Source organism: Erythrolamprus reginae, chromosome 5 (assembly GCF_031021105.1).
Source record: "Erythrolamprus reginae isolate rEryReg1 chromosome 5, rEryReg1.hap1, whole genome shotgun sequence".
NCBI lineage: Eukaryota > Metazoa > Chordata > Lepidosauria > Squamata > Dipsadidae > Erythrolamprus > Erythrolamprus reginae.
The window spans coordinates 113321664-113424443 of record NC_091954.1 but is presented as its reverse complement, the minus strand read 5'-3'; the positions used below and the strand labels follow the sequence as shown (position 1 = coordinate 113424443).

At 39.6% G+C, this 102780-nt stretch overlaps 3 protein-coding genes across 3 annotated transcripts; 2 read left to right on the top strand and 1 right to left on the bottom strand.

Annotated features, from left to right (window-relative positions):
* Positions 1-705: 705 nt before the first annotated feature.
* LOC139168241 (cytochrome P450 2J5-like) lies at positions 706-97484 on the bottom strand. Its single transcript, XM_070753760.1, has 12 exons — positions 97314-97484; positions 84672-84848; positions 82762-82903; positions 77082-77269; positions 17733-17895; positions 12989-13138; positions 12657-12817; positions 8975-9151; positions 6473-6614; positions 2765-2952; positions 2430-2571; positions 706-890 (listed from the first exon to the last, which is right to left on the bottom strand). Exons 1-12 carry the CDS (start codon positions 97482-97484, stop codon positions 706-708), a joined length of 1986 nt encoding a protein of 661 aa, XP_070609861.1.
* On the top strand, positions 25379-45919 carry LOC139168242 (cytochrome P450 2J5-like). Its single transcript, XM_070753761.1, has 9 exons — positions 25379-25549; positions 28593-28755; positions 31160-31309; positions 31501-31661; positions 33938-34114; positions 37207-37348; positions 41339-41526; positions 41720-41861; positions 44866-45919. The coding sequence occupies exons 1-9, from the start codon at positions 25379-25381 to the stop codon at positions 45048-45050; spliced, it is 1479 nt and encodes a 492-aa protein (XP_070609862.1). The 3' UTR covers positions 45051-45919.
* On the top strand, positions 48485-69012 carry LOC139168545 (cytochrome P450 2J5-like). The gene is made up of 9 exons (XM_070754167.1): positions 48485-48655; positions 53166-53328; positions 56498-56647; positions 56819-56979; positions 60804-60980; positions 63025-63166; positions 65889-66076; positions 66270-66411; positions 68752-69012. Exons 1-9 carry the CDS (start codon positions 48485-48487, stop codon positions 68934-68936), a joined length of 1479 nt encoding a protein of 492 aa, XP_070610268.1. The 3' UTR covers positions 68937-69012.
* Positions 97485-102780: the final 5296 nt, after the last annotated feature.

The following is a 102780-nucleotide window of genomic DNA, read 5'->3' as shown; positions in this document are numbered from 1 at the left end:
GGAGTGACGGTGAAATGGGACCCTCAGAGGGGGTCATGGCAGGCAGCCCATTAGGAAGCAATTCATCCTCCTCCTTATCTTCGCTGGACTCTGATGAGGAAGCAATTCATCCTCCTCCTTATCTTCGCTGGACTCTGACGTATGTAGGCGAAGGGCCATGAATAGGAAAGAGCAGCTACGTAGGTATTACAAGAGATAAGAGATTTCACCTGTGGTTGGGTGTGGTTCAACTAATTAGGGCTGCTGTTAAATGGGCAGCGTGCCAGCCTCTCAGTGTGGAAGATTATCTGTTCGTGATAGTGGATGTGGCTTTAATCTCCGGATTCTCCAAGGACTCTGTGCTTTGATATCAGGACTCTGAACTGAAACCATAATCAAACGTGTGAGTTGGGAAACGTTTGAAGGAGAGTATCTGTGATGACTTCACAGCTACTTGTTAATTGCTTTGAGTTTGTTTTGTTTGTTTTTTCACTGCATTCAAGTCTGTTTGCTTTGAAGGTGAGCCTTTGACTACAAAAAGGGTGTTTTGCTTCTATTTTTTCTTTGGATAAAGACATTATTCTTGACTTTTCACATGTGTGTGTCTGATTTTTCTACCTTTACATTTAATAACGGGCTCGTGCCGAGAGCTCGGCAGAACAACAGGAAACGTTTATCATATTGAATAGTCTGTATTTAGGTTTATGCTTTCTGTAGCGTTAAGGTTTAAGAGTTTGTGGGAATGGCACATAGTTTATAAGGCTGTGGATGTGCTGTCACCTTTATAATAGGTGTTTCATTGAGTTCTTTCACTCCTTGAGGCAACTGAAAGCTGAAGGCCTTCAACAGGTTGGTCAGAAAGGTGAAGATCTCAATTCTTGCCAGTTGCTCTCCTACACATACACGCTGACCTGTAGATGACAGAAAGTATGAAGGAAATAATATTCATTTATCCAGAATATACCTCTTCAGCAGGGGTGGGTTCTGTTCTGGTTTCTGGTAGAACTTTAGTTATTTAAAATAACGCTTACTGAATGCAGTATTTCATAAACAAAGAAACTCCATTTTTATTCTCTTCACTTCCGTATTCAAAAATGCAGTACAGACGGGCACATTCCTTTCTCCCGTTATCTCTCTTAATTACATTCCACATGCATTCATTCATGCCTCCTCCCGTCTCCTCTGATTTATGTATTTACAGCATGATTAAAAAACAGCAGGAATGACTGCAATATAACACAGAATAAACTTACTCACTCCGGAGCCAAACTGAAACACGTTTCATTTTAGAACTACAACATTGAAACTCCACCCATCTTCCCCACTGGCCCCCTGATATACTGAATACATCACTCCAGTATTTAACCCATTCCTCCCCTTAATATCTTTTTCCTAACATCTGTTCCTTGCGTTTTTGGACCCTTTTGAATTGAGGATTAACCCAGCAAATGTCTGTCTCTTCCTCACTAGATTCTGGACTCATAGCAACATCCTGTGGCTGGTCTCCCACCTGTTTTAATACATGTAACCCAGGGCCTACCACTAATTCATAAACACTATCTGTATCAGAGTCCTCAAGGTCTTCATCAACCTCCAACTGTCCAGGAGTATGAACAACAGGTTCTAATTTACCTCGCTGCTGGTTCACTTACTTCTGTATCACATGGCCGCACCTTGTGGCCACCTATGCACTTTGCATGCACATGCGCAAATAAAATGCCAAAAAATAAAATAAGTGCTTTTTATTCCTAAACGGGGAGAATGCCAATTGAAGCAGACCATCTATTTCCTGCTCCAGAATCCATGACCATAAGGTGATTCTTGCAAAGGAAGGTTTATTCCAATGCCCTACATGGCATCGGACCATACCCCATCAGCAGGGGTGGGTTCTAATCAGAATAAACCTTCCTTTGCAAGTACAAGTTGCTTGTATCCTAAGATTTTTATTAATATTGATGGTTTCTTCATTGCTTATTTGACCCCTATGACAATTGTTAAGTGTTGTACCATATGATTCTTGACAAATGTATCTTTTTCTTTTATGTACGCTGAGAACATAGAGCACAAGACAAATTCCTTGTGTCTCCAATCACACCTGGCCAATAAAATTCTATTCTGTTCTATTCTGTTCTAATTACCTAAGTCCCAGAGCCATTGTAACAACATTGCCAATAAAGCAGATTTGACTAATAATTGTTCAAATACCAGAAATTATTGTGCAAACTTGTAGATATCTTACAAAGCTCTAGTGATTACAATCTAAATATAATTATTTCTTTGTAGTTTAAACTTGTTAGCCTAAGAGGAATTTCAGACCCTTGTTGTTTTCAAAGTAGAAGGAATTTAGATCCCTTGATTATCTATTCAATCATTGATGACTTCAGAACAACTCAATTACGGGGGCGGTGGAAATTTATATGTGATAAACTGCTTTGGGTTCAAAGATGTACCTATTCCAAAGGGCAGAAACTCTTCTCGTTCAATGAACTTCCCATCTTTATCTAAAAAGTGATTTGGGTTGAATTCTTCGGGTGTCTCCCATTGTTCAGGATCAAGGAGAACAGAACGCAAATCTGGAAAAATAATGGTCCCCTGCAAACAAAGAGATGATTAAACAGAGCAGTTTCATAAGGGTAACAAGCAGCAAAGTTCAAACAATATTGATGAAACATTTGGTTTTAGCTTGATTTATGGACCCACATTTTTTCATTTCCAAAACAATTTCTGGGAGTAGTGGCTGTGTCAGGTTTCCAATAGCATCTAGGCTGCTGTTAGCATTTCTCACCTTTGGAATGTGGTAATCCTTCACCTTCACATCTTTTGTAGATTGTCTGGGAAGCCCAGCTAACAAGACATATTTTAAACGTTGCATTTCATGAATCACAGCGTTGGTGTAGGGCAGCTTCTTCCGATCCTGATAGAAAATTGACTGTGAGATATCAAACACATCTTTAATCTCCTTCTGGACTTTCTCTAGAAAAGAAAAAAAGATAGAAATGGAAGCTTCGTTTCCAAACAAATTAAAATTTGTTTCCAAATTTTAATCCTTAGAGTCCTATTGCCACCAATTCAATTCAATTTCAATTCAATTCATTAGATTTGTATGCCGCCCCTCTCCGAAGACTCGGGGCGGCTCACAACAGTAATAAAAACAGTATAACAATGGAACAAATCTAATAATAAAATATATAAAAACCTCAACAATTAAAAACCACACAGCACATACACATCAAACATGAAATATAATAAGCCTGGGGGAGATGTCTCAGTTCCCCCATGCCTGGCGATATAGGTGGGTCTTAAGTAACTTGCAAAAGACAAGGAGGGTGGGGGCCGTTATAATCTCCGGGGGAAGTTGATTCCAGAGGGCCGGGGCCACTACAGAGAAGGCTCTTCCCCTGGGGCCCGCCAATGTTTTCAGAGTATGAGAACTCCATCAATTTATTGTTGTCTTCTGGACTCCTTATCTATTGGAATACCAAGTTCAAAGCCCTAACTAGGCCTCCAATTCCAGCTGTCTGCTCATTGACTTTTATGCTACTATCGGCTCTGCCCCACCTTACCAGAGGGCTTCAAATTGATTCCAAGTCCGAACTGCCCTGGAGGGGCAGGGGAAAAGAGATGAACCTGTTGGCGGACTTGGGGGGTTGCAACTCCCCCAGGGAGCCAGCCCCAGCCCCTCAGCAAGCAAGTGAGGAAGACGATTTAAATGTCATCATTAGCTGTGCCACAAATGAACTGGTTGATTGAAGAAATCTTGGGTTGCCTGGGATCTAAGTGTACGTGCTGGAGAGAGGTGGAGAAGTACCAAAGCTGGTGAGTGTTTGGCTGGTGTAATGCTTAAAAGAAGAAAATTAAAAACTTAAAAGGGAACAAAAGAGTTTCAAAATGGAGACAGCGCCTATCTAGCAAGGGGAAAAGACTATAGAGAGAATTAAAGGAACTCTACTAAAAGCCCAACTTTGAGGAGAAATATTAGTTCAAGAAAAAAACCGATTTGTGATACAGTGTTCCCTCGATTTCCGCGGGGATGCGTTCCGAGACCACCAGCGAAAGTCGAATTTCCGCAAAATAGAGATGCGGAAGTAAATATGCCATTTTTGGCTATGGATAGTATCACAAGCCTTCCCTTCACACTTTAAACCCCTAAATTACCATTTCCCATTCCCTTAACAACCATTTACTCATCATTATTACTGGTACTCAACATTGAATAAGACACTTAGTGATCCTGATATTTATAAACATAATTATTTATTAACAATAATCATTTTTTTTAAAATTTATTTGCAAAAATTATTAGTTTGGCGATGACATATGATGTCATTGGGTGGGAAAAACCGTGGTATAGGAAAAAAACCGCAAAGTATTTTTTAATTAATATTTTTTGAAAAACCGTGGTATAGGCTATTCGCGAAGTTCGAATCGGCGAAAATCGAGGGCACAATGTATTGGGAACTGACATCGCCACCTGCTGGTTAAAAGAAATATAATAAACTATGGATGCATGTTTATATTAGCAGCTGAGATTGAGCTTGATTTATTTATTTTATTTGTCATACAAATACAGTATTGTATTATAGTATGTTTAACATAATATAAGTATAAAGTAGAGATAGAAAAGATAAAAAAGACATTAGGACAGGAACGGTAGGCGCAAAGTAGGGAATACCTAAGAATCTGATATAATAACATTATGTAACTTGTTATTGTGTTTGATGATATATACTACCCAAAAAAATAAAGGGGACACTCAAATAACACATCCTAGATCTGAATGAATGAAATATTCTCATTGAATACTTTGTTCTGTACAAAGTTGAATGTGCACAACAGCATGTGAAATTGATTGTCAATCAGTATTGCTTCCTAAGTGGACAGTTTGATTTCACAGAAGTTTGATTTACCTGGAGTTATAGTGTGTCATTTTAAGTGTTCCCTTTATTTTTTTGAACAGTGTATTTTGAACCGGATTGGATTGGATTGGACTGCAATATAAAGAGACTACTGTATATGGATTTGAGATTCAAATAGAACTTGGTGAGCTCCTGTCATTTGCTCAAGCGTCTCCCAATGTACCAATTTGAAAGCGTACAAACATGAATAGATAAATAGTTACCACTTTAGTGTGCTCATTTAGGGGGTATGAAAGGAATTCCCAACTGGGCATCTTGCGGGCAACAGTGATGACACTGGTTAAAATGGATATTGTGGAAGCACCTCGGTACTTCCAACATTTTATGATAATGAACAATCTCTTGTCCTGGTCATGTTCCTCGCTGCTGCAGAGAATGGTCTTAGATTCACTCTCCCCCTCTACCCCAAATCTTTGACCAGTGGTCTGCAATGGTTGGCAGAGTGAAAATACAAGTCTCAGCTGGCTCTCAACTCCGGAACAATCCCCTTTCTCTTCTATGCCATCCCAGTTTGGCCCATTCAGCCTCTGGTCTTCAGCCAAGAACGAGGACCAGCAGTAACAGGGTAGGAAGAAGGTAGGGTTAAGGGGAAGATTGATGGCTTCATTTGGTGCCACACGTGGTGAGGAATCCTCCATAATTTTCCCTTTCCTTCTCTTCCTGGCACAGAGCCTTGGATCATGCATCTTGTTGCTCCTGCTACTTTGATTTCCCCCCCTATATTTATTACTCTGACATTTGGTTTTCTATAACTACAACAACACAAGAGCACACAACAGATTTAAACTTAATATTAACTGCTCCAAACTTGACTATAAAAAATATGACTTCAGTAACTGAGTTGTCAAAGCGTGGAACTCATTACCGGACTCCATAATGTCATCCCCAAACCCCCAAAACTTTACCCTTAGATTATCTACGGTTGACCTATCCAGATTCCTAAGAGGTCAGTAAGGGGCGAGTACAAGTGCACTAGAGTGCCTTCCGTCCCCTGTCCTATTGCTCTCCTATATCTCCTATACCTTTCTTCTATTCCTATATCTCTTCTTCTATTCTTTCATTGATATGTTCTATTCCTATAACTTCTCTTCTATTCTTTCTTAGATATATTTTACTATGAGTATATCCTCTATAACCTTCATTATGTATTTTACTATGTGTATACCCACTAAAACCGTCATTGTGTATTGGACAAAATCAATCAATAAAAATAAAAATAAATAAATAAATAAATAAATATGCAGTTTAGGCCAGAAACAAATGACGAATCGGAAAACCATGATAATTTTCTACAGTGAATCTGTTAAATGTTTCAGATTTATATTGGTTCCAATTTTTAGTTCTTCTTTCAACGTTTTGTTGAGAATTCAAAGAAGGCTCTTTCTCTCTGTACATTCCTAGCTTTCCTTTAATGCTGCTGATCTTCACATCCTTTGTGAAGGACCAAGAATCTACACAGGGAAGTTGATATGAAGAATAGATTACGCTCCTCATTCAATAGCTTAGGGTTTCAAATATTTTCTGTGCATTGAAGAACCTGAGAATGGCATTTGTTCCCATTGCTAGCTGTGTCTCACCTTGGATGTCAGGATGGTTGGTCAAGAGGAGCAGAGCCCACATTATAGTAGTGAAGGTTGTCTCTGTTCCAGCACTAAAAAAATCAACAATACACTGAGCCAAGTTCTCTTCATTGTAAGTAGAGTCAGGGTCATTGTTGCTCTGATGTTTAAAACAAAAAAGAAAAGAAAATTACAATAATTCTATGTGGTTATTTTTCCCTCTGTGCTACAGGTTATTAGAATAAATATATTCTTGGTGGTTAAATAGCTAAATCAATGCAGGAGAGTAACAATTAAAGTGATAGGTTCACACTAAGATACTATCTTAAAGTATCCAAAATCAAAAAGTGATTTGGCTTTTGAAGAATTTAAACTCATTTCCTTTTATTTTATGGTTGGCTATCTCAGTTAATGTTTGTATGTGGAACAGTAGTTATATATACTTAACTGATATATACATATACATATATGTGTGTGTGTGTGTGTGTGTGTGTGTGTGTGTATGTATGTATGTATGTATGTATGTATGTATGTATGTATGTATGTATGTAGATTGTTCTGAGTTCAGGTTTTGCCCTGTGTAATATTTTGCATGTCTATGCGACGTTTTGGTGAAATCACATTCACCATCATCAGGCTGAGGTTGTAAGTTTCGTGCTGCTGTAAATATATTTATATTTAAATATATTTACAGCAGCACGAAGCTTACAACTTCAGCCTGATGATGGTGAATGTGATTTCACCGAAACGTCGTATAGACATGCAAAATATTACACGGGGCAAAACCCAAACTCAGAACAATTTACATACATATACCCGTGAAAATCTACAAAAACATATATATAATTAGTTATTTATATATATATATATTATTAGTTATTTATATATATATTATTAGTTATTTATATATAACTATATATAACGGCTATCAAAAAAATTAGCTGCCTTGGAAACGGCCCTGGGTTGGGCTGAGAGGCAAAAAAAGGAGCTGTGATGTTCCTTCAATACACCAGGGTGATTTGACACAAAAATATGTAACCCTACCCTGGTTCAGGGCTGAAGGGATTGGATACTGTAGCCTAGATGTTAATTCTCTGCCTTACAAGGCAAAGGTTGCAGGTTCAAGTCCCAGTGAGGGTATGGCTAGCTAATGAGGCCAAAATAAGGCTGAAATAGATCTATCCTAGTCTCCGTTAATTTTCAAATTCAGCAAAAAAACATATGACATATGTGTTTTGGCTAAATTTGAAAAATAAGGGAGACTAGGATAGATCTATTTCAGTCTTATTTTGGCCTCATCAGCTAGCCATATATATAGCTAATTGAAAGTTATGCCTAAAGATGATGTGCATGAGTGGCCAAACTACCGTATAAACTTTTGTGGCTACCACGCAACACCATGCAAGTTTTTGAATGCATGCTAGATTCTTCCGAGTCATCATTAAGTTTTTACCAAACCACCGAAGTAGTCAAGGTTGTGTCTGTTCAACAACAAACAGACCAGGTTCTCTTCCTGTGAGATTTACAGTATATTCCTGCTGTCTGCAAGGAATATAAATCCTTCCATACCCCACTATCCTCTCAGAGCTGAAGAAAGCAAACGTCTTCAAATAAAAAACAAGAAAGTCCAGTTGCCTCCTGAAAAAGCACTTTTGGGACAACCATGACCATGATCTGGATGACTGAGAATACTAGAGAATCTAAATCTAAAATTATGTCCAAAGTGATGCATAGGACCTCTCTAATTTCAAGCTTTGGTGACTATTAAATCGATCAGAATAGAACTGGAAGGGACCTTGGAGATCTTCTAGTCCAGTGATGGTGAGCCTTTTTTTCCTAGGGTGCCGAAAGAGCGTGGGCGTGCACTGTTGTGCATGTGTGAGTGCCCACAGCCCTAATTCAATGCCTGGGGAGGGCAAAAACAGCTTCCCATGCCCCCTGGAGGCCTCCTAGAGGCCAAAAATGGCCTCTTTCCCAACTTCTGGAGGGCCCAATAGGCTTGTGTTTCACCCTTCCCAGGCTCCAAAGGCTTCCATGGAGCCTGGGGAGGGTAAATATACCCTCCCCCGTCTCTCTGCAGGCTCTCTGGAGTCACAAATGCCCTCCCATAGTCTTTGTGTGAGCCACAAGTTTGTTGCCTGGCACACACATGCATATTGGAGCTGAGCTAAGGCAATGGCTCGCGTGCCAGCAGATATGACTCCATGTGCCACCTGTGGCATCCGTGCCATAGATTCGCCATCGCTGTTCTAGTCCAAACATTTCTGGGTAAGGATTTAGTTAAATATGAATTAATTTTAAAAATCCCTGTTAATATTTTTAATTCTAACTTCCCCCATAAATAATGTCTAAGATTGCAGAGATACAATATTGTTCTTTTTTTACTTGAATTTAACATGGGCTAAACACAACAGGAAATGAAAAAATGGAAGAAAACCCAAGGAAGGCAATACCACTAGCTCTTCATGTCTACTTACAGCCAGGAATGTCATAAGTCCTTGAACTAAAATAAACCCATACCTTCTCCATCTGAAGAAGATAGTGATCAATGAAATCTTGTGGCTCGTGCAGAGCGCTGGATTCCTTGTGTTTCTCTATTTCCTCCTTTGCAAAGGAAGAGATCACCTCTAAAGAACCCAAGGCCTCCTTGTGAGGGCCTGGGAGGTAGCTCATTAATTGTGGAAACGCAATAAATATCTAATAGAAATGGAAAAGAAAAAGTAGTTTATTTACTTCCCACTACAATGAAAGAAGACTCAGCAGCTCACAGTAATAGACAGCATTTAATAGCTCAATAAAAACACTACAAGCATATTAAAACATCCATGGAATCAGACCTCAAAAGTCCTCCAGAAAAGCCATTCCCAAATTCTTCCAGAAAAGAATCATGGTAGAGGCAGATTGATCATTTTGAAGCTATTATAAAATTATCTCATTCTGTCCAGGAGCCTTTCTTAAATATGGTGACCCAAGGCTAAGTAAGGCATGACTCAAAAAAAAATAAAAATAGACCAAATGAATTCACATCCCAGCCTAAATTCTGAATTAAATACATGGATTGTTATATTTTCATAATGAATGAGAGAGTTGGAAGAGACCTTGGTGATCTTCTAGTCCAGGACTTGGCAATCTTTAACACTCAAAGAGTCACTAGAGACCATTTCACACTGATAATAAAACATTAGGAGTTACAAAACCTGGGTGAGTGTGGCCAACTCGATGTCACTCACTCTCACCCTCCCCAGCCACATCTACGCAGATTTTGTGGCTCCGTGTTTTCCACAAGAAATGTGTAACTGTCTCTCTCCCTCTATCTCTCCCTCCCTCCTTCTCATCTTTCTCCCTCTCTATCTCCTTCTCTCTCTATCTCTCTTTTTCTCTCATCTTTCTTTTTCTCTTTTTTTAATAATATTTTTATTGGTTTTTTCAAAGTAACAAACACAACAGACAAAACATATAACACTTAATGGAGCTACAGTCGCTCCACTCAAAGTAGAAGTCTTCATATAAAAGTAAAAAGTTTATCTGTAAAACACATATTGTCATATAGATTAAAAATTTCAATCTTAATATAAATATAAATCTGTATCAAAATTTATAAAGATATATTTGAAAAAGAAAAAGTTTTTATGAAAAAACAAAGAGAAAAAAAGGGAAGAAAAATAAAAGAGATGAAAGAAATTTATATTTGTACTAATAATTACCATATTATACAATTCTAATACTAAATTCAAATATGCAAAATAATATAGCAACACACTTATCTCTTATTCCTTGTTTCCCACCAAATATATACTTTCTGCCAGATATCATAAAATTCTGATTCTTCTTGATTATTTAACCGTCTCGTCATCATATCTAATTCGGCACAGTCTAAAATCTTCTTAAGAATATCTGTTTCTTTTGGAATCTCACTATCTTTCCATTTTTGTGCAAAAACTAACCTAGCTGCTACTAATATATGAACTATTAAATAATATATATATCTTTTTTGTATTTATAATTTGATATGCCCAATAAAAAAAATTCTGGTGCTTTCTTAATCTCTAATTGAGTTATTTCTTTCAGCCATTTTTCTATTATGTTCCAGTACTCTTTAGCTTTTGGGCACGTCCACCAACAGTGATAATAGCTACCTATTTCTATTTTACATTTCCAACAATTAGGCGAATTAGTTTGATACATTTTTGAAATTCTACTTGGTGGTAAGTGCCATCTATAAAACATATTGATCTGGTTTTCTTTATAGGCAGTTGACTTTGTTATTTTCCAGTTATGCGTCCAGACCTTTTCCCAGGTATTCAGATCTATCTCTCTGTTTAAATTTCTACACCAACTAATCATGTTATCCTTTAATATCCATTCTATATTTTTACTATTAATTAGAAATTTATATGTTTTCCCTATCAATTTTCTTTGATCTGTGGTTAATAATTTACCTAATATATTATTATCCTTCCTAAGTATATATGTTGTTTTGTCTTTATGGAATCTCGACTTGATCTGTGTATATTGCCACCAGTCTTTTTCTGTATGTCCATCTCCCTCCCTCTTATCTTTCTCTCATCTGTCTTTCTTTTTCCCACTGAAGCTGACTGTAGATCTGAAGGTCAGCGGTTCAAATCTCATCACCGGCTCAAGGTTGACTCAGCCTTCCATCCTTCCGAGGTGGGTAAAATGAGGACGCAGATTGTGGGGGCAATAGGCTGGCTCCTTTAAAAAGGGCTATTGCTAACATATTGTGAGCCACCCTGAGTCTAAGGAGAAGGGCGGCATAAAAATTGAATAGATAGATAGATAGATAGATAGATAGATAGATAGATAGATAGATAGATAGATAGATAAATTCTGTCTTCCCCCCACGCTCACTACCTGACTGGCGTGAAATGGTGGGTGGCTACTTCCAGGTTTGCAAGAGAGAGAGAGAGAGAAAGAGAGAGAGAGAGAGAGAGAAGGGGCTCCAGGAATGTCCTCTCCATCATCCAACTCTCCACTGGGGGTGTTTCTGCTGGAACATCTCCCCCCGCTGGGCTGTTGTGCTTGGCAGGACAGGGGAACACTTCCCCATGCCACTCCCCCAAGGCCAGGCATGGAGGATGCCCCCCACCCAGCAAGATCTGCCCCACCGTTCTCGCCCAGCAGTCTTTGCTCTATGGTAAGAGCAAATGTACCAGGTGGAATCCTGTTGCCATGCAAAAGCAAGTGCAGGGGTGTTTTGTTCCCGCGCTAAGGCTCCAACCATGCCACTGCCCTGACAGGGTGACAGGGAGCCTTGGCAGAGAGCCCAAAGACTCTCAGGTGGCTCCAGAGCCACAGGTTGCTGACCCCTGTTCTAGACCAACACATGTTTAAGCAAGAGACTCTATATCATTTCAGATAATGGCTGTCCAACCTCTTCCTTAAAATCTCCAATGGTGGAGCACCCACAACATCTTCAGGCAAGATGTTTCACTAGTTAATTGTTCTCCCTGTCAGGGAATTTCTCTTTTGTTCTAAGTTGTGTTCTGGTTTCTGGTAGAAATTTAGCCATTACAAATAACTCTTATTAAATGCATTATATCATGAATAAAGAAACTCCATTTATTTCTCTGCTCTTCTGGAATTCATACACGCACTTATCTGTTGGTCCGTTATCTCCCTTGACCGCATTTCTCACATTCCTTCTCCTTCTTCACTTAACAAGATTTATTTTCCTAAATCCATGATCTCTAAAAACAGCAGCCCTGACTGTTAATCACACAATACTTTTGCTTACTTGAGAGCGGCAAGAAAAACATCCATTTTTCTCATCGGCAACGTTGAAACTCCACCCTTCTTCCCCACTGACCCCCTGACGTGCCAAATACATCACTACAATATTTAACCCATTCCTCTCCTTAATATCTTCTTCCAGACCTCTGTTCTCTACGTTTTTGGGCCCTTCTGAATTTAGGGTTAACCCAGCGAGCGTCTGATTCTCCCTTGCTAGATCCTGAACTCATAGTCCCATCCTGTGGCTGGCCTCCCACTTGTTCTACTATCTGTAACCCTGGGGCCCCCACTAATTCATATACACTATTTGAATCAGAGTCCTCAATATCTTCATCATCCTCCAACTGACCAGGAGTATGTACAACAAGTTGGTTCTCTCCATAGATTTGATTCATGATTACATGAAAATACTGAGGGAAACAGTTCTTCTTGAATAGAAAACGCGACTTACCAAATGAAAAAAGCTACCAGTGAATTTCACAATTCTTTCAAGGGCTTGAATTAACTTCTGGAAGTTTTCATCTTCAGAAGCAAACTGATGTCCAAAACTCAAAGCACATATGATGTTAGAAACTGCATTTATTACTGGAAGTGATGGGTCAAAAGGCTCTCCTGCAAATGAAGATATTTCTTAAGGAATTATTAAAGAGCAGGACTTCTACAGGATGAAAAACATTATTGGGAATGCTGTCAATAGTTTCAATTTTTTAAAAAAATCATATCAAATACACAATTTTTGTTTGACGTACACAGGAACTTGAGCCATTATCCCAAATTACATGCCTTTTGTTTGTCTAACAACCTCCACCAGAGTCTGAACTGCGTCTTCTATCTGATGCTCAATGCTTTTCTTCCCCAGGCCCAGCTTCCGCAGAGAAGTGACGCCAATGTGTCGCTGCTGTTTCCAGGTGTGGCCATTGGAGAGAACGATTCCTGAGGGCATCAGCAGACAATGTTAAGTGATTCCTTATAACTTATTATAACCAGTAATCTCTCATTCTTGCCAAGTATATCTCTAAATATCTCTCCAAATATCTCTCCAAGTATCTCTCCAAGTGTCTCTCCAAGTATCTCTCCAAGTATCTCCTGCTGCATGAATCCCAATGTCCACAGCCTTCTCCTAGTCCCATCAACTAGACAATGTCGCTTGGCAGGGCCTAGGGTAGGAGCCTTCTCTGTGCGGGCCCCCAGCCCTCTGGAATCTGCTCCCCCTGGAGATTTGTACCGCCCCCACCAATGTTCCCTCTAATTTTTTGGGGGGTGGGCGGAAAAGTATAGTGTCTGAGCGGCAGTCCCCTTGGGACTGGGCGGCATAGAAGTATAAACAAATAAACAAATAAACAAATAAACAAATAAACAAATAAACAAATAAACAAATAAACAAATAAACAAATAAACAAATAAACAAATAAACAAATAAACAAATAAACAAATAAACAAATAAACAAATAAACAAATAAACAAATAAACAAATAAACAAATAAACAAATAAACAAATAAACAAATAAACAAATAAACAAATAAACAAATAAACAAATAAACAAATAAACAAATAAACAAACAAAATAAACAAAATAAATAAAATAAAATAAATAAATAACCAAACTCTATTACTATTAAAACTAAAACAACCAGCAAATCCAAAAACATAACTATTAATAAAAACAGGTGAGGGCTGGGTTTTTTTTTCTCTGTTATTATTTAAGTGCTTTTATCATATACTTTAAATCAAGAGTCACTTCTCTCTCTGTTTCTCTCTCTTTCCTGTCATTCTCTACCTCAATCATTTTCTCATTTCTCTTTTTTTCTCGCCTTTATTCTATCATTTCTCTCTCTCTCTCTCTTCCTTCCACTCCTCTCTCTCTTGCTTTCTTCCTCTCTCTTCCTCTCTCTCACTCTCTTCCTTCCTCTCTCCTCTCTCTCACTCTTTCTTTCTTGCTGCTTTCTCTTACTCTCTCTCTCTTCCTTCCTATCTTCTCTCTCTCTCTCTTTCTCTCTCTCCCTTCCTTTCTTTCCCTCTCTCTTCCTTCCACTTTTTTCTTTCTCTCTCTCTTTTCCTTCCTTCCCCTCTTCCCCTCCCTCTCTTTCTCCCTCTCTCCCTTTATACAGTAATACCTCATCTTACGAGCCTAATTGGTTCCTGGGGGAGGTTCGTAAGACGAAAAGTTCGTAAGACAAAACATTGTTTCCCATAGGAAACAATGTAAAGTCAATTAATCCATGCAACAACAAAAAAACCCCACAAAAAAATGCCGCCGCCCGGCTGTCACCTTTTGAAACAGCTGGGAGGCTTCCCAGCAGCCTCCCGAACACTGAATGCTAAACCCAAACTTCCGGGTTTGGCATTCGGGAGGCCGCCGAGAAGCCCCCCAGCTGTTTTAAAAGGTGACAGCTGGGTGGCGGGGCTTCTCGGAGGCCTCCCGAATGCCAAACCCAAAAGTTCGGGTTTGGCATTTGGGTTCAGGAGGCTGCTGGGAAGCCCCCCGGCTGTTTTAGAAGATGACAGCTGGGCTGCGGAGCTTCTCAGCAGCCTCCCAAACCCAAACTTTTGCCAGACCTCCGGGTTCGGGGTTCAGGAGGCCGCTGGGAAGCCCCGCCGCCCGGCTGTCACCTTTTCAAACAGCCGGGGGGCTTCCCAGCGGTCTCCCGAACGCCGAACCCGGAAATTCAGGTTTGGCGTTCGGGTTCAGGAGGCTGCTGGGAAGCCCCCCAGCTGTTTTAGTAGCTGACAGCCAGGCAGTGGGGCTTCCCAGCGGCCTCCCGAACGCCGAACCCGGAAATTTGGGTTTGGCTTTCGGGTTCAGGAGGCTGCTGGGAAGGCCCCCGGCTGTTTCAAAAAGCAACAGCTGGGCGGCGGGGCTTCTCGGTGGTGGTGGCGGGTTCGTAAGAAGAAAAAAGTTTGTAAGAAGAGGCAAAAATTTTCTGAACCCTGGGTTCGTATCTTGGGTTGTTCATAAGACAAAGGGTTCGTATCATGAGGTACCACTGTATTTATCTCTTCCTTCCTTCCTCTCTTCCTCCCTTTCTCTCTCCCTCTCGTTCACTTTTGTCTCCCTTCCTTCCCTCCCTCCTTCTTTCCTCTCCACTTCTCTTTCCCTCCCTCTCTTTCCCTTCTTTCTCTCCACATCTCCGGCGGGGCAGCCGGCTTTGCTGACCGGCACCAGGCTTTTCAAATGCGCTGCTTTCCTGTAACTCTTTCCTGGGCAGGGGAGGAGGAGGCCACTTCCCCCCCCCAAGGAAAGAGGTGCAGGAAAGCAGCGTGTCTGAAAGGCGCGCTGCTTTCCCAGAAAGCGGCTTTCCTGGCCAGCACAGGGCTTTCCCGCCGCTCCCCCCCAAAAACACAACTGAGGTCCAGGATGACAGGCAGGGCGAAGCAGGGTGAAGCAACGGGAGGCTCAAGCTGGTGGCGGCAGACCTCCGTTGTGTTTTCGGCTGGGGGTGCAGGAGGACCTTCCTGACTCCCTCACTCAGCGCTTCACACAGGATGACAGGCAGGGCAAAGCTGCGTGGAGCAACGGGAGGCTCAAGCAGGCAGGCTCCGTGCTTTTCTTTTGGTGGAGGAGAAGAGGGGGCGGATCAGGCAGGCGGGAGGCAACACCGAGAGGCCAGGGGCGCAAGGGGGCCAGAGGCACAGTGGGGAGGCAGGGGCGGCCGTGGCTCCCTTTCCTTCTACTGCCGGCGTGCCCCTGCCCTCTCTAGCCGACTGGCAGGAGGATGGGCAGTGCGCGCACGTGGAAAAGGGTGCGCGGGTGGGTATTTTGGGGCACGCGCGTGCACATGCACGCAGCTTACAGTGAACACTGGCCCCCACCCTCCTCGCCTTCTGCAAGAATCTGAAAACTTATTTATGCCACCAGACTTGGGGTCACTAAACTTTAGCCTCTGGCCAATGAATGTGTGGTATGTCTGAAAGAATGATTTTTAATGTTTTAGCGTTTTTAGAATCGTTTTTTAAGATTAGTTATTTATGTCAATTGGATCAGATATGTTATTGTATATTGTCCACAAAGAGGGGCAGCATATAAGTCCAATAAAAAAGAGAGACAGAGAGAGTTAGGTAGGTAGGTAGGTAGTAGATAGATAGATAGATAGATAGATAGATAGATAGATAGATAGATAGATAGATAGGTAGATAGGTAGATAGATAGCAAATAGGCTGACTTTGTAAATTGCTTAGAGAGGGTTTAATATCAACTTATCAAATTGTATATCAATATGATATAGATTAGATGGATAGATAGGTGGATGGATGGATGGGTGGATGGATGGATGGATGGATGGATGGATAGATAGGATAGATAGATAGATAGATAGATAGATAGATAGATAGATAGATAGATAGATAGATAGATAGATAGATAGATAGATAAAATGTCAGGCACGAATACCAAACCTTAATGCAATTTTGCCATTTTGTAAGATTCTGACTAGGCTATTTTTTATTATAAAAATATTTAATTCTTTTAGAAACATAGAAACATAGAAGACTGATGGCAGAAAAAGACCTCATGGTACATCTAGTCTGCCCTTATACTATTTCCTGTATTTTATCTTACAATGGATATATGTTTATCCCAGGCATGTTTAAATTCAGTTACTGTGGATTTACCAACCAGGTCTGCTGGAAGTTTGTTCCAAGCATCGACTACTCTTTCAGTCATATAATATTTTCTCATGTTGCTTCTGATCTTTTCCCCAACTAACCTCAGATTGTGCCCCCTTGTTCTTGTGTTCACTTTCCTATTAAAAACACTTCCCTCCTGAACCTTATTTAACCCTTTAACATATTTAAATGTTTCGATCATGTCCCCCCTTTTCCTTCTGTCCTCCAGACTATACAGATTGAGTTCATTAAGTTTTTCCTGATAAGTTTTAAGCTTAAGACCTTACACCATTCTTGTAGCCCGTCTTTGGACCCGTTCAATTTTGTCACTATCTTTTTGTAGGAGAGGTCTCCAGAACTGAACACAGTATTCCAAATGTGGTCTCACCAGTGCTCTATATAAGGGGATCACAATCTCCCTCTTCCTGCTTGTTATACCTCTAGCTATGCAGCCAAGCATCCTACTTGCTTTTCCTACAGCCCGTTATCAATTGTTTCCATTAGCAACAAATGTTGTGCTCAATTGGGGTTGTAAGTCTACTTGTAATGCCTAAGTCAGTGTTTCCCAACCTTGGCAACTTGAAGATATTTGGACTTCAACTCCCAGAATTCCCCAGCTGTATGGGGAATTCTGGGAGTTGAAGTCCAAATATCTTCAAGTTGCCAAGGTTGGGAAACACTGGCCTAAGTGAATATATCAATGTAATGGACAAGATAGAATGCAATGGAAATGTATAATAATTTGGTATAAAATGGGTGAATGCAATATTTCTTCTGCTTATCTCATGACTTTAACTATTTAACTATTTGTTAATGTTTTCTAAACTATTCCTTACTTTCCCCACACATATTATGCATGTCATTCACATAAATTGTAACAATCTGATGCTTATTTAGATACAATCTCTTACTATTTGCACTTACCCCTTTCTTTCGCTGCAGCAAATGTGAAAGCATCAACCATTCGACCAGAGAATTCTTCTGGGAAGCTGCCCATAGTTTCTTTCACAGCTTTGAATCCAGACAGCACTACTAGAAGGTGAGGTCCCATCCACACGGTGCATATATTTCCATATTGTTTTGCAGCCTGCCAAGTGAATCAAAGTTGAAAAATGTTACAATCAAATAAAACAAATTATTTATAGTTAATATGCCATTTACAGTCATTCCTAAATCCTCAATTTTAAGAGTTTTCAATTGTCTGCTCTTTAGAAATTTCTACCACCACCACCTTGATTCCTGCCAAGAATTTTTCTGCTTGTATTTCATTTATTTGTATAAATGTCTTCGGAGTCTTCGGAGAGGGGCGGCATACAAATCTAAATAATAATAATAATAATAATAATAATAATTATTATTATTATTATTATTATTATTATTATTGTTATTGTTGTTGTTGTTATTGTTATTATTATTATTTTCCTGGGATTTGGCTTTCTCTTTGTTTCTGCTTGAAATCCATCATCTCTTAGATGTTTCCTTCATTCCACCTCACCTTTCCCCGGTGGAATCTGCTGATGAAGGCTCCTCTGACCAAGAAGACATGAGTGACAGGGAGGAGGAGAGTGTGGCAGACAGCTCAGAAGGAGATCAATTCTCTAGCTCCTCCTTGGATTCAGAACAAGAGTTAATGATACAGCCACGCATGCGGAGAGCGATGCATAGGCAACAACAACTGAGAGATTATTAGCAAAGAAAATGAGGCCACCTGTGCTTGGGTGGGGCTGTGGTAATTAGTGAGGCTGCTATAAATAGCAGCCTGTGGGTTCGGCCATTGTGGGGGATTATCTGATCGTTGTGTTTCGTGACTGCTTTACTGACTTTGACCTTTTGTGTGCTGCTTTTCCCCCGCTTTGAAACTAAACCAGAGCAAAGTGTGTTTCACTTTGTGAAAGAAGAAGGACTGTGAATTGCCTCACAGCTGCAAGCTAAGTATCACAGAACTGATAAGGGACTTGTACAAATTACCAGTTTGTTTGGAGATGAGTGCTCTTTGCTATATTAAAAGAGGGCTTGGTTTAAGTGAATTTTCATTATAAAGAACATTGTTTTGAATTTTCCAACATGTGTGTGTCTGAAATTTGTACCGGTGCATTTTTGGGAGGATTCTACCAGAGAGCCCGACAGAACAATTATTATTATTATTATTATTATTATTATTATTATTATTATCATCATCATCATCATCATCATCATCATCATCATGTCAATAGAACACAGCAAACGAGATCACTATGCTGGATTTCGTATTTCTTTTTTCTTTTTTTTTTAATTTTTTATTACATATATACACATTTACACAAATAAAATAAATGGTATAAATCATAAATTGAAACAATGCCAAATTAACACATACTAACAGACAGACAAACAAAGAAACAAACAAAAATAATTCTTATAATATAATTACTTATTTAAGTACGCTAAGCAATGATAACAATAACAATTAACATATAGCATAATATATAATATTTGTACTTAAATTCCCTTGAGGGGGTAAGTTATAAATCATCTTATAGTTTTAAATTATCTTCTGGTGAAGTGTCTCACAACCTCAGTATCTACCATTTTCTCCTTTAGGTTGTCCCTATTCTTTAAATCATTTTTTTTTTCTTAACCGCCTTCCTTCATTCATGTTTAATTTATTTAAATTCATACAGATCTTTCTTAAAAAAGGTATTGTATGTAGATCTTTTATAATTTTCCATATGCAATAAAAAGGATTTAAATTATTGTTATTATTGGATTTCGTATTTCATCACCAGTTGGGCGCTTCCCAAGCACCTAGGACTGCGTGATGTAGAGGCGAATTATGTTTGCCGATCCCAGTAAAGCGGCCTTTTGCAATTGACAGATGGAGATTTTGTCAATTCCGATGGTTTTCAAATGTCCATTGAGATCCTTTGGCACTGCGCCCAGATTTGTATGCCGCCCCTCTCCGGAGATTTGAACGGCTTACAACAACAAAACAATACAAATCCAATAGTTAAAAAAGACAATTTAAAAACCCTTAATATAAAAACAATCATACATTTCATACAAACCATACATGAAGTGGGGAGGGCCCAGGGGAATCAATTTCCCCATGCCTGACGACATAGGTGGGTTTTAAGAAGTTTGCAAAAGGCAAGGAGGGTGGATCAGTCTTAATCTCCGGGGGGAGTTGGTTCCAGAGGGTCGAGGCTGCCACAGAGAAGGCTCTTCCCCTGGGTCCCACCAGATGACAATGTTTCGTTGACGGGACCTGGAGAAGGCCAACTCTGTGGGACCTATCAGGTCTCTGGGATTTGTGCGGCAGAAGGCGGTCCCAGAGATATTCTGGTCCGATGCCATGAAGGGCTTTATAGGTCATAACCAACATTTCCTTTGAACCAACGCATCCTTTGAACACTACTTTTGGATGGTTTTCAGGGGCTTTCTCAACTTCTTCAACTTCTTTTTTCAGCCACCAGCTCCTCAACTGCAGTTACGTTGTCAGGACTTTGGTGGTGTATGAGCCTTGGTGGCTCAGTGGTTAGAATGCAGTACTGCACGCTACTTCTGCTGACTGCTGGCCACAAGCAGTTTGGCTGTTCAGTTTGACTGGCTCAAAGTTGACTCAGCCTTCCATCCTTTTGAGGTCAGTAAAATGAAGTCCCAGATTGTTGGGCACAATCAGAGGTGGGCAGCAGGGAGGACGGGATGGAATGCAGTTCCACTGGCAGAAATGAAGCTGCATGCCCAGCTCCAGCTGACCGGCGGCAGTAACTTCCTGGATGACCGGTTTTAGCTCAGCTCTCCTTTTCCCCCCCCTGCTGCTGCTGCTGTGCGCTCCTTGCTTTTTTCCTCTTTCCTCCTTCCTGGCCTCAGACGAGCTTCCCTGTCTCCTGTCCGACCCCTTTATGTATATTCACTTTTTCTGTTGTTTCCCCATTTAATACAGTAGTACCTCTAGATACGAACTGCTCTACATGTGAGTATTTCAAGATACGAGCCACGAGGGGAGAGACATTTCTGTTCTATTCCCGAGCTCAAATTCGGGATACGAGCCGAGCGTCCACTAGGTGGCGCAAGATTCCTTGCTTTTGGTTATCTCGGAGGGGAAAAACAACTTGTTCCAGATACGAGTTGCCTCGAGATACAAGCTCCCATATGGAACAAATTATGCTCGTATCTAGGGGTACTACTGTATTATCTTTGCTGTTTGATTTGAATATACCATCTTAATCATTCTATTAAACTTCCCCCCAAATCTCATCATCTCCAATTGTGTGTTCAAAAATTGCCAGTTCAGATTGCCAAAGGGTTTTTGAGCACTGACCAGAATTAAAGCAAGCTGTTTATCAGGATGAGTTTCATAATATTTAAGCATGTTCAATATAACTCTAGTATTATGTTTTATCTGCCAGTTGGGAAGAAACCATTTTGATCTGTATGAATAATTTTGTTTCATATTTTTTTACTTGTTCCACCATAATTGTTATGAATATTTTATAATCTATACATTCAGCAGCGAGAGTGGCTTAAAATTTTGTGGGGTTTTTTGGATATCTATTTCTTCTTTTGGGATTAATGTAATTAATGTAAAGATTGTGATATTATCCCTTTTTCCAAAGTTTCATTATACACCTCCAACATTATTTCTTCCAATGGTTCTTGAATCTTTTACTATATTTTTTTGCTTTTTAATCACTTCTCTCATTTCCACTAATGTAATCTTTCCATTGAACATTTCTCTATCTTCATCTGTTATATTTGGCAGATTTCTATCCTGCAGATATCTTTTAACCTCTTCTTTATCAATATTTTCCTGATCATACAATATTTGAACAAAAATCTTTTTCTTCTCTTCTTTTCCATGACATATGTTTCCCTTTTTTCTCCTCTAATTCCTGTATTAATCTTTCTGTTTTTTCCTTTCTTAATTGGTGGTCCAACCATCTCCCTGGTTTATTTGCTGTTTCAAAATAGTTTTGTTTGTTATATTTCTTTTCATTTTTGCCTTGGTGGATTAAAATAACGTTTCCAGTGTATTGATAACAGATTATGATCTGCCTATATATTTGATGGTATTTCTATATTTTCCATATTGTTAATCAACTCTGGGATCATCCATGCTCCATTCAGCCCCTCTATTTCACACAGTACACTGTGAAGCAGCTATAAGCAAGTCTTTCTTGAATATTTAGGTATGATGTGGAAAATAACCAATCAAGTGTCATCATTAGCCCTTGAAGAATGTATTCCTCATTGTGTGAAAGCATTTTACTAAATTAATACATTTGTCCATCATTTTGATATAAAAAAAACCAAGTTAAAATTATGTTGCTTATTACTGGTTAGACTTAAATACCTTAAGGAAGTAATCTTCGCTTAACCAAAACCCATTTGCCAAGATGGTCCCAATGAAAGGTAGAGCCAAAGGACCAGGAGGCAAATGTCTTCGGGACCAGAGTTGTTTCAGGAAGAAGAGAGTCAACAGAGCAAGCAGCAAAACAGACAAAAATATCCCTGTCCCCATCATTTTCCTGCTTTTGTTTGATGCTCACTGTTGGATCTGCAGGTGGCTGTGTCCTCTTGTATGATGCTGTTTTTATTCTTCCTCTTTTATATATTCCATTGATGGGAAACAAAGAGCAACATGTCTTTTGATGCTCTGTCTCATTTGTGCTTGAACTTTGTCAACAAGACACAGTCACATTAATTCGAGCTAATGAGGTTGCCTCTGATCATGTGCCACACACATTAAACATGATTAATTTTTAAAGCAATCAAGGGTTGTGTAATCCATTTTGTCCCAAACATGAAAGCATACCACAATCATGTTAAAATCCTACTGTATCACATGCCCATGAAATTTATCCAAATATAAAGGATAATTTTTGGGGGGGGGGGGGGCTGGAGAGATATTAACTAGTCCAGGATTATGTCTCATGTATATTCATGTAATCCCAGCAGCAGGACACTATCATGAAAAGAAAACCTCATTCAATTTTGCTTACAAATAAGAGAACGTCTTTATGAAGGCTTCATTCATAATGTTGAGAACCATCTCTGGTGCTGTGCAGCCTTTTCAAACTAAAATAAGTCTAATCATCATGCTAATAAGTAGTGTTGGGCGAACCAAACCCACACAATTCGGGTCCATACCAAATTTTGTGGTATTCAGCGTGCCGGAACCAAACCCGATCTCTCATCATTCTTTTGTGAATCTAAGATGTATCTCCCTCGGCAATCTGTAGCGGCATGCATAATTTGTATGCATCCAATAGATCTGAACAATGTTATTTCCCTTTTTTTCTATCTGGAACAAATCAGCCAATAGGCCTGTCATATTAAAATAATAAGTTTCTTGTTTATTCTCTGAAATGTTTTGAAACTTTAGATAAAACTCTGATTTTTCTAATTCGAGATAAGTAATAGCATCGTCCAACTCCTTATTGCCAGCAATAGTCTTTCCTCTGTCTCTTCCAGCTTCCTTTCAGTTTTTTCTGTTCTTTCTTCCATTTTTAAATTTTCTGTTCGCTGGCAGCTATTGCCTTTTCAATTCCATTCTATCATCCAATTCCTTTATATCCTCTCTTACTCCTCCAAAATTCTCTTTCATTGCCTCATTATTAGTTTACATTTCCTCTATTATATTCACACTACTTTAACACCAATCATACACTTTAACCCTCCAGATAATACTAATAGCTAATTAACCCACTAATACTCTAATAGTGGTACACAATTATTCATTAATATAATAATAAAGATGATATTAGTAGTAAATCTAGGAAAAAAAATAACCTCTAGTCCAAGATATTATCATATTAATTGACATACTTCTGATCATCAGACTTACTGTAAATAGGAGGGGGAGTTTATAGAATCATCATGTTGCTCCCAACAATCTCATTTTAAAGACATCAGAAGCAGTACTGAGTTCCAAATTAGTTTCCTAGCATTTTACATGTGTGATGCTTCTGCACATAAGTGTCCTGGATGGGTGGGTGGAACCTCCTGCCACTGCTGATACTGGTTCTAAGAACCAGTCTGAACCAGGAGCAACCAACTGTTGATCAGAAGGATGCAAGGCTGAGTCAACTTTGAGCCTCTCTTGATCAAACTGCAAGCAGTGGGCAGAGTCACCCTGCAATACTACACTATTAAGTACACTGCACTACCACATCTAAGAATGAGTCAATTTATACACTGAGTAAATAATTAAATTAACAACCAGCAGGAAGATGATTAAAAGAGAGAACTGTGGGATTCTTCTCCTTGAGGCATGAGCCTGGCACCTAATTACCGTAAAGGGATCCTATGAAGGGATAATTATGGAATGCCTCCAGGAATCAAATGGAACCTGAATCATTCTGAGTTCTGCTGTGTACCCGAGGAGAGAAAGGAAACATCTGGAACTCAGGAACAAGTTTTAAAAAACTTCAAAAGATTCAGCTTTCAGCTGTGCTCAGAATGAGATATATCATGACAATTAGTAATACAGGATAAGGTAATAATGTAAGGAATAAAAGGAACAATAAAAATATTGGACCATAAAGCAAAACACCATATCACAAAGGATGGCTAGGTCATACTGAAGCCAAAGGGTCTCTATTGGGTTTAATGGTACTTCAGAGTTGGGCAATTGTCCCTACTAAAACCTTAACATGGATCATATTCAGATGTGGTCATGGGTCAAGCAATTGCAATGGTGACATTATTTTTTGATAAGTGTTTCTAAACATAGCTCTCTATGTATAATTTGATGCTTGGATTAAGTACACATTTCTATCAATAACTATTGTTGCACAATCTATTACAACAGCTCTCCTTATTAGTAGTGATGGGCGAGCCCAACAGTGTTCATGTTCGGCAAGTTCGGACAAACTTCATGCAAAACTCAGCTGAACCCGAACTCGAATCCAGGAAGTGATCACTTTGGCGTCCTTAGCAACCTGCTGGTATTCGTGATGTCAAACCTCCGCCCCCTGAATCTCTTTGTGGGATTCCCCATCTCCCTTTGTGCCTCTCTCCCAGCCTCCTGACTGGCTGACAGCTCCCCGGTGTTCGCCTTCCTCCGTCGCCACCGGTGCCTGGCTCCTCCTCCTCTTCTCAGCAGATGACAGCCAGGCGGCGGCTTTCGCGGTGTTCGGAATGAACGCCGAACTAAATCACGGCTGCTGGGATTACATGAATATACATGAGACATAATCCTGGGTCAGTTAATATCTCTCTAGCCCCCCCAAAATTATCCTTTATATTTGGATAAATTTCATGGGCATGTGATACAGTAGGATTTTAAAATGATTGTCGTATGCTTTCACATTTGGGACAAAATGGATTACACAACCCTTGATTGATTAAAAATTAATCATGTTTAATGTGTGTGGCACATGATCAGAGGCAACCTCATTAGCTCGAATTAATGTGACTGTGTCTTGTTGACAAAGCTCAAGCACAAATGAGACAGAGCATCAGAAGACATGTTGCTCTTTGTTTCCCATCAATGGAATATATAAAAGAGGAAGAATAAAAACAGCATCATACAAGAGGACACAGCCATCTTCCGATCCAACAGTGAGCATCAAACAAAAAGCAGGAAAATGATGGGGACAGGGATATTTTTGTCTGTTTTGCTGCTTGCTCTGTTGACTCTCTTCTTCCTGAAACAACTCTGGTCCCGAAGACATTTGCCTCCTGGTCCTTTGGCTCTACCTTTCATTGGGACCATCTTGGCAAATGGGTTTTGGTTAAGCGAAGATTACTTCCTTAAGGTATTTAAGTCTAACCAGTAATATGCAACATAATTTTAACTTGTTTTTTTAAAAATATCAAAATCATGGACAAATGTATTAATTTAGTAAAATGCTTTCACACAATGAGGAATACATTCTTCAAGGGCTAATGATGACACTTGATTGGTTATTTTCCACATCATACCTAAATATTCAAGAAAGACTTGCTTATAGCTGCTTTACAGTGTACTGTGTGAAATAGAGGGGCTGAATGGAGCATGGATGATCCCAGAGTTGATTAACAATATGGAAAATATAGAAATACTATCAAATATATAGGCAGATCATAATCTGTTATCAATACACTGGAAACGTTAGAGGAAAAAGGGACATTAAATCAGAGAAATATAAAAAAAAAATACATAGAAACAATGGAAAAGTAATTATATAATTTTTGTAAGGTAAATAAAAAAGTACATATGATACAACAAAATTTGTGGGATACAACTAGGGCATATATAAGAGAGATTTTGTTAGCGTATATAAGAGGTTTCGATAGAAAAAACAAGGAGAGATTCAAAAAACAAAATCAATTACAAGGGAAACTAATTAAATTAGAGAGGAGGTTACAAGAAGAACCACAGAACAATTAAAATTATACAAGAACAAAAAGTCACAAAACATAAAATTAATTTAATCCACCAACGAAAAAATGAAAATATAGAAATACCATCAAATATATAGGCAGATCATAATCTGTTATCAATACACTGGAAATGTTAATTTAATCCACCAAGGCAAAAATGATAAGAAATATAACAAACAAAACTATTTTGAAACAGCAAATAAACCAGGGAGATGGTTGGACCACCAATTAAGAAAGGAAAAAACAGATAGATTAATACAGGAATTAGAGGAGAAAAAAGGGAAACATATGTCATGGAAAAAAAGAGAAGAAAAAGATTTTTGTTCAAATATTGTATGATCAGGAAAATATTGATAAAGAAGAGGTTAAAAGATATCTGCCAAATATAACAGATGAAGATAGAGAAATATTCAATGGAAAGATAACATTAGTGGAAATGAGAGAAGTGATTAAAAAGCAAAAAAAAAATAGTAAAATACCAGGAACAGATGGTATCCCTGTGGAGTTGTATAAAAAGATTCAAGAGCCATTGGAAGAAATAAGTCACCAGAAGTAGCGTGCAGTACTGCATTCTAACCAGGGGTAGGCAGCAGGCAGGACGGGGTGGAATGCAGTTCCACTGGCGGAAATGAAGATGCATGTGCAGCTCCAGCTGATCGGCGGCTGTCACTTCCTAGATTACTGGTCTTGACTCGGCTCTCTTTTCCCCCCTGCTGCTGTTGCTGTGTCTGCATTCCTTAATTTTTTCCTCTTTCCTCCTTCCTGGCTTCAGACGAGCTTCCCTCTCTCCTGCCCGGCTCCTCTCCAGCCTCAAGCGTCCACCTCCCGCCTGAGGTGCAAGCAGAAAGCGTGGGTGGAAGCGGCGCTGGCAGCATTTATGCTTCTGGCAACACCCGTTTGCCTAGCTACCTAGCCTGAGGTGGGGGTGACCCAGGAAGGAGAGCGCGGGAAACACTGGGAAGGTTGTAAATTGAGGACTTAACAGTTCACTTGAACAATGATGATCGTTCAAGCCACTCCCACCTGATCACATGGCCGGCAAGCCACTCCTACCGAATCACATGACCATTAAGCCACACCCACAAAATAAACCACATCCATAGTGTGGCAGTAAACATGTTGGCTGCCCATTACTGATTCTAACCATTGCGCCACCAAGGCTCATGCAACACCAAAGCCCTGTCAACGTAACTGCAGTTGAGGAGCTGATGAAAAGAAGTTGAAGTCGAGAAAGCCATCCAAATGGTAGTGTTCAAAGGATGTGACTCATAAACTAAGGTGAGGTGGAATCAGTGATGGGCTACCAATTTTTTTACTACCACACTGTGGGTGTGGCTTATGCATTTTGTTTCAACATCTTTCAGTGCAAATTGGGTGCTCTGGGGTGGAGCTCCAAATTTTGCTACCGGAACTGCATTCCTGACCGTTCCTGTAGGAGCCCATCCCTGGGTGGAATGAAGGAAACAGGTAGGAGATGATGGATTTCAAGCAGAAACTAATAGAAAGCCAAATCCCAGGAAAATAAATGAAATGGAAGCAGAAAAATTCTTGGCAGGAATCAAGGGTGTTGGGAAAAATAAATTTATAAAGAGCAGACCATTGAAAAATCTTAGAAATGCACGGCCGGTGGCTTAAACCACCGGCCGAAATTGCCTCCGGAGCAGGGGGACGCTGCCGGCAGCTCTTTGGAGCTCTGAACTTCCGGCAGCTCCTCCTCTGGTTTCCTGGCTCTGGAAGTGAACACCCGCCCACCCTCCGCTATTAACAGTGTGTCCTATGGATGTTGCCTCGGGGCCGAATAGGAATTTTTTGCGGCCTCCCCTTTAGAGGCGGACGTTTTTTCACCTATTCCACACTGACGGTGCGGACTGGATTGGTTAGTGGGTGCGGCGCACTTAGATGTCAGTATAGGCCTCCCGTTGGTCACTGGGATTTGGCAGGTTAGGGGCGGAAATGGGCAATTAGAAGCGACTGCGCAAGTTCCTTTGGGCATCCTTTAAAGGTTGATGGACCGCCTCTCTCCAGGAACTAGAGGTTGGAACAACTTCGGGGATTGGAGAGAGGATGTCCATGGGAATCACCGGGTCCAATTTCTCATGGGGATTGGAAGGTGAACTCCTCCCACACGACGAAGGGGCGTGCTTGGATCCAGGTGAAGGTGGCTACTTTCACCTGGTTCAGCAAGAAGTTTTTGCCCAATGTTGCCAAGGAATTTTCTGGTAGGAATTTCCGCCCCGTTAGTTTTGGCCTCTGCAGGTCCTTAGTTCATGTTTGAATTTAAATATTTAAATTTACTTATTCAAATTTATTTAAATTTATGTTAATACGTCTTTACTCCGCTTCCGGGGCAATTGAAGTTTTAGGGAAGACTGTAAATGGCATAAATAAGCTGTTTTATTTGATTGTAACATTTTTCAACTTTGATTCACTTGGCAGCCTGCAAAACAATATGGAAATATATACACCATGTGGATGGGACCTCACCTTCTAGTCGTGCTATCTGGATTCAAAGCTGTGAAAGAAACTATGAGCAGCTTCCCAGAAGAATTCTCTGGTCGAATAGTTGGTACCTTCACACTTGCTGCAGTGAAACAAAGGGGTAAGTGCAAATAGTAAGAGATTGTATCTAAATAAGCATCAGATTGTTACAATTTGTGTGAATGATATGCATAATATGTTGGGGGGAAAGTAAGGAATAGTTAACAAAACATTAACAAATAGTTAACAAATAGTTAAAGTCATGAGATAAGCAGAAGAAATATTGCATTCACCCATTTTATACCAAATTATTATACACTTCCATTGCATTCCATCTTGTCCATTACATTGATATACAGTAGTACCTCTAGATACGAGTTTAATTCGTTCCAGAAGGGAGCTTGTATGTCGAACAACTCGTATCTGGAACAAATGGCTTTTAGACTTTGTTTTTCCCCTCTGAGATAACCAGAAGCAAGGATTCTTGTGCCACCTAGTGAACGCTTGGCTCGTATCCCGAATTTGAGCTCGGGTCTCAAAAAGAAATTTCTCTCCCCTCGTGGCTCGTAACTTGGAATACTCGCATGTGGAGCAGCTTGTATCTAGAGGTACTACTGTATTGACTTAGGCATTACAAGTAGACTTGCAACCACAACTGAGCCCAAAATTTGTTGCTAATGGAAACAATTGATAACTTAACTTTTGCCTCATTTTACAACATTTCTTACCACAGTTGTTAAGTGGATCACTGCCACCACTGAGAACACCTTGTCTCATTTACGTCTTTTAGAAGCTTTTGATGTTCATCAAACAAGATAGAGGCTGGCAAGCACTGCACCTGTGGTCACCATACCACATGTGTCTCCCAGTGTCCATGTGACTCCTAAAAGAATTAAATATTTTTATAATAAAAAATAGCCTAGTCGAAATCTTACAAAATGGCAAAATTGCATTAAGGTTTGGTATTCGTGCCTGACATCTATCTATCTATCTATCTATCTATCTATCTATCTATCTATCTATCTATCTATCTATCTATCTATCTATCTATCATTCATCTATCATCTGTCTGTCTGTCTGTCTGTCTGTCTGTCTGTCTGTCTGTCTGTCTATCTATCTATCTATCTATCTATCTATCTATCTATCTATCTATCTATCTCCGAGTCTACGGAGAGAGGCGGCATACAAATTTAATAAATAATAATTATCTATCTATCTATCTATCTATCTATCTATCTATCTATCTATCTATCTACCTACCTACCTACCTATCTCCGAGTCTACGGAGAGGGGCGGCATACAAATTTAATAAATAATAATTATCTATCTATCTATCTATCTATCTATCTATCTATCTATCTATCATTCATCTATCAACTATCTATCTGTTTGTCTGTCTGTCTGTCTGTCTGTCTGTCTGTCTGTCTGTCTGTCTATCTATCTATCTATCTCTGAGTCTATGGAGAGGGGCGGCATACAAATTTAATAAATAATAATAATAATCTATCTATCTATCTATCTATCTATCTATCATCTATCATCTATCATCTATCATCTATCATCTATCTATCTATCTATCTATCTATCTATCTATCTATCTATCTATCTATCTATCTATCTACCTACCTACCTACCTACCTATCTCCGAGTCTACGGAGAGGGGCGGCATACAAATTTAATAAATAATAATTATCTATCTATCTATCTATCTATCTATCTATCTATCTATCTATCTATCATTCATCTATCAACTATCTATCTGTTTGTCTGTCTGTCTGTCTGTCTGTCTGTCTGTCTGTCTGTCTATCTATCTATCTATCTATCTATCTATCTCTGAGTCTATGGAGAGGGGCGGCATACAAATTTAATAAATAATAATAATAATCTATCTATCTATCTATCTATCATCTATCATCTATCTATCTATCATCTATCATCTATCATCTATCATCTATCTATCTATCTATCTATCTATCTATCTATCTATCTATCTATCTATTTATTGGACTTGTATGCTGCCCCTCTTTGTGGACTTGGGGTGGCTCACAACACATCAATAAAAACAATATACAATAACATATCTGATCCAATTAACATAAATAACCAATCTAAAAATACGATTCTAAAAAGGCTAAAACATTAAAAATCATTCTTTCAGATTCAAACCACAGACATACCACACATTCATTGGCCAAAGTTTAGTGACCCCAAGTCTGGTGGCATAAATAAGTTTTCAGATTCTTGCAGAAGGCGAGGAGGGTGGGGGCAGTACAAATCTCCAGGGGGAGCTGATTCCAGAGGGCTGGGGCCCCCACAGAGAAGGCTCCTCCCCTAGCCCCGCCAAGCGACATTGTCTAGTTGATGGGACTTGGAGAAGGCTGACTGTGGACATTGGGATTTATGCAGCAGAAGATACTTGGAGAGATATTTGGAGAGAGACTTGGCAAGAATGAGAGATTACTGGTGGGATTTTTTAACATGAAAGTTATAAGGAATCACTTAACATTGTCTGCTGATGCCCTCAGGAATCGTTTTCTCCAATGGCCACACCTGGAAACAGCAGCGACACATTGGCGTCACTTCTCTGCGGAAGCTGGGCCTGGGGAAGAAAAGCATTGAGCATCAAATAGAAGACGCAGTTCAGACTCTGGTGGAGGTCTTTAGACAAACAAAAGGCATGTAATTTGGGATAATGGCTCAAGTTCCTGTCTGCAGATTTTTTTTTTCATTCTGTCTACGTTAAACAAAAAATGTGTATTTGATATGTTTAAATTTTTTAAAAAACAATTGACATTCCCAATAATGTTTCTCATTCTGTAGAAGTCCTGCTCTTTAATAATTCCTTAAGAAATATCTTCATTTGCAGGAGAGCCTTTTGACCCATCACTTCCAGTAATAAATGCAGTTTCTAACATCATATGTGCTTTGAGTTTTGGACATCAGTTTGCTTTTGAAGATGAAAACTTCAGGAAGTTAATTCAAGCCCTTGAAAGTATTGTGAAATTCACTGGTAGCTTTTTTCATTTGGTAAGTCACGTTTTCTATTCAAGAAGAACTGTTTCCCTCAGTATTTTCATGTAATCATGAATCAAATCTATGGAGAGAACCAACTTGTTGTACATACTCCTGGTCAGTTGGAGGATGATGAAGATATTGAGGACTCTGATTCAAATAGTGTTTATGAATTAGTGGGGGCCCCAGGGTTACAGATAGTAGAACAAGTGGGAGGCCAGCCACAGGATGGGACTATGAGTTCAGGATCTAGCAAGGGAGAATCAGATGCTCGCTGGGTTAACCCTAAATTCAGAAGGGCCCAAAAACGTAGAGAACAGAGGTCTGGAAGAAGATATTAAGGAGAGGAATGGGTTAAATATTGTAGTGATGTATTTGGCACGTCAGGGGGTCAGTGGGGAAGAAGGGTGGAGTTTCAACGTTGCCGATGAGAAAAAAGGGTGTTTTTCTTGCCGCTCTCAAGTAAGCAAAAGTATTCTGCGTGATTAACAGTCAGGGCTGCTGTTTTTAGAGATCATGAATTTAGGAAAATAAATCTTGTTAAATGGAGAAGGAGAAGGAATGTGAGAAATGCGGTCAAGGGAGATAACGGACCAACAGATAAGTGCGTGTATGAAATGTGTTTGAATTCCAGAAGAGCACAGAAATAAATGGAGTTTCTTTATTCATGATATAATGCATTTAATAAGAGTTATTTGTAATTGCTACATTTCTACCAGAAGCCAGAACACAACTTAGAACAAAGGAGAAATTCCCTGACAGGGAGAACAATTAACTAGTGAAACATCTTGCCTCCAGATGTTGTGGGTGCTCCACTATTGGAGATTTTAAGGAAGAGGTTGGACAGCCATTGTCTGAAATGATATAGAGTCTCTTGCTTAAACATATGAGCCACCTGAGAGTCTTTGGGCTCTCTGCCAAGGCTCCTTGTCACCCTGTCAGGGCAGTGGCATGGTTGGAGCCTTAGCGCGGGAACAAAACGCCCCTGCACTTGCTTTTGCATGGCAACAGGATTCCACCTGGTACATTTGCTATTACCATAGAGCAAAGACTGCTGGGAGAGAATGGTGGGGCAGATCTTGCTGGGTGGGGGTCATCCTCCAAGCCTGGCCTTGGGGGAGTGGCATGGGGAAGTGTTCCCCTGTCCTGCCAAGCACAACAGCCCAGTGGGTGGAGATGTTCCAGCAGAAACACCACCAGTGGCGAGTTGGATGATGGAGAGGACATTCCTGGAGCCCCTTCTCTCTCTCTCTTTCTCTCTCTCTCGGAAACCTGGAAGTAGCCACCCACCATTTCATGCCAGTCAGGTAGTGAGCATGGGGGGAAGACTGAATCTATCTATCTATCTATCTATCTATCTATCTATCTATCTATCTATCTATCTATCTATCTATCTATCTATCTATCTATTCAATTTTTATGCCACCTTTCTCCTTAGACTCAGGGCGGCTTACAACATGTTAGCAATAGCCCTTTTTAAAGGAGCCAGCCTATTGCCCCCACAATCTGGGTCCTCATTTTACCCACCTCGGAAGGATGGAAGGCTGAGTCAACCTTGAGCCGGTGATGAGATTTGAACTGCTGACCTTCAGATCTACAGTCAGCTTCAGTGGCCTGCAGTACTGCACTCTACCTGCTGCGCCACCCTGGCTCAAGTCCCCCCTAACCAAAGAACCTCACCCATCAGCCAGTCTCCCTCACTGTAACTCTCTCTCTCTCCCCCTCCCTGTCTGTCTTACTCTCTCTTGCTCCCTGACTCTGTGTCTCTTCTCACTCTCGGAAAAGAGAGAAAGAGAGAGATAGAGAGAGAAGGAGATAGAGAGAAAGATGAGAAGGAGGGAGGGAGAGATAGAGGGAGAGATAGAGGGAGTTACACATTTCTTGTGGAAAACACGGAGCCACAAAATCTGCGTAGATGTGGCTGGGGAGGGTGAGAGTGAGTGACGTCGAGTTGGCCACACTCACCCAGGTTTGGTAGCTCCTAATGTTTTATTATCAGTGTGAAATGGTCTCTAGTGACTCTTTGAGTGTTAAAAATTGCCAAGCCCTGGACTAGAAGATCACCAAGGTCTTCAAAATGATCAATCTGCCTCTACCATGATTCTTTTCTGGAAGAATTTGGGAATGGCTTTTCTGGAGGACTTTTGAGGTCTGATTCCATGGATGTTTTAATATGCTTGTAGTGTTTTTATTGAGCTATTAAATGCTGTTTATTACTGTGAGCTGCTGAGAGTCTTCTCTCGTTGTAGTGGGAAGTAAATAAACTACTTTTTCTTTTCCATTTCTATTAGGCATTTGTTGCGTTTCCACAATTAATGAGCTACCTCCCAGGCCCTCACAAGGAGGCCTTGGGTTCTTTAGAGGTGATCGCTTCCTTTGCAAAGGAGGAAATAGAGAAACACAAGGAATCCAGCGCTTTGCACGAGCCACAAGATTTCATTGATCACTATCTTCTTCAGATGGAGAAGGTATGGGTTTATTTTAGTTCAAGGACTTATGACATTCCTGGCTGTAAGTAGACATGAAGAGCTAGTGGTGTTGCCTTCCTTGGGTTTTATTCCATTTTTTCATTTCCTGTTGTGTTTAGCCCATGTTAAATTCAAGTAAAAAAGAGCAATACAGTGGTATCTCATCATACGAACTTAATTGGTTCCAGGAGGAGCTTCGTAAGGTGAAAAGTTCGTAAGATGAAACAATGTATCCCATAGGAATCAATATAAAAGCAAATAATGTGTGCAAATCCTTCAGGAAAATCCCAAACTTTAGAAGGGAGGTGAACAGAGGGCAGGGAGGAGCAGCTAAAGGGGGCGGGTGGAAGAAGCAAGGCTAGGCTAAAGGGTGAGTGGGAAGGAAGAAAGGCAAGGGGGGCGCCCCTCCCTTTTCTTTCTTCAAAAGACACCGTTTCAGTGCCTTTGCAAGCACGTTGTTCTCTGCAAAATCTTTCCTCCAAGCTGCCCCTCCCTTTTCTTTCTTCAAAAAAGGGGTGGGGAAAGAAACCCCTTCATCCCAGCAGCAGCTGCTTGGGTTCATAAGGTGAAAATAGTTTGGAAGAAGAGGCAAAAAAATCTTAAACACCGGGTTCGTATCTTGAAAAGTTCGTTAGAAGAGGCGTTCGTAAGATGAGGTACCACTGTATTGTATCTCTGCAATCTTAAACTAGCATTAGACATTATTTATGGGGGAAGTTAGAATTAAAAGTATTAACAGGGATTTTTAAAATTAATTCATATTTAAATAAATCCTTACCCAGAAATGTTTGGACTAGAACAGTGATGGCGAATCTATGGCATGGATGCCACAGGTGGCATGCGGAGTTGCCTTAGCTCAGCTCCAATATGTATGTGTGTTCCAGGCAACAGATTTTTGGCTCACACAAAGACTCTGGGAGGGCATTTGTGACTCCAGAGAGCCTCCAGAGAGCGGCCAGAGAGCTGGGGAAGGGTATATAGCCTATTGGGCCCACCAGAAGTTGGGAAAGAGGCCATTTTTGGCCTCTAGGGGGCCTCCGGGGAGCATGGGAAGTTGTTTTCGCCCTCCCCAGGCATTGAATTATGGGTGTGGACACTCACACATGCATGATAGTGCACACCCACTTTTGGCACCCTAGGAAAAAAAAGGTTCACCATCACTGGACTAGAAGATCTCCAAGGTCCCTTCCAGTTCTATTCTGATCGATTTAATAGTCACCAAAGCTTGAAATTAGAGAGGTCCTATGCATCACTTTGGGCATAATTTTAGATTTAGATTCTCTAGTATTCTCAGTCATCCAGATCATGGTCGTGGTTGTCCCAAAAGTGCTTTTTCAGGAGGCAACTGGACTTTCTTGTTTTTTATTTGAAGACGTTTGCTTTCTTCAGCTCTGAGAGGATAGTGGGGTATGGAAGGATTTATATTCCTTGCAGACAGCAGGAATATACTGCAAATCTCACAGGAAGAGAACCTGGTCTGTTTGTTGTTGCAACAGACACAACGTTGACTACTCCCGTGGTTTGGTAAAAACTTAATGATGACTTGGAAGAATCTAGCATGCATTCAAAAACTCACATGGTGTTGCATGGTAGCCACAAAAGCTTATACAGTAGTTTGGCCACTCATGTACATCATCTGTAGGCATAACTTTCAATCAGTTATATATATATGTATATGTCATATGTTTTTTTGCTGAATTTGAAAATTAAGGGAGACTAGGATAGATCTATTTCAGCCTTATTTTGGCCTCATCAGCTAGCCATACCCTCACTGGGACTTGAACCTGCAACCTTTGCCTTGTAAGGCAGAGAATTAACCTCTAGGCTACAGTATCCAATCCCTTCAGCTCTGCACCAGGGTAGGGCTACATACTTTTGTGTCGAATCACCCTGGTGTATTAAAGGAACATCACAGCTCCTTTTTTTGCCTCTCAGCCCAACCCAGGGCCGTTTCCAAGGCAGCTAATTTTATTGATAGCCATTATATATAGTTATATATAAATAACTAGCAATATATATATATATATAAATAACTAATAATATATACATAGCTAACCGATGAGGCCAAAATAAGGCTGAAATATATCTATCCTAATCTCCCTTAATTTTCAAATTCAGCAAAAAAACATGTGACAAATTTCTACACAGCAGACAATTGCTGAGCCATCAAACCACACCCAGCCACCAGTATTTATATACACCAGGGTGATTCAACACAAAAATATGTAACCCTTCCCTGGTGCAAAGCTGAAGGGATTGGATACTGTAGCCTAGAGGATAATTCTCTGCCTTACAAGGCAAAGGTTGCAGGTTCAAGTCCCAGTGGGTATGGCTAGCTGATGAGGCCAAAATAAGGCCAAAAAAGATCTATCCTAGTCTCCCTTAATTTTCAAATTCAGCAAAAAAACATGTGACATAGATAGATAGATAGATAGATAGATAGATAGATAGATAGATAGATAGATAGATATAGATATAGATATAGGTATGTTTTCGTAGATTTTCACGGGTACAGGTATGACGGTCTTTGTATATTCGGCTTTCTTCCCGTGTAAGATTTGGAAATCTCTGGCGACGTTTCGACGAGGTCCCACTCGTAATCTTCAGGCTGGTGTTTCTGTCCTTGTTCTAGGGCTGTGTTCGCCCTAGAACAAGGACAGAAACACCAGCCTGAAGATGATAAGTGGGACCTCGTCGAAACGTCGCCAGAAATTTCAAAATCCTAAACGGGAAGAAACCCGAATATACCAAGACCGTCATATATATGTATGTATGTATGTATGTATGTATGTATGTATGTATGTATATCAGTTAAGTATATATAATTACTGTTCCACATACAAACATTAATTGAGATAGCCAACCATAAAATAAAAGGAAATGAGTTTCAATTCTTCAAAAGCCAAATCACTTTTTGATTTTGGATACTTTAAGATAGTATCTTAGTGTGAACCTATCACTTAAATTGTTACTCTCCTGCATTGATTTAGCTATTTAACCACCAGGAATATATTTATTCTAATGACCTGTAGCACAGAGGGAACAATAACCACATAGAATTATTGTAATTTTCATTTTGTTTTAAACATCAGAGCAACAATGACCCTGACTCTACCTACAATGAAGAGAACTTGGCTCAGTGTATTGTTGATTTTTTTGGTGCTGGAACAGAGACAACCTTCACTACTATAATGTGGGCTCTGCTCCTCTTGACCAACCATCCTGACATCCAAGGTGAGACACAGCTGGCAATGGGAACAAATGCCATTCTCAGGTTCTTCAATGCACAGAAAATATTTGAAACCCTAAGCTATTGAATGAGGAGCGTAATCTACTCTTCAGATTAATTTCCCTGTGTAGATTCTTTTGGGGGGGGGGATAATTTTTTTTATTGCAGAGATTCCAATTTACATACCTCAAATTAAAATATAATACAATACAATATCGAATGCCAATTTCTTAGTCAAATTAATCAATTTTTTCAAATTATTCATCCAATTATTTTCTGGTAAATTCCTGTGTAGATTCTTGGTCCTTCACAAAGGATGTGAAGATCAGCAGCATTAAAGGAAAGCTAGGAATGTACAGAGAGAAAGAGCCTTCTTTGAATTCTCAACAAAACGTTGAAAGAAGAACTAAAAATTGGAACCAATATAAATCTGAAACATTTAACAGATTCACTGTAGAAAATTATCATGGTTTTCCGATTCGTCATTTGTTTCTGGCCTAAACTGCATATTTATTTATTTATTTTTATTTTTATTGATTGATTTTTCTCCAATACACAATGACGGTTTTAGTAAAATACATAATGAAGGTTATAGAGGATATACTCATAGTAAAATATATCTAACAAAGAATAGAAGAGAAGATATAGGAATAGAACATATCAATGAAAGAATAGAAGAAGAGATATAGGAATAGAAGAAAGGTATAGGAGATATAGGAGAGCAATAGGACAGGGGACGGAAGGCACTCTAGTGCACTTGTACTTGCCCCTTACTGACCTCTTAGGAATCTGGATAGGTCAACCATGGATAATCTAAGGGTAAAGTGTTGGGGGTTTGGGGATGACACTGTGGAGTCTGGTAATGAGTTCCATGCTTCGACAACTCAGTTACTGAAGTAATATTTTTTACAGTCAAGTTTGGAGCGGTTAATATTAAGTTTAAATCTGTTGTGTGCTCTTGTGTTGTTGTGGTTATAGAAAACCAAATGTCAGAGTAATAAATATAGGGGGGAAAATCAAAGTAGCAGGAGCAACAAGATGCATGATCCAAGGCTCTGTGCCAGGAAGAGAAGGAAAGGGAAAATTATGGAGGATTCCTCACCACGTGTGGCACCAAATGAAGCCATCAATCTTCCCCTTAACCCTACCTTCTTCCTACCCTGTTACTGCTGGTCCTCGTTCTTGACTGAAGACCAGAGGCTGAATGGGCCAAACTGGGATGGCATAGCAGAGAAAGGGGATTGTTCCGGAGTTGAGAGCCAGCTGAAACTTGTATTTTCACTCTGCCAACAATTGCAGACCACTGGTCAAAGATTTGGGGTAAAGGGGGAGAGTGAATCTAAGACCATTCTCTGCAGCAGCGAGGAACATGACCAGGACAAGAGATTGTTTATTATCATAAAATGTTGGAAGTACCGAGGTGCTTCCACAATATCCATTTTAACCAGTATCATCACTGTTGCCCGCAAGATGCCCAGTTGGGAACTCCTTTCATATCCCCTAAATGAGCCCACTAAAGTGGTAACTATTTATCTATTCATGTTTGTACGCTTTCAAATTGGTACATTGGGAGACGCTTGAGCAAATGACAGGAGCTCGCCAAGTTCTATTTGAATCTCAAATCCATATGTAGTCTCTTTATATTGCAGTCCAATCCAATCCAATCCGGTTCAAAATACACAGCTCAAAAAAATAAAGGGAACACTTAAAATGACACACTATAACTCCAGGTAAATCAAACTTCTGTGAAATCAAACTGTCCACTTAGAAAGCAACACTGATTGACAATCAATTTCACATGCTGTTGTGCCCATTCAACTGTTTACAGAACAAAGTATTCAATGAGAATATTTCATTCATTCAGATCTAGGATGTGTTATTTGAGTGTCCCCTTTATTTTTTTGGGTAGTATATATCATCAAACACAATAACAAGTTACATAATGTTATTATTTCAGATTCTTAGGTATTTCCTTCTGATCAAGCTCAATCTCAGCTGCTAATATAAACATGCATCCATAGTTTATTATATTTCTTTTAACCAGCAGATGGCGATGTCAGTTCCCAATATCACAAATTGGTTCTTTTCTTGAACTAGTTCGGCTTTTAGTAGAGTTCCTTTAATTCTCTCTATAGTCTTTTCCCCTTGCTAGATAGGCGCTGTCTCCATTTTGAAACTCTTTTGTTCCCTTTTAAGTTTTTAATTTTCTTCTTTTAAGCATTTCGCAAATTACTCAAGACCCACCTATATCACCAGGCATGGGGGAACTGAAACACTTCCCCAAGGCTTTTATATTTTATGTATTGGTATGTATGTGTCGCATGGTTTTTAATTAATGGGGTTTTAAATATATTTTTTTTAAACATTAGATTTGTTGCAATGTTATATTGTAGATTTGTTGCAATGTTATATTGAGCCGCCCCAAGTCTTCGGAGAGGGGCGGCATACAAATATAAATAAATAAATAAATAAATAAATAAATAAATAAATAAATAAATAAATAAACAAACAAACAAACAAACAAACAAACAAACAAACAAACAAACAAACAAACAAACAAACAAACAAACAAACAAACAAACAAACAAACAATAAATAACATCAGTCAAACACTCGCCAGCTTTGGTACTTCTCCACCTCTCTCCAGCACATACACTTAGATCCGTGGCAACCCAAGATTTCTTCAATCAACCAGTTCATTTGTGGCTGGCACAGCTAATGATAATATTTAAATCGTCTTCCTCACTTGCTTGCTGAGGGGCTGGGGCTGGCTCCCTGGGGGAGTTGCAACCCCCCAAGTCCGCCAACAGGTTCATCTCTTTTCCCCTGCCCCTCCAGGGCAGTTCGGACTTGGAATCAATTTGAAGCCCTCTGGTAAGGTGGGGCAGAGCCGATAGTAGTGTAAAAGTCAATGAACAGACAACTGGAATTGGAGGCCTAGTTAGGGCTTTGAACTTGGTATTCCAATAGATAAGGAGTCCAGAAGACAACAATCAATTGATGGAGTTCTCATACTCTGAAAACATTGGTGGGCCCCCGGGGAAGAGCCTTCTCTGTGGTGGCCCCGGCCCTCTGGAATCAACTTCCCCCGGAGATTATAACGGCCCCCACCCTCCTTGTCTTTCGCAAGTTACTTAAGACCCACCTATATCGCCAGGCATGGGGGAACTGAGACATCTCTCCCAGGCTTATTATATTCCATGTTTGATGTGTATGTGCTGTATGGTTTTTAATTGTTGAGGTGTTTATATATTTTATTATTTATTTATTTATTTATTTATTAGATTTGTATGCCGCCCCTTTCCGTGGACTCAGGGCGTCTCACAACACAATAAAACAGTGCATGACAAAGCTAATAATTTACAATTTAAATATTAAAAAAACCCATTATTAAGCAAACATACATACAAGCATACCATACATAAATTGAATTGGATAGGCCCGGGGGAGATATCTCAGTTCCCCCATGCCTGACGACAAAGGTGGATTTTAAGGAGTTTACGAAAGGCAAGGACGGTAGGGGCAGTTCTAGGTTTAGGTTTAGGTTTATTGGATTTATATGCCGCCCCTCTCCGTAAACTCGGGGCGGCATATAAATAGTTCTAATCTCTGGGGGGAGCTGGTTCCAGAGAGTCGGGGCCGCCACAGAGAAGGCTCTTCCCCGGGGACCCGCCAACCGACATTGTTTAGTTGACGGGACCCGGAGAAGGCCCACTCTGTGGGACCTAATCGGTCACTGGGATTCGTGCGGCAGAAGGCGGTCTTGGAGATATTCTGGTCCGATGCCATTATTAGATTTGTTCCATTGTTATACTGTTTTTATTACTGTTGTGAGCCGCCCCAAGTCTTCGGAGAGGGGCGGCATACAAATCTAATAAATTGAATTGAAATTGAATTGAATTGGTGGCAATAGGACTTTAAGGATTAAAATTTGGAAACAAATTTTAATTTGTTTGGAAACGAAGCTTTCATTTCTATCTTTTTTTCTTTTCTAGAGAAAGTCCAGAAGGAGATTAAAGATGTGTTTGATATCTCTCAGTCAATTTTCTATCAGGATCGGAAGAAGCTGCCCTACACCAATGCTGTGATTCATGAAATGCAACGTTTAAAATATGTATTGTTAGCTGGGCTTCCCAGACAATCTACAAAAGATGTGAAGATGAAGGATTACCACATTCCAAAGGTGAGAAATGCTAACAGCAGCCTAGATGCTATTGGAAACCTGACACAGCCACTACTCCCAGAAATTGTTTTGGAAATAAAAAAATGTGGGTCCATAAATCAAGCTAAAACCAAATGTTTCATCAATATTGTTTGAACTTTGCTGCCTGTTTCCCTTATGAAACCGCTCTGCTTAATCATCTCTTTGTTTGCAGGGGACCATTATTTTTCCAGATTTGCGTTCTGTTCTCCTTGATCCTGAACAATGGGAGACACCCGAAGAATTCAACCCAAATCACTTTTTAGATAAAGATGGGAAGTTCATTGAACGAGAAGAGTTTCTGCCCTTTGGAATAGGTACATCTTTGAACCCAAAGCAGTTTATCACATATAGATTTCCACTGCCCCCGTCATTGAGTTGTTCTGAAGTCATCAATGATTGAATAGATAATCAAGGAATCTAAATTCCTTCTAGTTTGAAAACCATGAGGGTCTGAAATTCCTCTTGGGCTAACAAGTTTAAACTACAAAGAAATAATTATATTTAGATTGTAATCACTAGAGCTTTGTAAGATATCTACAAGTTTGCATAATAATTTCTGGTATTTGAATGAGAATTATTAGTCAAATCTGCTTTATTGGCAATGTTGTTACAATGGGCTCTGGCACTTAGGCCATTAGATAGAATAGAATAGAATAGAATAGAATAGAATAGAATAGAATAGAATTTTATTGGCCAGGTGTGATTGGAGACACAAGGAATTTGTTTTGCTGCAGATGCTCTCAGCGTACATAAAAGAAAAAGATACATTTGTCAAGAATCCTATGGTACAACACTTAATGATTGTCATAGGGGTCAAATAAGCAATTCAAATTCAATTCAATTCAATTTATTAGATTTGTATGCCGCCCCTCTCCGAAGACTCGGGGCGGCTCACAACAATAATAAAAATAATATTCCAGCAAAAACAAATCTAATATTAAAAAGCACATAAAACCCTATCATATGAAGAAACAATCAATATTAATAAAAATATTAGGATACAAGCAACAAGTTACAGATATGAGTGCTCCAAGGTCCTTAACAGAGCGAGGGTCGTCTACAAGATTGTGTCCTCCAAGTTTGTATTTTGTGTTCTGATTCTTTTTACAAATATGTAAGACAGAACATTTATTGGTTGAGATTTGAGGTTTCCAGTTATCAGACCATTGTGATACATGGTCTGATAACTTGGCGTGAACTCCCTTCTACACAATTTTGAAAAGCATACATTACCATGATACCAATCATGGAAAAACATATCATTATAAAACAATTATTAAAAACATCTTGCATACATTGCGAGGGTCATAGTAAGACAGTTTTACGTAATTAAAACTGTCTTACTCTGGCTCTCACGAATTATAATTAATTAATATGCCACCTAACTTATAATAAAATGACTTTAGGTAGCTTAGTTCAACTAAAGCTTGAACCATGGGGGCACAGTGGTTAGAATGCAGTATTGCAGGAAACTCTGTCCACAACCAACTGTTTGATCCTGACCAGCTCAAAACTGATTCAGCCTTCCATCCTTCCAAAGTCTGTAAAATGAGCACCTAGATTTTTGGAGGCCATGAGCTGACATTGTAAATCACTTCCAGGCAGGGGTGGGCTGCTGCCTGGACCCAGGGGGGTGGGACACGCAGTGGGGTAATGAAAATGGAGCTCCACCCACAGCACCCAATTTGCACTGAAAGATGTTGGAAGGAAATACAAGGCATCCTGCATAAGCCACGCCCACAGTGTGGTAGTAAAATTTTTGGTAGCCTTTCACTGCTTCCAGGGTGCGGTAAACCCTTGTGGGGTAATATATAAAACTAAGAACTAGTGCTAATGCTAAAGGTTATAAGTGAAAGGTTATAGGTTTATCAATATTAGCAATAACATTCTTCCTTACAATAATAATAATAATAATAATAATAATAATAATAATAATAATAATAATTTATTAGGTTTGTATGTTGCTCCTCTCCGAAGACTCGGGGCGGCTCACAACAACAATAAAACAATATTACAATGAAACAAATCTAATATTAAAAACATCTAAAAGCCCATCATTTAAAACCATGCAGCAGACGCAAACCAAACATAAAATAAAAAAGCCTGGGGGAGGTGTCTCAGTTCCCCCATGCCTGGCCATACAGGTGGGTCTTAAGTAATTTGCGAAAGACAAGGAGGGTGGGGGCAGTTCTAATCTCTGGGGGGAGTTGATTCCAGAGGGCCGGGGCCGCCACAGAGAAGGCTATTCCCCTGGGGCCCGCCAAACGACATTGTTTAGTCGACGGGACCTGGAGAAGGCCAACTCTGTGGGACCTTATCGGCCACTGGGATTCGTGCGGTAGAAGGCGGTTCCAGAGGTATTCTGGTCCGATGCCATGTAGGGCATCAGAATAAACCTTCCTTTGCAAGAATCACCTTATGGTCAGGGATTCTGGAGCAGGAAATAGATGGTTTGCTTCAATTGGCATTCTCCCTGTTTAGGAATAGCAAGCCCTTATTTTATTGTTTGGCATTTTATTTGGGCATGTGCATGCAAAGTGCATAGGTGGCCACGAGGTGCGGCCATGTGACACAGAAGTAAGTAAACCAGCATCGAGGTAAATTAGAACCTGTTGTTCATACTCCTGGACAGTTGGAGGATGATGAGGAGCTTGAGGACTCTGATACAGATAGTGTTTATGAATTAGTGGTAGGCCCTGGGTTACAGGTATTAGAACAGGTGGGAGACCAGCCGCAGGATGTTGCTATGAGTCCAGAATCTAGTGAGGAAGAGACAGACATTCGTTGGGTTATTCCTCAATTCAGAAGGGTCCAAAAACGCAAGGAACAGGTGTTAGGAAAAAGATATTAAGGGGAGGAATGGGTTAAACACTGGAGTGGTGTATTCAGTACATCAGGGGGCCAGTGGGGAAGAAGGGTGGAGTTTCAATGTTGTAGTTCTAAAATGAAACGTGTTTCAGTTTGGCTCTGAAGTGAGTAAGTTTATTCTGTGTTATATTGCAGTCATTCCTGCTGTTTTTTAATCATGCTGTAGATACATAAATCAAAGGAGACGGGAGGAGGCATGAATGAATGCATGTGGAATGTAATTAAGAGAGATAACGGGAGAAAGGAATGTGCCCGTCTGTACTGCATTTTTGAATACGGAAGTGAAGAGAATAAAAATGGAGTTTCTTTGTTTATGAAATACTGCATTCAGTAAGCGTTATTTTTAATAACTAAAGTTCTACCAGAAACCAGAACAGAACCCACCCCTGCTGAAGAGGTATATTCTGGATAAATGAATTTTATTTCCTTCATACTTACTGTCATCTACAGGTCAGCGTGTATGTGTAGGAGAGCAACTGGCAAGAATTGAGATCTTCACCTTTCTGACCAACCTGTTGAAGGCCTTCAGCTTTCAGTTGCCTCAAGGAGTGAAAGAACTCAACGAAACACCTATTATAAAGGTGACAGTGCATCCACAGCCTTATAAACTATGTGCCATTCCCACAAAGACTTAAACCTTAACGCTACAGAAAGCATAAACCTAAATACAGACTATTCAATATGATAAATGTTTCCTATTGTTCTGCCGGGTTCTCGACATGAGCCCGTAATTAAATGCAAAGGTAGAAAAAGCAGACACACATGTGAAAAGTCAAGAATAATGTCTTTATCCAAAGAAAAATAGAAGCAAAAACACCCTTTTGGTAGTCAAAGGGCTCACCGTCAAAGCAAACAGACTTGAATGCAGTGAAAAAACAAACAAAACAAACTCAAAGCTATTAACAAGTAGCTGTGAAGTCGTCACAGCTACTCTCCTTTAAACGTTTCCCAACTCACACGTTTGATTATGGTTTCAGTTCAGAGTCCTGATATCAAAGCACAGAGTCCTTGGAGAATCCGGAGATTAAAGCCACATCCACTATCACGAACAGATAATCTTCCACACTGAGAGGCCGGCACGCTGCCCGTTTAACAGCAGCCCTAATTAGTTGACCCACACCCAACCACAGGTGAACTCTCTTATCTCTTGTAATACCTACGTAGCTGCTCTTTCCTATTCATGGCCCTTCGCCTACGTACATCAATAAATGCTTCTTCGTCAGAGTCCAGCGAAGATAAGGAGGAGGATGAATTGCTTCCTAATGGGCTGCCTGCCATGACCCCCTCTGAGGGTCCCATTTCACCGTCACTCCCTGCTTCCAACGATTCTTCACTGTCTGAAGCAGTCGGCAGTAAAACAGGCCTCTGACACTGGGAGGATTCACCCACATCCACCCCCACAGTCCTTGGGGCAGGAGCTGGCCCAGAGCCAACCTCAACACCTATATTCATCAATTCATTTTTAAAATAATATTAGAACTTTTAGCTTTTTAAATTATATTAAATTGGCTCTAGATGTATTGTTATGTTTTCTTTGATACGTTGTGAGCCGCCCCGAGTCCTCGCAGAGGGCCAGCATTCAAATCCAATAAATAAATAAATAGTTAAAATGTAATATTGTGTTTTGCTTCTATTTACTCAATACTGAAACTTCTTCAACCTATTGCTGGGTTCATACAACATGCCTAACAAGGTCAACCAAAGACTAAAAGGATACGTGTGGAAAAAGAAGAAGAAAATTATCAAAATTATCTTTGTTCCTTTTGGGTGGTGATAAAACATATTACCCTAATGGTAGTCCCTTTGTTTTCTTTGTATTCTGGAAACAAAGTACAAATGGGTCTACCTGGCTTCAAGGATCTTTCCCTAAATGCCTCTTAGAAACAGCTGCATCTGAATGACATGATCTAAATAAAGAGGTATGTGGGAGTAGCAAGCTGCCTGGTATATAGAAAATGACCACAGCTGAGTGATGTCCATGTCCTGGATTCAGATCATGCGCTAGCTAAGAAAAAAATGTGCGAGGCAAACCTTTACCTTTATGCAGCCTGGCATGTGAATCCAGTATTTAGCTGTGGGCAACCATATTTACAAATGCTCCTGAAGAGAATAGGATAATAAGAGAATTTTATAGTATCTTTATAGCAATCTGTCTGCCTCCAACATAATTCCTAAGAATTCCCCTCTCTCTTTCTTCTCTCTCCTTCCCTCCCTCCCTCCCTCCCTCCCTATCTATCTATCTATCTATCTATCTATCTATCTATCTATCTTCTATCCAAATATCCACCCATCCATCCATCTATCATCTATCCATCTATCCATCTATCCATCCATCCATCCATCTATCCACCCATCCATCTATCCATCTATCCATCTATCTATCATCTATCCATCTATCCATCCATCTATCTATCCATCCATCTATCCATCTATCATCTATCCATCTATCTATCCATCCATCCATCTATCCATCCATCCATCCATCCATCCATCCATCCATCTATACATCCATCATCTCACTTACTGTAAATAGGAGGGGGAGTTTATAGAATCATCATGTTGCTTCCAACAATCTCATTTTAAAGACATCAGAAGCAGTACTGAGTTCCAAATTAGTTTCCTAGCATTTTACATGTGTGATGCTTCTGCACATAAGTGTCCTGGATGGGTGGGTGGAACCTCCTGCCACTGCTGATACTGGTTCTAAGAACCAGTCTGAACCAGGAGCAACCAACTGTTGATCAGAAGGATGCAAGGCTGAGTCAACTTTGAGCCTCTCTTGATCAAACTGCAAGCAGTGGGCAGAGTCACCCTGCAATACTACACTATTAAGTACACTGCACTAGCACAGCTAAGAATGAGTCAATTTATACACTGAGTAAATAATTAAATTAGCAACCAGCAGGAAGATGATTGAAAGAGAGAACTGTGGGATTCTTCTCCTTGAGGCATGAGCCTGGCACCCAATTACCGTAAAGGGATCCTATGAAGGGATAATTATGGAATGCCTCCAGGAATCAAATGGAACCTGAGTCATTCTGAGTTCTGCTGTGTACCCGAGGAGAGAAAGGAAACATCTGGAACTCAGGAACAAGTTTTTAAAAACTTCAAAAGATTCAGCTTTCAGCTGTGCTCAGAATGAGATATATCATGACAATTAGTAATACAGGATAAGGTAATAATGTAAAGAATAAAAGGAACAATAAAAATATTGGACCATGAAGCAAAACACCATATTACAAAGGATGGCTAGGTCCTACTGAAGCCAAATGGTCACTATTGGGTTTAATGGTACTTCAGAGTTGGGCAATTGTCCCTACTAAAACCTTAGCATGGTTCATATTCAGATGTGGTCATGGGTCAAGCAATTGCAGTGGTGACATTATTTTTTGATAAGTGTTTCTAAACACTTAAAGCTCTCTATGTATAATTTGATGCTTGGATTAAGTACACATTTCTATCAATAACAATTGTTGCACAATCTATTACAACAGCTCTCCTTATTAGTAGTGATGGGCGAACCAAACAGTGTTCGGGTTCGGAAAGTTCGGACGAGCTTCATGCAAAACTCATCCGAACCCGAACCCGAATCCAAGAAGTGTCGTTTGGTGGGGCCCAGGGGAAGAGCCTTCTCTGTGGCGGCCCCGACCCTCTGGAACCAACTCCCCCCAGAGATTAGAATTGCCCCCACCCTCCTTGTCTTTCGCAGCAGATGACAGCCAGGCGGTGGCTTTCGCGGTGTTTGGCATGAACATAATCCTGGGCCAGTTAATATCTCTCTAGCCCCCCCCCCCCCCACAGTAGGATTTCAAAATGATTGTGGTATGCTTTCATGTTTGGGACAAAATGGATTACACAACCCTTGATTGCTTTAAAAATTAATCATCTTTAATGTGTGTGGCACATGATCAGAGGCAACCTCATTAGCCTGAATTAATGTGACTGTATCTATGTTGCTATTTGTTTCCCGTCAATGGAATATATAAGAGGAAAAAAAGAAAACAGCATCATACAAGAGGACACAGCCACCTGCAGATCCAACAGTGAGCATCAAACAAAAAGAAGGAAAATGATGGGGACAGGGATATTTTTGTCTGTTTTGCTGCTTGCTCTGTTGATTCTCTTCTTCCTGAAACAACTCTGGTCCCGAAGACATTTGCCTCCTGGTCCTTTGGCTCTACCTTTCATTGGGACCATCTTGGCAAATGGGTTTTGGTTAAGCGAAGATTACTTCCTTAAGGTATTTAAGTCTAACCAGTAATATGCAACATAATTTTACCTTGGTTTTTTAAAATATCAAAATTATGGGCAAATGTATTAATTGAGTAAAATGCTTTCACACAATGGGGAATGCATTCTTCAAGGGCTAATGATGACACTTGATTGATTATTTATTTATTTATTTATTTATTTATTTATTTATTCATTCATTCATTCATTCATTCATTCATTCATTTATTTATTTATTTATTTATTTATTTGGGTTTGTATGCCACCCCTCTCCGAAGACTCGGGGCGGCTCACAACAAGTGAAAAAACAATCCAATACATAATCCAATTAATTAAAATATTAAGTTTAAAAAAACCCTATACTAACATACACACACACAAGCATACCATGTATAAATTCAGCGGGCCCAGGGGGAGATGTTTAGTTTCCCCATGCCTGACGGCAAAGATGGGTTTTGAGAAGTTTGAGATTTTCCACATCATACCTAAATACTCAAGAAAGACTTGCTTATAGCTGCTTCACAGTGTACTGTGTGAAATAGAGGGGCTGAATGGAGCATGGATGACCCCAGAGTTGATTAACAATATGGAAAATATAGAAATACTATCAAATATATAGGCAGATCATAATCTGTTATCAATACACTGGAAACGTTAGAGGAAAAAGGGACATTAAATCAGAGAAATATAAAAGAAAAAAATACATAGAAACAATGGAAAAGTAATTATATAATTTTTGTAAGGTAAATAAAAAAGTACATATGATACAACAAAATTTGTGGGATACAACTAGGGCATATATAAGAGAGATTTTGTTAGCGTATATAAGAGGTTTCGATAGAAAAAACAAGGAGAGATTTAAAAAACAAAATCAATTACAAGAAAAACTAATTAAATTAGAGAGGAGGTTACAAGATGAACCACAGAACAATTAAAATTATACAAGAACAAAAAGTCACAAAACATAAAATTAATTTAACCCACCAAGGCAAAAATGATAAGAAATATAACAAACAAAACTATTTTGAAACAGCAAATAAACCAGGGAGATGGTTGGACCACCAATTAAGAAAGGAAAAAACAGAAAGATTAATACAGGAATTAGAGGAGAAAAAAAGGGAAACATATGTCATGGAAAAGAAGAGAAGAAAAAAAAAGTTCAAATATTGTATGATCAGGAAAATATTGATAAAGAAGAGGTTAAAAAATAACTGCAGGATAGAAATCTGCCAAATATAACAGATGAAGGTAGAGAAATATTCAATGGAAAGATTACATTAGTGGAAGTGAGAGAAGTGATTAAAAAGCAAAAAAATATAGTAAAAGATTCAAGAATCATTGGAAGAAATAATGTTGGAGGTGTATAATGAAACATTGGAAAAAGTATCACAATCTTTACATTTATTACATTAATCCCAAAAGAAGAAACAGATATCCAAAAAATTTCAAAATTTTAGGACAATCTCTCTGCTCAATGTGTAGATTATAAAATATTCATTACAATTGTGGTGGAACAACTAAAAAAATATTAAACAAAATTATTTATACAGATCAAAATGGTTCCTTCCTAACTGGCAGATAAAACACAATACTAGAATGATATTGAATGTTCTTAAATATTATGAAGCTCATCCAGATAAACAGCTTGCTTTAATTCTGGTCGATGCTCAAAAAGCCTTTGACAATCTGAACTGGCAATTTTCGAACACACAAATGGAGATGATGAGATTTGGGGGGAAATTTAATAGAATGATTAAGATGGTATATTCAAATCAAACAGCAAAGATAATACAGTAGTACCCCTAGATATGAGCATAATTCGTTCCATAAGGGAGCTTGTATCTCGAGGCAACTCGTATCTGGAACAAGTTGTTTTTCCCCTCTGAGATAACCAAAAGCAAGGAATCTTGCGCCATCTAGTGGACGCTCGGCTCGTATCCCGAATTTGAGCTCGGGAATAGAACACAACTGTCTCTCCCCTCGTGGCTCATATCTTGAAATACTTGCATGTAGAACAGCTCGTATCTAGAGGTACTACTGTATTAAATGGGGAAACAACAGAAAAAGTGAATATACATAAATGTGCTTAAATATTATGAAACTCATCCAGATAAACAGCTTGCTTTAATTCTGGTCGATGCTCAAAAAGCCTTTGACAATCTGAACTGGCAATTTTTGAACACACAACTGGAGATGATGAGATTTGGGGGGAAGTTTAATAGAATGATTAAGATGGTATATTCAAATCAAACAGCAAAGATAATATTAAATGGGGAAACAACAGAAAAAGTGAATATACATAAAGGGGTTGGGCAGGAGAGAGGGAAGCTCGTCTGAGGCCAGGAAGGAGGAAAGAGGAAAAAAGCAAGGAGCGCACAGCAGCAGCAGCAGGGGGAAAAAAAGGAAAGCTGAGCTAAAACCGGTCATCCAGGAAGTTACTGCCGCCGGTCAGCTGGAGCTGGGCATGCAGCTTCATTTCTGCCGGTGGAACTGCATTCCATCCCGTCCTGCCTGCTGCCCACCTCTGATTGTGCCCAACAATCTGGGATCTCATTTTACTGACCTCAAAAGGATGGAAGGCTGAGTCAACTTTGAGCCAGTCAAACTGTGGCCAGCAGTCAGCAGAAGTAGCATGCAGTACTGCCTTCTAACCACTGAGCCACCAAGGCTCATACACCACCAAAGTCCTGACAACGTAACTGCAGTTGAGGAGCTGGTGGCTGAAAAAAGAAGTTGTAAAAGTTGAGAAAGCCCCTGAAAACCATCCAAACAGTAGTGTTCAAAGGATGTGTTGGTTCAAAGGAAATGTTGGTTATGACCTATAAAGCCCTTCATGGCATCGGATCAGAATATCTCCGGGACCGCCTTCTGCCGCACAAATCCCAGAGACCTGATAGGTCCCACAGAGTTGGCCTTCTCCAGGTCCCGTCGATGAAACAATGTCATCTGGCGGGACCCAGGGGAAGAGCCTTCTTTGTGGCAGCCTCGACCCTCTGGAACCAACTCCCCCCGGAGATTAAGACTGCTCCCACCCTCCTTGCCTTTCGCAAACTTCTTAAAACCCACCTATGTTGTCAGGCATGGGGAAATTCATTCCCCTGGGCCCTCCCCACTTCATGTATGGTTTGTATGAAATGTATGATTGTTTTTTATATTAAGGGTTTTTAAATTGTCTTTTTAAACTATTGGATTTGTACTGTTTTGTTGTTGTAAGCCGCTCCAAGACTCCGGAGAGGGGTGGCATACAAATCTGGGCGCAGTGCCAAAGGATCTCAATGGACATTTGAAAACCATCAGAATTGACAAAATCTCCATCTGTCAATTGCAAAAGGCCGCTTTACTGGGATCGGCAAACATAATTTGCCACTACATCACGCAGTCCTAGGTGCTTGGGAAGTGCCCAACTGGTGATCAAATACGAAATCCAGCATAGTGATCTCGTTTGCTGTGTTCTATTGACATAATAATAATAATAATAATAATAATAATAATAATAATAATAATAATAATAATAATTGTTCTGTCGGGCTCTCTGGTAGAATCCTCCCAAAAATGCACCGGTACAAATTTCAGACACACACATGTTGGAAAATTCAAAACAATGTTCATTATAATGAAAATTCACTTAAACCAAGCCCTCTTTTGGTATAGCAAAGAGCACTCGTCTCCAAACAAACTGGTAATTTGTACAAGTCCCTTATCAGTTCTGTGATACTTAGCTTGCAGCTGTGAGGCAATTCACAGTCCTTCTTCTTTCACAAAGTGAAACACACTTTGCTCTGGTTTAGTTTCAACGTGGGGAAAAAGCAGCACACAAAAGGTCAAAGTCAGTAAAGCAATCACGAAACACAACGATCAGATAATCCCCCATAATGGCCGAACCCACAGGCTGCTATTTATAGCAGCCTCACTAATTACCACAGCCCCACCCAACCACAGGTGGCCTCATTTTCTTTGATAATAATCTTTCAGTTGAATCTTTCAGGAGATTCCACCGGCGGCAAAACAGGCCTGCAGCATGTGGATGTCTCCCCCACATCCACAGTCCTTGGGGCAGGAGCAGGGCCAGAGCTAACCACAAATAATAATAATAATAATAATAATAATAATAATAATAATAATAATAATAATAATAATAATGTGACTCATAAACTAAGGTGAGATGGAATGAAGGAAACAGCTAGGAGATGATGGATTTCAAGCAGAAAGAAAGAGAAAGCCAAATCCCAGGAAAATAATAATAATAATAATAATAATAATAATAATAATAATAATAATAATAATAATAATAATAATATATTAGATTTGTATGCCGCCCCTCTCTGAAGACTCCGAAGACATTTATACAAATAAATGAAACACAAGCAGAAAAATTCTTGGTAGTGGTAGAAATTTCTAAAGAGCAGACAATTGAAAACTCTTAAAATTGAGCATTTAGGAATGACTATAAATGGCATATTAACTATAAATAATTTGTTTTATTTGATTGTAACATTTTTCAACTTTGATTCATTTGGCAGGCTGCAAAACAATATGGAAATATATACACCATGTGGATCGGACCTCACCTTCTAGTAGTGCTGTCTGGATTCAAAGCTGTGAAAGAAACTATGGGCAGCTTCCCAGAAGAATTCTCTGGTCGAATGGTTGATGCTTTCACATTTGCTGCAGCGAAAGAAAGGGGTAAGTGCAAAGAGTAAGAGATTGTATCTAAATAAGCATCAGATTGTTACAATTTATGTGAATGATATTTATTTATTTATTTATTTATTTATTTATTTATTTATTTATTTATTATTTGGACTTGTATGCCGCCCCTCTCCGAAGACTCGGGGCGGCTCACAGCAAGTGAAACAGTCACAAAATCCAATTAATTAAAATATTTAAAGATTTAAGAAAAACCCCATGTAATAACAGACACACACACAAGCATACCATGTATAAATTAAACGTGCCCAGGGGAGATGTTTAATTTCCCCATGCCTGACGGCAAAGGTGGGTCTTAAGGAGTTTACGGAAGGCAGGAAGAGTAGGGGCAGTTCTAATCTCCGGGGGGAGTTGGTTCCAGAGAGCCAGTGCCGCCACAGAGAAGGCTCTTCCCCTGGGACCTGCCAACCGACATTGTTTAGTTGACGGGACCCGGAGAAGGCCAGCTCTGTGGGACCTAATCGGTCGCTGGGATTCGTGCGGCAGGAGGCGGTCTCGGAGATATTCTGGTCCGATGCCATGAAGGGCTTTAAAGGTCATAACCAACACTTTGAATTGTGACCGGAAATTGATCGGCAGCCAATGCAGACTGCGGAGTGATGGTGAAACATGAGCATACCTAGGTAAGCCCATGACTGCTCTCGCAGCTGCATTCTGCACGATCTGGAGTTTCCGAACACTTTTCAAGGGTAGCCCCATGTAGAGAGTATTACAGTAGTCGAACCTCGAGGTGATGAGGGCATGAGTAACTGTGAGCAATGAGTCCCGGTCCAGATAGGGCCGCAACTGGTGCACCAGGCGAACCTGGGCAAACGCCCCCCTCGCCACAGCTGAGAGATGGTTTTTTAATGTGAGCTGTGGATCGAGGAGGACGCCCAAGTTGCGGACCCTCTCTGAGGGGGGTCAATAATTCCCCCCCCTAGGGTGATGGACGGACAGATGGGATTGTCCTTGGGAGGCAGAACCCACAGCCACTCCGTCTTATCCGGGTTGAGTTTGAGTCTGTTGACACCCATCCAGGCCCCAACAGCCTCCAGGCACCGGCACATCACTTCCACCGCTTCGTTGACTGGGCATGGGGTGGAGATGTAAAGCTGGGTATCATCGGCATCTTGATGATACCTCACCCCATGTCCTTGGATGATCTGCCCCAGCGGTTTCATGTGCATATATGCATAATATGTGTGGGGAAAGTAAGGAATAGTTTAGAAAACATTAACAAATAGTTAACAAATGGTTAAAGTCATCACATAAGCAGAAGAAATATTGCATTCACCCATTTTATACCAAATTATTATACATTTCCATTGCATTCTATCTTGTCCATTACATTTATATATTCACTTAGGCCAGTGTTTCCCAACCTTGGCAACTTGAAGATATTTGGACTTCAACTCCCAGAATTGTAAGCTGCGCGCGTGAGTACGCACGTGCCCCAAAATACCCACCCGCGCACCCTTTTCCACGGGCGCGCACTCCCCATCCTCCTGCCAGCCCATGGGGGAGGGCGGGGGCGTGCCAGCAGTAGAAGGAAAGGGAGCCGCGGCCGCCCCTGCCTCCCCACTGTGCCTCCAGCCCCCTTGCGCCCCTGGCCTCACGGCGCTGCCTCCCGCCCGCCTGATCCGCCCCCTCTTCTCCTCCTCTGCCAAAAGAAAAGCACGGAGCCTGCCTGCTTGTGCCTCCCGTTGCTCCACACAGCTTCGCCCTGCCTGTCATCCTGGACCTCAGTTGTGTTTTTGGGGGGGAGCGGTGGGAAAGCCCTGTGCTGGCCAGGAAAGCCGCTTTCTGGGAAAGCAGCACGCCTTTCAGACACGTTGCTTTCCTGCACCTCTTTCCTGGGGGACGGGAAAGTGGCCTCCTCCCCCCCACCCAGGAAAGAGTTGCAGAAAAGCAGCGCATTTGAAAAGCGCGCTGCTTTCCCGGAAAGCCGGCTTTCCTGGCTGGCACAGGGCTTTCCTGGGCAGCTGGCTTGAGCCTGGTGCCAGTCAGCAAAGCCGGCTGCCCGCCGGAGACGTGGAGAGAAAGAAGGGAAAGAAAGGGGAGGGAAAGAGAAGTGGAGAGGAAAGAAGGAGGGAGGGAGGGAAGGAAGAGAGAGAAAAGTGAACGAGAGGGAGAGAGAAAGGGAGGAAGAGAGGAAGGAAGGAAGAGATAAATATAAAGGGAGAGAGGGAGAAAGAGAGGGAGGGGAAGAGGGGAAGGAAGGAAAAGAGAGAGAGAAAGAGAAAAAAGTGGAAGGAAGAGAGAAGGAAAGAAAGGAAGGGAGAGAGAGAGAAAGAGAGAGAGAGAAGATAGGAAGGAAGAGAGAGAGTGAGAGAGAGCAAGAAAGAAAGAGTGAGAGAGAGGAGAGGAGAGAGGAAGGAAGAGAGTCAGAGAGAGTGAGAGAGAGGAAGAAAGCAAGAGAGAGAGAGGAGTGGAAGGAAGAGAGAGAGAAAGAAAAATGATAGAATAAAGGGGAGAAAAAAGAGCAATGAGAAAATGATTGAGGCAGAGAATGACAGGAAAGAGAGAGAAACAGAGAGAGAAGTGACTCTTGATTTAAAGCATATGGTAAAATCACTTAAATAATAACAGAGAAAAAATAAACCCAGCCCTCACCTGTTTTTATTAATAGTTATGTTTTTGGTTTTGCTGGTTGTTTTAGTTTTAATAGTAATAGAGTTTGGTTTGGTTTTATTATTAATTTCTTTTAATAAAAAAGAAGGGATTTATTTATTTACTTACTTGTTTGTTTGTTTGTTTGTTTATTTATTTATACTTCTATGCCGCCCAGTCCCAAGGGGACTGCCGCTCAGACACTATACTTTTCCGCCTACCCCGGAAAAAAATTAGAGGGAACATTGGTGGGGGCAGTACAAATCTCTAGGGGGAGCTGATTCCAGAGGGCCAGGGGCCCCCACAGAGAAGGCTCCTCCCCTAGGCCCCGCCAAGCGACATTGTCTAGTTGATGGGACCTGGAGAAGGCTGACTGTGGACACTGGGATTCATGCAGCAGGAGATACTTGGAGAGATACTTGGAGAGACACTTGGAGAGATACTTGGAGAGATATTTGGAGAGATATTTAGAGATATACTTGGCAAGAATGAGAGATTACTGGTTATAATAAGTTATAAGGAATCACTTAACATTGTCTGCTGATGCCCTCAGGAATCGTTTTCTCCAATGGCCACACCTGGAAACAGCAGCGACACATTGGCGTCACTTCTCTGCGGAAGCTGGGCCTGGGGAAGAAAAGCATTGAGCATCAGATAGAAGACGCAGTTCAGACTCTGGTGGAGGTCGTTAGACAAACAAAAGGCATGTAATTTGGGATAATGGCTCAAGTTCCTATCTACGTCAAACAAAAATTGTGTATTTGATATGATTTTTAAAAAAAATTGAAACTATTGACAGCATTCCCAATAATGTTTTTCATCCTGTAGAAGTCCTGCTCTTTAATAATTCCTTAAGAAATATCTTCATTTGCAGGAGAGCCTTTTGACCCATCACTTCCAGTAATAAATGCAGTTTCGAACATCATATGTGCTTTGAGTTTTGGACATCAGTTTGCTTCTGAAGATGAAAACTTCCAGAAGTTAATTCAAGCCCTTGAAAGTATTGTGAAATTCATTGGTAGCTTTTTTCATTTGGTAAGTCACGTTTTCTATTCAGGAAGAACTGTTTCCCTCAGTATTTTCATGTAATCATGAATCGAATCTATGGAAAGAACCAACTTGTTGTATATACTCCTGGTCAGTTGGAGGATGATGAAGATATTGAGGACTCTGATTCAAATAGTGTTTATGAATTAGTGGGGGGGGGGGGGTTTACAGGTAATAGAACAAGTGGGAGGCCAGCCACAGGATGGGACTATGAGTTCAGGATCTAGCAAGGGAGAATCAGACGCTCGCTGGGTTAACCCTAAATTCAGAAGGGCCCAAAAACGTAGAGAACAGAGGTCTGGAAGAAGATATTAAGGAGAGGAATGGGTTAAATATTGTAGTGATGTATTTGGCACGTCAGGGGGCCAGTGGGAAAGAAGGGTGGAGTTTCAACATTGCCGATGAGAAAAATTGATGTTTTTCTTGCCGCTCTCAAGTAAGCAAAAGTATTGTGTGATTAACAGTCAGGGCTGCTGCTTTTAGAGATCATGGATTTAGGAAAGTAAATCTTGTTAAGTGGAGAAGGAGAAGGAATGTGAGAAATGCGGTCAAGGGAGATAACGGACCAACAGATAAGTGCGTGTATGAAATGTAATTTGAATTCCAGAAGAGCAGAGAAATAAATGGAGTTTCTTTATTCATGATATAATGCATTTAATAAGAGTTATTTGTAATGGCTAAATTTCTACCAGAAACCAGAACACAACTTATAACAAAGGAGAAATTTCCTGACATGGAGAACAATTAACTAGTGAAACATCTTGCCCGAAGATGTTGTGGGTGCTCCACCATTGGAGATTTTAAGGAAGAGGTTGGACAGCCATTGTCTGAAATGATAAAGAGTCTCTTGCTTAAACATGTGTTGGTCTAGAACAGGGGTCGGCAACATGTAGCTCTGGAGCCACCTGAGAGTCTTTGGGCTCTCTGCCAAGGCTCCCTGTCACCCTGTCAGGGTAGTGGCATGGTTGGAGCCTTAGCGCGGGAACAAAACGCCCCTGCACTTGCTTTTGCATGGCAACAGGATTCCACCTGGTACATTTGCTATTACCATAGAGCAAAGACTGCTGGGAGAGAACGGTGGGGCAGATCTTGCTGGGTGGGGGGCATCCTCCAAGCCTGGCCTTGGGGGAGTGGCATGGGGAAGTGTTCCCCTGTCCTGCCAAGCACAACAGCCCAGCGGGGGGAGATGTTCCAGCAGAAACACCCCCAGTGAAGAGTTGGATGATCGAGAGGCCATTCCTGGAGCCCCTTCTCTCTCTCTCTCTCTCTTTCTCTCTCTCTCGCAAACGTGGTAGTAGCCACCCACCATTTTGTGCCAGTCAGGTAGTGAGCGTGGGGGGAAAAGAGAATTTATCTATCTATCTATCTATCTATCTATCTATCTATCTATCTATCTATCTATCTATCTATCTATCTATCTATCTATCTATTCAATTTTTATGCCGCCCTTCTCCTTAGACTCAGGGCGGCTCACAACATGTTAGCAATAGCCCTTTTTAACAGAGCCATACCTATTGCCCCCACAATTCGGGTCCTCATTTTACCCACCTCGGAAGGATGGAAGGCTGAGTCAACCTTGAGCCGGTGATGAGATTTGCACCGCTGACCTTCAGATCTATAGTCAGCTTCAGTGGCCTCTACCTGCTGCGCCACCCTGGCTCAATTCCCCCCTAGCCAAAGAACCTCACCCATCAGCCAGTCTCCCTCATTGTATCTCTCTCTCTCTCTCTCTCTCTCTCTCTCTCCCTCCCTCTCTCTTTGTGTATGTGTGTCTTACTCTCTCTTGCTCCCTGACTCTGTGTCTCTTCTCACTCTCGGAAAACCCTGTAACCCTGCATGCTCTCTTTGGGATTTTTCACCAGCTCTTTTTCTTTCTTCCTTTTGCAAAGGCAGGAAAATGAGTGGCAGAGGCTTCCCTCCTCCTCCCCCACCTCCTGTCATTGGTACCTTCCTTCCCAGCCCTGCCACAGCTGGGCAGGGGGTCAGGAGAGGAGGAGGACAGCTTCTACCACAGGTTGCGTTCATTGCTTGGCCAGTCCAGCTTTCCTAAAGGAAGGAAGAAAACATCTGGAAAAAAGCCCCAAAGAGACTACACAGGGCTGCAGGGCTTTCCGAGAATGAGAAGAGATGCAGGCAGGGAACAAGAGACACACATACACAATGTTCTGCTGGCGTGTCCCAACCGCCAGTAATTACAGGGTAATTAGTCCAGAAAGACACACACCACACAATAGAAGGAAAACCAAAAGTCTTTATCAACAGAAAAACAGAAACAGCTCCCTTTTTAAATGTCAAAGGGATTTTCTGGTACACACAAAGCACAGGTTAAATGCAATCCAATTGCTCACCCAATAACTGGGAAATTGAGTCCAATTCTAAAGTCCAGAGAGTCCACACACAATCTTGAACAGCACAAAAACCACATTCTTGATGAAACAATGAATCAGATAAACTGCCATGAGGCTAAAACACCAGGCTGCACTTTTATCTGTAGCTCTAATTACAGCAGCCCCACCCCAACCACAGGTGGCCTCATTTTCGATGCAATAATCCTTAATTGTTGTCTCCTATGCATCGCTCTACGCATGCGTGGATGTGTCATTAATTCTTGTTCAGAATCCAGGGATGATACAGATGATTGATCTCCTCCTGGGCTGTCTGCCAAACTCCCCTCTTCCCTGTCACTCACGCCTCCTTGGTCAGAGGAGACTTCATCGGGAGATTCCATCGGGAGCAAAACAGGCCTGTGGCATGTGGATGTCTCCCCCACCTCCACCTGCACATTCCTTGGGGCAGGAGCTGGGCCAGAGCTAACCACAACACACAAACTTACAGACATAGTGATAGAGACACACAGAGAGAGGGGGAGAGAAAGAGAGAGAGAGAGGAATGAGAGAGGAATGAGAAGGATGTAGAGAGAAAAAGAAAGACAGATGAGAGAAAGATAAGAGGGAGGGAGATGGACATAGAGAAAAAGAAAAATGAGAGAAAGAGAGAGATAGAGAGAGAAGGAGATAGAGAGGGAGAAAGATGTATCTCTATCTCTATCTCTCTATCTCTCCCCTCCCTCTCTGTCTTACTCTCTCTTGCTCCCTGACTCTGTGTCTCTTCTCACTCTCGGAAAAGAGAGAAAGAGAGAGATAGAGAGAGAAGGAGATAGAGAGGGAGAAAGATGAGAAGGAGGGAGGGAGAGATAGAGGGAGAGATAGAGGGAGTTACACATTTCTCGTGGAAAACATGGAGCCACAAAATCTGGGTAGATGTGGCTAGGGAGGGTGAGAGTGAGTGACATCGAGTTGGCCACACTCACCCAGGTTTTGTAGCTCCTAATGTTTTATTATCAGTGTGAAATGGTCTCTAGTGACTCTTTGAGTGTTAAAGATTGCCAAGCCTTTGACTAGAAGATCACCAAGATTCCTTCCAACTCTCTTATTCATTATGAAAATATAAAAATCAATGTATTTAATTCAGAATTTAGGCTGGGATGTGAATTCATTTGGTCTATTTGTTTTTTTGAGTCATGGCTTACTTTGCGTTGGGTCACCATATTTAAGAAAGGCTCCTGGAGAGAATGAGATAATTTTATAATACCTTCAAAATAATCAATCTGCCTCTACCATAATTCTTTTCTGGAAGAATTTGGGAATGGTTTTTCTGGAGGACTTTTGAGGTCTGATTCCATGGATGTTTTAATATGCTTGTAGTATTTTTGTTGAGCTATTAAATGCTGTCTATTACTGTGAGCTGCTGAGAGTCTTCTTTGGTTGCAGTGGGAAGTAAATAAACTACTTTTTCTTTTCCATTTCTATTAGGCATTTGTTGTGTTTCCACAATTAATGAGCTACCTCCCAGGCCCTCACAAGGAGGCCTTGGGTTCTTTAGACGTGATCTCTTCCTTTGCAATGGAGGAAATAGAGAAACACAAGGAATCCAGCGCTTTGCACGAGCCACAAGATTTCATTGATCACTATCTTCTTCAGATGGAGAAGGTATGGATTTATTTTAGTTCAAGGACTTATGACATTCCTGGCTATAAGTAGACATGAAGAGCTAGTGGTATTGCCTTCCTTGGGTTTTCTTCCATTTTTTTCATTTCCTGTTGTGTTTAGCCCATGTTAAATTCAGGTAAAAAAGAGCAATATTATATCTCTGCAATCTTAGACATTATTTATGGGGGATATTAGAATTAAAAATATTAACAGGGATTTTTAAAATTAATTCATATTTAAATAAATCCTTACCCAGAAATGTTTGGACTAAAACAGTGATGGCGAATCTATGGCACGGATGCCACAGGTGGCACATGGAGTCATATCTGCTGGCACGCGAGCCATTGCCTTAGCTCAGCTCCAATATGCATGTGTGTGCCAGGCAACAGATTTTTGGCTCACACAAAGACTCTGGGAGGGCATTTGTGACTCCAGAGAGCCTCCAAAGAGCTGGGGGAGGGTATATTTACCCTCCCCAGGCTCCATGGAAGCCTTTGGCACCTGGGAAGGGTGAAACACAAGCCTACTGGGCCCACCAGAAGTTGGGAAAGAGGCCATTTTTGGCCTCTAGGGGGCCTCCAGGGGGCAGGGGAAGCTGTTTCCGTCCTCCCCAGGCATTGAATTATGGGTGTGGGCACTCACGCATGCACAATAGTGCACGCCCACGCTCTTTCGGCACCCTAGGAAAAAAAGGTTCACCATCACTGGACTAGAAGATCTCCAAGGTCCCTTCCAGTTCTATTCTGATCGATTTAATAGTCACAAAAGCTTGAAATTAGAGAAGTCCTATGCATCACTTTGGGCATAATTTTAGATTTAGATTCTCTAGTATTCTCAGTCATCCAGATCATGGTCGTGGTTGTCCCAAAAGTGCTTTTTCAGGAGGCAACTGGACTTTCTTGTTTTTTATTTGAAGACGTTTGCTTTCCTCAGCTCTGAGAGGATAGTGGGGTATGGAAGGATTTATATTCCTTGCAGACAGCAGGAATATACTGTAAATCTCACAGGAAGAGAACCTGGTCTGTTTGTTGTTGCAACAGACACAACCTTGACTACTCTGGTGGTTTGGTAAAAACTTAATGATGACTTGGAAGAATCTAGCATGCATTCAAAAACTCGGATGGTTTTGCGTGGTAGCCACAAAAACTTATACGATAGTTTGGCCACTCATGTACATCATCTTTACGCATAACTTTCAATTAGTTATATATATGGCTAGCTGATGAGGCCAAAATAAGGCTGAAATAGATCTATCCTAGTCTCCCTTAATTTTCAAATTTAGCCAAAAGACATATGTCATATGTTTTTTTTGCTGAATTTGAAAATTAAGGGAGACTAGGATAGATCTATTTCAGCCTAATTTTGGCCTCATCAACTAGCCATACCCTCACTGGGACTTGAACCTGCAACCTTTGCCTTGTAAGGCAGAGAATTAACCTCTAGGCTACAGTATCCAATCCCTTCAGCTCTGCACCACGGTAGGGTTACATACTTTTGTGTCAAATCACCCTGCTGTAGTGAAGGAACATCACAGCTCCTTATTTGCCTCTCAGCCCAACCCAGGGCCATTTCCAAGGCTAATTTTATTGATAGCTGTTATATATAGTTATATATAAATAACTAATATTATATATATAGAAATAACTAAATAACTAATAATATATACATAGCAAGCTGATGAGGCCAAAATAAGGCTGAAATAGATCTATCCTAGACTCCCTTAATTTTCAAATTCAGCAAAAAAAAACATGTGACATATATATCTATCAGTTAAGTATATATAATTACTGTTCCACATACAAACATTAACTGAGATAGCCAAACATAAAATAAAAGGAAATGAGTTTAAATTCTTCAAAAGCCAAATCACTTTTTGGTTTTGGATACTTAGTGTGAACCTATCACTTTAATTGTTACTTTCCTGCATTGATTTAGCTATTTAACCACCAGGAATATATTTATTCTAATGACCTGTAGCATAGAGGGGAAAATAACCACATAGAATTATTGTAATTTTCTTTTTCTTTTTTGTTTTAAACATCAGAGCAACAATGACCCTGACTCTACCTACAATGAAGACAACTTGGCTCAGTGTATTGTTGATTTTTTTGGTGCTGGAACAGAGACAACCTTCACTACTATAATGTGGGCTCTGCTCTTCTTGACCAACCATCCTGACATCCAAGGTGAGACACAGCTGGCAATGGGAACAAATGCCATTCTCAGGTTCTTCAATGCACAGAAAATATTTGAAGCCCTAAGCTATTGAATGAGGAGCATAATCTACTCTTCAGATCAATTTCCTTGTGTAGATTCTTTTTTTGGGGGGGAGGATAATGTTTTTATTGTTTTTCACACCTTGCAGAGATTTCAATTTACATACCTCAAATTAAAATATAATACAATACAATATGAAATGCCAATTTCTTAGTCAAATTAATCAATTTTTTCAAATTATTCATCCAATTATTTTCTGGTAGATTCCTGTGTAGATTCTTGGTCCTTCACAAAGGATGTGAAGATCAGCAGCATTAAAGGAAAGCTAGGAATGTACAGAGAGAAAGAGCCTTCTTTGAATTCTCAACAAAATGTTGAGCGAAGAACTAAAAATTGGAATCAATATAAATCTGAAACATTTAACAGATTCACTGTAGAAAATTATCATGGTTTTCAGATTGGTTCTTTGTTTCTGGCCTAAACTGCATATAGAAAACCAAATTTCAGAATAATAAATATCGGGGGGGAAATCAAGATAGCAGGAGTAGCCAGATGCAAGATCCAAGGCTCTGTGCCATGAAGAGAAGGGATGGGGAAATTATGGAGGATTCCTCATCACTTGTAGCACCAAATGAAGCCCTCAATCTTCCCCTTAGCCCTACCTTCTTCCTGCCCTGTTACTGCTGATTCTGCTACTTGACTGAAGACCAGAGGCTGAAGGGACCAAATTGGGGTGGTGTGGCAGAGAAAGGGGATTGTTCCAGAGTCGAGAGCCAGCTGAGACTTGTATTTTCAATCTGCCCACCATTGCAGACCACTGGTCAAAGATTTGGGGGAGAGGGGGAGAGCCAATCTAAGACCATTCTATGCAGCAGCAAGGAACATGACCAGGACTGTTCATTATCAGAAAACGTTGGACGTACTGAGGTGCTTCCACAATATCCATTTTAACCAGTGTCATCACTGCCCACAAGATGCCCAGTTGGGAACTCCTTTCATATCCCCTAAATGAGCCCGCTAAGTGGTAACTATTTATCTATTCATGTTCTTATGCTTTCAAATTGGTACATCAGGAGACAAATGATAGGAGCTCACCAAGATCTATTTGAATCTCAAATCCATATAGTCTCTTTATATTGCAGTTTAATCCGCTCCAACCCAGTTCAAAATACACAGCTCAAATTAAAAAAAAGGGATAAATGACACAATACAACTTCAGGTAAATCAAACTTAGGAAGCAATACTGACTGACAATCAATTTCACATGCTGTTGTGCACATTCAACTTTGTACAGAACAAAGTATTCAATGAGAATATTTTATTCACTCAGATCTAGGATGTGTTATTTGAGTGTTCCCTTTATTTTTTTGAGCAGTATATCTCATCAAACACAATAACAAGTTACATAATGTTATTATATCAGATTCTTAGGTATTTCCTACTTTGTGCCTACCGTTCCTGTCCTAATGTCTTTTTTATCTTTTCTATCTCTACTTTATACTTATATTATGTTAAACATATTATGATACAATACTATATTTGTATGACAAATAAAATAAATAAATGAAGCTCAAGCTCAGCTGCTAATCTAAACATGCATGCATAGTTTATTATATTTCTTTTAACCAGCAGGTTGCGTTGTCAGTTCCCAATATCACAAATCGGTTCTTTTCTTGAACTAGTATTTCTCCTCAAAGTTGGGCTTTTAGTAGAGTTCCTTTAATTCTCTCTATAGTCTTTTCCCCTTGCTAGATAGGCGCTGTCTCCATTTTGAAACTCTTTTGTTCCCTTTTAAGTTTTTAATTTTCTCCTTTTAAGCATTACATCAGCCAAACACTCACCAGCTTCGGTACTTCTCCACCTCTGTCCAGCACGTACACTTAGATCCCAGGCAACCCAAGATTTCTTCAATCAACCTGTTCATTTGTGGCTGGCACAGCTAATGATGATATTTAAATCGTCTTCCTCACTTGCTTGCTGAGGGGCTGGGGCTGGCTCCCTGGGGGAGTTGCAACCCCCCAAGTCCGCCAACAGGTTCATCTCTTTTCCCCTGCCCCTCCAGGGCAGTTCGGACTTAGAATCCATTTGAAGCCCTCTGGTAAGGTGGGGCAGAGCCGATAGTAGCATAAAAGTCAATGAGCAGACAGCTGGAATTGGAGGCCTAGTTAGGGCTTTGAACTTGGTATTCCAATAGATAAGGAGTCCAGAAGACAACAATAAATTGAAAGTTCTCATACTCTGAAAACATTGGCGGACCCCAGGGGAAGAGCCTTCTCTGTGGCAGCCCCAGCCCTCTGGAATCAACTTCCCCCAGAGATTATAACGGCCCCCACCCTCCTTGTCTTTCGCAAGTTACTTAAGACCCACCTATATCGCCAGGCATGGGGGAACTGAGACATCTCCCCCAGGCTTATTATATTTCATGTTTGATGTGTATGTGCTGTATGGTTTTTAATTGTTGAGGTTTTTATATACAGTATTTTATTATTAGATTTGTTCCATTGTTATACTGTTTTTATTACTGTTGTGAGCCGCCCCGAGTCTTCGGAGAGGGGCGGCATACAAATCTAATGAATTGAATTGAAATTGAATTGAATTGGTGGCAATAGGACTCTAAGGATTAAAATTTGGAAACAAATTTTAATTTGTTTGGAAACGAAGCTTCCATTTCTATCTTTTTTTCTTTTCTAGAGAAAGTCCAGAAGGAGATTAAAGATGTGTTTGATATCTCACAGTCAATTTTCTATCAGGATCGGAAGAAGCTGCCCTACACCAACGCTGTGATTCATGAAATGCAGCGTGTAAAATATGTCTTGTTAGCTGGGCTTCCCAGACAAACTACAAAAGATGTGAAGATGAAGGATTACCACATTCCAAAGGTGAGAAATGCTAACAGCAGCCTAGATGCTATTGGAACCCTGACACAGCCACTACTCCCAGAAATTGTTTTGGAAATGAAAAAATGTGGGTCCATAAATCAAGCTAAAACCAAATGTTTCATCAATATTGTTTGAACTTTGCTGCCTGTTTCCCTTATGAAACCGCTCTGCTTAATCATCTCTTTGTTTGCAGGGGACCATTATTTTGCCAGATTTGCGTTCTGTTCTCCTTGATCCTGAACAATGGGAGACACCCGAAGAATTCAACCCAAATCACTTTTTAGATAAAGATGGGAAGTTCATTGAACGAGAAGAGTTTCTGCCCTTTGGAATAGGTACATCTTTGAACCCAAAGCAGTTTATCACATATAGATTTCTGTATGGTTTTTAATTGTTGAGGTTTTTATATACAGTATTTTATTATTAGATTTCATTGAGTTGTTCTGAAGTCATCAATGATTTCATTGAGTTGTTCTGAAGTCATCAATGATTGAATAGATAATCAAGGAATCTAAATTCCTTCTAGTTTGAAAACCACGAGGGTCTGAAATTCCTCTTGGGCTAACACATTTAAACTACAAAGAAATAATTATATTTAGATTGTAATCACTAGAGCTTTGTAAGATATCTACAAGTTTGCATAATAATTTCTGGTATTTGAAGGAGAATTATTAGTCAAATCTGCTTTATTGGCATTGTTGTTACAATGGACTCTGGCACTTAGGTCATTAGATAGAATAGAATAGAATAGAATAGAATAGAATTTTATTTGCCAAGTGTGATTGGAGACACAAGGAATTTGTTTTGCTGCAGATGCTCTCAACGTACATAAAAGAAAAATATACATTTGTCAAGAATCATAAGGTACAACACTTAATGATTGTCATAGGGGTCAAATAAGCAATGAAGAAACAATCAATATTAATAAAAATCTTAGGATACAAGCAACAAGTTACAGATATGAGTGCTCCAAGGTCCTTAACAGAGCGAGGGTCGTCTACAAGATTGTGTCCTCCAAGTTTGTATTTTGTGTTCTGATTCGTTTTACAAATGTGTAAGACAGAGCGTTTACTGGTTGAGATTTTAAGTTTCCAGTTATCAGGCCATTGTGATACATGGTCTGATAACTTGGCGTGAACTCCCTTCTACACAATTTTGAAAAGCATACATTACCATGATACCAATCATGGAAAAACATATCATTATAAAACAATTATTAAAAACATCTTGCATACATTGCGAGGGTCATAGTAAGACACTTTTCTTACTTTTGCAGACAAAGTCTATAAAATTAGGACCCAGTTTTAATTAATTAAAACTGTCTTACTCTGTCTCTCACAAATTATAATTAATTAATATGCCACCTAACTTATAATAAAATGACTTTAGGTAGCTTAGTTCAACTAAAGCTTGAACCATGGGGGCACAGTGGTTAGAATGCAGTATTGCAGGAAACTCTGTCCACATCCAACTGTTTGATCCTGACCAGCTCAAAACTGATTCAGCCTTCCATCCTTCCAAGGTCTGTAAAATGAGCACCTAGATTTTTGGAGGCCATGAGCTGACATTGTAAATCACTTCCAGGCAGGGGTGGGCTGCTGCCTGGACCCGGGGTGGTGGTGGTGGTGGTGGACGCAGTGGGGTAATGAAAATGGAGCTCCACCCAGAGCACCCAATTTGCACTGAAAGATGTTGGAAGAAAATACAAGGCATCCTGCATAAGCCACGCCCACAGTGTGGTAGTAAAATTTTTGGTAGCCTTTCACTGCTTCCAGGGTACGGTAAACCCTTGTGGGGTAATATATAAAACTAAGAACTACTGCAAATGCTAAAGGTTATAAGTGAAAGGTTATAGGTTTATCAATATTAGCAATAACATTCTTCCTTACTATAAATAATAATAATAATAATAATAATAATAATAATAATAATAATAATAATTTATTAGATTTGTATGCCACCCCTCTCCGAAGACTCGGGGCAGCTCACAACAACAATAAAACAATATTACAATGAAACAAATCTAATATTAAAAACATCTAAAAACCCATCATTTAAAACCATGCAGCAGACGCAAACCAAACATAAAATATAAAAGCCTGGGGGAGGTGTCTCAGTTCCCCCATGCCTGGCAATACAGGTGGGTCTTAAGTAATTTGCGAAAGACAAGGAGGGTGGGGGCAGTTCTAATCTCTGGGGGGAGTTGATTCCAGAGGGCCGGGGCCGCCACAGAGAAGGCTATTCCCCTGGGGCCCGCCAAACGACATTGTTTAGTCGACGGGACCTGGAGAAGGCCAACTCTGTGGGACCTTATCGGCCACTGGGATTCGTGCGGTAGAAGGCGGTTCCAGAGGTATTCTGGTCCGATGCCATGTAGGGCATCAGAATAAACCTTCCTTTGCAAGAATCACCTTATGGTCATGGATTCTGGAGCAGGAAATAGATGGTCTCCTTCAATTGGCATTCTCCCTGTTTAGGAATAGAAAGCCCTTATTTTATTTTTTGGCATTTTATTTGCGCATGTGCATGCAAAGTGCATAGGTGGCCACGAGGTGTGGCCATGTGACACAGGAATAAATGAACCAATATCGGGGTAAATTAGAACCCACCCCTGCTGATGGGGTATATTCTGGATAAATGAATATTATTTCCTTCATACTTTCTGTCATCTGCAGGTCAGCGTGTATGTGTAGGACAACAACTGGCAAGAATTGAGATCTTCACCTTTCTGACCAACCTGTTGAAGGCCTTCAGCTTTCAGTTGCCTCAAGGAGTGAAAAAACTCAATGAAACACCTATTATAAAGGTGACAGCGCATCCACAGCCTTATAAACTATGTGCCATTCCCACAAAGACTTAAACCTTAACACTACAGAAAGCATAAACCTAAATACAGACTATTCAATATGATAAACGTTTCCTATTGTTCTGCCGGGCTCTCGACACAATCCCCTAATTAAATGCAAAGGTAGAAAAAGCAGACACACACACACGTGAAAAGTCAAGAATAATGTCTTTATCCAAAGAAAAATAGAAGCAAAACACCCTTTTGGTAGTCAAAGGGCTCACCTTCAAAGCAAACAGACTTGAATGCAGTGAAAAAACAAACAAAACTGTTCTGTCTGGGTCACTCCGGAAGCTATAACCAACCCAAAAAGATAAGGATAAGCCAGACACACCGGTGCAATGCAAATGCAGTTTATAAAGTTCAAGAGAAATAAAACTAACAGAAAATGTTCTTACAAAGCAGGAAAACACTGGAACTCCATATATATCCACGAAGGCAATAGTTCATGCAGCAATACAGGATTCTTGCTGCCAAGACGAGGCTGTAGATAGTAGATATACACCTCCCATGGGTCTTCCAAACTGCTGGGCCACAAGCCAGGAACAGAGATGCCAAGAAACAAGACACGGTACCGCAACTCCAAACTGATAACACTCCACATGGCTTCAAGGGCTGGCCTGCCTTATATACCCTTTCCCTGCTAATGAGGACCACACCCAAGCCCAGCTGTTCCTAATTCACTGCTGATAGTATTTCTTCAATTGCTCCTTTCTTTGATCTGAACGTCTCTGTCGCATGTCAATGACAGCTTGAGCTTCGTCCCCTAGTGACTCCAAGCTACTGGCTGGGGAGAGCCCCTCCCCGGGGCTCTCATGCTGTTCTTCCTCGTCACCTTCCTGACTATACTCTCCCCTGGCCGACTGCTCAGCCCCCTCCTCTTCACTTTCATCCTCCTCCGGGCATGGTGCCAGCAAAGACGCAGCTGGACCCTGATCGGCCTCAGGCTGAACCATAACAGAAAAAAAACTCAAAGCAATTAACAAGTAGCTGTGAAGTCGCCACAGCTACTCTCCTTCAAAGGTTTCCCAACTCACACGTTTGACTATGGTTTCAGTTCAGAGTCCTGATATCAAAGCAGAGAGTCCTGAGAAGAGGAGGAGGAGCCAGATGGCGGTGGAGGAAGGTGAACACTGGGGAGCTGTCAGCCGGTCGTGAGGCTGGGAGAGAGGCACAAAAGGAGATGAACAAATCATGTATAAGGGAAATATATGACTATGAAGACTACTCCAATTCTTCTGAGGGATTCTTACCTGCAGTACTATACCTGATGGACATCTGAATTAAATTCACCCATTCCTTTCCATTTTAGTTCACTGATTCCTAAGATGTTGATGTTCAGTCTTGTCATCTCTCGTTTGATTATGTCCAGCTTGACTTGATTCGTGGATCTTACATTCCAGTATGGAGTATAGATCTTTACAGCATTGGACTTTTCTTTCGCCACCAGATACATCCACAGTTGGTTGTCCTTTCAGCTTTGGCCCAGTCACTTCACACTGTCTGGTGCTACTAGTACTAGCCCTCTGCTCTTCTCCATTAGCATGGACACCTTCTGACTTGAGGAGCTCATCTCCCAAGGTCATGTCTTTTTTCATTTTTCCTCTATCTGTCTCTCTCTCATTCTTTCCCTCCCCCTCTCTAATTATCTGGCTCTCCCATTCTTTTTTTTCTCCATCCCACCCTTCTTCTACCCAACATCCCACACCCACTTCCCAACCCCAACATCCAGAGAATAATTATAAGACAGAAATTCTTTCTGTCATAGAAACATAGAAACATAGAAGACTGACGGCAGAAAAAGACCTCATGGTCCATCTAGTCTGCCCTTACACTATTTCCTGTATTTTATCTTACAATGGATATATGTTTATCCCAGGCATGTTTAAATTCAGTTACTGTGGATTTACCAACCACGTCTGCTGGAAGTTTGTTCCAAGGATCTACTACTCTTTCAGTAAAATAATATTTTCTCATGTTGCCTTTGATCATTCCCCCAAATAACTTCAGATTGTGTCCCCTTGTTCTTGTGTTCACTTCCCTATTAAAAACACTTCCCTCCTGAACCTTATTTAACCCTTTAACATATTTAAATGTTTCGATCATGTCCCCCTTTTTCCTTCTGTCCTCCAGACTATACAGATTGAGTTCATTAAGTCTTTCCTGATACGTTTTATGCTTAAGACCTTCCACCATTCTTGTAGCCTGTCTTTGGACTCGTTCAATTTTGTCAATATCTTTTTGTAGGTGAGGTCTCCAGAACTGAACACAGTACTCCAAATGTGGTCTCACCAGCGCTCTATATAAGGGGATCACAATCTCCCTCTTCCTGCTTGTTATACCTCTAGCTATGCAGCCAAGCATCCTACTTGCTTTTCCTACCGCCCAACCACACTGCTCACCCTAAATCCTTCTCTTCTGAAGTTTTTGCTAACACAGAACTGCCAATGCAATACTCATATTGAGGATTCCTTTTCCCCAAGTGCATTATTTTACATTTGGAAACATTAAACTGCAGTTTCCATTGCTTTGACCATTTATCTAGTAAAGCTAAATCATTTACCATATTACAGACCCCTGCAGGAATATCAACCCTATTGCACACTTTAGAGTCATCGGCAAATAGGCAAACCTTCCCTACCAAACCTTCCCTTATGTCACTCACAAACATATTAAAAGAATAGGACCCAGAACAGACCCTTGTGGCACACTGCTTGTAACCTGTCTCTGCTCAGAATACTCGCCATTAACAATAACTCTCTGATGTCTACGCTTCAGCCAGTTTGAAATCCACTGAACTATCCAGGGTGTCAGTCCAATCTTCACTAATTTATCTATCAGCTCTTTATGTGGAACCGTAACAAAGGCTTTGCTGAAGGCCAGACAGGCAATATCCATGGCACCACCTTGATCCAACACCTTTGTGACATAGTCAAAGAAATCAATAGAAGATTGATGGCAGAAAAAGACCTCATGGTCCATCTAGACTGTCCTTATATTTTATCTTAGGATGATATATGTTTATCCCAGGCATGTTTAAATTCAGGTACTGTGGATTAACTAACTATGTCTGCTGGAAGTTTGTTCCAAGCATCTATTACTCTTTCAGTAAAATAATATTTTCTCATGTTTCTGATCTTCTGACCCGTTCCGGTAAGGGCCAAGAATGATAGCCCACTCCTGTATAAAAGCAATGTATCATAAAGTCAAATAAGTTAAGAGAAATGTTATAATGGTAGGCATGTTAAGTATTAGTAGTAATATGAGACTAGAAATAAATTATGAATATGGTCGTAAATTTTAACTGTTATGACGCAAAGAAAAATGTACTCAGACGACAGCCTGTTTAATGAAGGATGAAATGTTTGTATTCAAAGAAAATTTAAGAAACATTTTAAGAGAGAAAGTGATTAGATTGTAACCAGAGAGAGACCTAGATGAGACATACAGAGCCGGGGTGGCGCAGTGGTTAGAGTGCTGCACTGCAGGCTATTTCAGCTAACTGCTAGCTGTAGTTCACTAGTTCAAATCTCACCAGGCCTTCCATCCTTCCGAGGTGGGTAAAATGAGGACCCAGATTATTTGGGGCAATAGGCTGATTCTGTAAACCACTTAGAGAGGGCTGTAAAAGCACTATGAAGTGGTAGATAAGTCTAAATGCTATTGCTATTTGGATCCAGTCATGGTTTAGCTCTAAGTATGGGATTAAAAAAAAACACATTGGTTGTTCTATACTGGCACATGAGGGATGCCAAGCCTTTTATTCTTTTGTTAATTCAATCAACAGCATCTTATTGCTTCAAGCATGGTATCAATTTGGGCTATCTGTGAAGTTTGCTCTGGCTGGAGATTGTGAAGCCCATAGGAGAAATTTATTTTAAAATAAAAAAGGATTCTAGGACTGCAACGTTCTACCTGTCAATGACTACTTCAGCTTCAATCGCAACAACACAAGAGCAGGCAACAGATTCAAACTTAATATTAACCGCTCCAAACTTGACTGTAAAAAATATAACTTCAGCAACCGAGTTGTCGAAGCGTGGAACTCATTACGAGTCTACGGAAAGGAGCGGCATACAAATCTAATAAATAAATAAATTACCTGACTCAGTAGTGTCAACCCATAACCCCCAATATTTTCCCCTTAGACTATCCACGATTGACCTCTCCAGGTTCCTTAGAGGTCAGTAAGGGGCGTGCATAAGTGCACCAGTGTGCCTTCCGTCCCCTGTCCAATTGTCTCTCCTTATTTCATTTATCTTTTCTTCCTTTCAAATATGTTCACTATACTTTTATATCTTTTCTTCTATTCTTCTCTTTATTTATATTATTACATATCTATTCTCTTCAATGTGTATTATGTATTGGACTAAATAAATAAATGAATGAATGAATGAATGAATGAATGAATGAATGAATGAATGAAACATAGAAATATAGAAGTCTGACGGCAGAAAAAGACCTCATGGTCCATCTAGTCTGCCCTTATACTATTTTCTGTATTTTATCTTAGGATGGATGGATGTTTATCCCAGGCATGTTTAAACTCAGTTACTGTGGATTTATCTACCACGTCTGCTGGAAGTTTGTTCCAAGGATCTACTACTCTTTCAGTAAAATAATATTTTCTCATGTTGCTTTTGATCTTTCCCCCAACTAACTTCAGATTGTGTCCCCTTGTTCTTGTGTTCACTTTCCTATTAAAAACACTTCCCTCCTGAACCTTATTTAACCCTTTAATATATTTAAATCTTTCGATCATGTTCCCCCTTTTCCTTCTGTCCTCCAGACTATACAGATTGAGTTCATTAAGTCTTTCCTGATACGTTTTATGCTTAAGGCCTTCCACCATTCTTGTAGCCCGTCTTTGGACCCGTTCAATTTTGTCAATATCTTTTTGTAGGTGAGGTCTCCAGAACTGAACACAGTATTCCAAATGTGGTCTCACCAGCATTCTATATAGCGGGATCATAATCTCCCTCTTCCTGCTTGTTATACCTCTAGCTATGCAGCCAAGTATCCTACTTGCTTTTCCTACCGCCTGACTGCACTGCTCACCCATTTTGAGACTGTCAGAAATCACTACCCCTAAATCCTTTTCTTTTGAAGTTTTTGCTAACACAGAACTGCCAATACAATACTCAGATTGAGGATTCCTTTTCCCCAAGTGCATTATTTTACATTTGGAAACATTAAACTGCAGTTTCCATTGCTTTGACCATTTCTCTAGTAAAGCTAAATCATTTACCATATTACAGACCCCTCCAGGAATGAATGAACGAATGAATGAATGGAAAGTAATATGTTTATTGGCACCCAAAAGGAAATTAAAATAAAATGTAACTAACTTGCTTAGCATTATCGTTCAAACATGACCTTCTGGTTTGACATGGTGAGATATACAACAATAGACCGAAAAAGTTTTAATGTACAATAAATGGAAAAAAAGGATAAATTAAGTGAAGAGGCATACAGGAAACAGATTTATGCTTTTTATGGCGTTTTCAAAAGTTTAAGCTTGTGTTGGAATAGCACATAGTTTGTAAGGGTGAGGATGCATTGTCATCTTTGCAATAGGTTCTTCATTGAGTTCTTTCACTCCTTCAGGCAATTGGAAGCTGAAGGCCCTCAACAGGCTGGTCAGAAAGATGAAGATCTCAATTTTTGCCAGCTGCTGTCCCACACATGCACGTAGACCTGTAGAAGAGACAAAGCATGGATGAAGAAAGTGAAGGGCTGCAAAAATTTTTACTTCCACTGTGGACATGGCTTATTTTGAGGGTGTGGCTTGCCCACCATGTGACCAGGTGGGAGTGGCTTGATGATCGTGTGATGGGGTGGATTAAAGGTCATGTGACTGGCTTAATGGCGGCCAACTTGACACCACTCACGTCAAGGGTTGGGTTAGGATTAGGTTGCCTGGCCTCTCCTCACCTCAAAGAGATACAATTTATTTATTTATTTGTTGTTTGTTTGTTTGTTTGTTCATTCGTTCATTCATTCATTCATTCATTCAATTTTTATGCCACTCTTCTCCTTAGACTCAGGGCGGCTTACAACATGTTAGCAATAGCACTTCTTAACAGAGGCAGCCTACTGCCCCCACAATCCGGGTCCTCGTTTTACCCACCTCGAAAGGATGGAAGGCTGAGTCAACCTTGAGCCGGTGATGAGATTTGAACCGCTAACCTTCAGATCTACAGTCAGCTTCAGTGGCCTGCAGTACAGCACTCTACCTGCTGCGCCACCCCAGCTCTTTCCCTCTCTATTTTTTTAAAATTTATTTATTTTGTTCAATACACAATAATACACAATGAAGGTTATAGAGGATATAGCAGAGAAGAAATACGAGATATAGGAGAGACTATAGGACAGGGGATGGAAGGCTTATGTACGCCCCTTACTGACCTCTTAGGAATCTGGAGAGGTCAACTGTGGATAGTCTAAGGGTAAAATGTTGGGGGTTAGGGGATGATACTACAGAGTCCAGTAATGAGTTCCATGCTTCGACAACTCCATTACTAAAGTCATATTTTTTACAGTCAAGTTTGGAGCGGCTAATATTAAGCTTGAATCTGTTGTGTGCTCTTATGTTGTTGTGGTTGAAGCTGAAGTAGTCTTTGACCAGTAGGACATTGCAGCATATGATCTTGTGGGCAATACTTAGATCATGTTTAGATCATTCAAATTTAATTCTTTGTATAAATGCCCTATATTACAGACATGCACACAAAAATATACATTATCTACTATATAAAGTGTGTATATATTTTGTTGTAAGCTGCCCTGAGTCTCAGGAGAAGGGCACCATAGAAATCTAATTAATAAAATAAATAAAAACAAATAAGTAAGTAAATAAAATAAGAAATGAGTAAGCCACTTTGGGCTCAAGGATTTACCTATTCCAAAGGGCAGAAACTCTTCTCGGTCAATGAATTTACCATCCTCATCTAAAAAATGATTTGGATTGAATTTTTCAGGAGTCTCCCATTGTTCGGGATCAAGGAGAACAGAGCGCAGGTCTGGGATGATAAAGGTCCCCTGTAAACAGTTTCATAAAGGAAACAGGCAAAGAAGTTCAAACAATATTGATGAAACACTTGCACATAACTTGTTTGTTCATTTCTCAGAGCAGTTTCTAAGAGCAGTGGGTGCTCAACAGCTTAATTTCATTTCTCTTAACTAGTGTTGGGCGAACCCAACAATGTTCAGGTTTGGGTTCGGCACCAGAATTTTAAAAAAAGTTCGGGTTTGGTACTTTCAAGTTCAGCGCTTGGGAAAGCGCCGGGAAGCGCCGCCGTCCAGCTGTCACCTTCCGGAACAGCTGGGGTGCTTCGCAGCGCTCTTCCAAACCCGAACCCGAACTTTTGCTGAACTTCCAAGTTCGGCTTTCGGGAAACCGCCGAGGAGTGCCCCGGCTGTTTCTGAAGGTGACAGCTGGGCAGCAGCACTTCCCAGAACAGCCAGGGAGCTGTCGGCCAGTCAGGAGATGCAAAAGGAGGTGGGGAATCCCACGAGGAGATTCCGGGGCGGAGCTTTGACATCACTAAGACGTCCTTCCTGGAGTCCCCATTTCAGCCAGGCAGGAAAGACGTCTCAGTGATGTCAAAGCTCCGCCCCTGGAATCTCCTCATGGGATTCCCCACCTCCTTTTTCACCACTCGACCGGCCGACAGCTCCCCAGCTGTTTTGGAAGGTGACAGCTAGGCGGCGGCGCTTCCTGGTGCTCTCCTGAACCCGAACTTTTGCCGAACTTTTGCAAAAATTCGGGTTTGGGTTCGGTATACCAAACCGCGCAAAGTTCGGTATGAGCCCAAACTTTGCGGGTTTGGTTCGACCAACACTACTCTTAATTAATGTCACCTTGTCTCTTGAAGAAGGGGATAAAGAAACATGGCTATACATGACTACAATTCTGATTTTAAGTTGACCCCCCTAAAACTCTTATCAACTTCCTAGGATAAATATAAAACATTTAAGGTTCCAATTTTAAAAGGTCTTTCGAATTACACCTACAATTCATCCCTCAAAAATATTCTTGCTTATTTAATTTTGCATAACTAATTGACATTTTCACATAGACACCTTCCATCCAAGTGCCATATTTCCATTTTTCTTTCATTATGGGCCACTACAACGCATCCTGAACATATTTCTCACCTTTGGAATGTGATATCCCCTCATCGTCACATCCTTTGTACTTTGCCTGGGAACCCCATATAGCAAGATATATTTAAAACGTTGCATTTCATGAATCACAGCATTGGTGTAGGGCAGCTTCTTCCGATCCTGGTAGGAAATTGACCCCGAGGAACCAAATGCATCTTCAATTTCTTTCTGGACTTTCTCTGGAAAACAATGATGGAAACAGAAGCTTCATGTTCAATATTGTGCTTTTTATTCTGTTGTTCATTTATTTATTTATTTATTCTCCAATTTTAATCCACTGAAGTATCAATCAATCCTTTATTATGGTCACAGACTAGGGTAAAAAAAAATGAAAACTTTTAAAATTAAACAGAACAGGACATAATACTATATTACAGAAATGGTAATATTCAGCCGGTTCATAACGGTTTGGAAGAACCATTTGTTAACATTCTTTTTTTAAAAGTAATCTTCATTAAATATTTACATTTAAAAAAACCATAAAAAACAAAGACAAGGCACACCTTACAAAACATACTAACATATAAACATATATAATCGTTCATATTTACAACTGTATATCAAATCTTAAACACTTGACAATTTACACAAACATAAATCATCTGGTTGACCTTAATTATTACAGCCTACTTGTAACAGCTAGTAGGACCCCTTTGGAGGACCCCCTTTGAGTCCACAGAGAGGGGTGGCATACAAGTCCAATTAAATAAATAAATAATAAATAAATATACACTTTAATATAATGTACATTTTGTTTTCTATTTCTTAGTCATACTATTTTATGTACTTATAGATGCTTGGCTGCATAGCTAGAGGTATAACAAGCAGGAAGAGGGAGATTGTGATCCTGCTATATAGAGCGCTGGTGAGACCACATTTGGAATATTGTGTTCAGTACTGGAGACCTTACTTACAAAAAGATACTGACAAAATTGAATGGGTTCAAAAACGGGCTACAAGAATGGTGGAAGGTCTTAAGCATAAAACGTATCAGGAAAGACTTCATGAACTCAATCTGTATAGTCTGGAGGACAGAAGGGAAAGGGGGGACATGATCGAAACATTTAAATATGTCAAAGGATTAAATAAGATTCAGGAGGGACATGTTTTCAATAGGAAAGTGAAGACAAGAACAAGGGGGCACAATCTGAAGTTAGTTGGGGGAAAGATCAAAAGCAACATGAGAAAATATTATTTTACTGAAAGAGTAGTAGATCCTTGGAACAAACTTCCAGCAGACGTGGTTGGTAAAATCACAGTAACAGAATTAAAACATGCCTGGGATAAACATATATCCATTCTAAGATAAAATACAGGAAATAGTATAAGGGCAGACTAGCTGGACCTTGAGGTCTTTTTCTGCCGTCAATCTTCCATGTTTCTAGATTAGCATAAGTATTTGACAATGATTTATCTGTATACATTTTGGTCTGGTTAAAGGATTTATAAGATTACTTGTACATATCAATGCATTTTCCTTTTGTTTATTAACTTTCTGAGCAGTACATCTAACCGGTTATTTGAAGAAATCTCCCTCCAATTGCCTTTTGTTTTTCCCCTTTTAGGCATTAGAATTATAATTCTTTATTGGCCAAGTGTGATTGGACACACAAGGAATTTGTCTTGGTGCATATGCTCTTAGAGTACATAAAAGAAAAAGATACATTTGTCAAGAATCATGTGGTACAACACTTAATGATTGTCATAGGGGTCAAATAAGCAATGAAGAAACAATCAATATTAATAAAAATCTTAGGATACAAACAGCAAGTTACAGTCATACAGTCCTAAGTGGGAGGAAAAGGATGATAGGAATGATGAGAAAAACTAGTAGAAATAGAAGTGCAGATTTAGTAGAAAGTCTGACAGTGTTGAGGGAATTATTTGTTTAGTAGAGTGATGGCGTTTGGGAAAAAACTGTTATTGTGTCTAATCTTGTGTCTATAAATTTACATGGCTAATTATTATTATTATGTCAATACAACACAGCAAATCAGATCACTATGCTGGATTTCATATTTCATATTTCATCACCAGTCGGGCGTTTCCCAAGCACCTAGGACTGCGTGATGTAGTGGCAAATTATGTTTGCCGATCCCAGTAAAGCGGCCTTTTGCAATTGACAGATGGAGATTTTGTCAATTCCAATGGTTTTCAAAGGTCCGCTGAGATCCTTTGGTACTGCGCCCAGCGTGCCAAGTACCACTGGGACCACTTTCACAGGCTTATGCCAGAGTCGTTGCAGCTCGATTTTTAGATCTTTATTATTATTATTATTATTATTATTATTATTATTATTATTATTATTATTATTATTATTTAGATTTGTATGCCGCCCCTCTCCGAAGACTTTCAGAAAGGCAGGGAGGAAACACTCTGGTGTGCTTCTCTGTTGCTTCTAGTCTTATCCTGTTTATCTTTAAGTATTTTCATAACCTGCCTGTCAAGTTAAGATTTGTTATGTTGTAATAGCTCTTAATGCTTCTTGGCAATATGCCTAGACTACCCAGAGCCCCTCTCTGGAGTTTGTTTGCTTGTTTGCTTGCTTGCTAGGTGCTTGACGTTTTAAAAAGCTTTTTAACATTGCTTGGGGTGTACTTTGGTGTTGTACTTCCAAGAGGCAGGATGAAAGCTTGGCATCTCTCTGATTATTTTTTTTTACTGCTTTTCTGGGGGCATATGTTCTTTCCTTAAATTTGGATCATTTCTTTAGGACAGCAGTTCCCAAAGTGCGGTACGCATACCCCCAGGAGTACGGGAAGAGTTTGGTGGAGGTGCATGTTCAGAAAAGGTTATGACATACATCTTGCCTTTTCCAACTTCATATTTATGTGAAGTTGCTTTTTCAGCATTTGTAGACATTAAGTCAAAAAAAAGGAACAGACTATTGGACATGGAGCCGCATCTCAGGTTAAAATTAACAACCAGGGACCCACAGGTTGGATTTACCAACCAGCAGACGTGGTTGGTCAATCCACAGTAACTGAATTTAAACATGCCTGGGATAAACATATATCCATTGTAAGATAAAATACAGGAAATAGTATAAGGGCAGACTAGATGGACCATGAGGTCTTTTTCTGCCGTCAGTCTTCTATGTTTCTATGTTTCTAATTATGACGATCTGTCATCTCAGCACAAACAATTTCATCCTTGATCCAAATAAACGTTATTTATAATATAACTTTTATTTATATTTTATTATGAATAATTTTATTTTTCATTTATTATTATTTTGTGCATGTACCAAAAAAAAGAAAAAATAAATATATATTTTGATTGTTATTAAAGTACATCTTTTTTTTTTTTACGAGGAGTACTAAGCGTTACGGAAATTATAGAAGGGGTACACATATGTCAAAAGTTTGGGAAACACTGCTTTAGGATATCATGCGAGGTGAGTGAGACCAGCAGCACTTAATAATCTTTAAGTGCTGCAAATGGATCTAATAATTCCTTTTCCTAGGTGCGAAAAGGTGTTTTGTCAGTTCACTGAGCTCAGGAGTCTTCAGTTGTCCAGAGCATGGCAGTTAGGGTCTGGATGGGTGTCAACAGGCTCAAACTCAACCCTGACAAGACAGAGTGGCTGTGGGGTTTGCCTCCCAAGGACAATTCCATCTGTCCATCCATTACCCTGGGGGGGATTACTGACCCCCTCAGAGAGAGTCCGCAATTTGGGCATCCTCCTTGATCCACAGCTGACATTAGAACACCAACTTTCAGCTGTGGTGAGGGGGGCATTTGCTCAGGTTCACCTGGTGCACCAGTTGCGGCCCTATTTGGACAGGGAGTCCTTGCTCACAGTCACTTATTTGATTGGATTGGATTGGATTGGATTGGATTTGTATGCCGCCCCTCTCCGTAGACTCGGGGCGGCTAACAACAGTAGTAAACAGCATATGACAATCCAACATAAACAGTTAAAAATACCCCTATTGTAAAACCAAACATATATACAGACATACCATGCATAAAAGAATTATGCCCTCATCACCTCGAGGTTCGACTACTGCAATGCTCTCTACATGGGGCTACCTTTGAAGAGTATTTGGAAACTTCAAATCATGCATAATAATAATAATAATAATAATAATAATAATAATAATAATAATAATAATAATAATAATAATTGTCCCAAAGGTGCTTTTTTGAAGAGTGTTGGAAGAAATATCCATCTGGTTCAAGGTCTAGGAGTCCACTGGAAATGAAGGTTGATTGGAAAGATGATTTATGGGGGGAACAGGACCACGTGGGTTTGAGGTCCTGGGCAGCTGATCAATTTGTTTGATAAGTACACGGATTTTTATACATTTCTGTTCTACAGCATTTTGTAATTTAGAGGCTTGTTTTGTGTATTTTGTTATTTCATTTTAATTAGTTTATCTCCTGAAGGCCAGCAATTACCTGCAGTTTTAATCTTGTTTAACAAATGTAATTAATCCTAATTTAAAATTTCAATTAGATTTAAAATTCCTGGGATCTGACTAGATCCAGGCTAAACTGATTCAGAACATTGATGTAAATTGGTGATTTAATTCAAAGATTCCAATGCCTCTCCTCAGACAATCCCCAGATTTTAATTTCAACCAGTTTGGAAATCTGATTAAATTTTTTAAAAATGCAGTAATTGTTTTGAAAATAATGTGGATCATTTTTTTCCAAAGCCCAGGGATGCTCAATATCATGAGCTGCTCCGAGTCCTCAGAGAGGGGCAGCATACAAATTTAATTAATAAATAAATATCCTAATTTGGTCTCCTACACACAATTTAGATTGGGGGAAAAAAATCTGAAAATTTGGGTACATTTATGCATTTAAATGTGCTCAAATGTTTTACAGTGTACTGATTTCTAGTTTTTAGTTCCTCGCACAATATATTATTGATATCAGACAAGGCTCCCCATATGTACTATCTATATGTACTATCCTTTAATCCTGCCAAGGGGGTGCAATGGTTAGAGTACAGCGCCAGCTCAAGGTTGACTCAGCCTTCCATCCTTCCCAGGTAGGTAAAATAAGGATACAGATTGTTCGAGAGGGCTGTAAAAGTACTATGAAGCAGTATATAAGTCTAAATGCTACTGCTATTATTGCAAAAAATAGATCCAGTTCATCATTCAATACCCCTTAATATTTCAAATACTTTTAAATAATTCCTCTTTGTTTTAGAACCTGAGACTGGCCCTTGTTCCCACAACCCTTCATGGCACCAGACCAGAATATCTCCGGGACCGCCTTCTGCTGCACGAATCCCAGCGACCAGTTAGGTCCCACAGAGTTGGCCTTCTCCAGGTCCCGTCGACTAAACAATGTCGTCTGGCGGGACCCAGGGGAAGAGCCTTCTCTGTGGTGGCCCCGACCCTTTGGAACCAATTCCCCCCAGATATCCGAGTTGCCCCCACCCTCTTTACCTTTCATAAGTTCCTTAAAACCCACCTCTGTCATCAGGCATGGGGGAATTGAGACTTCCCCCCCCCCCCTAGGCTTATAAAATTTATGCATGGTATGCTAGTATGTATGATTGGTTTCTAAATTGGGGTTTTTAAATTAACTTAAATATTAGATTTGTTTATACTGTATTATTATTGCTGTTAGTCGCCCAGAGTCTGTGGAGAGGGGCGGCATACAAATCTGATTAATAAATAAATAAATAAACCCAGATTTAACTCACCTTGGATGTCAGAATGATTTGTCAAGAGAAGCAGAGCCCACATAATAGTAGCGAAGGTTGTCTCTGTTCCAGCAGCAAAAAAATCAAGAATACACTGAGCCAGGTTCTCTTCATTGAAGGTAGAGTTGGGATCATTTTTGCTCTGAGGTTTAAAATGGAAAATGAAAAATTACAACGAATTCTTTTTTTTTCAATATTTTTTTATTATTTTTCATTAGACAAACAAAAACAAACAACATTCAACATTCAAGGAGCTACCATTGCTCCGCTTGTCGCAGAAGTCTAACTAGTACAGAAAAAAAAATACCTAACTATAATCAGATCAATACAGAAATATAACATACGCTCTCTATGTTCTTGTTAAATTTAACTCTGTATTCTTTATATTAATTAATTTTCTTATCTATAAAATATCAAATACTTAAACTAAAAATAAAATATAAAAAATAACACTTTAAAATTTATCATATTGCAAAAATACTCTATGTTTATATTGTTTTTCAACTATTACGTTCTATCTACTATTATCATAATATAATTTTTTTTTAAAGAAATTCACTTAGTTAAATATTCTCTCATATGTGTATACAGTTAACATTCAAATTAATAAGTTCTATGTAGCTGTCAGCACTCCAAATAACATCTGAGAAATAAATCAGGGTACAAGCCTCATCTTTCTTCCAAGTTCCAACTGGTGATCAGAGTCATATTGGTACTGAACTGTGGTCAAGCCAGTACTAAGGTTCCTACAGTTCCCCACCCTGGTTAAAGTTCATCCTCATCCCCACATCCACAAGTTCATCACAAGTGCCAATCTGATTGCCTGCAAGTCCACAGACACCTCCTCCATAACCGGTAGAAAAGCCATTTTATATGCCATTCTGAGTCCACTTTGATTAAGCAGCATATAAATATAATAAATAAAATAAATAAATAAAATATTTATTAATTTATTAATTTATTAATTTATTAATTTATTAATTTATTAATTTATTAATTTATTAATTTATTAATTTATTAATTTATTAATTTAATAATTTAATAATTTAATAATTTAATAATTTAATAATTTAATAATTTAATAATAATTTAATACTATTTAATAATAATAGTAGTAATAATAATAATAATAATAATAATAATAATAATAATAATAATAATAATAATAATAATAATAATAGCACAGATGATCCACTCAAACTTGTGCCAGAAATACCATCTACCAGTGGTAAAGAACTGGTGGGAGCATAAGCCTGAAAAAGTGGTCAAAAATGAGCAAGTAAAACTACTGTGAGACTTCAGACTGACCGAATTCTGAAGCATAACACACCAGACAACCTGATTGTGGAGAAAAAGAAAGTATGGATCATCGACATCGCAATCCCAGGAGACAGCAGAATCGAGGAGAAGCAGCTAGAGAAATTAGTGAAATATGAAGATCTGAAAACCGAGCTGCAACGACTCTGGCACAACCCAGTGAAAGTGGTCCCAGTGGTACTTGGCATGCTGGGCGCAGTACCAAAGGATCTCAGCGGACATTTGGAAACCATCGGAATTGACAAAATCTCCATCTGTCAGTTGCAAAAGGCCACTTTACTGGGATCAGCACACATAATTCGCTGCTACATCATGCAATCCCAGGTGCTTGAGAAGCGCCCAACTGGTGATAAAATACGAAATCCAGCATAGTGATCTCGTTTGCTGTGTTTTACTGACAATAATAATAATTTTAAAAAAATAAAAGCATAGAATAATATAATAAAAGCATAGAATATATACACAATGGGAGCTAAATAAACAAGAAGAAAAATCCAAGATGAAGTAACACATTATAAGTAGCTCTGCCTGCTTATTTACAGAAAGGAATATAATAATTCCTATTGTGGTATTGAACAACAATACACCCATACCTTCTCTATCTGAAGAAGATAGTAATCAATGAAATCTTGTGGCTCATGCAGAGAGTGAGATTCCTTGTGTTTCTCTATTTCCTGCTTTGCAAATGCAATGGAAATATCCACAGAAGCCAGGACTTTCTTGTGAGGGCCCGGGAGGTGCTTCATTAATTGTGGGAACAAATCATACACCTAACAGAAAGAGAAGAGGAAAAGTTATTTATTCCCCACCCTAAGTAAAGCAGGGAAGGATCAAACACAGCATAAGACTAACAATCCTGGGCCTAGAAAGCCTAGAACTACAGCTCCTAAAACACAATTTGAGTATTGCCCACATGATCATATGCTGCAACGTCCTACCGGTCAATGACTACTTCAGCTTCAACTGCAACAACACAAAAGCACACAACAGATTCAAACTTAATACGAACCGCTCCAAACTTGACTGTAAAAAATATGATTTCAACAATCGAGTTATCGAAGCGTGGAACTCATTACCGGACTCAATTGTGTCAACCCCTAACCCCCAACATTTCTCCCTTAGACTCTCCACGATTGACCTCTCCAGGCTCCTAAGAGGCCAGTAAGGGGTGTACATAAGTGCACTGGTGTGCCTTTCGTCCCCTGTCCAATTGTCTTTCCTTTCTTTCACCTATCTTATATATTCTCTTCCTTTCATATATCCTCTCCTCTAAGTTCACTTTTACCCTTATATATATTACCACATGTCTATTTTCTTCCTATGTATTTGTGTATTGGACAAACAAACAAATAAACAAACAAACAAACAAACAAACAAATAAATAAATAAATAAAATAAGAACCCAAGAAGAGCCATGCTGAATCAGGCCAAAGCCCATCGAGTCCAGCATTCTGTGTCACACAGTGGCCCACCAATTGTCCATGGGGATCTTGAGCAGAAAGAGAAGGCCAAACCCTCCCTTTCCCTTGACCCCCAACAAATGGGACCCAAGGGAATCCTGCCTGCCTCCACCAACATAGAGGCGGCACTTGGACATCCATTTCAATAACAACCATTACACTTGGCATTCATGAATCTGTCTAATCCTGCCTTGAAGCTATCCAGGCTGACAGCTGTCATGGCGTCTTTGGGAAGTTAATTCCATAAACCAATGACCCTCTGGGTGAAGAAATATTTCTCTTTGTTTGTCCTCACTTTTTTACCAGTGAGCTTTAGGGAGTGCCCCCTCGTCTTAGTATTGTGTGATAGAGAAAAGAATTTTTTCTCTATCCACCTTTTCTATCCCGTGCATGATTTTATACACTTCGATCAATTTCACCTCTTCAACACCGCCTTTCAAGGCTGAAGAGACCAAGGCATTGCAACCTGGTTTCCTAAGGGAGGGGCTCCATTTCTTTGATCATTCTTGTTGCCCTTTTTTGCACCTTTTCCAGTTCCATTATATCCTTCTTGAGTGCGGTGACCATAAGTCACGTGCCAACAAGATAATGCCTTGGATGCCTTTCTTTACTCCTGAATGTCTTTCTTTGGACCATTAGTAGCTAAGATCCTTGTAGAGATCTTAAGCTTACATTAAATCTTTACACTCATTTGAGCTGCCTGAATCTCCTGATTTCTCTGGCGTTTAATAGGAAGGTAGGGATGACATATGGGCTCAAGGGTTTGGAAGGTTGAGAGGGACATTCCAAGCTATTAGATGGACTGGAATAGTCAAGCTATAGATATATGGAAATATTTTTATTTTATTATTTATTTTATTTATTGGATTTGTATGCTGCCCCTCTCCATAGACTCGGGGCGGCTAACAACAATAATAAAAACAGCATGTAAATCCAATACTACAACAACTAAAAAACCCTTATTTTAAAACCAATCATACCTACAAGCAAACATACCATGCATAAATTGTAAAGGCCTATAGGGAAAGAGTATCTCAGTTCCCCCATGCCTGATGGCAGAGGTGGGTATTAAGGAGCTTACAAAAGGCGAAGAGGGTGGGGGCAATTCTAATCTCCGGGGGGAGTTGGTCCCAGAGGGCCGGGGCCGCCACAGAGAAGGCTTTTCCCCTGGGCCCCGCCAAACGACATTGTTTAGTTGATGGGACCCGGAGAAGGCCCACTCTGTGGGACCTAACTGGTCACTGGGATTCGTGCAGCATCACCTAGAACAGTGATGGCGAACCTATGATATGGGTGCCACTGGCGGCACACAGAGCTATATCTGCTGGCAAGTGAGCCATTGCCGTAGCTCAGTTCCAACGTGCATGTGTGTGCCAGCCAGCTGATTTTTTGATCACACAAAGGTTCTGGGAGGGTGTTTTTGTCTTTCAGAGAGCCTCCAGGGGGTGGGGGAGGCCTTTTTTACTCTCCTCCATCTCCAGGGAAGCCTTTGGAGCCTGGGGAGGGTGAAACACAAGCCTTCTGCACTCACCAAAAGTTGGGAAATAGGCCGTTTCCAGCCTCCAGAGGGCCTCCAGGAGGTGGGGGAAGCGGCTTTTGCCCTCCCCAGGCATTGAATTATGTGTGGGGGTACCCATGCATGTACAATAGCACGTACACAGGTTCTTTTGGCACCCAATGAAAAAAAAGATTCGCCATCATTGACCTAGAATACTGTTTATTCTTGACAACACGCACACAAATTGGAAATAAGAGTAGATTAATATTAACCGCTCCAAACTTGACTGTAAAAGATATGACTCCAGCAACCGAGTTGTCGAAGCGTGGAACTCATTACCTGAGTCAGTAGTGTCAACCCCTAACCCCCAACATTTTTCCCTTAGACTATCCACGATTGACCTGTCCAGGTTCCTTAGAGGCCAGTAAGGGGCGTGCATAAGTGCACCAGAGTTCCTTCCGTCCCCTGTCCAATTGTCTCTCCTTATCTCATTTATCTTTTCTTCCTTTCAAATATGCTCACCTCTACTTTTATATATTTTCTTCTATTCTTTTCTTTATTTATATTACTACATATCTATTCTCTTCAATGTGTATTATGTATTGGACAAAATAGATAGATAGATAGATAGATGATAGATAGATAGATAGATAGATAGATAGATAGATAGATAGATAGATAGATAGATAGATTGATTAGACAGACAGACAGACAGACAGATAGATGATAGATAGATAGATACCTAGATAGATAGATAGATAGATAGATAGATAGATAGATAGATAGATAGATAGATAGATAGATAGATAGATAGATAGATAGGTAGATACCTAGATAGATAGATAGATAGATAGATAGATAGATAGACAGACAAACAGACACACACACACATACATACATACATGCATACATAGACGGACGGACGGACGGACGGACGGACGGACGGACGGACGGACAGACAGATAGATAGATAGATGGATGGATAGATAGATACGTAGGTAGGTAGGTAGGTAGGTAGATTGATTGATTGATAGATAGATAGATAGATAGATAGATAGATAGATAGATAGATAGATAGATAGATAGATAGATAGATAGATTGACGGATTTCCAATGCTGACCATTCAAGGATTCCACGAAAATAATAGTGGTGGTGGGTGACCTTTGCTTCCTTAGTAGAAAAAAAATGACTCACCGCATGAAACGTGTCACCGATGAATTTGAAAATAATTTGGAGCGCTTGAACCAGCTTCTGGAACTTTTCATCTTCTGCAGAAAACTGATGTCCAAAACTCAAAGCACATATGATGTTAGAAACTGCGTTTAGTACTGAAAATGAAGGATCGAATGGTTGACCTGCAAAGGAAGGATATTTCATCATGAATCCAGCCACTCCTATTTGTACTAGAATCAGAATCATGCAGCTGGAAGAGATTTCAGAGGTCTTCTAGTCCAGTCTCCATCTCAAGGCAGGACTTTTATACCATCCCAACATTCTGCAACCCAACAAGACCAACACAGACTTCAGAGGAGAATCAGAACTGCAGAAGAAACAATGGCTGCCAACCTGCCTTCCATTGAGAACCTGTATACTGCACGAGTCAAAAAGAGGGTGGTGAAAATATTTACTGACCCCTCACATCCTGGACACAAACTGTTTCAACTCCTACACTCAAAACGTCACTACAGAGCACTGCACACCAAGACAACTAGACACAAGAACAGTTTTTTCCCAAACGCCATCACTCTACTAAACAAATAATTCCCTCAACACTGTCAAACTTTTTACTAAGTCTGCACTTCTATTTCTCCTAGTTTTTTCTCATCATTCCTATCACCCATTTCCTCCCACTTAGGGCTGTATGACTGTAACTTGTTGCTTGTATCCTAAGATTTATATTAATATTGATTGTTTCTTCGTTGCTCTATTTGATCCCTACGACAATCATTAAGTGTTGTACCACATGTTTCTTGACAAGTCTATATTTTCTTTATGTACACTGAGAGCATATGCACCAAGACAAATTCCTTGTGTGTCCAATCACACTTGGCCAATAAATAATTCTATTCTATATAGTTATTCAGGCTATTTTGAAAACTTCCTGTCAGGGTTCCAAATAGCATCCAAAATTAAATCATAGTCCAAGGCAAAGTATTCCCCAAAGTGACAATTTATTAATAGAGCCATGTTGGCACATCCAGGTGAAACCCAAATATGAACCTTCCCAGGTTTTATCACCCAGTTGAAAGTTCAAGGCCTTGTCCTGACACTCACAAGTCTAACACATTGCCCAATCTTCAGAAAATTGGTTATGACCTATAAAGCCCATCATGGCATTGGACCAGAATATCTCCGGGACCGTCTTCTGCCGCACGAATCCCAGCGACCAGTTAGGTCCCACAGAGTTGGCCTTCTCCAGGTCCCGTCAACTAAACAATGCCGTTTGGCGGGACCCAGGGGAAGAGCCTTCTCTGTGGTGGCCCCGACCCTCTGGAACCAGCTCCCCCCGGAGATTAGGATTGCTCCCACCCTCTTTGCCTTTCGTAAGCTCCTTAAAACCCACCTCTGTCGTCAGGCTTGGGGGAATTGAGATATTCCCTTCCCCCTAGGCTTATAAAATTTATGCATGGTATGTCTGTATGTATGATTGGTTCTTTAAATTGGGGTTTTTAAAATTACTTTTAATATTAGATTTGTTTACATTGTCTTTTTACTGTTGTTAGCCGCCCCGAGTCTGCGGAGAGGGGCGGCATACAAATCCAATAAATAAATGAATGAATGAATGAATGAATGAATGAATGAATTAAATAAATAAATAAATAAATAAATAAATAAATAAATAAATAAATAAATAAATAAATAAATAAATAAATAAATAAATAAATAAATAAATAAATAAATAAATAAATAAATAAATAAATAAATAAATAAATAAATAAATAAATAAATAAATAAATAAATAAATAAATAAATAAATAAATAAATAAATAAATAAATAAATAAATAAATAAATAAATAAATAAACAAACAACCAAACAAATAAACAAACAAATAAACAAATAAATAAATTTTAAAAAATGAAACTTCAAAAGGATCCCATCTAATTTATCAGGCAGTAAAAAAGAAACTGCAGCAGATTTGTTCTTTCAAATTTGCAAGACTCTATTAATGTAACCTTACAATAAAGTAGAACTGGTTCATCTAGAAGAGAAATGAGAAACTGTCCATTGTAAAAAAACAAACAAACCAATTAAAAAAACCTAATCAAATACATCTACTTTTGTTGGAATGCATGTTAGAATATGTATTTTGTACTGCAACAACTACAGAATTATTTAGCCAGTAGATGGCAGTGCTTAGTGTGCATCGATACTTATAATCTATGATTTGTTATATGTTCTGATCAGAGTTTACTGTTTCTTGTTTGTTTGTTTGTTTGTTTGTTTGTTTATTTATTTATTTATTTATTTGTTTGTTTGTTTGTTTGTTTGTTTGTTTGTTTATTGTTAGAGTTGAAAGGGACCATGAAGGCCATCAAGTCCAACCCCCTGCCCAAGCAGGAACCCTATAGCACACCAGTCAAGTGGCAGTTCAATCTTCTCTTAAAAATGTCCAGAGTGTTGGAGTTCACAATGTCCGCTGGTAGGTTGTTCCATTGGTTGATCGCTCTGACTCTCAGGAAGTTCCTCCTTATCTCCATGTTCAATCTCTCCTTGGTCAGCTTCCAGCCGTTGTTCCTCGTCTGGCCCTCTGGTGCTCTGGAGAATAAAGTGATCCCCTCCTCTCTGTGGCAACCCCTCATATACCTGTAGACTGCTATCATGTCCGCTCTGGCCCTCCTTTTCTCTAGGCTATCCATGCACAGTTCCCTCAGTCTCTCTTCGTAAGTCTTGGTTTCCAATCCCTTAATCATCTTGGTTGCTCTTTTTTGCACCTTCTCCAGAGTTTCAATGTCTCTTTTGAAGTGTGGTGACCAGAACTGAATACAGTACTCCAGGTGTGGTCGGACCAGGGCGTAGTAGAGTGGTATTAAGACTTCCCTGGTCTTGGAATGTATTCCCCTGTGGATGCAGCTTAGGATTGTGTTGGCTTTTTTAGCTGCTGCTGCACATTGTTGGCTCATGTTTAGTTGATTATCCACCAAGACTCCAAGGTCTCTTTCGCAGTCGCTACTGCTAAGAGGGGTTTCTCCCAGGTTGTATGTGTGTCCAGGGTTTTTTCTGCCTAGGTGAAGGACTTTGCTCTTGTCGATGTTAAACATCATTTTGTTGGTATGGGCCCACTGTGTTAGTCTGTCTAGGTCTTTCTGTAATGTTAGCCTGTCTAAATTATGGTAATACAGTTGAGCAGTAAAGCACATGGTGATTGTATTCTTTGATTGCTCTTTGTGGCACTTTATATAAACAGAATTTCTAACAATTTTTATTTAAAATACTCAGAATGGAAACAATTTTGGCAGATAGGAATTTGAATCACAACCCTAAATGACAATACCTTTTGTTTCTCTAAAGAGCTCCACCAACGTCTGAGCCGCGTCTTCTATCTGATGCTCAATGCTTTTCTTCCCCAGGCCCATCTTCCGCAGAGAAGTGACGCCAATGTGTCGCTGCTGTTTCCAGTTGTGGCCATTGGAGAAAACAATTCCTGAGGGCATCAACAGACAATGATAAATGATACCTTTGTATCATTGATACCTGTTCTTGCCACTCCTCCACTCGCAACCGAATACCCTACGAAACTAGGTTAACAATCCTTGGCTTAGAAAGCTTAGAACTATGTTGCCTTAAACGCGATCTAAGCATAGCCCATAAAATCATGTGCTATAACATTCTCCCAGTCAACGACTACTTCAGCCTCAACCACAACACACGAGCGCACAACAGAAACCAACCTAATGTAAACCCCTCTAAAATCAACTGCAGGAAATACGACTTCTGTAACAGAGTAGTTGATGCATGGAATTCATTACCAGACTCTAGTATCATCTCCTAACCCCCAAAACTTTAGCCGTAGACTATCCACTATTGACCTCTCCCAATTCCTAAGGGGTGTGCATGTGAACCAGCATGTCCCCTGTCCTAAAGTTTCTTTATTTTTACTTGTCGCATGTGTATGAATATTATTACTTCTAATGCTTTCCCTTTCTCTTTCAGATTTAGACATTTACTTGTATTTATTATCAAAATAAATAAAATAAATCTATCTAACTTTCAGGTGTGAATACCAAATCCTTCTGACATGTTGCCATTTTTGTAAAATTCTGAACTTGTTATTTTTTCTTTACAAAATATTTATTTATTTTGGGATCCATATGAACTTTGGGGGACATACATGCTGTAGTGACCCCAGGTGCAGTGCTTGCCCAATGTTTGTCATATATTTATGATGGACATCAAAACCTTCTAAGATGGTGTAATTGTTCGTGTACATGAACTTCTATTATAGGCACTGTTGGTTTTGAATAACATGATTAAAGCTGCAGATGTTATTTAAATTGTAGCTCTGTTAGCACCTTTGAAAAGATCCCAACCGCTCCTAATACTGAAAGCTTATATGATAAATAGATGGGGGGGGAGAGAGAGAGAGAGGGAGAGAGAGAGAAAGAGAGAGATTGAGGGAGAGGGAGAGAGAAAGAGAGAGATTGAGGGAGAGAGAGAGAGAGAAAGAGAGAGAGAGAGATTGAGGGAGAGAGAGAGAGAAAGAGAGAGAGAGATTGAGGGAGAAAGAGAGAAAGAGAGAGAGAGAAAGAGAGAGAGAGATTGAGGGAGAGGGAGAGAGAAAGAGAGAGAGATTGAGGGAGAGAAAGAGAGAAAGAGAGAGAGAGATTGAGGGAGAGAGAGAGAGAGAGAAAGAGAGAGAGAGAGATTGAGGGAGAGAAAGAGAGAAAGAGAGAGAGAGATTGAGGGAGAAAGAGAGAAAGAGAGAGAGAGAAAGAGAGAGAGAGATTGAGGGAGAGGGAGAGAGAAAGAGAGAGAGATTGAGGGAGAGAAAGAGAGAGAGAGATTGAGGGAGAGAGAAAGAGAGAGAGATTGAGAGAGAGAGAGAAAGAGAGAGAGAGAGATTGAGGAAGAGAGAGAGAAAGAGAGAGACTGAGGGAGAGAGAGAGAGAGAAAGAGAGAGAGAGAGAGAAAGAGAGAGAGATTGAGGGAGAGAGAGAGAAAGAGAAGAGAGAGAGAGAAAAAGAGAGTTAGATGATAGAATGAATTCTTTATTGGTCAAGTGTGGTTGGACACACAAGGAATGGTGCATATGCTCTCGGTATACAAAAAAATATCCAACAAGATACACTCATCAAGAATCACAAGGCACAACACCCAGAGACAGTAAAATGGAACAACAAGCCATGAAATCATACTAGGAAACTAATTTATTTGACTTCTATGCCACCCAATCCCAAAAGACTCAGGGCAGAAATAATGTAAATCACAAGGATACAAGGAACAAAATTACAGTCACACAGTCCTAAGTAGGAAGAGATGGGGAACAGAAATAATGAGACCAATAGTATTACTAATGCAGCCTAATGTGAATAGTTTGACAGCGTTGAGGGAATTATTTGCTTAGCAGAGTGATGGTGTTCAGGAAAAAACTATTCTTGTGTCTAGTCTTGGTGTGCACTGCTCTATAGCATCATTTTGAGGGTAGGAGTTGAAACAATTTGTATCCAGGATGCGAGGAGTCTGTTTACACAGGGGTGTAAATAAGTGCACTGGTGTGCCTTTCGTCCTCTGTCCAATTGTCTTTCCTTTCTTTCACCTATCTTATATAGAAACATAGAAACATAGAAGTTTGACGGCAGAAAAAGACCTCATGGTCCATCTAGTCTGCCCTTATACTATTTTCTGTATTTTATCTTAGGATGGATATATGTTTATCCCAGGCATGTTTAAATCCAGTTACTGTGTATTTATCTACCATGTCTGCTGGAAGTTTGTTCCAAGGATCTACTACTCTTTCAGTAAAATAATATTTTCTCATGTTGCTTTTGATCTTTCCCCCAACTAACTTCAGATTGTGTCCCCTTGTTCTTGTGTTCACTTTCCTATTAAAAACACTTCCCTCCTGGACCTTATTTATATTCTCTTCCTTTCATATATCCTCTCCTCTAAGTCCACTTTCACCCTCTTTTATATTATCACATGTCTATTTTTCTTCCTATGTAATTGTGTATTGGACAAATGAATAAATGAAAAAAACCCAGTACTCTTTTTGACCTGTGCAATGGAATCAATGGAAGGCAGATTGGCAGCAATTGCTTTTTCTGCCATTCTGATTATTTTCTGAAGTCTGTGTCGGTCTTGTTGGGTTGCAGATCCAAACCAGACCGTTATAGAAGTGCAGTTGACAGACTCAATAATTCCTCAGCAGCTCTTTGAACAAATAGAACTTCCTGAGTTGGTGTAGAAAGAACATTCTTTGTTGTGCTTTTTTGATGACGTTGTTGATGTTAGGTGTCTTGAGTTGGAATAGAACCTAAAAATGTTAAGGTCTCTATTGTTGATATGATACATAGATTCAGTGATGGGCTCCTACAGGAATGGTCAGGAACACAGTTCCAGTAGCAAAATTTAGATCTCCACCCCAGAGCACCCAATTTGCACTGAAAGATGTTGAAACAAATGCATAAGCCACACCCACAGTGTGGTAGTAAAAAATTTGATAGCCCATCACTGTATATATTAGATTGTATGTGTGCATATGTATGTATTTATGTATGTATGCATGTATGTAAATCCTATGCAATAAAATCCTATGCAATAAAAATAAATATTTTCCATTCTGCCTCAGAGCACTTCTCAAATTATTCAAGGTCGAGGTGATTAATGAATGTATAGTCAACTAAACAATGCCGTCTGGTGGGACCCAGGGGAAAAGCCTTCTCTGTGGCGGCCCCGACCCTATGGAACCAGCTCCCCCCGGAGATCAGAATTGCCCCCACCCTCCTTGCCTTTCGTAAGCTCCTTAAAACCCACCTCTGTCGTCAGGCTTGGGGGAACTTAACTACCCTTTCCTCCCTAGGCCTATACAATGTATGCATGGTATGTTTGTGTGTATGTTTGGTTTTAATAAGGGTTTTTTAATTATTTTAAACATTAGATTTGTTGCATGCTGTTCATTACTGTTGTTAGCCACCCCGAGTCTACCGAGAGGGGCGGCATACAAATCTAATAAATAAAATAAAATAAAATAAAATAAAATAAAATAAAATAAAATAAAATAAAATAAAATAAAATAAAATAAAATAAAATAAAATAAAATAAAATAAAATAAAATAAAATAAAATAAAATAAAATAAAATAAAATAAAATAAAATAAAATAAAATAAAATAAAATAAAATAAAATAAAATAAAATAAAATAAAATAAAATAAAATAAAATAAAATAAAATAAAATAAAATAAAATAAAATAAAATAAAATAAAATAAAATAAAATAAAATAAAATAAAATAAAATAAAATAAAATAAAATAAAATAAAATAAAATAATAAAATAAAATAAAATAAAATAAAATAAAATAAAATAAAATAAAATAAAATAAAATAAAATAAAATAAAATAAAATAAAATAAAATAAAATAAAATAAAATAAAATAAAATAAAATAAAATAAAATAAAATAAAATAAAATAAAATAAAATAAAATAAAATAAAATAAAATAAAATAATAAAATAATAAAATAAAATAATATTGAATATACATCTTTGTGTGGCCAGTCAATAACTGGGGCAGTTAGATGTGCTGGTTAAATGAAATGAGTAAAAATCAAATCCAAATCAGAAATATTAAAGAAGAGGATAGAGATCCAGAGGAAGGGGAAGATGGAAGGGGAAGACATTTATTTTGCTGGTAAAGCACTTTGTTTACTACATCTTACTTTTTTCCCCCTGTGCTAAGGTATACATGACATTACCACAAATTAGAAGAGTTTGATAGTTATTAAGCTGGAATTTCTTACAATTTGCACTTACCCCTTCCTTTCCCAAAATCATTCAAGAAAGCATCCTCTGGTCGATACGAAAATTCTTCTGGGAAGTTGGTCATTCCTTCTTTCACAGTTTTGAATCCGGAGAGAACCACCATAAGTTGTTGCCCAAACCACAAAGAGTAAATACTTCCATATCATTTTACAGGCTGTCAAGTGAATTAAAGATGAGAAACGTTACAATCAAATACACAGATTATTCCCATTTAATACTGTATGCTATCCACAGGTGTTCCTAAATCCTGAATTCTAAGACTTTTCACCATTTGCAATTCTCCCTCTTTAGAATTATTTTTTTCTTGCCAAGAATGGCTTTCTGATTTTAGGAATTATTTTTCTAGGAAAAGGAAAAATCCTTTTATTTATTTTTGTTTTGTCTATTTTATTCACTGATTGAATTTTTACACCACCATCCTCTCTCTGAAAAATTGGTTCCATGATCAAACATTTATTGCTAAGATTGAACTAGAAGTTGCCTTCTAAAAATTCAGCCCCATTATTTTACACTTGTTCTCTGGGAAGCAACTATTAAAAAGCAGTCTTACATTAGGGGCGTACATTAGTGCTCAAGCAATCTCACACTACTCACAAGAGCCTACAAAACTTTTGCCAGACCCATCCTAGACTACTGCTCATCTGTCTGGAACCCATACCACATCTCAGACATCAACACCCTTGAAAATGTCCAAAGATATTTCACCAGAAGAGCCCTTCACTCCTCCACTCGAAACAGAATATCCTACGAAAATAGACTAACAATCCTGGGCCTAGAAAGCCTAGAACTACAGCGCCCAAAACACGATTTGAGTATTGCCCACAAGATCATATGCTGCAACGTCCTACCGGTCAATGACTACTTCAGCTTCAACCACAACAACACAAGAGCACGCAACAGATTCAAACTTAATACGAACCACTCCAAACTTGACTGTAAAAAATACGATTTCAACAATCGAGTTATCAAAGCGTGGAACTCATTGCCGGACTCAATTGTGTCAACCCCTAACCCCCAACATTTCTCCCTTAGACTCTCCACGATTGACCTCTCCAGGTTCCTAAGAGGCCAGTAAGGGGCGTACATAAGTGCACTGGTGTGCCTTTCGTCCCCTGTCCAATTGTCTTTCCTTTCTCTCACTTATCATATATATTCTCTTCCTTTCATATATCCTCTCCTCTAAGTTCACTTTACCCTTATATATATTACTACATGTCTATTTTTCTTCCTATGTATGTGGCATGATGAATTATACCATAATTTTGACAATTATCGTGATTACTACTTAGAATTAAGTACCTTACGGAAGTAATCTTCACTGAGCGAAAGCCCACCGGCCAACAAGGTCCCAATGATAGGCAGAGGCAAAGACCCAGGAGGCAAATGTCTTTGGGTCCAAAGTTGTTTCAGAAAGAGGAGAACCAACAGAGCAAACAGCAAAAAAACCAAAATTATCCCTATCACCATCATTGTTCTGCTTCTTCTTTTTCTTTGATCTTCACTAGTGGCTCTGGAGATAGTTCTGTATCCTTTTGTCTGATGTTATTTGACCTTCTTCCTGTTTACATATTCATGGATGGGAATGAATAACATTATAAGTTTGGCATTTTGTCAACTAGTTATTACATGAATCCACGTGAATGAGGTTCCCTGTGACCATGCATCACTCAAATAATAAAGCACATTTTTTAAAAAAAATAAAAAAATCTAGGCCCCACTATGTGTTTAACATGATACTATGGCAGAATCATTTGCAAATCATGATGAAACCATGATGAAAATCATGGCGTCCCATTTGTCCATAAAATCTAACCTATTATTGATTGGTTTCTGGATGCAATTCAAAGATAGATAGATAGATAGATAGATAGATAGATAGATAGATAGATAGATAGATAGATAGATGATAGATAGATAATCAGATAGATAGATAGATAGATAGATAGATAGATAGATAGATAGATAGATGATAGATAGATAGATAATAGATAGATAGATAGATAGATAGATAGATAGATAGATAATAGATAGATAGATGATAGATGATAGATGATAGATAGATAGATAGATAGATAGATAGATAGATAATAGATAGATAGATAGATAGATAGATAGATAGATGATAGATAGATAGATAATAGATAGATAGATGATAGATAGATAGATAATAGATAGATAGATGATAGATGATAGATGATAGATGATAGATAGATAGATAGATAGATAGATAATAGATAGATAGATAGATAGATGATAGATAGATAGATAGATAGATAGATAGATAGATAGATAGATAGATAGATGATAGGTAGGTAGGTAGGTAGATAGATAGATAGATAGATGATAGATAGATAGATAGATAGATAGATAGATAGATGATAGATAGATAGATAGATAGATAGATGATAGATAGATAATCAGATAGATAGATAGATAGATAGTTAGATAGATAGATAGATAGATAGATAGATAGATAGATAGATAATAGATAGATAGATAGATAGATAGATAGATAGACAGATGATAGATAGATAGATAGATAGATAGATAGATAGATAGATAGATAGATAGATGATAGATAGATAGATAGACAGACAGACAGATGATAGATAGATAGATAGATAGATAGATAGATAGATGATAGATAGATAGATAGATAGATAGATAGATAGATAGATAGATAGATAGATAGATACACTGCATTACAGTACAGTACACTACACCATACTACACTGCACTGCACTAGAATAGAATAGAGTAGAATAGAATAGAATAGAATAGAATAGAATAGAATGGAATAGAATAGAATAGAATGCAATGCAGAAGAAATCCTATTGGAAGATACTATCTAGTCCAGGATTATGTCTCATACTTAGCCTTCCAAGCCCAGCATCAGGACCGTAGCATGAAGGACCTCACTCAACGTGGCTTACAAATAAGGGAATGTCTTTGCGGAGCACAGTCTCTGGTTTTGCAACTAAAACAAGTGCATCCACTATGATAATAAGGAAGGGCTGTTGTAATAGATTCTACAGCAACTGTTAATGATAGAAAGGTGCCCTAAATCCAAGCATCACATTCTAGGAAGAGACCTGTGTGCGTTTAGAAATATCTATTTAAAATGATGTCAACAATCCAACTGCCAAACCCATGACAGGGAAGCCATCGGAAGAAAACAAGCAGTGCCAGTGGTCAGTAGATCATCAACTGGCCTTGCGTTGAAGGCTAGAGATGGAATGTCCTCATTCCATTTCCCTCCAAGTGCAAAGTGCATGCTGTAATACTACCAGAACCCATACCACATCTCTGACATTAACATCATCAAAAATGTCCAAAAATACTTCACCAGAAGAGCCCTTAACTCCTCCACTTGAAACAGAACACCCTACGAATCAAGACTTACAATCCTAGACAGTGTTCCCTCTAATTTTTTTGCGGGGTGGGCGGAAAAGTATAGTGTCTGAGCGGCAGTCCCTTTGGGACTGGGCGGCACAGAAATAATAAATAAATAAATAAATAAATAAATAAATAAATAAATAAATAAATAAATAAATAAAAACAAACAAACAAACAAACAAACAAACAAACAAACAAACAAAGAAACAAACAAAAAACCCACCCTGTTTTGCCTCAGAGAATTTCAAAATAAAATACTGTACTGTGTGTCTATAACAGTGAGCTCATAATAGGGCAACTCTATCAATATCAAAATGCCACTTAAATAGTTGAGCTAGTTTCAAACTAGATTTTGATTTTCTTTCTCTCTTCCTTACTCCCAATCTTTTTCTTTCTCTTTTCCTTCCTCTCTTTTTTCTATCTGTTTCTCTCTCTTCCTCTCTTCCTCTCTCTCTCCTTCCCTCTCACTCTTTCCCTCTCGGCTTCTGGGCAGGTTTGGAAAACTCTGAGTTGGTGCTGATTTTTAAGTGAGCGATTGCTCACTGCTCAGCTTAGAGGGAACTATGATCCTAGATCTTGAAACCTTAGAACTACGATGCCTCCCTCAAACACGATCTAAGTATTGCCCACAAGAGTATATGCTGCAACGCCCTGCCTGTCAATGATTGCTTCAGCTTCAACCGCAGCAAAACAAGAGCACACAACAGATTCAAGCTTAATATTATTTTTTAAAAAATATTAACCACTTAATATTAAAATAATATTAAAGCTTAATATTAACCGCGCCAAACTTGACTGTAAAAAATATGACTTTAGCAATTGAGTTGTCAAAACGTGGAACTCACTACCGGACTACGTAGTATCATCCCCTAACCCCCAACACTTTACCCTTGGACTATCTATGGTTGACCTCAACAGGTTCCTAAGAGGTCAGTAAGGGGTGTACATAAGTGCACCAGAGTGCCTACAGTCCCCTGTCCTATAGTCTCTCCCATATCTATATATCTTCTCTTCTATCTCTTCTATCTTTTCTGCTATTCTCTCTAGTTATACTGTATTTTACTCCTATATTTTTCTCTTCTATACACTCTTTGATACATTCTACTCGTATATATCCTCTATAACCTTCATTGTGTATTATTGTATATTGGATAAAACAAACAAACAAATAAATAAATAAGAATGCTAAGGGCATAGACGCTGCTGTGATTCATCGCGAAATCCTTTCAGTTTATGGAGAGGACGCAATGTCAAGACAGCATATGACAAAATGGGTACAGAATTTCAATTTCAGAAGGATGGAAATTCACAATGAAGACAGAAGTGGGCGGCTGTCTGTAGTAACTGATGATGTGATGCATCAGATTGAAAAAAATCTTCTCTCTGATCGCCGTTCAACAATTTCTCAAGATTTATCTCACCAATTGCTGGGGTTTGAATTTTTTGGCATCCTCTCCACAAACTGGAATGATTTCACAATGAATTGCAGCAGCGTTCATGCCCTTAGCATTCAGGTAATAATAATAATAAATTTATTGTCATTGTCAAAACAACAAATTGTCATTGGCAACGAAAGTCGTGTGACACCCAGAGACCAGTCCCACCATACATAAAATCAGAATAGGTAAATTTAAAAGTAGAATAAAATGTCCCACCCACTACAAATTCCCCACCCTGAACCACTCAACCATCTACATGACAAACTGAATAATATTGTCCAATAGTTCACTGATGGTGACCCTTTAGTTCGTTGTTAAGTGCGAGCACAGCTCTGGGATAAAAACTATTCAGGAAACGTGTGGTCGGAGTTCTAGTTTTTCTGTATCTTCTGCCAGAAGGCAACAGTTCAAAGAGATTGTAAGCAGGATGAGAAGAGTCTTTGAGAATGGTATACACCTTCCTAGAACAGCGAGATGTGAAGATATCATCCAGGGCGGGTAGCTGGAGCCCAATGATGTTCTGGGCAGTTTTAATAATTCTCTGTAGAGCTTTTTTGTTCGCTACAGAGCTGCTCCCATACCAAGCTAGAATGCCGTATGTCAGGACACTCTCAATGGTGCTGCGATAGTAGGACAACAGTAGACTACTCACCAGAGCCTACAAAACTTTTGCCAGACCCATCCTTGAATACAGTTCATCTGTCTGGAACCCAAACCACATCTTGGACATCAACACCCTTGAAAATGTCCAAAGATACTTCACCAGAAGAGCCCTTCACTCCTCCACTCGAAACAGAATACCCTACGAAAGCAGACTATCAATCCTAGGTCTAGAAAGCTTAGAACTATGTAGCCTAAAACACAATCTAAGTATTGCCCACAAGATCATATGCTGCAACGTTCTACCTATCAATGACTACTTCAGCTTCAATCGCAACAACACAAGAGCACGCAACAGATTCAAACTTAATTTTAACCGCTCCAAACTTGACTGTAAAAAATATGACTTCAGCAACCGAGTTGTCGAAGCGTGGAACTCATTACCTGACTCAGTAGTGTCAACCCCTAACCCCCAACATTTCTCCCTTAGACTATCCACGATTGACCTCTCCATGTTCCTCAGAGGTCAGTAAGGGGCGTGCATAAGTGCACCAGTGTGCCTTCCGTCCCGTCCTATTGTCTCTCCTTATCTCATTTATCTTTTCTTCCTTTCAAATATGTTCACCTATACTTTTATATCTTTTCTTCTATTCTTTTCTTTACTTATATTATTACATATCTTTCTCTTCAATGTGTATTATGTATTGGACTAGATAGATAGATAGATAGATAGATAGATAGATAGATAGATAGATAGATAGATAGATAGATAGATAGATAGATAGATACACTGCATTACAGTACAGTACACTACACCATACTACACTGCACTGCACTAGAATAGAATAGAGTAGAATAGAATAGAATAGAATGGAATAGAATGGAATAGAATAGAATAGAATAGAATGCAATGCAGAAGAAATCCTATTGGAAGATACTATCTAGTCCAGGATTATGTCTCATACTTAGCCTTCCAAGCCCAGCATCAGGACCGTAGCATGAAGGACCTCACTCAACGTGGCTTACAAATAAGGGAATGTCTTTGCGGAGCACAGTCTCTGGTTTTGCAACTAAAACAAGTGCATCCACTATGATAATAAGGAAGGGCTGTTGTAATAGATTCTACAGCAACTGTTAATGATAGAAAGGTGCCCTAAATCCAAGCATCACATTCTAGGAAGAGACCTGTGTGCGTTTAGAAATATCTATTTAAAATGATGTCAACAATCCAACTGCCAAACCCATGACAGGGAAGCCATCGGAAGAAAACAAGCAGTGCCAGTGGTCAGTAGATCATCAACTGGCCTTGCGTTGAAGGCTAGAGATGGAAT

Excerpts from the sequence above, each read along its gene's own strand:
- LOC139168242 (XM_070753761.1), top strand. The coding sequence starts at position 25,379 with ATGATGGGGACAGGGATATTTTTGTCTGTTTTGCTGCTTGCTCTGTTG. Across the intron at positions 25,550-28,592 it reads GCGAAGATTACTTCCTTAAG|CCTGCAAAACAATATGGAAA; the intron begins GTATTTAAGTCT and ends TTCACTTGGCAG. Across the intron at positions 34,115-37,206 it reads ATCTTCTTCAGATGGAGAAG|AGCAACAATGACCCTGACTC; the intron begins GTATGGGTTTAT and ends TTTAAACATCAG.
- LOC139168241 (XM_070753760.1), bottom strand. The coding sequence starts at position 97,484 with ATGATGGTGATAGGGATAATTTTGGTTTTTTTGCTGTTTGCTCTGTTG. Across the intron at positions 17,896-77,081 it reads GGGGATATCACATTCCAAAG|GCTGCAAAACAATATGGAAA; the intron begins GTGAGAAATATG and ends TTCACTTGGCAG. Across the intron at positions 2,953-6,472 it reads CAACCATCCTGACATCCAAG|AGAAAGTCCAGAAGGAGATT; the intron begins GTGAGACACAGC and ends TTTCTTTTCTAG.
- LOC139168545 (XM_070754167.1), top strand. The coding sequence starts at position 48,485 with ATGATGGGGACAGGGATATTTTTGTCTGTTTTGCTGCTTGCTCTGTTG. Across the intron at positions 60,981-63,024 it reads ATCTTCTTCAGATGGAGAAG|AGCAACAATGACCCTGACTC; the intron begins GTATGGATTTAT and ends TTTAAACATCAG. Across the intron at positions 66,077-66,269 it reads AGGATTACCACATTCCAAAG|GGGACCATTATTTTGCCAGA; the intron begins GTGAGAAATGCT and ends CTTTGTTTGCAG.